The 139,306-nt window shown below is 33.8% G+C and overlaps 5 protein-coding genes across 8 annotated transcripts; 3 read left to right on the top strand and 2 right to left on the bottom strand.

Annotated features, from left to right (window-relative positions):
• Positions 1-17,730: 17,730 nt before the first annotated feature.
• Positions 17,731-32,263, top strand: LOC134856132 (uncharacterized). Of its 4 annotated transcripts, none has more exons than XM_063872503.1 (2): positions 17,731-17,939; positions 29,836-32,263. In XM_063872503.1, exon 2 carries the CDS (start codon positions 29,957-29,959, stop codon positions 32,063-32,065), a length of 2,109 nt encoding a protein of 702 aa, XP_063728573.1. In that variant the 5' UTR covers positions 17,731-17,939; positions 29,836-29,956; the 3' UTR covers positions 32,066-32,263. The 4 variants fall into 4 exon arrangements, 3 of the variants coding, with proteins under 3 accessions (XP_063728573.1, XP_063728567.1, XP_063728581.1); XR_010164716.1 differs by lacking the exons at positions 17,731-17,939; positions 29,836-32,263 and adding exons at positions 18,145-18,502; positions 20,025-20,222; XM_063872497.1 differs by lacking the exon at positions 17,731-17,939 and adding an exon at positions 18,145-18,502.
• Positions 32,264-35,342: 3,079 nt separating this feature from the next.
• On the bottom strand, positions 35,343-40,317 carry LOC134856120 (uncharacterized). The gene is made up of 3 exons (XM_063872490.1): positions 40,063-40,317; positions 37,741-37,835; positions 35,343-37,253 (listed from the first exon to the last, which is right to left on the bottom strand). Exons 1-3 carry the CDS (start codon positions 40,259-40,261, stop codon positions 35,421-35,423), a joined length of 2,127 nt encoding a protein of 708 aa, XP_063728560.1. The 5' UTR covers positions 40,262-40,317; the 3' UTR covers positions 35,343-35,420.
• A 3,538-nt stretch (positions 40,318-43,855) lies between these two features.
• LOC134856111 (uncharacterized) lies at positions 43,856-46,679 on the top strand. Its single transcript, XM_063872480.1, has 3 exons — positions 43,856-45,298; positions 45,491-45,665; positions 46,076-46,679. The coding sequence occupies exons 1-3, from the start codon at positions 44,796-44,798 to the stop codon at positions 46,673-46,675; spliced, it is 1,278 nt and encodes a 425-aa protein (XP_063728550.1). The 5' UTR covers positions 43,856-44,795; the 3' UTR covers positions 46,676-46,679.
• Positions 46,680-53,626: 6,947 nt separating this feature from the next.
• On the top strand, positions 53,627-77,203 carry LOC134842164 (myosin-9-like). The gene is made up of 17 exons (XM_063858382.1): positions 53,627-54,262; positions 54,530-54,604; positions 58,663-58,804; positions 59,096-59,285; positions 60,316-60,502; positions 60,996-61,211; positions 62,288-62,446; positions 64,220-64,430; positions 64,845-64,999; positions 65,288-65,392; positions 65,777-65,977; positions 69,032-69,141; positions 69,214-69,303; positions 69,539-69,653; positions 70,705-71,310; positions 71,674-71,764; positions 76,824-77,203. The coding sequence occupies exons 1-17, from the start codon at positions 54,050-54,052 to the stop codon at positions 77,039-77,041; spliced, it is 3,084 nt and encodes a 1,027-aa protein (XP_063714452.1). The 5' UTR covers positions 53,627-54,049; the 3' UTR covers positions 77,042-77,203.
• Positions 77,204-81,772: 4,569 nt separating this feature from the next.
• On the bottom strand, positions 81,773-123,286 carry LOC134856101 (acetylcholine receptor non-alpha chain-like). Its single transcript, XM_063872469.1, has 3 exons — positions 122,279-123,286; positions 83,957-84,141; positions 81,773-83,622 (listed from the first exon to the last, which is right to left on the bottom strand). Exons 1-3 carry the CDS (start codon positions 122,433-122,435, stop codon positions 82,039-82,041), a joined length of 1,926 nt encoding a protein of 641 aa, XP_063728539.1. The 5' UTR covers positions 122,436-123,286; the 3' UTR covers positions 81,773-82,038.
• Between the last annotated feature and the right edge of the window lie 16,020 nt (positions 123,287-139,306).

Raw genomic sequence — 139,306 nt, 5'->3', positions numbered from 1 at the left:
AAGTGGTGGTGAAGAAGGGTTTAAAAAACCAAAAAATTGGATATTTACCATCCCCTCCTTACCAGATAGAAAAAAAATTTAAAATTTTTACAGCCTAATAGTTTAGTTTTTGATTTTGCTGTAATTCAATACAAAACCTTTTTGTAGTAAACTAGGTATTCCACATATCAATCTTCTTGATAAACTCACAATATGAACAAGAATTAAGAAACAAGAATTGAAAAATAGACTCTCAAATAACAAAAAAAAAACGTCAACAGATATTGCTCTTTTCCAGTTTTCCAACCCTCGTAAAATTACAAATTAAAGTTTCTGAAAGTTTCTCATTTAGTTATTCAAAAAAATTAAATAAATTGTTCATTCTTTTATGCTGCTATGGTTCATTACATTTTAGAGCATCAAAAAAGGGGATGTAGAAAAAAGCAGTGGTTTACCCAATAACAACGATTTGCTTGCAATATAATTGGGCTAAAATCTATTTAAATCAATTTTCAAAATCAGCGTCCAAAAAAACCATAAAATATTGATAAAAATTGATTGAAAATGGATAATAATTGCATCAGTTGTTTTGCAAAAAAAATACTTTTTCATAGATAACATTCAATTCAATCGTTTTTCGCAAGAAGTGAATCAATTCCTTATGATATCAGTTTTCCCCCAAGTATATTTTCCCAATTGCCATTATAAATTTATTTCTCGCAAAGGCACTGAAAAATTAAGAGCCTTGAAGAAACTATATAATAAAAAACTGTGAGACTAACCAAGAATATCAAAAACCAGTCGTTATGCTTTTATATTCAATTTAAACCCATTTTCTGTGAAGTTAAAATTCATAGTTTTACTTTCAAATTAAACGAAATTTTTTTGATTGACTTTGTTCTTTGTTCAAGCCAATTTTGACGATCAACTTGATGTTTTTTATTTTTCAAAATGAATTGTGAAGATACCAAAATGAAGAAATTGAGTTTAAATATAGTAAAATTCAGCTGCCATAAGTGTTTCTACAAATCTGGAGAACTGAAAGTTGCCAGTTTAGCCATGTTTTTGACTATTCAATGCGCTTTGAAGATTTCATTAATCATGATGAATCTGAATTGAAATATTTATATTCCGCACTCAAATGATCGCAAATCGAATGAAATCAAGCTAGCTGTTCTTTTGAGTTACCTGTATAGTATAGTACCACTTAAGTCTTAATATTTGCAGTCCAAAGATTGTAGCTGACTTAATTTTTCTTTACTAAAAACTATTTGAGACCAAGTTAAGGGAAGTCGGAAAAACCACGGCTTAGCCCTGATTTACAAGCAGTCTGGTTGTTCCGACTTTTGAAAGTTTTTAGTCGGGTTGGTTGTTTTGCCACATCTTGCTTTTTTAACTAACCTTCCTGGCAAAATTTTCTTTATCACCTGATGACAATTAATGACCAAAGCTCAAACCTATACAAATCGTCGACTGCAACATTGTAATCTTAAGTAACGGGGAAATAAATTTCGGATGACCACGTTGACTACTTTGCACACTTGAACCCTTTTGAGCATTTGAAAATTATTCGAGACCAGTTAAACTGAAATCAGTAAAATCAGGGCTTTACTTAATCAATCACATCGTCATAAGAAACAAATTTTACTAGTAATGCTCAAAGTTTTTCCGGAACGGTATTTTTTAACGAGAAAAAAAACATAATATAGCGGTTCGTAGAGTGTTAAAGCAACGCTAAAAAAGTTGCATAATGGCAATTTGATCAAGAAGTTTCTTAATGTGAAAATGAGAAACCAGTTATGAAACTAGTTAAGAAACCAGTTATGAAACTAGTTAAGAAACCAGTTATGAAACTAGTTAAGAAACCAGTTATGAACATGCCGGTAGAAGACTAAGGTTACTTGTGAACACGCAGATTGAGGACAATTTTTTTCCTCGCAAAATCGAGTTTAATGAACAAACGACAGACTAGGTTGCGATAGAATATTCAGCAGCTTCAATCAAGTATCTAAATTTTCAAGATAACTTGTTAAATACTTACCTCAGCATGCTGCGTCCAAAAAATTAGCCGAAAACAATCCAGTCAAAACTATAAAGAAAGATTCGGCCATCGCCACTATGAAATCAAGAGCAGAATTAGGGGCGGATGTAGGATTTTCTTGAGGGGGGTCGATTTTCAAAAAAATGTCAAAAATTTTGCCGACTTTTTTTTTTCGGTCCCCCAAATATTTTTCCGAGATCCCCCAAAGCACTAAAAATAGCCTGTTTTGGCCCAATATTTCAGCGTTCTGAAAAAAAACAGGCCAAAAACAGCATTTTAGGGTCAGGTAGCCAAAAATGGATATTTAAAAATCGTACAAAGGGGGACCCTTTGGGTCGGCAGGAGGAAGAATAATGATTAACTTTATAACAAATATTAGATCTTCTTCATGAAATATTTTCATAGTGGCCGCTGCAGTCGCACCAACGTGTTGCGCTTGCCAACAAAGGATAGGATTTTCTACGAAAGTTAGAGTCGTTGATCGCCGCGAAGCTTCAAAAAATGTAAACTGTGTCGTAAAAAAACAGTAAAATGAAGTGTTAAACTGCGATTAATTAGAAAAAGTAGAGACAAAAAATATATATTTTTTTATATGTAACATTTTATGAAACATAACACGTGCAACTACACTAAACAGGAAATGAGATATTTTTGAACAAAATTGTAATTTTCATGAATAACCCCCCGAAAAAATCCATTATAATCGATTATAATCGATTATAATGGATTTTATTGGGATAAAAAAAATTAAAAATTGTAATCCATTTTTAATTGATTATAATCGATTATTATGTCGTTTTATAGATGCTGCTTATATAATGACAGTATAATTGATTATGATCCATGGGTGCTCGGTGCGGGTACTGTAATGTTCATTGTTTGTTCATTATGGGAAGAAAATCAAGTCTTGGTGGCAGCATAGAAAAAAGTTCAATGTGTGTAGATTTGTGGGATCTTTTCCTGTTTTTCACTAGATTTGAAAATCAATATTGAATATTCATTTCAACGTTGTCATAATGCAACACAATTTTGCATGATGAAAAAAGTAAATACTGTGAACAAATTTGTTCTTCATAATCTGAATCGTAACATCACGCATTTAGCTGAAAGAACACGTTAGTAAAATAATTTAAAAAATGAAAAATTTGAAATTTTTTTGAAGGGGGGGGAGAGCGGTAAAAAACCGGTATGGGTAATTGATCATCTTTGTAAAAAAAAATCACAATCAGAAGACGAAAAAACTTTCCTATTAAATTTTCCACACAATAGGAGCTGAATGACAGGAGTTTTTGTCAATCACCCTCACCCTTTTTGTTTCCATTGTTGTGCTATTTTCTTTTTTCTTTTTCTTGATTTCATGAAGTTTGTTTTCCTAGGGCTATTTAATAGGACAAATTTTTCCCATTGTAGCCGAATAAGGCTGGTAACTAGAAACCAATTGTGTCTTTTTGACCAATTAGGTCTGTTAAATCATTGGTTATATCCTCATAACTCAAAAACCGGCTACTTTCCTCCTTTTTCCTGCCTGCATTCTTTTGTAAGCAATTTTCTGTTCACATTAACCGATTATAACAAAAATTGGCATACATACTGATTTGGCAAAAGTTTTTAGACGGCTTTTTTACTGTAAAATTTGATGCACATTTGAAGTGGTGGTGAAGAAGGGTTTAAAAAACCTAAAAACGAAAAAGTTGGATCTTTACCATCCCCTCTTTACCAGATAACAAAAAAAACTTAAGATGTTTACAGGCTAATAGTTTAATTATTGAGTTTGCTGTAATTCAAAACAAAACCTATTTGCAAGCCCCCACATATCAATCTTCTTGATAAACCCACAATATGAACAAGAATTAAGAAACAAGAATTGAAAAATAGACTCTCACATAACAAAAAAATTAAAAACGCCAGCAGATGTTGCTCTTTTTCAGTTTTCCAACCCTCGTAAAATTACAAAATAAAGTTTTCTGAAAGCTTTTCATTTGGTTATTCAAGGAAAAATGAAATAAATTGTTCATTCTGTCATGCTGCTATGATTCTTTCCATTTTAGAGCATCAAAAAAGGGAATGTAGAAAAAAGCAGTGGTTTACCCAATAACAACGATTTGTTTGCAATAAGTTTGGGTTAAAATCTTTCTAAATCAATTTTCAAAGTCAGTGTCCATAAAAACCATAAAATATTGATAAAAATTGACTGAAATTGGATTATAATTGTATCAGTTGTTTTGCAAAAAAAAAATCTTTTTTCATTGATAACATTCAATTCAATCGTTTTTCGCAAGAAAGTGAATCCATTCTTTATGATATCAGTTTTCCGCCAAGTATGTTTTCCAAATTGTCTTTAAAAATTATTTCTCGCAAATGCACTGAAAAATTAAGAGCTTTGAAGAAATTATATAGTAAACAAGACTGCTCGTATCATGGAGCAGCAGTAATGACATAAAAAATTGAAATGAAAAAAAATTTGAAAATTTTTAAATGAAAATCATCCGCCCACAAAAAGATAGAATTCGTTCCTTGTAACAAATGAATTATGGCAAACAAGCTTCGTTCAACCAATTTGGAACGATTTATAAGACGGATTAAATCTCCGCTTGCCCGTAAATAGCGTGAATTATATATCGCGCGTTAATTGTCCCAAATTGGTCAAAATGGCCAAAATGGCCATCTTTAAACCATCATAACTTTACGAAAAATAATCACAGCTGAAATATTTTTTCAAATTTAAGCTCAGGACAACAATACCTTTCGAATGATATAAAAAAATCCGTCGAAAATGGCTAGTTAAAAAGTCAAAACATGTCTGAAGAAAAAAAACCCACTCCGAGCAAAAATAATCCATTACTTTTGTATCGAAAGTCAGAACAAAAACTCTGAGACTAACCAAGAATATAAAAAATCAGTCGTTATGTTTTTATATTCAATTTAAATCCATTTTCTGCGAAGTTAAAATGCATAATTTTACTTTCAAAATGAACGAAAGTTTTTTTGCTTGATTTTGTTCTTTGTTCACGCCAATTGTGACGATCAATTTGATGTTTTTGTTCCGACTTTCAATACGAAAGTAACGGAATATTTGTGCTCGGGGTGGGTTTTTTTCTTCAGACAAATTTCGACTTTTTAACTATCCATTTTTGACGGAATCTTTTAATATCATTCAAAAAATATTGTTGTCATGAGCTCAAATTTGAAAAGATATTTCACCTGTGATCATTTTTCGCAGAGTTACGGTGGTTTAAAGATTGCCTTTTTGGCCAATTCGGGACAATTAACGCGCAATATTTTTCGCGCTTTTAACGGTCAGCAGAGAGTTAATCGGTCTTAAAAATTGTTCCAAATTGGTTACAAGAAGCTTATTTGCCAGAATTGGTTTGTTACAAGGAGCGAAAATTATCCTTTTGTACTTTATATGGCGTGTGGGGGATGATTGTCATAAAAAGTTTCAAATTTTAGAAAATTTTTTTTTTCATTTTGTTTTATTTCATTGAATTTTTTAAATGTTATTACTGCTCCATAAACCTTAAAAGACAGTCGGAACATTCAGGGCTTTGCCCTGACACGAGCGGTCTTGTTAATTTTTCAAAATAAGTTGTGAAAACACCAAAATGAAGATATTGAGTTCAAACAAAGTAAATTTCAGCTGCCATAAGTGTTTCTACAAATCTGGAGAACTGAAAGTTGCCAGTTTAGCCATGTTTTTGACTATTCAATGCGCTTTGAAGATTTGATTAATCATGATGAATCTGAATTGAAATATTTATATTCCGCACTCAAATGATCGCAAACCGAATGAAATCAAGCTAGCTGTTCTTTTGAGTTACTTGTATAGTAACACTTAAGTCTTAATATTTGCAGTCTAAAGATTGTAGCTTACTTAATTTTTCTTTACTAAAAACTAATTGAAACCAAGTTAAGGGAAGTCGGAAAAACAACGGCCTAGCCCTGATTTACAAGCAGTCTGGTTGTTCCGACTTTTAAATATTTTTAGTCGGGTTGGTTGTTTTGCCACATCTTGCTTTTTTAACTAACTTTCCTGGCAAAATTTCTATATGACCTGAAGACAATTAATGACCAAAGCTCAAACCTATACAAATTGTCGACTGCAACATTTTAATTTTAAGTTACGGGGGAATATATTTTGGACGACCGCTTTGACTACTTTGACCACTTGAACCCTTTTGAGCATTTGAAAATTATTCGAGACCAGTTAAAGTGAACTCGGTAAAATCAGGGCTTTACTTAATCAATCAGAACGACATAAGAAACAATCACATCGACATAAGAAACAATCACATCGACATAAGAAAAAAAGAAAACAATTCCAGGATATGCTTTTGAATAAATTTTACTATTAATGCTGAAAGTTTTTCCGGAACGGTATTTTTTAACGAGAATAAAAACATAATATAGCGGTTCGTAGAGTGTTAAAGCAACGCTAAAAAAGTTGCATAATGAATATTTGATCAAGAAGTCTCTTAATGTGAAAGTGAGAAACCAGTTATGAAACTAGTTAAGAAACCAGTTATGAAAAACTAGTTAAGAAACCAGTTATGAACATGCCGGTAGAAGACTAAGGTTACTTCTGAACACGCAGTTTGAGGACAATTTTTTCCTCGCAAAATCGAGTTTCATGAACAAACGACAGACTAGGTTGCGATAGAATTTTCAGCAGCTTCAATCAAGTATGTAAGTTCTCAAGGTAACTTGTTAAATACTTACCTCTGCATGCTGCGTCCAGAAAACTGGCCGAAAACAATCCAGTCAAAGGTATAAAAAACGATTCGGCCGTCGCCAATTAGAAATTAAGAGCAGAATTAGGGGCGGATGTAGGATAATCTTGTGGGTGGGGTGGATTTTCAAAAAAATGTCAAAAATTTTGCCGACCTTTTTTTTCGGTCCCCCAAATAATTTTCCGAGATCCCCCAAAGCACTAAAAAGAGCCTGTTTTGGCCCAATATTTCAGCGTTCTGAAAAAAAAGAGGCCAAAAAGAGCATTTTAGGGTCATGTAGCCAAAAATGGATATTTCAAAATAATACAAAGGGGGACCCTTTGGGTCGGCAGGAAGAAGAATAATGATTAACTTTATAACAAATATTAGATCTTCTTCTTGAAATATTTTAATGGTGGCCGCTGCAGTCGCACCAACGTGTTTCGCTCGCCATCAAAAGATAGTACTTTTTACGAAAGTTAGAGTCGTTGATCGCCGCGAAGCTTCAAAGAATGCAAAATTGGTCGTAAAAAACAGTAAAATGAAGTGTTAAACTGCGATGAATTAGAAAAAGTAGGGACAAAAAATATATAATTTTTTTAATGTATAATTTTATGAAACATAACACGTGCAACTACACTAAACAGGAAATGAGATAATTTTGAACAAAATTGTAATTTTCAAGAATAACCCCTCGAAAAAATCCATCATAATCTATTATAATCGATTATAATGGATTTTATTGGGATAAAAATTATAAGAATTGTAATCCTTTTTTAATGGATTATAATCGATTCTTATGTCGTTCTATAGATGCTGCTCTTATCATGACAATATAATCGATTATGATCCATGGGTGCTCGGTGCGGGTACTGTAATGTTCATTGTTTGTTCACTATGGGAAGAAAATCAAGTCTTGGTGGCAGCATAGAAAAAAGTTCAATGTGTGTAGATTTGTGGGATCTTTTCCTGTTTTTCCCTAGATTTGAAAATCAATATTGAATATTCATTTCAACGTTGTCATAATGCAACACAATTTTGCTTGATGAAATAAATTAATACTGTGAACAGATTTGTTCTTCATAATCTGAATCGTAAAATCACGCATTTAGCTGAAAGAATACGTTAGTAGTTTGATTTTTTTTGGGGGGAGGGGGGAGTGGGAAAAAACCGGTTTGGGTAATTGATAATCTTTGTGAAGAAAATCACAATGAGAAGACGAAAAAATTTTCCTATTAAATTTTCCACACAATAGGAGCTGAATGACTTTATCACCCTCACCCTTTTTGTTTCAATTGTTGTGCTATTTTCTTTTTTCTTTTTCTTGGTTTCATGAAGCTTGTTTTCCTAGGGCTATTTAATAGGACAAGTTTTTGCCATTGTAGCCAAACAGGCTGGTAACTAAAAACCAATTGTGTCTTTTCGACCAATTGCGACTTTTAAATCATTGGTTATATCCTCATGATAATCATAATAATAATTTTTACAGCCTAATAGTTTAGTTTTTGAGTTTGCTTTAATTCAATGCAAAACCTATTTGCAAACCCCCACATATCAATTTTCTTGATAAACCCACAATATGAACAAGAATTAAGAAATAAGAATTGAAAAGTAGACTCTCAGATAACAAAAAAAAAATAAAAAAACGCCAAAAGACGTTGCTCTTTTCCCGTTTTCCAACCCTTGTAAAATTACAAAATAAAGTTTTCTGAAAGTTTCTCATTTGGTTATTCAATGAAAAATGAAATAAATTGTTCATTCTTTCATGCTGCTATGATTCATTACATTTTAAAGCATCAAAAAAGGGGATGTAGAAAAAAGCAAAGGTTTACCCAATAACAACGATTTGCTTGCAATATGCTTGCGTTAAAAGTTCTTTAAACCAATTTCCAAAATCAATGTCCATAAAAACCATAAAATATTGATAAAAATTGACTGAAATTGGATTATAATTGTATCAGTTGTTTTGCAAAAAAAAAATCTTTTTTCATTGATAACATTCAATTCAATCGTTTTTTGCAAGAAAGTGAATCCATTCTTTATGATATCAGTTTTCCGCCAAGTATGTTTTCCAAATTGTCTTTAAAAAATTATTTCTCGCAAATGCACTGAAAAATTAAGAGCTTTGAAGAAATTATATAGTAAACAAGACTGCTCGTATCATGGAGCAGCAGTAATGACATAAAAAATTGAAATGAAAAAAAATTTGAAAATTTTTAAATGAAAATCATCCGCCCACAAAAAGATAGAATTCGTTCCTTGTAACAAATCAATTATGGCAAACAAGCTTCGTTCAACCAATTTGGAACGATTTATAAGACGGATTAAATCTCCGCTTGCCCGTAAGAAGCGTGAATTATATATCGCGCGTTAATTGTCCCAAATTGGTCAAAATGGCCAAAATGGCCATCTTTAAACCATCATAACTTTACGAAAAATGATCACAGCTGAAATGTCTTTTCAAATTTAAGCTCAGGACAACAATACCTTTCGAATGATATAAAAAAATCCGTCGAAAATGGCTAGTTAAAAAGTCAAAACATGTCTGAAGAAAAAAAACTCACCCCGAGCAAAAATAATCCGTTACTTTTGTATCGAAAGTCGGAACAAAAACTCTGAGACTAACCAAGAATATAAAAAATCAGTCGTTATGTTTTTATATTCAATTTAAATCCATTTTCTGCGAAGTTAAAATGCATAATTTTACTTTCAAAATGAACGAAAGTTTTTTGCTTGAATTTGTTCTTTTTTCACGCCAATTGTGACGATCAATTTGATGTTTTTGTTCCGACTTTCAATACGAAAGTAACGGAATATTTGTGCTCGGGGTGGGTTTTTTTCTTCAGACAAATTTCGACTTTTTAACTATCCGTTTTTGACGGAATCTTTTAATATCATTCAAAAAATATTGTTGTCATGAGCTCAAATTTGAAAAGATATTTCACCTGTGATCATTTTTCGCAGAGTTACGGTGGTTTAAAGATTGCCTTTTTGGCCAATTCGGGACAATTAACGCGCAATATTTTTCGCGCTTTTAACGGTCAGCGGAGAGTTAATCGGTCTTAAAAATTGTTCCAAATTGGTTACAAGAAGCTTATTTGCCAGAATTGGTTTGGTACAAGGAGCGAAAGTTATCCTTTTGTACTTTATATGGCGTGTGGGGGATGATTGTCATAAAAAGTTTCAAATTTTAGAAAAATTTTTTTTTCATTTTGTTTTATTTCATTGAATTTTTTTAAATGTTATTACTGCTCCATAAACCTTAAAAGACAGTCGGAACATCCAGGGCTTTGCCCTGACACGAGCAGTCTTGTTAATTTTTCAAAATAAGTTGTGAAAACACCAAAATGAAGATATTGAGTTCAAACAAAGTAAATTTCAGCTGCCATAAGTGTTTCTACAAATCTGGAGAATTGAAAGTTGCCAGTTTAGCCATGTTTTTGACTATTCAATGCGCTTTGAAGATTTGATTAATCATGATGAATCTGAATTGAAATATTTATATTCCGCACTCAAATGATCGCAAACCGAATGAAATCAAGCTAGCTGTTCTTTTGAGTTACTTGTATAGTAACACTTAAGTCTTGATATTTGCAGTCTAAAGATTGTAGCTTACTTAATTTTTCTTTACTAAAAACTAATTGAAACCAAGTTAAGGGAAGTCGGAAAAACAACGGCTCAGCCCTGATTTACAAGCAGTCTGGTTGTTCCGACTTTTAAATATTTTTAGTCGGGTTGGTTGTTTTGCCACATCTTGCTTTTTTAACTAACTTTCCTGGCAAAATTTCTATATGACCTGAAGACAATTAATGACCAAAGCTCAAACCTATACAAATTGTTGACTGCAACATTTTAATTTTAAGTTACGGGGGAATATATTTTGGACGACCACTTTGACTACTTTGACCACTTGAACCCTTTTGAGCATTTGAAAATTATTCGAGACCAGTTAAAGTGAACTCGGTAAAATCAGGGCTTTACTTAATCAATCAGAACGACATAAGAAACAATCACATCGACATAAGAAACAATCACATCGACAGGGTTAACAATCACATCGACATAAAAAAAAAAGAAAACAATTCCAGGATATGCTTTTGAATAAATTTTACTATTAATGCTGAAAGTTTTTCCGGAACGGTATTTTTTAACGAGAATAAAAACATAATATAGCGGTTCGTAGAGTGTTAAAGCAACGCTAAAAAAGTTGCATAATGAATATTTGATCAAGAAGTCTCTTAATGTGAAAGTGAGAAACCAGTTATGAAACTAGTTAAGAAACCAGTTATGAAAAACTAGTTAAGAAACCAGTTATGAACATGCCGGTAGAAGACTAAGGTTACTTCTGAACACGCAGTTTGAGGACAATTTTTTCCTCGCAAAATCAAGTTTCATGAACAAACGACAGACTCGGTTGCGATAGAATTTTCAGCAGCTTCAATCAAGTATGTAAGTTCTCAAGGTAACTTGTTAAATACTTACCTCTGCATGCTGCGTCCAGAAAACTGGCCGAAAACAATCCAGTCAAAAGTATAAAAAACGATTCGGCCGTCGCCAATTAGAAATTAAGAGCAGAATTAGGGGCGGATGTAGGATATTCTTGTGGGTGGGGTGGATTTTCAAAAAAATGTCAAAAATTTTGCCGACCTTTTTTTTCGGTCCCCCAAATAATTTTCCGAGATCCCCCAAAGCACTGAAAAGAGCCTGTTTTGGCCCAATATTTCAGCGTTCTGAAAAAAAAGAGGCCAAAAAGAGCATTTTAGGGTCATGTAGCCAAAAATGGATATTTCAAAATAATACAAAGGGGGACCCTTTGGGTCGGCAGGAAGAAGAATAATGATTAACTTTATAACAAATATTAGATCTTCTTCTTGAAATTTTTTAATGGTGGCCGCTGCAGTCGCACCAACGTGTTTCGCTCGCCAACAAAAGATAGGACTTTTTACGTAAATTAGAGTCGTTGATCGCCGCGAAGCTTCAAAGAATGCAAAATTGGTCGTAAAAAAACAGTAAAATGAAGTGTTAAACTGCGATGAATTAGAAAAAGTAGGGACAAAAAATATATAATTTTTTTAATGTATAATTTTATGAAACATAACACGTGCAACTACACTAAACAGGAAATGAGATAATTTTGAACAAAATTGTAATTTTCAAGAATAACCCCTCGAAAAAATCCATCATAATCTATTATAATCGATTATAATGGATTTTATTGGGATAAAAATTATAAGAATTGTAATCCATTTTTAATGGATTATAATCGATTCTTATGTCGTTCTATAGATGCTGCTCTTATCATGACAATATAATCGATTATGATCCATGGGTGCTCGGTGTGGGTACTGTAATGTTCCTTGTTTGTTCATTATGGGAAGAAAATCAAGTATTGGTGGCAGCATAGAAAAAAGTTCAATGTGTGTAGATTTGTGGGATCTTTTCCTGTTTTTCCCTAGATTTGAAAATCAATATTGAGTATTCATTTCAACGTTGTCATAATGCAACACAATTTTGCATGATGAAATAAATCAATACTGTGAACAAATTTGTTCTTCATAATCTGAATTGTAACATCACGCATTTAGCTGAAAGAATACGTTACAAAGAAAAGAATTAAGAAATAAGAATTGAAATCCGGACTCTAAGATAACAAAAAAATTAAAAAAACGCCAACAGATGTTGCTCTTTTTTCGTTTTCCAACCCTCGTAAAATTACAAAATAAAGTTTTCTGAAAGTTTCTCATTTGGTTATTCAATGAAAAATGAAATAAATTGTTCATTCTTTCATGCTGCTATGATTCATTACATTTTAAAGCATCAAAAAAGGGGATGTTGAAAAACGCAATGGTTTACCCAATAACAACGATTTGCTTGCAATATGCTTGCGTTAAAATTTCTTTAAACCAATTTCCAAAATCAGTGTCCATAAAAAACCATAAAATATTGATAAAAATTGACTGAAAATAAATAATAATTGTATCAGTTGTTTTGCAAAAAAAAACCTTTTTTATAGATAACATTCAATTCAATCGTTTTTCGCAAGACAGTGAATCCATTTCTTATGATATCAGTTTTCCGCCAAGTATATTTTCTCAATTGCCTTTAAAAAATTATTTCTCGCAAATGCACTGAAAATTTAGGAGCCTTGAAGAAACTATATAGTAAAAAACTCTGAGACTAACCAAGAATATCAAAAACCAGTCGTTATGCTTTCATATTCAACTATTAAATGTAAGATTTTATGAAACATAACTCGTGCAACTACACTAAACAGGAAATGAGATAATTGTGAACAAAATTGTAATTTTCATGAATAAACCCTCGAAAAAATCCATCATAATCGATTATAATCGATTATAATGGATTTTATTGGGATAAAAAATATAAGAATTGTAATCCATTTTTAATGGATTATAATCGATTCTTATGTCGTTCTATAGATGCTGCTCTTATCATGACAATATAATCGATTATGATCCATGGGTGCTCGGTGCGGGTACTGTAATGTTCATTGTTTGTTCACTATGGGAAGAAAATCAAGTCTTGGTGGCAGCATAGAAAAAAGTTCAATGTGTGTAGATTTGTGGGATCTTTTCCTGTTTTTCCCTAGATTTGAAAATCAATATTGAATATTCATTTCAACGTTGTCATAATGCAACACAATTTTGCTTGATGAAATAAATTAATACTGTGAACAGATTTGTTCTTCATAATCTGAATCGTAACATCACGCATTTAGCTGAAAGAATACGTTAGTAAAATAATTTTAAGAATGAAAAATTTGATTTTTTTTGGGGGGAGGGGGGAGTGGGAAAAAACCGGTTTGGGTAATTGATAATCTTTGTGAAGAAAATCACAATGAGAAGACGAAAAAATTTTCCTATTAAATTTTCCACACAATAGGAGCTGAATGACTCAATCACCCTCACCCTTTTTGTTTCAATTGTTGTGCTATTTTCTTTTTTCTTTTTCTTGGTTTCATGAAGCTTGTTTTCCTAGGGCTATTTAATAGGACAAGTTTTTGCCATTGTAGCCGAACAGGCTGGTAACTAAAAACCAATTGTGTCTTTTCGACCAATTGCGACTTTTAAATCATTGGTTATATCCTCATAATAATAATAATAATAATTTTTACAGCCTAATAGTTTAGTTTTTGAGTTTGCTTTAATTCAATGCAAAACCTATTTGCAAACCCCCACATATCAATTTTCTTGATAAACCCACAATATGAACAAGAATTAAGAAATAAGAATTGAAAAGTAGACTCTCAGATAACAAAAAAAAATAAAAAAACGCCAACAGACGTTGCTCTTTTCCCGTTTTCCAACCCTCGTAAAATTACAAAATAAAGTTTTCTGAAAGTTTCTCATTTGGTTATTCAATGAAAAATGAAATAAATTGTTCATTCTTTCATGCTGCTATGATTCATTACATTTTAAAGCATCAAAAAAGGGGATGTAGAAAAAAGCAAAGGTTTACCCAATAACAACGATTTGCTTGCAATATGCTTGCGTTAAAAGTTCTTTAAACCAATTTCCAAAATCAATGTCCATAAAAACCATAAAATATTGATAAAAATTGACTGAAAATAAATAATAATTGTATCAGTTGTTTTGCAAAAAAAAATCCTTTTTCATAGATAACATTCAATTCAATCGTTTTTTGCAAGACAGTGAATCCATTTCGTATGATATCAGTTTTCCGCCAAGTATATTTTCCCAATTGCCTTTAAAAAATTATTTCTCGCAAATGCACTGAATATTTAAGAGCCTTGAAGAAACTATATAGTAAAAAACTCTGAGACTAACCAAGAATATCAAAAACCAGTCGTTATGCTTTTATATTCAATTTAAATCCATTTTCTGTGAAGTTAAAATTCATAGTTTTACTTTCAAAATAAATGAAAGTTTTTTTGATTGAATTTGTTCTTTGTTCAAGCCAATTTTGACGATCAACTTGATGTTTTTTATTTTTCAAAATGAATTGTGAAGATACCAAAATGAAGATATCGAGTTCAAATAAAGTAAATTTCAGCTGCTATAAGTGTTTCTACAAATCTGGAGATCTGAAAAATGCCAGTTTAGCCATGTTTTTGACTAGTTAATGCGCTTTGAAGATTTCATTAATCATGATGAATCTGAATTGAAATACTTATATTCCGCCGCACTCAAATGATCGCAAATCGAATGAAATCAAGCTAGCTGTTCTTTTGAGTTACCTGTATAGTACCACTTAAGTCTTAATATTTTCAGTCCAAAGATTGTAGCTTACTTATTTTTTCTTTACTAAAAACGATTTGAGACCAAGTTAAGGGAAGTCGGAAAAACCACGGCTTAGCCCTGATTTACTAGCAGCCTGGTTGTTCCGACTTTTGAATGTTTTTAGTCGGGTTTGTTATTTTGCCACATCTTGCTTTTTAACTAACCTTCCTGGCAAAATTTTCTATATCACCTGAAGACAATTAATGACCAAAGCTCAAACCTATACAAATTGTCGACTGCAACATTTTAATCTTAAGTTACGGGGGAATAAATTTCGGACGACCACTTTGACTACTTTGACCACTTGAACCCTTTTGAGCATTTGAAAATTATTCGAGACCAGTTAAAGTGAAATCCGTAAAATCAAGGCTTTACTTAATCAATCACATCGACATAAGAAACAATCACATCGACAGGGTTAACAATCACATCGACATAAGAAAAAATAAAAAAAATTCCAGGATATGCTTTTGAATAATTTTACTAGTAATGCTCAAAGTTTTTCCGAAACGGTATTTTTTAACGAGAAAGAAACATAATATAGCGGTTCGTAGAGTGTTAAAGCAACGCTAAAAAAGTTGTATCATGGCAATTTGATCAAGAAGTCTCTTAATGTGAAAGTGAGAAACCAGTTATGAAACTAGTTAAGAAACCAGTTATGAACATGCCGGTAGAAGACTAAGGTTACTTCTGAACACGCAGATTGAGGACAATTTTTTCCTCGCAAAATCGAGTTTCATGAACAAACGACAGACTAGATTGCAATAGAATATTCAGCAGCTTCAATCAAGTATCTAAGTTTTCAAGGTAACTTGTTGACTACCTACCTCTGCATGCTGCGTCCAGAAAATTGGCCGAAAACAATCCAGTCAAAAGTATAAAGAACGATTCGGCCATCGCCAATATGAAATCAAGAGCAGAATCAGGGGCGGATCTAGGATTTTCTTGAGGGTGGGGTGGATTTTCAAAAAAATGTCAAAAATTTTGCCGACCTTTTTTTTCGGTCCCCAAATATTTTTCCGAGATCCCCCAAAGCACTAAAAAGAGCCTGTTTTGGCCCAAAATTTCAGCGTTTTGAAAAAAAAGAGGCCAAAAAGAGCATCTTAGGGTCAGTTAGCCAAAAATGGATATTTAAAAATAGTACAAAGGGGGACCCTTTGGGTCGGCAGGAGGAAGAATAATGATTAACTTTATAACAAATATTAGATATTCTTCTTAAAATATTTTAATAGTGGCCGCTGCAGTCGCACCAACGTGTTGCGCTCGCCAACAAAGGATAGGACTTTTTACGAAAGTTAGAGTCGTTGATCGCCGCGAAGCTTCAAAAAATGTAAAATGTGTCGTATTAACTTAGAACGTATTATCATAAACGAATACGTTCTGGATGAATTTCCGAATTTCATCATTGTTCATCAATTGTCATGAAAGGCCGTTTCAGAAATGATATAGACGAATTTCCGATTGTTCTTTCATTCTCGCGAAAAAACGTATATCATGTAAAAAAAGTTTCTGATTTTTCAGCTACAATTGGATAACTTTTTCTAATGTACCCCTCTCTCCAGGAATTCAACCCCTGTTTTTTGGGCCCGTTTTTTCAAAGTTTTGTCTGCAGCGCAGAAAAATTGGCCAAAACAGGGTCTATTTGGTGCTCTGGGAGAACTCGGAAAATCAATTTGGTCTATCTAAAAAAAACGTCGACAAAACTTCTGCTCATTTTTTGAAAATCCCCCCCCCCCCTTGAGAAAATCCTAGATCCGCCCCTGCTTCCTCCTAATCTGATTTGCAATAGTTTGAGTTGTTCCGAAATTTCAATTAAGACTTATTTTCATAGACTGTTCCGGGAAAATTTCTCGGTCTGTACGTTTTTCATAATCAGTTTGGTTTTTATTGATTCAGGAATGTTTAATTTCTGAGGGAAGACTCCTTCTTTGGACAAAACAATCTTTGCATATTTTTGGCAAATTTTCACGCATACATTCAGTTTTAAATACCAACGGTACAATTAATCTTTGCGGCGCATTATACTTACGCTGACTTTAAAAAAAACTGTTTTGTAATGTGATATCTCAAATCAAGTCATAAATTTGTGATTAATTTCCATTCAATTAATGGCCGCTGGTTAAATATTCGAAATATTTTTTACTCGTGTTCTAATGTGCAAAAATCTCGGACCAAGTGGCTACAGACAAATGCACAAATCAACGTAATAGCAGACGATTCATAAAACAGAACTTTTCAAACGTCTCTAACCTCAAAGTTTTGTTCCTGATAAGCTGGCTTGTTTCTAGGTTTTTGCCAAAAATTCAGCCAAAAAAACTAAATCAGATCAACAAACTGATTCTCCTGAAACAATACATGCAAACGCTAGTTTGGAGGGGCAGATCTAGGATTTTCTCGAGGGGGGGGGGCGGATTTTTCTCGAGGGGGGGGGGGGGGGGGGCGGACCCTTTTTTTTAGGTCGACCAAATTGATAAGCTCTCCTAAAGCAGTAAAAAGACGCAATTTTGAAAAACAGTTTTTTGGGCACTTTTTGGAAAATTTTCGTTTTTTTTCTGCGTTTTTTTTGCGCGCGACGGAAAAAAAATGCGGAAAATTGCGTTTTTTTTCTGTCGCGCGCTCCCCCTCAAAGTTAGTATATATTGGCGCCCAAGGCACCCTAAGAAAAGTTTTAGGGTCGGTCGGCCAAAAATGGATATCTTAAAAAGTACCAAAGGGGGACCCTTTGGGTCGAAAGGGAATCGAATCCCTGAGGGGGAGACGCGTTAAGATAAATCTTATCGAAGCTTCATTTATCAGATGTTAATATGACAAATACTGCAGTTCTGCTCTCAGACCGGTCTACTAATCGACCGTAAGCACCAAAATGACCAAACACCTGAGGGTTCTTCAGTCAGAGACCAAATCAGTGATTGAAGTCCAAAAGCTTCATGCGCTAGAGAGCATCGTTTAGAAGTGAGTATACTAAACTTCTCATATATTTCTTTGTGATTTCTAAAGCAGAAAATAAAAGCAACGGCTTGTTATGTGTTTTCATGTTTGTTTTGAATTGTGTAACGTAAGCTAAATTAAACTTTTATAACAAAATTTTTTGCTCTGATATGCAATTTAATGAAGTGTGCGCACCACAATATGCTACTGATTAGATTAAGCTTAAGTTTACAATAATATCGACGAAGTTTTGTTTGAAAAAATAACTTACGACGTAGGTATATGGCAATGGTTAACCTCTCTTTATTTGCAGATGATTGTACAAAACCGAAAGGTCAAACGGAGTAAATTAAGAATCGATTGAAAACTGTTTTTATACAACTGATACGCAAAAATCTATAAAACTTTTATGTATACATGATACATCTGACTATAGTTTTTCTGATTACTAATTGCGTTGCTTACGAATCTTTTTTTGTTCTTATTTAATTGATATCATTTACCCAGAAGTATACTGGTATGTGGATAGCGACATTGAACATTTTACCGCACAAAATGATTTTCAACAGCTGAACATCCAGGAAGCAGTAAGCTAATTTTCATATTATTTTGACTTCCTGCCCGCATCCAGTTTCAAGCGTGAATAATCGATTATATTACGATTTTAGTACCAGTCTTTTTAAAATTGAGAAACAATCGATTTTAGTCAATAAATAATCGATTATAATCTCTCTTTTTAAAATCAAATTACAATCCTTTATAATCGTTTATAATCGATTGTTTATTCGTCTATTTATTGATACAATTATAATCAATTATAATTGATTATAATCCATTATTTTTATTCAAATTTCTTACTCATTAGTTTTGCACAAAAATCCTTTATAATCGATTATAATTGATTATAATCCCTTTTCTTTGTCCATTTTGTCTTCGAAGTTGCATCTAAATTGCTTATAGTTTATGCTTTTTGTAGACGTTGGTTCCTATGAAAAATGAGAAAAATGTTTTTAAAGTTTTCCAATCAATTCAAATTTTTAAGGTTTTTTTTTTCATTTCTTCTCCATTGAAGTTGTTTTGTGATGCATACTTTAGGCTTTTTTAACCACCAAAACATCGGTTGATTTAGTTTCATGATTGATTCGGTAGATTTATTTTCCATCTACCGCGGGACCTTTCCACGAATATGAAAGGATCTCTAGGAAAATTTTGTTTCGTGGTAAATCTTTGTGTTCAGATGAACCAAAGTGTCCAAGAGATCTCTCTTTTAGAGATTTTTTTATTGACATAAAAATAATAACCCATAAGATATAATTCAAATATACTTTTGAATTGACAAAATTTTGGCAAAATAAGAGATTGTAATTGATTATAATCGATTTTAATTGATTTTAAGGGTTTTTTGTAAGAACTATAATCAATTATAATCGATTATAAGAGAATATAATCTCTTGGAAAATATGACGATTATAATCAATTAAAAATCCTTTAAACACCTAATTTTGGTAATTTTAATCAATTATAATTGTCAAAAAATCATCATAATAATCAGTTATAATCGATTATATACGCCTAAACTTGGATGCGGGTGATTTTTTAGGCCCATGTATTTCCCTTGAGAAATGTGGAAAGAGAATTCCCGATGGTCGAAAACGAATTGCAGAGACAAAAAACCATTATCAAAAAATAATCAATAACTGAGATTTTCGATAGAAAAAAAAACAATCAATTATTGCAGTTAAGGCAATTTAACTGAAAACTCAGACACAAACAACTAGTTTGTAATTCGTTGATCTTTTACAAAAAAAGTTGCGTTTTCAAAAATAAATGAAGGGCTCATTGCAGATGCTCCTCGCATACTATCGAACATATTTTGAAAAACCGTTCAAGTTGATTTGACGTGGGCAGCATGGTCTTTCCATTTCATACGTCGATTTTTTTCTGTTCCACGAATTTTTTTTCTTCTAAATTGCATATTTTCGAAATTTTGAAAAAAATTGCCCTCAACATCACTTGCGTTCCTAGCGTAGATGTTTTTGAGCTCGTGATAGCCTTTTTCTCTTCAATCATTTCTTTGTTGAAACAAATTTTGAAATTTGACTCGCGCAGAATCAAACGGACTAAGAAACTGCAGCCTCGAAACTTGAACACTTCTCAAGAACTACCTTTCTGTTCACACGCTGGCTCCTCCTGTGTCGCTGAAATTGATGCTTTCAAGTTGTGGAGATTTTGTCACTGGTTTGAAGATTGCTAACGAGTCGGTAAATTCATGAATTTAGAGGTCAGCAGGGGTGAGCAAGTAATCGATGAGAGAAACTTACTATATCTAGGCATTTTCAAGCCAGAAATAAGACTTCCTGGTTTACAGGATTTCGAACCTACAATTGTATGTCCTGATCCCATCGTTGTAACCACAAAGCCTCAAGACCTGAAAACTGAAAGCAGCATGAAGTAAAAAGCAAATTACCTTTTCTAGCTTCAAAAATTGCTAATTAATCTAGAAAAAAAACTGTTTCTTCAGTTAGAAAAAAGAGAGTTTCATCATCTTCATCGAGGTTGTTTATACACCCTTTCCTGGTACTCAAGGGTGTGATCTTAACAATAACACTGCTTCGGATATGGGTGGGATAATTTTTTTTGACAGTTCACAAACACCAAGTCTCTAAAATGAGCTCATTTTTTGTACTTCTTTTTTCGCTGTTCTGTCTGTCTGTAATTTCTGATTGCTCCAAAGTGAGCTAGTAATATAATTCTCTGGCTCTAAAACGAGCTCAATTTATCTCATTGTTTTGTTGTTAATTGGTCTGTCGGATTGTAGATTGTAGGATATATCACTGCTCCAAGATGAGCTAGATTTACAACTCCTTTGCTCTAAAATGAGCTAAAGTTTTTTTTTTCAAGTGCAAAGTGAGCTCGAGGAGGTACTTTGTGCGCGGATATGAGTTTTGTCTTTTTTAAGATGAGCAAGATCTGTTAACTGAAATTTGAGGTTGTCAAAACAGTTGAAGTTTTACTATATATATGATCAGAACTTCTGAAAACAATCCCAGAAGTCTCTTGTTAGCTCTTTCTCACACGATCACCATTAGCCCCACCGCAATTACCCATATACAACTTTTCCCCTAGGTTTCACATTCACCCGACCCCCACTTCCCCACATCCACATTGCCCCCCCCCCCCTCACACTCATTATCACCCCCCTACGATTTTTCCTACCCAACCCTTATGTCCAATCTTACAAGTGAGGGGAGTAAACGCACGGGGGGTGTATTTGAGGCGTATTGGGGGTGTAAGTTTGAGGCATGATACGGAGGGTGTAAACTTGGTGAACCGAATGGTTTAAAAGCGTAAATCAAAAAAGTTAAAATAGAAAAACTATTTTCTAAGCCAAAGTAAACCCAGTTTCATGTGATGTTACGTATATCAAGGCCAAAGCCACTGTAAAGTTTTGAATAAAGTGCACTGTGTTTATACCTCAAACTTATGGAAAATTTACGAAAAAGAATATAATCCCTTAAAATTAATATTAATCGATTCAGAATGATTTTATTGATTTAACATGAATTGAAGTTACAATACAGTTTCAATCCATTATCATTGAATAATAGACTTCTGTTTGTTGTTTCTGCCAAAAAAATTGGGTGTTGATTCTGTAGATTTTTTGAATAAAATCCATCAAGTATTTTTATCTGATCAATTAAAATTTCTTTTTATTTTTGCTTCTGTTATAAATCGGCATTGTCATTGCTTTTGTGTTGTTGGCAGCAAAGTTTTTTTTATTTTGTTAGACTTCTATGTTATATTAAGTAAACTAAACACTAAAACTCTAGGTTGTGGACAAGTTTTGAACAACGAGCTTTTAGAGCTCCCAAAATAGAACAGCTTTCCTTAAAGTCGCAAAATAAATCAAATCGACTTAGGGTTGACCAGTTTTTTTCAGCGAGTAGTTGAGGAAAAGTTGAATAAAAAACAAAATGAAACAATAACGTTGATTTGAATGGAATCATAACCCTAACAGTTTTTATAGCCCTGCCTCAGAACAAACGGCCTTGCCTCAATAGTAGTGAGAGTAGATTTAAAAAATTTATTTGCCAGAACTATTTTGAAACTGTTATAAAATGTCTTGTCTTTTTTTGAACTGTGTTACAATTTTCTTGTTATATTACATAGGAGCTATTTTTTGATTTTTGGAGCTACGCTACATCAGCGAATCGAAATGATCAAAAAGCTTTTAGTTCGCAACTGATATTAGAATCTATAGTGTAATGCTAACACACTTCAAACAGAAACAGAATAATTGTTAAAATAAGTGAATTAGCTTAAATTAAAACACCAGCTAAAAGGTTACAACTAACCAGTCCAATGAAGTGGTTGGCACTGAAAATCAGACAGGAATTCTGAAACCAATTAAACCTAAGAGTTTATAAAACTAGATCATAACATCAGCACATGGGATGGAAAGGTGTACCTCAAAAAACTCCTCTGTTTTTTGCTGCTTTTAATTGATTTATCGGTTCCCAAGTTTATCACCCTGTGTTTTTAAAACCCCTTTTTCTTAACCCCTCTCATATAACCCCGAAAATAGATAACCCCACTACAATTTAACCAATTTTTAATATCAATTGTTAGAATCAAAGTGAAACTTATTTGAAAGGGATTCGGAACCATATCGTCGGTAAACATAAAAGCTTTAATTGCGACAATTTTTGCGAACCAAAACGAATTAACATGCACGCTGCTGAAAGCGTTTTCGATTTGAACAGAACTGACCTTGCCGATAGTCTAGACTTTGATATGAACTTGAAAACGAATCTGAGCGACATGATTCAAATTAGTTATCAAAACTGATTAGATGTTTCCTAAACTGCACTTGACCTTGAAACAATTCTTGTCAATGAAAGGTTAATTGGCTGAGTTTAAATGAAATATGGAATGAGAATTGGTTGTGACCCTAAAATTGATCTAAGCGGACCATTTTAAGTAAAATTTATCTATTTTTTAGAACCATCTAAACTTTGTCAACTTTTTTTTTGAATTGCCGGCATACAACCCAATGTCTAAAAGGTTTGCCAGCCCCTAGTCCCAACATAGCGTCCCTTCCGAAGGAGCGATTGTTTCGGGATTAAATTGCTAGAGACAGCAATTTTCAAATGATAGTCAAGTCGATGCGTTTTTTGGAAGGGTCATTTCTCAAAAAAGTTGACAAACAAAGTTTCAAATTGAAAATATATACAAAGATCAAAAGAGCAAATATTTAACTCAAGTTCGCCATAGCGCGAAAAAAATGCATATCTTTTTTTGTTTCGTAAACATGCATAATATTCTGCACTTTTTCGTTGAGCACCCGGTTTTTTTTTTTTTGTAAATTGGTGCCCACTCGTCAAGGCGTTATAGAAATTAAGTTTTGGGAAATTAAGTCTTTTTGCTCTCCATATTCTGGAATGCGATCCACTGAGGCATGACTGTATGCCATAATGCCAGCCATCTACAGCATTTGTTGTTCTGGCCCAACCCGATGATGCCGCATCCTTTTGATTCCATAACGAAGGGGGGAAAAAGATTTCTCGATTCGGGACGAGACTTTTTATGTAGTCAGATCCAAAACTCTTTTATGGAAAATTATTTTTGAAATGTTCGGTTATTTCGAAACTCCTGGATGCTGTGGAGTCTGGTAAGACTTCTTTTCGTTGCTTGCGCGCTCGTTGTGTGGTGCGAACTAAATTTTCTTTGGTTGGTAGGGCTAATTGGGTCGCAATGTCGTCTGTTATGGGCTGAATTGCGTTTGTGACTGCGACGGTTGGGGTATTACTATCAATCAGGTCCTTGATGTTTTTTAAAACTAGTCGAGCATCTGGTTTGCCCGTGGAAATATTGTGATTATGTTCATCCCTCGTTTTAATAACAATTTCTCCATCCGTAATTACTGTTGCGCGGCATTTATGACTTTTTTACTTCGAGCAGTTCCAATTTGTAGTTGTCTTGTTTTTGCGTTTAAGCTAATACTCGTGGCGTGATACCACTAGCATTTGTTTGTCTTTCGAAGATGAAGTAAAAAGGAAGACGCTTCAAACTTTATATCTGATCTGATAGAGTGCTATAACAATGGTTAAAGAAATAGGTAGTATAATTTTCTTATAAAACTCACAAACGCCTTTTGTTGCCTTCAATTAGCACCAGGTATGTTATCTCTGTTTTAAACGCGTGAATGAGGAATTATTTCTTGAGCTAATCGAAATGCAATCATTTTTGAGCGACAAATAACTTTTTGAAACAAATTATCGTCATTAAAAGGGGGTTAAATTGTTGTGGGGTTATCTTGTTACGGGCTTATAATATAGTGGGTTTAAACATAGGGTGAAATATCGTGGGGTTAAAGAGTGAGACACCGATTTATCAAGTCGAAAAATTTTTTAAAGAATTTTTTAGGGGCTTCCGATATTTTTTACAGCCTAAATGAAGCAGTGAGAAGCGCCGGCCATATGAGAATGCGCAAATTTTTAGAAACGAATCTGTCCAATTCTAGGAGAAATTGTTTGTTCCACTGAGATGGTGGAACGAAAGCTGCCATATATAGTATTTTTTATCCATGGACAACGAAGTATCCGTTGTTATCCGAATAACTGGATCTTCTAAAGTATCCCGTTGAGAGTAGGAATGGGAAGGTGTGGTTTCTAGAAAACTTTTCCTTCTGCTAGTTCAACGGTTGATTTTAATAAGCTAATAATCAGGGCTTTCAAATCACAAAACTGTGGTTTTCCATTTATCCGATCGATCAGGAAATTTTTTTTTGAATAGGTCAATTGGGATTGGTTAACCGAGTCGTTTCTTTTTTTCCGTCGGATCTCTATTTTTCTGAGGGAGAGGTTCAACTGCGTAATCTTGTCATTGATTCCCCAATTTCTGGCTCTAACTTTCAAAATAGTTGGTTTTCATTGGTTGAGTCTTTTGCGCTACTTAAGGTCAACTTTCGGAGGCTTTTGGAGCGTTTCCAGAAATGTTTCTTTCTTGTTCTTCAGTCAGAACGATAGGCAAAACTGCAGTGAATATTGCAGCCTTTACCGACTCACAGCTATCAGTTGGAAGTTTTATCTAGAAATTTGGAGAATTGTTTGATATCAAATCAAGCTCAGTTTAAAATCACGTTGATTTTTGTTATCAACAAAAACAATGAAAGAAATCACTTAAAAAGAAACACTTTTGAGAAGTGATTCGACGAGCTTGCTTGCCAATACTAGTATTTTACTTGCCTCTTATTTGTTTCTTTAAAAAGTTTTGGGTGTTGAAGTTCTGATCTGTTCATTCATTTAGAGCTTCTCTTTATGTTCATTTTGCTTTAAGTTGGCACTATCATTGGGTTTGAATTATCAACTTTGACGTTTTTTTAAAAAAACTGCAGCGCAAAAGAAAATTCAGGTTGTGCACTCTTTTGAACGTCAATTTTTTGAAATCCCGCTAATAAAAAAATCTTTTCCTAAACTTTCGAGCAAAACTATTCAACTAGAACTCTGACTGAAACATATTTCAGCCAACAAGTAAATCATTTTTTTATATTAGAGAAGTATGTATAACTAGCAGAATGAGTTCTCAACCTTAATATTTTTTGAGTCATGCCTCACTATCTAAATTAACTTACCTTAGTAGCAGTGAGACTCGATTGAAACTATATTTCATTTTTTGTCACAACTACCTCAAGACATTTCTAAAATTTCAAGTGTGTTGGATTATTGTTCCTGGTGTTCCTAGTAATTTATTATGAAGATTAACAAAATTTAGCCATCGATTTCTGAATGGGAAGGTGTGGTTTCTAGAAAACTATTCCTTCTGCTAGTTCAATGGTTAATTTTAATAAGCTAATAATCAGGGCTTTCAAATCACAAAACTGTGGTTTTCCATTTATCCGATTGATCAGCAAAGTTTATTTTTTTGAATGGGTTAATTGGGATTGGTTAACCGAGTCGTTTCTTTTTTTTCCATCGGATCTCTATTTTTCTGAGGGAGTGGCTCATCTGCGTAATCTTTTCATTGATTACCCAATTTCCGGCTCTAATTTTTAAATTAGTTGATTTTCATTGTTTGGGTCTTTTGCGCTACTTAATGTCAACTTTCGGAGACTTTTGGAGCGTTTCTTGAAATATTTCTTTCTTGTTCTTCAGTCAGAACGATAGGCAATACTGCAGTGAATACTGCAGCATTTACCGACTCACAGCTATCAGTTGGAAGTTTTATCTAGAAATTTGGAGAGTTTTTTGACATCAAATCAAGCTCAGTTTGAACTCACGCTGATTTTTGTTATCATATCAACAAAAACAATGGAAGTAATCAAGAAACACTTATGAGAAATGATTCGACGAGCTTGCTTGCAAATACTAGTATTTTCCTTGCCTCTTATTTGTTTCTTTCAAAAATGTTGTAGTTGATGTCTTCACCTGTTCATTCAATTAGAGCTTCTTTTTATTTGCTTTAAAATGGCACTGTCATCGGGTTTGAAATATCAAGCTTGACGTTTTTTTAAAAAAAACTGCAGCGCAAAAGAAAAAATTCAGGTTGTGCACCCTTTTGAACGTCATTTTTTTGAAAAACCCCAAATAAAAAATATTTTCCTCAAGTTTCGAGCAAAACTATTCAACTCGAACTTTGACTGGATCATATTTCAGCCAACGAGTAAGTCATTTTTCCTATATTAGAGGAGTAAGTATAACTAGGAGAATGAGTTTTTAACCTTAACATTTTTCTGAGTCATGCCTCACTAACCAAATTGACTTACCTTAGTAGCAGTGAGACTCGATTGAAATTTTCTTTCATTTTTTGTCACAACTACCTCAAGACAGTTGTAAAATTTCAAGTGTGTTGGATTATTGTTCCGACTTTTGATAGGAAAGTAACGGAATATATGTGCTCGGAGTCGTTTCTTTTTTATTTAGACAAATTTCGACTTTTTAACTAGCCATTTTGACGGAATTTTTTCATATCATTCGAAAACTTTTGTTGTCCTGAGCTTAAATTTGAAAAAATATTTTACTTGTGATCTTTTTTCGTAAAGTTAATGGGAATTAAAGATTGCCATTTTGACCAATTTAAGACAATTAACGCGCGGTCTAATTCGCGCTATTAACACGTAAGCGGAGATTTAATCCTTCTTAGAAATCGTTCCAAATTGGCTGAAAGAAGCTTGTTTGCCATAATTGATTTGTTACAAGGAGCTAAATCTATTGTTTTGTACTTTATATGGCGTGTGGGCGGATGATTTTCATAGAAAAATTTTCAAATTTTAGAAATTTTTTTTTTTATTTTATTTTATTTAATTTAATTTTTTTATGTTGTTTATATTATTACTGCTCCATAAACGTTAAAAAGCAGTCGGACATTTTAGGGCTTCGGCCCAACACGAGAAGTTTTGTTGTATTTATCATTCTTTCATAGTAATTTGGCGCACATTTTTTTTTAATAAGGGAGCTAAGCACAAGAAATGTTTCGAAAATTACGCTTCAGCTGTGTGTGATAAAATGAACAAATTTCATTCCGCAACTAATTACTTTATCTCAAGCTCAATTGTCGATCGAATTTGGGTGTTGGTTCTGGAGAACTTTGGATAATTCGCGCCAACTGTTTTTTATCGTATGAAGTAAAAATCTTCTTTTATACAATTCTATGTTATATCGGCACCGTCGTTTGTTTCAAAATTATAGGAGCAAAATTGTTTGATTCTTTTGCAATTCGACGTTATATCAAATTAACTGCACAGAGTGTTAGATTTTCAGGTTGCTAACATGTTTTGTGCGGCGAGTTTTCAGGACTCTCAAAATCAAAAATCATTTTCTTAATTGTCAAAAAAGAACTCGAACTATGATTGCAGCATATTTCAGTCACCGAGTACTTCAAAATTTAAAAATAAGGTAGACAAAATCTGGAGAAAAAACCAAACCCAATCTAGAGTTCTTTTCAATTATTCAAGTGGTCGTGGGAAGAAGTAAAAGGATTGATTAAGTTTTTTCCCTCTCACTATTTCCCTCTCAAAAGTTTGACCATAGAGCTTCGTTTTAGCTCTTTGATAGCATACAACAAAAAACTGTAGGAAATTGATTAAAATCAATTCATTGTAGTTTGTGAACTGATATTCTATTTAATTTCAAAAATTGCAAATAATCAAATCGGTAAATGTATTTTTGTTTCCATTTTTTTTCTCGTCAAGCTCAAAAATCCTCATTATCCTGATGAAAACCAATCTAGGTAAAATTCTTCCAGCTAAATGTTTCCATCTATTTTCATTTTTTTCTCCAGACACACGTCAACTTTTTATCTAGCTTGTTTTAACAAAATTTTCAAAATGTCATCCAAACAGTTATCTTGTCTGGAGCTCAAATTTAAAATGTAATTTTACCAGTGATTCTTTTTTGTGATGTTATGGTGGTTAAAAGATTGCCAATGTAGGACAACTAACGCGCTATATATTTCGTGCTAAACATGCGTGTGCGGTATCCTAATCCTTTTTAGAAATCGTTCCAAAAAGAAGTGAGGCGAGCTATTTGGTCTTTTTATTATTCGCCATAAGCAGAATATATCACTTTGCACTTTAAATAGCTTGTGGCTGGATGATTTTCAGAACAAAAACTAAAAAAGTTACCTTGTTTTCCTTTTTTTTGTACAAAATTCAACGTCACGCATTTTATAAAAATAAACCCTAAACTATATACCTTTAAATGCAGTCGGAACATTCAAAGCTTTGCGCTGATACGAAGAGTTTTGTTTAAAATACGAAAAAAAATCAGTTGAGAGCTCTCACAGTTGAGGAATCATCTCGTCGATAATCTAGTACAGTTTTGACAATGCTATAAAATAGAGGTTGTATGATTTGCCGATTGATACGAATATGCATGCATTTGTAGCTCATTTAGATTTTTGATTTCAAAATTTTTGAAATTTGAAGAAAAATAGTAATACAAATATCATATTTGAACAAAGATAGCCGGTTACTGTGCAAGTAGGACAGAATGTTCCGACCATAATCTTAAAAAATATGTTCAGAATATAATCTCAAAAAAAGTTTTTCTGAAACTTAGTTATATTCGACGGCTACAAAAAAATAGACCAAGCGAAAAAAGTTTTTCAAGAAAAGTTAATCGAAAAATTTCAAAAAGATATTTCTCAACACGTTTGAGTCTTGACTGAAACGGTTTCAAAATGACATATTACTCGACACTTTCCGATGATTATTTGCAGTACTTGATTTTGCGAGAAAAAAAAATAAAAGCGAAAAAGAAAAAAATGAAACTCACCCGAGTACATAGTTCTTCCCCATTTTCAATGGTCGGAACAAAAATGCTAGTCACACAGTTCTCATTTGTGGTCATAGAGTTTCACTTTGGAAAATGCTAATCATACAGTTCGATAGTATGGAACAAACGCTAGAATAGATTACTTTTTGTAATCTTATGAACTGTTGTATAAGAAATTGTATGGGAATTGTATGACTAGCTTTTTTGTCAACTCGGGGAGTTACGAATACAGTTTCGTTCGTTGGCAGTTCTTCTTGATCCAATTATCAGCAGTTTTATATGGTACCTATGATGTTACTCATTAAGGAAACTATTGATTCAATCACAGTTTTTTGGAAGTATATGCAGTGAAGACGACTACGAACTTCTTAAAAAAATTATAATATAAGTGAAGTCTTCATAAAGGCAAATTTCGTTCTCGACCGTTAATCCGTTTTAAATTGTTTCTTTTGAATCTGACGTCAATTAAAACCGAGTAGTAAGAAGACATAGTGGCCCCCGTGGTGCAAAAAAGATTTAAAAACTACTCCAAAAACAAGTCCGTCTAGCATGAGCTTAACAAAAACTTAGCTGATTGACGTTTGAGGACTTTGTGCAAACCTCTCTAACGATAGAAGTATTATTTGGTTAATTGTTCTGCTTTTTAGCTCACTAATACATTGTGCAGAAAATGACTTGAAAGGCAAATTTTTACCTGAAGAAAGAAAAGAAACTGCGTTTTAAATCTGTACACTCAAATAGACGGCCATTGTATATACTCACTCGACAATGGGGGACGCCTCAATAGAGCAAAGAAACTCGCCTGTTTCATACGCATCCCAGAAATCTCTAACGTTAACCAACACTGGTAATAACAACAACACGACTAAATACGACTCTTTATTACCAAATCACCCCAGGATTTCCCAGTTCACACCGCCTACTAATGCGACTTCAACCGGCCGTTCATTCGGCGGACACTTCAAGTCGGGTCTCTTACGACTCTTCCCGAACAGTTCCGATAGACATCGAAATACGAGTGTTTTCCAGCAAACACAACAGGCTCAGAAACTGAGGGAACAAGAGCGGCAAATGAGGGGTTTCGGAAAAGCGAAGTCAACTGTTGAAATTAATACACCATCACCAGGAGTTTCAGAGATACAGGCACCCAATGGTCCACACTCTCCGCCTGTTATAGGTACTAATCATCATTCGAGTGCTTCGGAGCCAGTACCTTTCACCGCTTCAAGTCCTGCGCAAAGTAATTTTTCACCGGAACTGGGATCTAGAAGTGACATTTTGAGACCAATTCCTCAACGAAGTTACGTCAGTGGTCAATCCTCGACTCCCTCTCCAAACTCAAAGATTGGCGGCATGTTAAATCGAGATGACCCGAACACGTCGCCAAGTAGCACTATAAGCTCTACTGTCAAAACATCGAAAGAACTTATTTCGCAAGCGTCGGCAAAGACAGATGTCTTAGATACCAACAGTCAAAGCGGATCGACCGAAGCATCCGCGCCACCGGTACGAATGCGTAATAAACCACTTACCCGGCCGCATTTTAGGGCGCGGCCTCAGAGTTTGATCGAGAACCCGACTTTTAAACATACATTTATTGAAAACGCTGAAAATAACTTTGGCGGTCTTGGCCGAACAAGTTCACTCGTTCCGCAATCGTACAAAAAAGCAACTGGCGTTCAGAGACCTCTGAAAGGATCGCCTGAAGTTGATGTCTCGAAACCTTATGCTCCGTTGCCTAATAGAGCAACCAATAGCAGACTTATAAATGCCATTAACCGAAGGAATCGTCATTCGGCTCAACCAGATTTTAACAGAACGGCGAGTCTAGACGAACTGAATCCGAACGGGAACCAAAAACAAAACACGACCAAAAGTACTCCAGAAACCTCGAGCCCTCAAAATTTATCACAAAAAGTTATTTATGACCATATTACGAAACAGTATTACTCGCCAGCCGACGCATATAAGCATGGTATTATTGACATGAACACGTTTAACCGATGCAGAACAAAAAGACGCTTTCTATTTCCAAGGTCAAGTTCGATCACTTCTGTAGCCTCAAATGGAAGTTGCGATGAGTCGAACACCGGATCACAGACAAATTTCGTTCGCAAAATTGGAATCCACGACCAGCGATCGAACGAAATTCTAAATTTAGACCAAGCTTATTCCCGCGGTATTTTAGATGAGACTCGTTATAACACACTCAAAAACCAAGAAATGGACCAATCCTTCTCAACAGGACGTCGAACTCGTTCCGCAACTGCGCTTAATTTTATAGCGAGCCAAGCCCCCCAAGCTCCAAAAACAAGCCCGAATCTCCGATCTTTCCTCAGTGGGTCTCCACTATCGCCACCAAAAACACCAATCGGTCAAAGTGTTGTTCCGAAGTATCCTCAGCGAAAAATTTCAGCTGGAAGTAATGTTTCACGAGAGATTAATAATACTCGGAATCAAAATCAGTGGAACATTTCGAATCGTTCTTATTCGTTTAACAGTATAAAATCTAACGAATCGGATAATTCTAATGATTTGCCGGAGAAATGTCTCACTAAAAACCCTAAAACAAACAACATGGGCTTCTCAGAAACTGCCAAAAATCAGGAAAAAGTTGACCAAAATGAGAAAACGTCTGAACAGGTTGATAATGAAAGAGGCGCGAATGAGTGCCAAAGTGTGAACGAAAATAAGACAGTTGTAAATGTTTCACGCGTTAAAATTCAACTAAAAACGGAAGAAGGAGAAGTCGAAATGGATCTCAAGGACGCATTGGAAAGAAGTCTGATTTCGCAGACCGAGTATGACAAAGTCATTCAAACTTTGCAATCCACGCAGAATAAATATAAATTATTACCGAGGGAAATCCCAAATTAAATTATCCTGAAGAACGTGATTGAGTTGTATAGTTTTTTTTCTGGTTAAAGACGTGCAGTATATTACCAGAGAAAAAATAATCTAACACTCTCTAAGTTCATTTTAGTCCCGTTAAAACCGAAAGTTAGATTTCAAAACTTAACGGAATTTTGATTTCCAGAAGCTACTATTAAAGTTATGCGAAGCTTTTTCTATTTTCGAAGAAAAATGTTATTTTCGAATAAACATTTATAAAATGCTGAAATGTTGTAGTTTTATTTGTGATCTACTCATTTTTGTTCCGCCTTTCTAAAAATTTATGCCATGTGTGGTTTCTTCTGTTCAGTCAAATTTCGCCGAACAAAAAACGTTTTTACTTCTTTGAGGATATCGACTCCGTGAGTTCGGATCTAAAAAAATAATTTACTCTAATTACTTTTTATAATTTTCTGCGTTTTTGAAAATTGCCAATTTGGCCATGCTCTGAACTAATTTATGAGCGCTGAAATTTTTTAATGATGCTGAAAAAAAACTTGAACCTGCAAAATCTGATTTTTCCCCTGATGTTTGATATAGTCCAAAAGTTTTAAAATCTTTTTTCACCCATTTTTTATGCCACTTAGGAGTTAGTCAGCAAATTCAGTAATTCGCAGTTTTTATCCGATGTTCAGTAATTTCAGAAACGCCAAAATTTTTTTTTTACAGAACAGTTCAAATCAAAAGTTTTTAATAAAAAAAGCCGCTTGGAAAAATTTTGGAAAAGTTTACTGATAATATTACAAGGGTATGGGTTAAAAAGTTATTGTGCAAAACGGTTTTATTGATTTACAAAAAGCATTTGATTTATCAACCATTGTGTTTCATGAAAAAAACTCAAATTCTTGTATTTTAAGGTTGAGTTCACAGTCTTTGGTAAAGTGCTTTCAAAATCGTTATCAATTTATTCAGACAATAAAGAAAATGGGTGTTGTTGAAATAACATGATGAAAACCAGGGGCGGATCAAGGATTTTCTCAAGGAGGGTGGATTTTCAAAAAAATTTCAAAAATTTTGACGACCTTTTTTTTAGGTCGACCAAAATTGATTGATTTTCCAATCGAGCTCTCCTAAAACAGTAAAAAGACCGTTTTTTTGGCCAAATGTTCTGCGCCGCAGGCAAATTTTTGAAAAAACAGGTAAAAAAAACAAACGTTTTTGGGCACTTCGCGTTTTTTTTGGCGCTTTTTGGCGCGCGCTCCCCCTCTAAGTTAGTATATATTGGCGCCAAAGACGCATTCAGAAAAATTTTAGTCGGTCGGCCAAAAATGGACTGCTTGAAAAAGACCAACGCGGGCACTCTTTGAGTTCGCAGGGGTTGAATCCCTGAGGAGGGGAGGCGTCCGCCCATCCCCCCCCCCCCCCCCGCCCCACTCCTATATCCGCCCCTGATGAAAACTATGAACAAATATATTCTGCGGTTTGAAAACAACTTGTGCAAATCAATTGACATACGTTTACAATCAAAGTTTTGTGAAAATCGAAAAGTGTAATTTTGCGTTCCTATTTGAGTATTTAAGCAAAATTGATTTTGAATTGAACATGTCTACTTATGTATAAGTATGAACAAGTAATATTATGAGAACTATAAACAGAAGTTTTGGAAAAATTACAATCATCAATGATGCGAAGCGTAAGTCATGTGCGGTCTTGCAAATTCATCTGCGGTTTGAAAACAGTTTTTAGAACCTATTGGCAAGTATTTAGAATCAAAGTTTAGTGAAATTTAAAAAAAACGTTGCGTAACTGATTAGTTTTTCCGCAAAAATGATGTTAAGTTATTCAAGGTTCTGTTAAGTTATTTAAAGATAAGTTATTTTCAAATTTTTATTTGAAACAATTTGAGCTATTCAATTCTAGAAAGCATTTCAAGTTCAATATTAGTTCTTTTAACTTGATGATATCAAAGAAAGCTGTTTGATTGTCAAAAGCATTGAAAGCATTATGAAATATAACCATATCGGGGCATGCTGAAACTCAAATGAACCCACCTGAACCCACATACCCCCACCTGAACCCACATACCCCCCCCCCCCCCCCCCTCTGAACCCACAAACCCCCTTCCCCCACATGAACCCACATACCCCCTCCCCCCACCTGAACCCACATACCCCCTCCCCCCACCTGAACCGACATACCCCCCACCTGAACACACATACCCCCTCCCCCCACCTGAAATGGGCAAACGCTAGGGGAGTAATGTTGAGTAATATAAAAAAGTAACAAAAATATCAAAATTAGGTAGAAAAAAATTCAATTGAACAACAAGTAACCAACGTAACCAACTTTAATTTAAAACAGAGAAAAAACTTTATGTGCGTTGAATTTCGCATCCCAGTAAAGTGGAAAAAAATCAATTTTAATTTAGTTTCATTGTCAGTGTCCACAAAAGTGAAAATAAATTGATTATAATGGGTGAAAAAAGGAGTTTGTTACCTCAAAAAACAGTAATATTATAATCCATTTTTAATTGATTATAATCGATTTGTTCTCACTTTTGTGGACACTGACAATGAAACTCAATTATAATTGATTTTTATTCATGGAACTCCAATGCGGGAAGGTTTAGCTTTTTGCTAAAAAAACTGTAGAAAAACTTACCTTAAACGCGAAAAAATTACAAAAAACGTAAAATGTGTTTGAAATAAAAAAAAATTGAAAAAAAGACCAAGACTGAACAATAAGAGAATGAATAAATAGAACGTTGCAAGTTTAACTAGTACATTGCAATTTCAATTATATTGATGACAAATCAATGAAATCAATGAAACAATGATGAGTTATGCAAATTGCTATTCAAAACACTTCTATGATATAGCTATGAAACATTGATTGAATGTATATGTACATTGTTGTTTTAATTAAATTGATCGAGGGCGGGTTTATGGGGGTGGGGCGAGGACGGACGCCTTCCCTTTCTCAGGGATTCGACCTCCTGCCGACCCAAAGGGTCCCCCCTTTGGTACTTTTTAAGAAATCCATTTTTGGCCGACCGACCCTAAAATGTTTCTAAAGGCGCCTTCGGAGCCAGTATATACTAACTTTGAGGGGGAGCGCGCGCCCAAAAAAACGCGATAATGTCTTCCGGTGTGCCTTCTTACATTTGGTTCGCAAAAGTTTTTTACGCGTTTAGTATATGAAACCGTTCGTTGGAAGATTCCACCTTTATTTTGAAATTTGGGTCTGCTATAAGGCCCAAAATTAGCAAATTGCCATTTAAGTTTTGTTTTTGAACAATAAACTCATCTTATAATCCCATTTTTTCTCACTGGATTCAGTCTTATAAATTTGTAACAAAAAACTTTGCTTTTTAAATCATAAAAGTCTAAATAGCGACAATTCAGGTAGATAATCTTTTGATGTCTGGATTTACTGCTTCTACAGTTTTAAGAGCAACCTTAGCACATTGCAGTCCAAATTTCACACTTTCGGACAGATTTTTCTTTCTCTGAAAGAAACTTGAAACAAAGCCAGCTACAAAAGAATCGCCAGCGCCTGAACACGAAACTGCATCGTCAATTTTTTTCACTTTGAAATGATAAAAACCAATCGTGTTTTCTTCTAGCCTGTTTTGTGAACTTTCTGCTAGTTGCGTCATTTCAAGTTCTGAGAAGTTTTCAGAAGCTACGATGATTCCTAAATGTCCAAGGGATACCAGAATGGAATCCGAAACTCTAAGAGCCTTTTCAGAATTTTTGGCCACGAGATGCAAACAGTTATCGTCTGTCACTCTTTCGTCAGTTTGCATCGCTTTTTGAAGTGTTGATTTTCCAAACCTTTCATCATTCCTTTTATTTGACATGATTTGGCCGATTGAATCATTCAGCACTATCAACTCTTTCAAATTAGGAGTAATAAATTTGCAAACTTTTGGGTTTTCTGCTAAAACTTGGGCAAAATTTGAGCAACCAGCGTAATCTGTTGGTTCGAAAATAAGAGAAATTTTGTTTTGTTTGCAAATCGAAAATATCTGTCTCGAAGCACTAGGAGAAATATTGCCATCGTGAACTACAACGGAAGATGATTTGATTAAATCTTCGTTTTTTGCCACAAAATCGACCGAAATCTGATGATGAATCTGACTTTGGGCATATCCATGGAGTAATTCTGATGTTGCCGGATGAAGAACTAAGGAGTAGATAGACGTTGGGTGGGTATCACTTATCAGAATGTTTTCTTGACCTACTGGGATAGTTTCAAGGGCTAATTTCCCCAATGGGTCGTTTCCAACGCATGATATAAAATTTGGGTTGCATTTCAGATAATGAAGTGCTTCTGCTATGTTTTTGCCCACGCCGCCGAGTGTTAAGTTAATCTCACTCGGAACCGAAGCCGGTGAAGGTTGAGCTGTCGGCTTAATGGTCATGTCTATATTTATACCACCGATGACTAAAGGACTTTTCTTCAAAACATCTTCTGAGCTTTGCAAACAAGAATTCAATTTTTGTCTCAATTTTATCATTTTTTGTCTGTAACTTTTTGCCAATTCGCAAGCTAACTTGACATTATTTTCAACAAGAGACAAATTAATTTGAAGACTTTTACCATCAGTTAGTTTGCGAACCTTATCCAAAACAAAAGGAGTGAAATCTTTTCCGCTGATTCCCAATTTGTCCGCAGTTTCTATCGATTCTTGTATCGCTTCTTCAATCATTCCAGAATCAACCAATAAATTTTCAGGCAGCGGGTTTGCAATAATTAAACCGCTGTTCAAACTACTCTTTCTGACAAATAACAACAATCTAGTCAATTCATCTAAGTCTTGGCACTTGAAAGGCGATTTTATTTCGGTAGAGTTAGAAAAAAAAGTAGGGAAATATTCTGATTTAAATGATACCACGTTTACTCCTTTCGTTTCGAGAAATTGTAAGGTTTTCGGAATATCCAGGATACTTTTGACACCTGAACAAACCACAGCTACGGGAGTATGAGAAATTTCTTCCAAGTCAGCGCTGATGTCCCACGATTTCTCGACATGTCTATGTACGCCACCTAGCCCTCCAGTGGCAAAAATTGGAATCGATGCCGCATGACAACCAATGAGAGTTGAGGAAACGGTGGTGCCTCCTGATTGGCTATTGGCGAAGACGTTCGGAAGGTCCCGCCTCGAAATCTTTTTGAGATGTGGATCACCACTGCATAAGAAAGTCAGCTCTTCTTCAGTTAGTCCAACCTATAGCATCCATGTCTGATTTTATAATTTAGTCACCTGGAAAATTTGGAGGAGATATTTGCGAAAAATTTTACTAAACTGCAGTATTTTTGGGGCAATGCGTTTTAATTTGAGACAGTTACAAAGAAATGCTCTTCTTATGAGAAAAAGTAATTTCCAAAGTTATTTTGGAACCCAGAATCGTCTTTAAAAGTCGCTATAGGAGTGAACGACTCAGACCAGGGGCGGATCTTGAATTTGAATTTGAATTTAGATACAGTTTAGAGAACACCTACGCCTTTCTCCAAAATTCGCATTTTTTGTTAATAATTATAGGTGCCAAAAGCGCCCTTAGATATTCCTTAAATTTGGTCAGCCAAAAGTGTTATTCAATCGTAAAATTGCATCAAAGGATGAGCATTTCCAAACCACATACACGCCCTAATAGAAAGTTATAGGTTCAACAGTGGCGCAGTTGACTTGCTAGTGACTTAAATTGGTGCCTGACCTTTAGTTGTCCATCAATCACTCCTACGGTGGATCCCAAAACTCCACAATTGTCACAAAGAGACTCGAGATGTTTGGCAGCCTTCAAATTGGTACCTAAAATATGTGCCACTTGCTTGTTAAGACTTTCGCTTTTTCGGCGTTTCTTATTCATAGCCCCAAACCGACCAAGCTTGCTAACAAAAAAAACACAGCTCCATCACAATTTGATTTTTGCTGTATGGGGAGGGGACTTCAAACGGCAAAAGAAAATTTTTGGAATAATGACTGGGGCGGTGAAAATTCTGGTTTTATAATTAGACTATCCGGGCCGCATTTTGCCAAATCCTGACAGGCGCGACCAAAACTGGGTATCAACAGAGAGTCATGACCAAAAACTGGCATCTCCTGACTTTGTAGACCGAGGAGATGCGTCTGCGGCCGGCAAGACTAGAGAAAAAAGTTTCCACCACCGGCGCGACAAAAGATAAGTTAACCGCGGCCGGTGCACCCGAAGAAAACGTACTGAAATTTGGCGAAACTAGTGAAAATTTGATTGCGACCGATACGACTTCCTCGAATCATCTTTTATTCTTGATTCGCATTTTATTAGCCACTTAACGGTTTTTGTTTTACAATTAAGCAAAAACTGTTTCATTATACCAAATTGTAATATTGTTTTTTTTTGTTCCTTTGAGCTTTTCTCAAACTGTGATATCAAGTCAAACTAGTTCCATGGAGGTTAGCTCTTATCTTTTGCTCTTGATCTATTTAAAATTTCTAAAGAATCTGAATGTAAATTTTGCTATGTTAATTTTGAAATTAGTCGTTTAGAAAAAGCCTAAATTTGTGCTCAATTTTGCCCTCTAGTGTAAATTATCTCAAATTTTGATTACCAGCAGCTTCCAAACATCGCGTCTCGGTTTTATAATAATAATAATCATAATAATAATAATAATAATAATTGTAGCTCCTGCGAATCGCAGAGGAGCTATCAGTAGGCCTTAACAGTCCTGTCAAGGATAGTCCATTTGTATTATCTCCCCACATTCCAGACAGTGTTATTTTGCTGAGCGAAGCTGTTTTTTGCGACTCAAGGCTGTTTTGTTTTGCGTCTAGAGCTTTTACGTGGTACCACTATTGCAGCCAAATTGAGTCAGGTTGTGGTAGACCTGAAACTGGAAGTCAAGTGAGAGCTTGTCCTCACACACCATCACTACCATGACCAAATTTGAAACTACCGCGACAAAGTATATTGAAAACTACCGTGACTAAGTATATTGAAACTACCGGGACCGAGATATTGAAACTATCGCAAATAATTTTTAGACTATCGCGACCGGTACTTTTAGATTTTGTTTGAGACCAATTTTGAAACTATCGCGACTTAGGTGTTAGATTATCGAGACCGAGAATTTGAAATAATCGCAATTTAATTTTTAGACTATCGCGACCTTGAATTTGCGTGCGACTCAATTTTTAGACTTTGTGTGCGACTATAAAAAATCTGTCCAGACTATAATTTTTTGGTCGAGCGCAGAGTTGAAATCGGTGCAGTTTCTAAATATGTCATGGACCTCAACCTGGGTAGCGTTTAGGCGCAAACTCTTTTAGCCTCTAAAATGCATGTTTCCAAAGAGTACTTTGAACAAATTTTTCCCCCGTTTTTTAAGATTTTTTTCAATGTAGATAAAGAGCAAATGATCAGAGCTACCCTCCGTGAAATTTTCAAATATTGGCTTCAACAGCTCTTTCGAGTTTATTCCGGGTTTTCAAAAGCCAGTTTTCACTAAGCTTTGTATCGGGTTCAACGCTCTCACAGAAAAATGGCACAAACTCAAAAAATTGTTTCCCGACGTGAAAACTTAACAAAACGATGAATGGTTCAGTGTGATTACATTACTAAACCCAGCTGCTTCTCTTATGCGGTTTAAGTGCAGTTGGGGAAAACTTTTTTAAGAACAAAAGAAAAACAGATAAAATCCTAAATCGTAATTTTATAGTTCCATGGAGGGTAGCTCTGATCTTTTGCTCTTGATCCATTTAAAGTTTTTGTAGAATGTGAATGTAAGTTTTGCTACGTTAATTTTGAAATTAATCGTTTGAGAAAAAAACCTAAATTTGTGCTCAATTTTACCCTCTAGTGAAAATTATCTCAAATTTTGATTGCCAGCAGCTTGTTTGATATAATTTTTTTGCTTATGACAGCAAAAAAGATAAGGATAATCATTTCTTAGCTTTATCTTTATGCTTCCTTAAAAATATTATAGGACCTAATTGTTTTATTAACATCCCAAAAACAGCAACTTTGGATTTCTGGCGCTTTAAGAAAACGGTGTCATACCTATGGGCAAACCATGTGTTAAAATGGTGCTTTCTAGAGCTACCACTGCTCTTCCTCTGGCAACAGCATCCTGAACATCTGGAGATACTTTGACAAAATCAGAAGACATCTTGGAACTAAATCTCATCTGGGCATAATTTGCAGTGCGTTTTGAAAACAGATATCTGGTTAATAGTTTGCTGGAGTTAAGGTATTGCATGACTGTATGCGAAAGTCACAATAATTTATAATTGTAGTCTGACTCTAATAATGCAATATAATTTTGATCTCATACAGTGAATATAGAAATCAGTTCATTCATAACCATGTTTAAATCAGTTCTTGGGCTAAATTTATTGATTTAATGACGTGGTACCTCTACAACCATGAATTCGCTAATGTCACATCACATTGACATATGTATTCACCCAATAAAGATGAACCCCCAGATTGACCAAAACTTCTTATCATATAGTTTCCATATATGAGAATATTCTGGTCATTCAATTTCATTTAATTCCATACGTACAGAAAATTGTATGAAATCTCTATTTTAAAAAATTTTCCCATGTATGAAAATTGGAAGATGTTATTCCATAAACCAAAAAGTTGACTTTTTGTTTCTAAATTTAATTTCACAAAAATTTTGGGTTGTGTCTGTAAATTTTGGTTTGTTTTTGACAAAGACCTTGGTTAACTCAAAGCGCCAAAAGTTGGACGAGCTTGCATTTACAATGCATAGAAGACGACCTGAATTGTCATAGAGCTGTCTTTCACAAATGATATAACGAAAGTAACAAAATTTTGAATTTTGGCAGAACTTTTTAACAATGATTCATGTAAAATCTTGAACTTTTAATTTAACAGACATTAATCAAGGCATAGACGAACACCCCATACAAAAGAAATAGAAGTTTTCACCGTTTTTGAAAAAAATTATTTAGAGAAAAGGAAAAAAATCCAAGTTTAGTGTATCCAAGACTACGTTATGCACGCAAAAAAACTAAATTTTGCAAGTGAAACCTTTTTTGGAAAATGTTTGCTTGCGTACAAAAGTCAGTTTGCGGTTGAAAAAAAAACAAAAAAGTTTTTGGTGCGATTTCGAGTTTACTTGGAAAATTTTTTGTGTCGCCGTCAAAAAATGCTAGTCATACAATTTCCATATATGGGAATTGTATGATAAGCATTTTTTCAAAAAAACCCTCGGTTTTTTATCACCAGTCTGTTTTATTTTTCGAAATTGTATGTACATTGCATGACAAGCATTTTTCCACCCACTTGATATATGGAATTGTATGACGTCAACCCGTTACAAGTTGGATGTCAACCCGAAACGTTTTTAAAGCTTAAATGTCAAAATAAAGAGTGGCCTCATGATCCCAATGTTGAACAAAAAATCTTTTTTTTTCAAATCACTGGATTTGGAACATTATGTGCTAGCTGCACAGCAATCGCTTACTCTTGTTACGAAATTTTGTCTACTTTCATATTTTCTTTCTTCCTTGTTTAAGTTTGAAAGTATCAAAAAATTGGGCCAAACAAGAATACCCGGGTTGATTTCTCACGAAAAATTATCGTTAACTCAGATATATTGCAGCGGTTACCATTCATGGTTCAGTCAATGATCAGGGTCAAATTATCCATGACCAGGGCTAAATGTAGACATTGAAACACTTTGAAATGCCGCTGATGTAAGGCCTACAGTGTCGCTTATCATTTTTCTTGTTGTTTGTTCACAGCTGATTGATTGCCAGCATCAGAAACTACCCTTTTCTTGAAAAATTTGCTTAAATAATTTATAATGATTATGATGATTTACAAATCAAGTTACATTAAATGATATTTAGTATATCAAAATGAAAAATGGAATTGATATTAGCTCATCAAACTAAAATATACACAAATTTCATCTTTCATAACAGATACATAAGTTTTATAATTTATAAGTTTTTATAATTTATAAATTTATCATTTATTTTTAGGAGCTCGCTTTTGTTGTAGATGTCCTCTTGAGATTGATACAAAATACAATCGATTACCAAGCGCAGATGCAGGGATTTCAATTGTTTTGTTGAACTTTTGAAAATAATTTCTGATTAAACAGCCCGGGTAGACAAAAAAAGTTGTCCATAAGTTTTTCAATTTTACGCTTGCGATTAGCAAGCATTATCAAATCGGACAAAGACTTTTTTCGGGTTTAACAACTTTTTTAACGCAATCACTTGAATCACTTGCTATCTTTTTTCATAATGAGTCAAATTTCTAATTGTCTCCGGCACACGTAGTCTGGATCTAACGAATATGCCTGAGGCGGCCAAAGCACTGGGATCGAAGACCTGTTTTTTTTCAGAACAATTGTCGGTTTATTGTTTGTCTTATGTTGTGTCGGCTTAGTGAACACATCTTAGATATTTTGCTGTACGCAGTTTTCGTTCTAGTTGCTTTCTATTTCTATCTCTATTTCTTCATTTACTCATGCAATTTGTACTTCTCCTAGGCTTGAATTCGCATATTTTACGTTTTTTCGCTTAATTAATTTTCGGCCTAAATGGTTTTGACTGATTTTTTATTGCCTTACCAACCTAAATTTGGGTCATTCGAGGTAACCAGAATTTGTATGCTTTCCTACGGATCGCACAAAACGTTAAAATTCTCAAAATAGAATTTATTGCTCAAAGTTTTTTTCTTGGCAACAATTTGATTTTTGCCTATTAATTAATTTTAAAATTTCATTAAATGTCGTCGAATGCGTTTATGGACGCGTTTGTTGCAAATAGAATATCATTCCAGTCAACGTTTCAATTTTTTTTATTGTGGTTTCTTTGAAATTTTTTCTGTTTTCTTTGGACTTAGCGGTTCTCCCTCCTGTACAGTTTGCTAGCTTGCAAAGCTATTTTTGTGGTATCGCAAATGATGCGAAGCTCTGCGTCGCCTCTGTGTTGGGAAATGCTTCTCATAAAAATTCATATCATTCCATCGAAAAAATGTTATGAAATTAGCATAATTCGTTTTTTCGAATGATTAGCATTTTTTTCATTATTTGAATTGTATGATACACATTTTTTCTGTATTTCAAACATTTATGTTTGGAATTAGGTGTGAGGTTTATCTCACAATTCCGAGCGGATCACCTCTCCAATGTTAAGTTTGAATCAGAAAGAAAGAAAGAAAAATAGATTTCCTGAACTCTGAAATTTTAATGAGGCGAAAGCTTGAGCAAGAATTCACACATTTTTGCATTTTCGAAAGCTCACGCAGAGCTGAGGACCAGTCGGAAGAGCTCTTAAGCACCTCAAATATCGATACTTCAATTATCGTTCGATTGTTTTGAATTTTACATTGTTTATGTTGGTCCAAATTATGCAAAGGTTTGCGAGTTTTGAAACTAACTGATTGTATTTCATATTTTTTTTATTACCTTATAGACGGCTTACTAATAAATTATAAAGAAAAAAGTTTCAAATTTCGTTCGTATACGTCAAATCAATAATTTTTTTTCTTTGTAACAATTTCTAGAATCTAATTTTCTAGATTTGATTATTTCAGTTTTCTTGCAACCTTGGTAGAATTTCATCAATGGATTTTAATAAAAGTCAAATTAACCATCAGAATTACAAATCTATTCACCATCTGTTTATTAAACCTATTTCACCAATTGATTTGAAACTGCTTAATCTTATTTTTACATAAAACGATGGACAATTTTGACAAAAAAATATGCACCACCTAATCCCGTTCTTAACATCGCGACCTAAGTAAGCCTTTTCAAGGCCAGTTTTGTACAATTTGATGGCACATTGGAGAAAATGTGATATTGGCAAAAATTGGCAATAAATTTTGAGTCTGCTTGGAATAACCTTGCCTGGACAGGGCAGGTGTGCCTTATATCATTGCTAAGTGTAACACCAAGTTCATTGTTGCGTTGGTAGTATCAAAAAAAGCAGGAGAATGAAGAATAAGCGGCCAATTAATCTCACTTCAGAGCCCATAAACTTCATCTCTACTCTTGGGATATATTCCTTCTTTTTGTCGCCTCTCTTTCACTTGATGTTTGTAATCAACTGATATATACACCACCGTGCTTAGTCTCAAACAGGGGTGCATCCCTCTCGTCCGAAGGACTGAATGCCCAAAAATTCTCCTGTTCTATGAGAACTCAGTTTTCAAAAGTTTAAAAGAAACTACTCTGAAAATTGCAGTCGGATTTGGAAAGTTATAAAGATGTTGATTGGTTGAATTTTTTGGGTATTCGATCTTTCGGCTGTAAGAATAATCCCAGCTTCAATTAACCAAGATTTACATTATACGAAAAAAATGAAGATGAAATTTAATAACAAAGAAGAAAACGAGTTTGCTGGCATTTCCCCAGAACTGATAAAAAAATGATACATTTGAGTTGAAATTTAAAGAGTATGTTTTCCTTCCTCAATTAGATACATGATGATTGTTTCTGAATTTTGCACTTTTTTTTCTTACCATGTAATTTCTTACTCATTGAACAGTCTCACCTGATTAATTATTGATTATTTCAGTCAGCCGTAATCAAAATTTCCTGATAGAAACCGTTAAGATTACGTAAGAGAAAGCAAATTTTATATTGCCTCATTTTTTTCCAATTCCGATGCAAACACAGTGCGTCCTTTTTCGTTTAAGTCTTTGAGAAAACAAAAATAGATAGTTATTTCAGCTGGCCAATAATACTTGCTTTTAATTCATTCGTTTTTTTTGGCAAAGTAATATTTATTTTTAAAGAAATGACTTCAGAATCATCCGTCTCGAAAATTAACTTAGATAACAATGATTTTCACAACTGTCGTTTATGGAGGAAGTTACGATACGAATCATCTGATCAGTTATTTTCACTTAGCCCCAGTTTTACAGAAGATGACAAAATTGATAATTTAGCAATAATTCCCAAACAGTTTCGAGACATTAAAATCACATATGAAAATTTATCTGGACAACAATCTTCTCTGATAAGAACTAATAGCTTTCGACCGGGGTCAAACTCATCTACAAATGGGCTAAAAGACAAATCTTCAGATGTTGTCAGAGGGAAACTGCACGGAGTTGCAAATGGGGTCATCGGGAGGTCAAAGGAGGCCAAACTCCGGGCAGCAGAAGAAAACAAGGAAGGGGAGGGGCAATGGGAGAACTCTTGGGCGGGGCTGATGAGGTACAAGCAGCAGAAGTGTCTTTTTATGTATCCCAAGAGTGTGGAACGGGAGTTGTTGTTGATTCATGAAGTGTACAGAAAGTACGTCTGCATTTTATGTATCTCAAACTTTACTTAAATTTTACGCTGTTTTATTTTAGAGAAGTCTATAAAACATAGAAGCCGAGAGAATTCGAAGTAGGTCGAAACTTAGTCTAACAAATTTGAATGCGGAGTTATAACCAACCGTTAGACAAGCATCATATATTTGGAAAGCATCTAACGTTTTTCTAGACTCCTGATGCAGAAACTGCAAGTGACGATGTCGGAAATGGATGAACTGAGACGACCTACCAGAGTGCACTCGGGTGAGTCATCAGCCTATCCTAGTGACATGGGGTTGGTGAGGAGCATCAGACTGCAACAGAGGGTGCCCAGACCAGGAAACAACGAACTCAATCATGATCAGGCTAGTAAAAAACCGAAAGATCAGAATTTTCTGTTTCTGTTTTCATAAGGATAATGTAGTTCGGCGGTGTTTTTCATTTCATGCCTTGCCTTCTTTGAAACTTGGCCTATTAATCATCATCTAAAATAATTTCAGCCATAAGCTGTACTGATTTTTTTCTTGTTTATAGGTTTTGGTTAAACACCATTTTTACAAGAAACCCATATTGATTGATTGAAACTTTTTTAGACGTCTCTTTGGCGGTAGAATGTGTCTGTAAAGGTTGAAAAATCATGAATTGCAAAATGCAAACAACCAAAAATATGAGTTTCCAATTTGCGAGAAACAGAAATCATTCAATGAGTCCATTAGCTATTCAGTCAGCATTTAAATGTACTACTATGAACTACAATCAACGTATAATTTTATAGATCAGGTTCGCCCGTGTTGAGGATAGAAGGGGACGACCCAGTAGTGCATCAATCCCGGGAAAAAGAAGCGGGCTTTTCAGAGATGGTAAAAAGTCAACGTCTTCAATTGACGCTCTAAACATAGATGTTCACCAGAAACAAACCCAGTGCAACGAAATATGCTTGCTTCTCAGAAAATCTGAAATCGAACAAACTGATTTAGAAAAGGCTACCCAAAGGTCAAACACCACTTCTTTGTATAAATCGTTTGCCCAAAACAGAGAAAAACTTGCTCCATACAAAGTTTCTTTGAAAGATGGCGTTAGAAAAACTCAAAATGCTCACAAAAGGCAGGCAAATAACAGTGCAATAAAACATCAAATAAATTCGAATCTCGGTTCACTTTCGATGAAACAGAAATTCGATGATGAAAAGTTTAAAGAAAACAACGCTTTCACGTCGAAAACAGCGAAAACGAAACTTGTTCAGAGGTATACCCATTCAAATATGCCAGCTGGTGTTGCAAATTCGAACTTGGGGCTAATAAAGACGGCCGAGATGACCGATTTTAGAGACTTCAGGCAGTTTGTGACAATGACTTACAATAATAATTGTGAATGAGAGTTTGTTGTAGCATTTCTTTGTTTTCTTAAATCACATATTTTAATAATTCTTGCTCACAAATTGATTTTTCCACAATTTTGAAAGGCAGTACAGAGCGATGATTTAAATTATTCAGACGAAACAAATAAAAACTTGAATTTTAAAATGTTTTTTTTTTGACAAATTGGTTGAATGTGGCCAAAAAATGATGAAGACAAAAGTTTCCTCAAATTGTAGCAGAATAAATAAAGTGCTATTTATTTCTCAAAATTTTGGGCCTAAAACTTTACACCAAAAACAGGAAGTTTTTTCCCTTTAACAGTGAATCAAAAATACTTCAAGCGACGAGTTTGAACTGTGACAAAACTATATCAAAAAGAGCTTCTCATAGCCCAAAAGTTAAGGGAGGGTTTAATCTCCAAAAATTTGCTCAAATTAAAAAAATTTTAATAAAAAAATAGAAAAACCATATAGTAAACAGGATTGTTCGTATCAAGGCTTAGCCCTGTATTTTCTCACTGCCTTTTAGGCTCCGTGAAGTAGTGTTCGCTTTTAAAAAGTTTCAAATTTTAGCTTGAGATTTTTTTTCGTTTTGTTTGATAAATATCATTCCCCTGAATTATAGTAAGCAAAAAAGTGATACAATTCAGAAATAGCAAAGCACTGATTAGACAAAATAGGATGTTTCAATTCAATTTGGAACTATTTCTACAACAGATGAAATCGCTGCTTACACTTTAATAGCATCAAGTGCATTGCGCGTTAATTTTCCCAAAATGACGAAATTGACAATCTTTGAACCGCCCCATAATTTTGCGCAAAATGATCACGAGTAAAATATTTTCAAATTTGAGCTCAGGATAACAAAACCTTTTGATTGATATAAGAAAACTCTATCAAAAAATGCTAGTTGAAAAGCCAACATTTTTCTGGAAAAAAAAAGAAAACTGCCCGATTTGATCAAATTTAATTGTTCTCAGCTATTTTTGGTGAATTAAGTATTGGCAAAACTAGGAATTTCGGGCTGAGTTTGTTAAAATTAAAAATTTAAATTTTGAGACGTATATGGAAATAATGAAACCTTGTGGCAGGATACTATACTGGTGTGCACACTCGGATGGGCGCATGCACTCAAGCTATCGATTTCTGTTGGATCAAATTTAGGTGAAAAATCATTACAAGGCCAAACTATATATTTTGTGACTGGTTCAATTTACAAAAATTGATCACAGTTAATTTATCTTTTCAATTTTGAGCTCAAAACAACAATTATTTTCGGCTGGTATAAAAAATTTCATCAAAAGTTCCTAGTCCTGAAATATGTCTGGAGAAAAATCAACCCGAGCACAATTGTTTTGTCACTTTGTGCGCAAGTTTGAACATAAAAAGATTTTTGGCTATCCTGCCAAAAAAAATTTTCATTTTAAAAAATCGAGAACATAGTACCCTTCTGAAAACTTTGAAAAAGTTAAACTCTTGAATACCGATAAGGCCGTACTTAAATACAGTTGGCTTGTGCAAGAGGTTATCTTTGATACGCTGACTTGCCGGCAAATGAATTTTTATGTTGACGATTAATCAATATCAGAAGGAGCTTTTTTACTTCCAAGTTGTGATAGATTTGTCCGCATAATCGAAATCAGCTTTTGTTGTCGAATTTTGAGAGAGAAACATCAGTCGCCAAAAAACATCGAGGAACCTGCAACACTCATCGAATACACTTTTTATCTTTTTTTTTGTCTACGATCAATTAGTTAAGTCGATTTGACTACGATTAGTCATGCCAAGTCAGAGTCTAATTGGAAAAAAATTGAGGTTCATATAATATAATTGAGAAGAGAAGATATGAAATTAATTATTTGATCACTTTTGAAGTTTTTCAATTTGTAATGAGTTTGTAAAATGAAAATTTCGGAGCTCTTTTAATTGGAAAAGTTTCATTTGTTATTGTGAATCTATTTCGCTATTTTGCGCGTATTTGGTAGTTGCAGATAAAATTTCGATCATAAGAAAAAATGGTTTTTTTTTCCAAATTGCCTCCTCTTTTGCACGTAGAAGGATGATTGGATCTTAACATATATCTACAATTTTCATAATAATGATAAAATATTAACCAGGGGCGGATTTAGTGAGGGGGCGGGGGGGGGGGGGGCGGACGCCCCTTCTTCAGGGATTCGACCCCCTGCCGACCCAAAGGGTCCCCCCTTTGATACTTTTTCAGAAATCCATTTTTGGCCGACCGACCCTAAAATTTTTCTAGAGGCGCCAAAAAAACGCAATTTTGTTGTAAAAATTTTTCAAAAAGTGCCCAAAAACGGCTTTTTTTTTACTGTTTTTTCAAAAATTTGCCTGCGGCGCACAAAATTTACCCCCAAAAAAGGGGCAGCAAAACAGTGCTTTGGGAGAGCTCGAAAAATCAATTTGGTCGACCTAAAAAAAAAAAAAGGTCGTCAAAATTTTAGAAAAATTTTTGAAAATCCGCTCCCCTTCGAGAAAATCCTAGATCCGCCCCTGATATTAACTATTAACTACATATTTGTTCACAAAAAAAATTATTGCAAAAAAACTTGAGAAAATATTAGATTTTTTTTTCACATTCATTGCAAAACATTGTATAGAAAAAATTTTGTTCCCAAAAAGTGCTTTAGAATATAGCAAACATTTTAACTGGATGCGAAAAAGGGATGCGAATTAATTTTCATGGCTTAACTTAATTTGTCAGGACTAAATTTATAAGCATATCATTAGCTTTTTTCAAACTCATTATATCGGCTTTTTTCGCACGAAATTAGACAAAATATAACTATCAAAAATTGCAAATTATCTTTTTTGACACAGAAAATTTTGTCGAAAATAGTTTTATATTAATTCAAATCACATTTGAAATGGCTTGAAAATGATATAGCAGTTGATGCAATCCAAGGACTTTTTGTGGTACCTGATTTTGCGCAGAGAGCAAAAACATCGATGTCGGAACAAAATATCGAGTTAAAACTTCAAACAGGAGAACAGTCACGTTTTCCTAAAAAATTGAACTGAAAAGATAAAAATGATTGCAGCAGTTTAATTGATGTTTCCGTATCGTTCCAAATTGTCAGTTTCAAACTTCTCTAAGGTGTCAACAAAAAGCTTTGCCCCATTATAGTCACTGAGCAAAAAGTATCCCTGGATCGCTTAAGGTTACAGTGTAGGTAAGTATGATTTATCTTTTTTTATTACAAGACAAAGATGTTTGCTGCTAAAAAAACTCGGACAAATAATTCCAAGTGATATATGAATTCCATTTTGATCTAAAAAAGTCTCAATTTTTTCCTCAGTATTTCGGTATGATTTGTCTAAATGGTTATTTTCAACGACAATACACAAGTTGTTCACATTTTAAAGTTTATGAGAAAAAAGTTTCTGCTGAAAGTCAGAAAAAAATTGCAACATATTTTTAAAGTTACAGGAACAAAGTTTTATCTGTGTAAAAATAAGTTGAAAAGTCGTCTTGAAGCGTACAAAATTGATATTTGGAAAAAATTGTTGATAAATTGTTATATTTTTTGTACTATTCCAAAAACTGGAGTCAGTTATAATTGATCAACTTTTTCAAATATTAGATTCTATTCCTTCATAAGAAAAGTTTATCATTTTTCAATAGATCATAATGTTTTCTTCATAACTTCATGAAACGGAGTCTAATACAATGATAACATTAAATATCAGCTATTTTACTGAGCGTGTGCACTTAAATCGTTTTCAGTATTAACTACTGGCACTTTTTCCTATAACGCAGTCGAATCTCAATATTTAACCCAAACTAACCAAAAATGACTATGAGTGTTTTTCGTGAAGCCAGATTAATCAATTCGATATTTGAAAAAAGGGACAATTTTGGTTTTTCGTGTTTTAGTTTTTCCTGAGCAAATTCAATTACATCGGCAAACATAGGCGATAGAAAAATTAAATGTGGTTTTTATTTGTATGAATTGCAGGATAGAAACTCTAGATTATTGTGTTTAATTTTGCCAGCCACGACAATGGAAATATTTGACGACAAGGAAAGTTTTATTTAAAAACCCTTAAGTTTGCTGTTTTGGCCAAACTCTTAAGAAAAATTTTGATTCAACAGGAGATAGTAGCTCACTGTCTATGAATTGTCATCGTAACATTAAGTAAAGCTCAAGAAAATCCAATTTCTCAAGTTTTTCGATTACCCATCAGTCAAGTTTTGATGTTTTCAGCCGTGTCTGAGACGGCTGATATAATTTGAATAGTTTTATAAAAATATAATTTGAATAGTTTTATAAAGCCAATAATATTTTTGGTTACGATACGCATTTTGTGAAACTATAGAAATGAAAATCAAAATTTTATTCAGAAACTGGAAAATTTTGTGGAGACTCCAAACATTGAAGAAAACTGATGCTATGAGAAAAAACTGGAATATATGTTTAATCAACTCATTATTTTGGATTTTTGTAGTCTCTACAAACTTATGAAGAAAGTTTTTAATCTGAATCCGAGTCATTTTGCGAATCGCTTTAAAAAAATTTGGAAAACTATTTATGAGACAGTAGAAGAACTTCAAGTTCTGGTAACAAGTAAAAATTTCTGGTGTTTTTTAGTTTTAGTCACTAATTATTTTCTTTAGTCTTTTAAGATTATGTGTCAAATTGGAGAATTCGTCTGATTTAAACATTTTGGATTGAGTCACAAAATCACTTTCACCGCGAAAAACTTTACTTAAAAGGTTGAAGAAATGGTATAATTAAAGCTCTTTTTACTGTTTTTTTTCTTTTCTTCTCGCAATAAACACACTGATTCAAACATTTTCGTGAAGCTTAAGACTTCAGTGAAGTTGTTGATGCTAAGATCTACTTTGTCTAGGTTTTTGTTTTTGAGGTCGACCCCTATACTTTTACACCATTTTCGAAAACGTTTCAACTTATGCTTGCTAAAACTTGTTCAGCTGCTAATTATTTAGAATTTTGCGCACAAACTATTTAGCTTTGTTTTAACAATTTCATTTTTCATCGAGATACAAACCCAAAAATCTGAATACAAATATTGGCTCTATGTCTTTTTTGTTCATATTAAATGAGTAGTTGTTCTTTACGTTTCGTCTAGTGAACCTAACTATTTTGGTTTTGTTTAAACTTTAAATCCGTTTGCTATCGTCCAAACGTTTTTTTTGCGTTTCTTAATGCATTCACGAGGTTTTATTCAGTTTTGACTTTTTTGACTGGCTTTTGATAACTGCATCATTGGCATAAAGATAAGCAATTGTGTTTTATTCAATTTCGGTATATCATCAAAATACAGAATGAAAAGCAGTGATCAATGATTTGAGCCCTGTTAGGGTGCGTTTTTTCTTATTCTGTTGATGCTTACAAATTGCTTACTGTCTGAGAATTACGATGCTAGAATGTCATTTGCTGGTCCTTATATGCCGTGGCCATAACAATCGTTTAAAAGAAGCTTATGACCAACGGTATCAAACGCTTTTCTTAGTCCAAGAAAAGTACACTGAGTCTCAATGACTAGATGGAGTCTCTATGAGTGTTCGATTGTTTTCTTTGACGCAACATCAGGTCGCGAAATTATGAAGTCGAGTGATATATATCATAATGAAGATCGTACAGTCCTGACTCAACCACCGTTGTGGGTTTTCATTAAAAATTTTGAAACGCATCAAGAGCGGATTGAAAATCTGAATCAGAATAAACGATTTGATCTCAAACCCAGTTGATTTTTTTTTTGGGGGGGGGGGGGGGGGGGGTGGACGTTCTTTTCTTCAGGAATTCGACCCCTGCCGACCCAAATGATCCCCCCTTTGTACTATTTTGAGATATCTTTTTTTGGCTGACTGACTTTAAAGTTTTTCTAAAGTCGCCTTTGGCGCCAATCTATAGCAACTTTGAGGGGGAAGCGCGCGCCGAAAAAAACGCAATTTTTTGTTCGAAATTTTCCAAAAGTACCTAAAAACACCTCTTTTTTGGCCTCTTTTCAAAAATTTTACTGCGGCGCAGAACAGCTCAGAAGATCAATTTGGTCGACCTAAAAAAATAACAAAAAAGGTCGACAAAATTTTCAATTTTTGTTTTGAAAATCCGCCCCCTCGAGAAATTTCTAGATCTTTTGTGAAATTTGCTGCGAAGTGGTTTTAGTGCTTGTACCTTCCAAAATTGAATAACTGCGTTAATATGTTTTTATTCAGACAAAAACAATTTTAATTTAATTTGAAAAGTGTATCTTATTTTTTGCCAAAAATTACCCTAGAAAAATAAAGGATAGTCGGAGCAAGCAAAGTTTTGCCCTGATACCAGCAGCAGTCTTCTTTTGATTTTTTATTTGCTTCCTTGATATTTGATTCTGTCTCTTTTCTAACTGTCAATGAAGCTACCAAGATGTAAAAATTATAAATCATTCAGGTTATGAAATTTTTCCATTTCATCAATACCCTTTCATAGATCCTCTGCGAATCGCAGCAACCAAATTTATATTGATTATTAAAAGCCTTAAAGTATAAACTGTAAAATAATAGAAGTTTTTTCGGCAATTTTGTTTTCTCGCAAAGCTAGTGTAAAGGATCAGAAAAAGAGCTATCGCAGCATTTATGGACTTGGAATGAGCATATGCTCTCTGCGCTGTCTGTTTGGCCTTTCATTGCTTGTTTAATACGATTTTTTCGCTCCGAGTTTTCCTGATTTTCAGACAGGTGTGTTATTTTTAACTATAAAACACGCAATCCGTGGGATGATGAAATGCTCTATTCATTTGCACGCAAGTTTAAAAAATTATTCCTTCTTGATAGCAGGCCAAACAATACAAAATTACTCCCATAGCTATAACTATATCAGGATCAGCAATTGCTACAACAAACACCTGAAAACACAAAACATAATCGCTCATCTTGATTAAACGCAACTGAGACTTACCATACTTAAACGTTCTTTCATAGTTTTAATGGTATTGTTGCATTTTTTCACGTGTTTTAAGATATATACCATTCTTAAATTCAACGAACGTAGCTTCAAATATTTTCATCATGTTGAGTTATTTATGACAATATAGACGCTTCATTTCTCTCAAATATACCACCTGATTGCTCAATTTTGTTTGTATTTTGACAACTGAAGATTGAAAATACCAGAAAAATAACCAAAATATATGATTTAATCAATTTAACCAGCATGGAAAAACAACGAAGTTTCAAATATTCTCGTTACAAATAATTTAATTCGGTCAATTAAAAAAGCTCAGTTTAATCTAGAACTAGTTTGCTACTTTTTCAAAAAATATTTTAAATATTTCCTGAGTTTTATAAAGTTTCTGGACACTTCATTTAATTCAGTTTATACTGAAAAAAATCAGTTTTATCATTTAAGTTACTGGCTAGTCTTCAAAATGTCTTCCAGTTTGACGTCTCAACTGGACTTCGACTTAGAGTTCTGCACAGAAACCGTAGAATGCAGAGTGTTCGACTTACACACAAAAGTGTCTGAGGATGACCACAGGGTGGGGTTGATAGTGGTTGGGTGTCTGTTGTCCATATTAGTTGGGGGCCTAATCGCGTTTGTGGTGTGCAGAACGTGTCTGAGAAAACGACTTCTTACAAAGGTGAAAAAAGATTTAATTTAATTAGATAGTTTGAAAAAAGGCAAACAGCAAAAATATCCAACCTTTTTTAAAATGAAGAATCTAAGTTTTTACCATTCATTGACTTCGAACATGTTGGTCATTTTTGGTGAAATCTTATCGAACCAGACGCGAAATTCAGCAAGATGAAATTGCTTGGGAAAACTTATAGCGAGTGGTATCAAACAATTTACAACAAACTTCATTGAAGCTTTTTTGATGGGGTAGTGATCTGATTCTCAATTTCAGGCAAAAGCAGTGTCAGACCAAAAAAATGCAGACAAATACGAAGAGCGCCTCAATATGATAGAACGAAAGAAACAGGTCAGCCAAATAATATATCAAAGAATTGCCAACTTAGCAATATAACTAGCTTAATTTTTTTAATTTGAATATTCATGGAAAAAACAAGCCATGGTGAGACTGGAAAGAACTATGGCGTAGGGTAGCTTGTGTGACACCCGGGCGCGGATCTAGGATTTTCTCGAGAGGGGGGTGGCGGATTTTCAATAAATTTCGAAATTTTTGTCGACTTTTTTTTTTAGGTCGACCAAATTTATTTCTGAGCACTCTTAAATCATTATATAGACCCCACTTTGACCAAACTTTCTGCGCTGCAGGCAGAACTCTGAAAAAACAGGCCAAAAAAAGCGTTTTTAGTTAACTTTTGGAAAATGTTGACCAAAAAATCGCGTTTTTTCGGCGCGCTCTCCCCCCTAAAAACTAGTATTTATTGGTACCGCTGCTAGAAATTTATAGGGCCCATTGCTGACCGTCCGATACACCCCCCCTTAATTCGCTACTGGTGGCGACACCCCATTCTAGAATTCTTCTGGAAGGCTCGTTAGAATCAATTCTGGTATCATATTAAAGCCCTCTTGGTCGTGATTTTGATGCCAAAATTGGTATAATTGCTCAAGCTAAATTCAGCCATGAGTAGATATTTTACTGAATGAATATTATAAACTCATTCTGATTGAGAGGAATAGATAAAATCATTTGCAGCACCAGCGGATTTTTTATAGGGGGGGGGGGCGATTAGGGTTCGGGTTGTCTATGAAAAGTATAGCCTGAGAATTGCTGTTTCTTCTGTAAAAAAAGTAGGCTTCGGAACAAGCATTCTCAAAAACTTATGAAACTGTAATTTTACAAAAAACTAGAAAAAAATTGATGTCTTAGAATTGAAAATCCTTTCTGCCCATCAGAGTTGTCCTGAATTTTGATTTAATATAACTACAAAGCACCTGATTCAGTTGCTCTGTAATTATTATAGCACAGATTTCACAGTTTTTCCTACAGATTCTGAAAATTGGCTTAACCGTCCAAAGTTTCACTGATTTACATTTCCAATAAACTTTTGATTTAAATGTCCACTGATTTTTACATGTCCAAAGGTTGCAAACTGAGAAAAAAATTTCTCCCAACAACTCTTCAAATAATCACAGATTTGTTGAATCAAAGATAATTGCTATTTTAAAAATATAAACTTTTTCATAACTGAAGTCGCAATAAGTCAAGTTCTTTCTAAGTTCTTTCTAACTCTCGACCAGCAAACATGTTAAGCTCAAGAAAAAAATACTGCAACCTTGAAAATGTATTTAATTTTCTGAACCCCCCCGCAGAACGAATGTGTGGCCTATTGGACCAATTTTCTCTGAATGGATTATTTGCATAAAAATGTGCCAATTATGAACTTATTTTGATATCAAAACAGTTTAGGTTGTTAACATTTTTGTTTTGAAATTGGAAAGTTGTAAAAAGTTCAAAAAAAAATTAATCATAGATTTTTTGTGGTTCTACTGATAATTTTTAGACTACCAAATTTTCTAACAATCTTTTTTACCAAAGTTACATAGTTTCAAACAATCATAACAATCTGTGGTTCAAAATTTTACAAAAAAAATCAATAACATGAAAAACAACATTGATTGCTGTAGTCGGAAAAATCAGTACGGCTTCCTTTACAACGATTTATGCCGGGTTTCACAGTGTTGTAAAAAGTTCACTCTGTTGTTCTCAAGGTTTTTCTGATTTAGTTTTAAAAACTGTTTCAATTTTTTGAAAATAGCAATTTGCATGATAAGCTGCAATTAGAGAAAAAAGCAACATTTCAAAGGTTGCGCAGCAACATCAAAAGGTTTATTTGTAGATTTTGTTAGATGTTGGTTTTTATCCATCAGCATTTCTTGCAGATCGACGTATTTCTTCTTAAGGAGACATAAATCAAATGTTTTCAGAATTTTGTTATCAAAAATGACAAGTTGAACAGTTTTTCGAAAAATTGGAAAGTAGAAAACATAAAAAAAATTAAAACTTCATCAATACATTTTTTCTTTATCAATGAGCTATTTGCAGCTTAGGGTTTTTTCATAATAACATTTATTTTTTTTGAATAGTGTTCTTTTAATAGGGACTTAAAATTGCCCAAATTTTGGAGTTTTGAATCAAAAAATGTTTTCAAAAATTGGATGATACTTTTTCTCTTCTCATGTCACCTTTGGTCACTGACTGGAAAAAACAATCAAGTTTTCTTCTATTTTGCAAATACATATCTGCGCGACAAAGCAGCAAAAAATTTCACTACTACATTTTTTGATCTGATTTTTCTCTCACCGCATTGTCAAAACTAATCGATTATCGCCAGTAAAATCTACAGTTCAGCAGTCTTATATTTTATTACACTAAATCATGGATTTTTTTCTCTCAAATGGATTACAATCGATTGCAATTCATTCTTATTTTTATCGATTCGATAGTCACCAAAATCCATTCTTAAGCGCATATGTTGGTACAGATTATACACAAATTTTATACAGATTATATACACAATTCATACAGATTATATACACCACAAAATACATTAAATCCTTTTTATTTTCGATTGAATTTTTATAAGAAAAAGGCGATTTGAAAAAAAAATGTTTTTTTTTGTTTTACTTGTCTTGTTTTTTAAATGAAAATAACCAGAGTCGATTAAAACAACATAAAATTGTCAAAAAATACAAAAATTGATAACTTTTTTCTGCTCAAAGTAGTTTTTTTCTAGATACTGTTTGTGGGTGTGTTTACGTACGTTGTAGGTGGGTGGTGATATCAAGAAAAAACTGGACAAAAGGATTTTTTTCCGAAAATCAAAAATCCCAGAATCTACCATTCTGTAGGAGCATTTTAGTAAAAAAAGACGCGGTCCCAGAAATGAATATTGGGGGTAAAGGTCTAGCCATCTTGAAAATTTTGCCAAGATCTTGAAGAATTTAGATGAAGTATCAAAGATAGCAAAAAACCTTCAAATATTTTTATTTCTTTTATAAGATTTTTAACACTACAAAATCCATAAAAATATTCCTAGATAAGACATTCCCACTGTTATACACGATAAAACGTCAAACACGAATTTGACTAAGATTGAAACATTTTTTTTCCATTGCGTGCTTATGATGTGCAGTTTTGCTGAAATTTTTTTTGATACTTTTTTCAATAAGTTTCCCTATTTTTCAAAACAATTTTTGAAGTTTTTTGTGTTTGCATTTTTCTTTCATTTATCAATATCAACTGTCAATGAAAAGTAAAGATGCGATTTTTAAGTAACGGTTGTTGTATTTATATACTAGCAACTATATTTTCAAGTTTTCAACGAATTCATCAAAATGCTGCGCAAGCCGTCGTTGCTAAATTGGGCTTGAAGTATCTTATCAAAGTCTCGGAATGCCCTTGGAGATCAATTATGTTAATTTTTTCTCAACATCTGAATTGGAGGCTTATCAGGAGATTCTACTGTCACTCCTGCTAGCGGCGCTTCAGACGAGACATAAATTGGGTTAACACGTGAATTATGAGTTGAAAACTATAAAGTTCAGGCAATGTGAATTTTGGGGACAGCGAAATGATTTCTTTTTTTTAGAATCATTTTTTCAATTGTGTCTTCTATTTGTTCCGACCAGTTTCCGAGAGTGGCAAGCCGCTATGGCCTAAAATGGATTTTGGCATTGATTTAATGTACTTCAAAACACACAGGGAATCGATGGTGTTATATCAACAAAGTACTTTCAGTCACAAGCATTGCAATACCGTTACAAAAATTTATACCTTTCGTCGGGAAAAGCGGGTCTGCGTATTTCCGTTTCTCGGGCTGATTTTCAGCTGACGATGGTGTAGATAACCACCAATTATCAAACTTGTTTAAATCTGATTTTAGTTCTAAGTAATTTTTCCGGGCCTCAAAAAGGTTTTTTGAAGACTTAGCCTTTCTCTGCCAACAAACCTTTTTTTTCTAATGGAAACGTTTAAATAATTTTTCTTGCAGTAAATGATTTCTTAGCTCGAAAAACTCGTTGCCACTTGTACATAACTCTTTCTAAATTCATGCTTTTGATTATTTTTAGGCCCGCTTAGTACAACTGCATCAAGACAGCAGCGAGGTCTCATCGACAAGTTGCAGTGACAACGAACCATCATCAGAAGACGAAGAAAAAATAGACACTGACTACTTGGAAAAACTGAGCCAGCCTTTACCTGATGAAACAGGTAGCTGATAAAATTCCAAGACAAAAATGTCAGAGAGCTCATAATAAGCCTAAAAAACACAAAAAATGAGTTTTTATGGGAGTTAAAAAACTTTGAGTCTACGATGATTGCGTTGCGCGTAACTGTGATAAGACCCAGAACGAAACTTTTTTCTAAAGTTTTTATGTGTCCCAGTGGCTAGGGTGGTACACAAAAATAGAAAAATCGAAAAAGAATGTTTGGCGTTCAATATCTGATTTCTTTGAAAACCAACAAATTTATCATAATAAATATAAATGTTCCAATCTTCAGCGTCAAAAGAAGAACTAGAAATGAGGGCAGCTGAAGTGAGGTGTGAACAAGAGGTTCAGAAGGAGGTTGAAGAAGAGGTCAGAGAATGGGAAGTGGCAGAGATTTCAACTGATTTGAAGGCATTTCACCCCCGAGCGGTTGAACAAACAAAGTCAAAGTGTCTTGCTCACATATTAGTGCTGCATCAGAGGTACTTTTACGCAAAACAAGACCAGTTCGTGAGAGTTATTGTCGTACCTACATTTGAAAGAGTGCCGGAACTTTCTCATCGGATATGTTTGATTTTTACTTTTTACACGCAAAATCAAGTAACATCAATTATGACCGGAATGGATCGTGATAATTTTTCAGACGTGATTCAGACGACTTTAAAATTACTCAAAAACCGGTACAATTTTTTTGGTTTTAAGTCTAATTTCGAGTGAACAAAGCGAGAGAACAGGCTTTTAATAGGGCGACAAACTTTGATTTAGGACGTAAAAGTTTACTTATAGTCCATTAAAATTATCTTTAGAAGTCTTTTAGCGCCTTTATTAGGAAAAGTTATCTTTTTAAAAAAATTTAAAAATCGGAAAAATTTTAAAACTTTTTTTTGATTTTTTGTTTTTTGTTTAGTTTTCCTATTCATTGTTTGAGGAAAACTTATCGAATATGCCTAAGTTCTAGGTTGATCTTTACACCTTCTCATTTCTCGACGAACAAAAAAAAACTACACAGTTTGAAAAAAAATTGTTCTAGTTTTTTGTATTTTTGTGGTCGAAATTTACTGTGCTACTTCCACGACAACCGACTTTTACTTGTTATTTGCTTGTTTTTTTTCTGTAGTCCCCTTTGAAGTTGCGATTTTTCTGCAGGTTGCGTTGAAATAAAAATTTCTGAAAAGTTCAATTTTATAGCCTCGGATATTCCAGCAGCAAGTTTTAGCCTTTTAAGGGATTCATTAGTACTCTGAACAAAAAAAAATTGTGTCCAAAAACCGTTGGGTTGTTCCGATTGGGCTTTTTTCTCGCATTTGTTTGTTTTCCATAGTATTTTTATTAGTATTTCAGTATTACAATCGCATTAACTTCATTTTTTGTTTTTGCTCATTTTAGCTCATCTTAGGACTATTCCAGTCAGTTTAATATTCACACAAAGTTAATATATTTCACGTTTCAGCTACTCAAAAGCTCCACGTTTCTACTATTTTTTCACTAGTCAATTGCTCCACGTTTTTACAGAGAACAAGTGGAACGAGAACTTCTTTCGCTCGAAGTATCTTCTCTCGTGGACCAATTGTGTGAATGGAGGTCAATCAAGTTCAAGTGTGCAGTGCATTTGGTGAAGATACTGCTGAATCCTCTGGTGAAAAAACAGCAGAAGGTGGATGCAGACATGGCTGAATTGTTGATCAGGCAGTTGGAGAAGGTAAACAACTTCATTTCACTGTTCACAAAAACTACAATGAGCGATACGGATGCTGGGCAAAAGCAAATACAGTTTAATTGAGTATCAAGCCATCAAGGCATTAGCCCCAGAAATTGATTTAGTTTCAAGATTTTGGTGACGGCTCATGCAGTCGTTGAAAAAAGAACTTGCACGTTGCTTGACATTTCATATGATTCTTCTAACTAGTTTGACTCTAGCAATAAGATAATTCAAGTCTGAAGCGAATATAACAAGATTCAGCTGATATATCTTGGGAGTTTCCTCCCCAGGTCGAGGTTTGGGAATTATGTTTCGGCAGAGGCAGGTCAAGCACATGTCATAGTTCGACAGAAAATTCCTATTCGAGAAGGCCCTACAGTCGAACTCAAAGTCGAAACACAAAATCATAACACAGCATCGAGTAGTAAGTCGATTCATAAAGTCTGACAGTCAAAGTCGAAGTTGTTACTTTTGATTGCAAATGTTTTTGTAGAGTTTAGAAGATGAGTGGTCGGCTGGGGCACGTGATCTGTTCCTCCGATTGAAAAGAATTGAAAAAGAGGACGAAGGAAGAGACAGACTGCACAAAGTAAGCAACAAAATAAATGGCAGCAAATCAGAAAAAGAGATCGAGGAGGAGTTATTGTTGCTGAGGAGACGGAAGGAAAGTGCAATCAGGACTGCACAGTCGGAGTTCCTAGGAGAGACGGTCAGCTCTCAAACTTTTCATGAAAAAAAATCGCGTTCCTTGTTTTCAGTTTAAGACATTTTTTTTCATTTTATCGGCTCTGATCGAATTTTGTGGAAAGAACAAGAAATTTTTTCGATAACTAACGCAACAGTAAGAATGAACTGAGTCGTAGGCTGAGATTGTTTGGTAATTTTCAAGTACATCCAAGAAAGGGAGAAAAGGATCGAACGTGGCATCTTAAAAAAAATCCTTTTCAACTTTGATTTGGAACTTTAAAAATTTAATTTTTGAGTGTTTTTTTGCAGTCTTGAGTCCTGAGAATTACTCATATATTTTTCATGCTTTTTGCATGAGATAAGAGTATTGTTAAAAACAAATGGAACTGAGATTAAGTACTACTTTTTGCGCATATAGGCAGGGGCGGATCTAGGATTTTTTCGAGGGAGGGGGGGGGGGGGGGGCGGATTTTGACGACCTTTTTTTTGGCACTTTTTGAAAAATTTTGACAAAAAAAAATCGCGTTCTTTTGGCGCGCGCTACCCCTCAAAAATAGTTAAAATTGGCGCCAAAGGCGCCCTTAGAAAAATTTTAGGGTCGGTAGGCCAAAAATGGATTTCTTAAAAAGTATCAAAAGGGGGACCCTTTGGGTCGGCAGGGGGTCGAATCCCTGAGGGAAAGGGGGGCGTCCGCCCCTGCATATAGGTAATACTCATTTTTTGTCTGCCAAATGTGAATAATTTTTCGTTAACTTGGCGGACAATTTTAAAAAACGTCAAAAAATCAAAGATGTTTTTCAATTATTGCTTAACAAAACTTCAAATTGACCTTGTTTTTGTTTGACTTTATAGTGACGCAGTTTCAATTTCAGATCTGTTTGTCCAAAAGTTGTTCTAGCCCCTACTTTTACCAAAAATCGAAGGTTTAAACAAAACTATTTAGTAAATATCCGATTTTATTAAATTATGTTTCAACTTTTGTTACGGTCTTAATGTTTTTTTACTCGCTTCAAAATCCTCAATACGCGATCAAACTGGACGCTGAATTTTATCAAACTTGGATCTCTTATTAATTTTTTTGCTTATTGATCTTTTCAGAGCCGAGTACTAGAGACTTTAGTTGACCTTCTTCAGTCTAAATTGAGACAGGAGACAGACTTGAGCCTTGAAGAGGTCAGCAACCTCATACGTGAGCTGAAGAGCTCAATTGGTCTTATGGAGCGAATGAGCAGTGAACAACTATTCGATCAGCACATGGTGAGTTTTAAGGTTTTTGGCTTGTAATTTTTTAAATGATGAAATTTTTCTTTTTACCAGTCTTCAATACTACTGATCCATAAACTATTGAATCAACTTTGCGACATCGCAAACTACTAAACCTTACATCAAATTAAGTTTGAACTTTTTTTAATAATTCGAAACAATTCCCGCACTGACAAATTTGAGGTTGAAATTGGTTTAAATAGATTTTGTACAGATAATATATTGTATGAAAATCGATATAAAAATTGATTTAAAATAAAAAATCATATTAGAGTTTAAAAAATTGATTTAGATCGATTCTTTCAGATTTTTGCAATGCAATGAAATCCATCAAAATCTCACCAAAAATGATTTAATTCAACTATTTTTTTGTTTCGAAATTTGAACATTTTTTGTGCTCAAGAAAAATCTCCATCGGAGCTACAGAGACCAAGAGGGTTTTTTTCGCAATTTATTTTGATGAAGAGAGTCTCTTTTGAATTTTGCAAATTTAAGGGCTTCCGGAGTATCAAAAATAAAATTTATCCAAATATCATTTTCTTTATCGACGTAAGGCGCAATTATATACTCAGAGTTTCTGTTCAGGCCAGGCATCAACACGAAAGTCAAATGAAAAGCATACCTCATAATTTTATTTCCAAATTTCTCTATTCTTTGATTGCCTAGAAAATCTGGATGTAATCCGTAAAGAATCTGTATAAAATGAGTTTTCGAATAAGTTGAATAGCGGCCACAATTTGTTTTTTTTCAGTTTTGCAGAAAAAATACTTGCAGATTCGTAAAATTGAAATACTGGATTATTACGACATGGAAAACAATTTTGATTCATAAAATCAATGATTAGAAAAATAATGGAACAAACCAACAACTTGATTGCACGATCTAGGTTTAAAACCACAATAGATGATAACGACAATATTTTACCCCAGGAAAAAAAATTTTAAATCAATTTTCATCCAAGGAACGTCAGTGCGGGCGTATATCGGCAGTATAAGCACATTGCAGGGCATCGAAAAAAAAGCTTTCGAAAAACTCATTTAAGAAGAGAAACTAAAGAATTATTTGTACCAAAAATGCTCTAGTTTTTTTCTCGTTTTTGCAAGCACTGTTCACCGTTATTGTATTCGATCACTTTTTTGTCTTTGAGTGTGTTTGTCTTTTTTAAACAGTTTTTTTTTTCACAAAAAAGTAAGTACCACAAACAAATGCAAAATGAAATCGAGTAAAATATAGCTCTAAAGCCCTATCAATTAAGATTTTGACAGCGTTTTAGGAAACTTCGGAAAAACTTTCAAAAATTGGTTTGAATGTTATGATTTTTAACCGGTTATAGAGGGTAAATTGATTAGGGTGAGAAAAAAGGAGCAAATTTCATGTTGAATACTTTATTTTACATGCCTCAACTAGTGTATACTGGCACTATAAAATGTGCATGAAAAAAAATTAACACTATTTATAAAAATTCGAATTTGTTTAAGGTTACTTTTTTATGTCTTCTTTTTTATCAATTTGTCGTTCTGTAATTTCCAAAGATAGCTCTAGATAAAATTCCGTCTCCTTTCTTCTTCCTTTCTTCCAGGCACGCAAAAAACGACAAAAATTGGAATTTCTTTTTTTCCGAAACAAAGTGTGGTTGCAATTTTTATTATTGAATTGTGATTTATCCTTGCTGGCATTTTTATAATTGACATGCGACTTATCCTTGTACCAAATTATGAGTTACTAATGTATTTTGGAGATTTATGTATGATTTCTGGCCGAATTTAGATATCGCGGAAGCTGTTTGAAAAAAGACGGAAACTAGCCTTACCTCTCGCCCTGCGCAGAACCCTCCGAGACCAGCTGATCCACAACAGCCTAGACAGCATGACACTTATTCTGAAGGGGAAGGGAGGGGAAATTAGTGAGAAGCAGTTGAATGAAGCTGTGGCTCAGTATGAATCGATGTTTAAAGAGTCTGCCAATCAAAAACTTGCAGGTACGTGTTGGGTTTGTCTTCGTTACAAGAGTTACTATTATGATTCATTTTGATGCTACTGTTCAAAAATTTTCATTACGGTAAATTATTGAATCTAAACCGACGTAATTAATTGAAAAAGCATAATTAAAATATTAGTTGAATTTCGTGATCTCGAAGTAATTTTTTGAACCAACATTTGCTATGCATTTTTTGCGAGAAACAGAGGCTTCTGAAGGCACAAAGTAGTGGCTCACTAAGCTGAAGACAAAGCTCAAAAAATTATAATGACTGACAGTTATAATTATAAGTCGGTTAATACCACGCCATTAATGAAATCCTTCAATGTCGGTAAAAAGCTACTGTGCATAACGCTTCTAGGAAGCTTCTAGAAGTACTTCGTCTCCCATCACTTATCGTACCAATGGTGTATAGGCGAGAAAGCGTCGTTGCAGTCTCTGAGCAGCAGACTCGCAGACGAAAGGGACAAGAGAGTGGGTGAGGTGAAGGGGAAACTGGAGGCGGATGAGAAGGAAGAGTTCTTCGGAAGGGTGGCAAAGACTATCAAGAAACCAGACCAATTCGTACAGGTCAATAAGCACTCATAAATTACCATTTGACTGTTTGCTAATTCTCAGTGCTTACGATTAGTGAAAGTAGACAGTCGTTAAAAAAAATTCAATGTGAAGTTAGACTACATTTACAACACGTCAACCTTTTTTTGTACAAGAAAACCTGTTTTTTATTTACAGCAAGTTTTTTTGCACGAGAATAGCTATGCAGAAGGGAAGAAGGAGTGATTATGAAGGGAAAAAGGAGATAAGGGATGAGAAGTGATTATGATTGGTGTCATTATGATTGGTATGTTATACTTATAGGAGTTTCTGCAGTTCCTGTCTAAACAGAGGGAAGATATTTGGACTCTGATTGGCCAGTTGGACGAAGAAGAAGCAAAAACTGTAGAAAAGGAATCAATCAACCCGGTACGTTTTCAAAAAACTTAATTAAAACGCTAATGAGAGCTTGATGACATCAATGAATCAATCAAACTTTGGTAGTCTTATCTATCAGAAACTACAAAATTTATGAAATTTTTTGAGCCGTCATTCAAAGAATTAGCAAATGCAATTATATTTATTCGGCAGAGCTAAAAAAATTAATCAAAAAAAGTCGCCAAATTTTTTGAAAAAAGTCGCCGTTAAAAAATTCCACGAAAAATTTCTTCTCAGTTTTTCGTTAGCCAACTTTAAAAGAATCGATACCATGAAACATTGCCGGATCGGATTTTTTTCGGAGCTTGAGAGGAAAAAAGTTATCGGCTTTTGAGTACTTTGTAAGACCTTCCTTACTAATTTTTTCATTTTCAGAAAACAATTTCATGTGAGGCGGGGGATTCTGAGAAAACATTCACAGATTGGCTTGTGAGACAAAACATGGTGGCGAACTCAGAAGTGAATTATGTTTTGAAGTCATTTGAGAACCAGCAGAAAAAGTTTCTCGAGAGAAAGTCAGGGCAGCTGAAAGAAAAGGTTGACGAGATATCAAAACAGTACACGGCCAGCAAAGATGTAAGATCAATCAAAACTAAATGAAATTTGTATTTTTTTTGGTTTCTGAACACTGAAAATGGGGACAAACTTAGTCTTCCGATATGTTTGACTTTTTTCTACGCAATACTAGGTCCCACAAAAAATTATTGGCATTAAGAATTCCTATAATTTTGCCCAGTGTCGAGAAAAATTGTTGGTTTTGTTTTTGAGTCTAATTTGGACGAGTAAAGGAAACAGTTAATAAAAAAAATACTTATTGAATCTCATCTTATTTTTCAAAAATTAGATATTCAAATTATAGATATTCAAATTATAGCTGCGGAAAACTATTTTGGGAGCTTAATTCAGCGCCTTTCTGGAACTATGCCCACACCGAGCGCCCATGTATCATAAAGGATTATTTTGTCATAATATGGTCAGTATCTATAAAATTACAAAATATTCGATTATAATCTATTAAAAATGGATTATATATCAAAAAATTTTCATGTCAATTTAATCCATTATAATCGATTTTAATCCATTAAAAATGAAATAAAATCCTAATAGCTTTTACCCGTTTACTTGAGGGGTGACAGTGAGACATAGCATTTAGTAAAAGACATGGCATACATTAAGCAAATTTCTTGCACAATTTGCAAAATTGCTGTAAAAATATTCAAATTTGTTCTAAAAAAATGGTTTAAAATCAATTATACTGGATTATAATGGACTTTTATTCTTAAAAAATTGATTTTAAAGGATTATCTCGGCAAAAATAATTAATTTCCTTGCCAAAAATATTAGATTATAATCGATTATAATGGACTATAGTGGATTATTTTTTTTTCCAATAAAATCGATTTCGTTGTTTGAATTTTACCTTTTTAATGGATTATGATGGATTATTTTTGTCTCGGGAATTTTTGTCATTTTTTAAAAGTAGTCCTCAGTATATTTAATATTGTAACGAATATAACTGACGTCTGTTAGTTTTTGTGAAATAAATGTAGGAAAGTTTGAATTTGTGTATCGAAACCACGCAGAAAAAGCAACTCTGTTGAGAAAAATGGTTTAAAAAATTTTGTTTCAAAAACCTTTTTTGTAATATTTTGTGAAGGTGACAATTCGTAACAGGCCGCAATTTGTAATCAGCAAAATTCGTTAAATTGGCTGTTCGTAACAAAGCACACGCTTGCTCCATTTCGCTCCACTATGCGAACATAGGGAATGAGTGGAATACAGCGCGCAAATCAGTGTTTGCCAATAAAGCTTTGCAATGAAGTGTCACTTGTTACAAATTATCACCAGTTACTTTTGATTAAAATTTTTGTCTTCGGTCGGATTTAAAAATTAATTTAGATTTTTTTCAGTTTCTGGCCAGTTTACCCGCGGTGTCAAAAATTGATTAAAAACAATTATTTTCAGAAAATTATGCAGATTTCTGATCTGTTCACATATTGTATAGCAAAACTTCAATTGTAAGTTTTAATAATTCACTTTGTATTGCTTCGTTTTTTCTTGTAGATCTTCATTATACAATCATTACTAAAACACTCTAAACGCATTAAATGCTGACTATTTATAGATTACCTACACGTTTTATTCTGTTATTTTTTCAACATGATTGCCTTTCCGATTAAATGACTATATTGAAATTAAATCTTTTTTTTTCAATCAGTGATATTGAATTATTATGCTACTAAAACGCAATTTTCCCAGTTAATTTTTGAAATCTTTTGTTGACTTTTTCCTCTCAAAATTGTGCTAAAAAGCTGCTCTAGTAAATGACATTTGAAGAAGTTTTGCACAAAAGTATACTTCTCAACGTGTGAAAACTTAGGTTTGAACATTAGGGATCTGATCGATCCTGTAATTTATGGTAAGTTTAACTCACCATGACAATGAGCAAAAATTTGTCAAAACAAAACAAGTAATATTTTAAAATTTGCACGGTCAAAACTGCAAAACTGAAGTTGTAAAGACCACTATAGTTAATAAAGAATATATATAATTTCATACAAAATTCGTCATATTATACACAGATTGTCTACAAATTTAAAACCAATTTTCCACAGATTATATGCAGCTGTTAAAGAAATGAAAAATTGACAGTTTTTGGTGGAAAAATTGGTTCTATCTGCATAGAAATGAATATCGTATTCAAAAAGTTTGAAGACAAACAAATTTTATACCTTCGCTTACGTTAACTTTTAGATGCTTCGACAGATATTTGTTTTTTATTCAATTTTCTCTCTGCGGGTAAGTTGTCATCAAAATGACTTGAGTAATATATCTTTCTCAAACCCTTTCAGTCGTGATTCGAACATTTTCAAAAAATGCAGAAATTTCTTCAATGTCGAGAAAAAACGATTTACATTTTTTCCTGTTTGCCCAAATTCGAGCAGGTGTAGCGAGCAAGTTACAGTTTTTGTCTGAAATTTTATTGTATTAGCTAAAAAAAATTGACATTGAAAAGAGCCATTGAAGACTCAAGTGAGGCTACCTGAAGAATTTAACAGTTGAAAAGGTAAAAACAACCGTGTAAAAAACGAGAAAGTTATTAGCTTTGAGAAAACTTGGCTTTTCGAAGACTTTGATCTTTTTTGTTTTTGTGTTTTTGTTTCGTTAGTATTGACCAAAATAAAGAAACAAAACAAAAAAATCAATTTTATTAACTCTTTTTTACACAGTTTGTTGTCTTTTGAAAAAAAATCTTTGAAAAATGAATCCTTGAAAATTTTTTTAAAGGGCAAAAAATTGTGTTTAGAAAACCATTTCGGAACTATAGGCCGCTTTTGTGCGTTATGGCGAGAGGACCTGAATGAGCGATGCGAATATTTTTAAGGATTCATTGAAAAAAGTTTTTGAAAAATGAATCCTAGAAAATGTTCGTATTGCTCATTCAAGTCCTCTCGCCACAACACGCACACAAAAACGGCCTATAGTTCCGAAATTGTTTTCTAAACACAGTACCTCATTTAACGGCCAGCTGCAAAAAAAAACGAAATTAGAGGTTAAAGTTGAATATTTGGAAAAGTTTCATAAACAGTTTTAAAGTAGCATAACTCAAAATTTTCACTGTGCTTACAGATAATATTGAGAGAGGTCTCGTCTGTGAAATCGGACATCAAGCAAGTTTCGACAAAGCTTGAAAACTCACTGAACAAACTACTTGATCGTCAAATTGGCATGGAAGAAAGGCAAGACACGGGAACTTTCTTAGCTTCTTTTCTTAAATGATACTTTTGGATCTTCAATTGAACTTGTTTCAGGGCTAAAGAAGTGATACAAGCAGAATTCGATTATGAAGTCTCAAAAATTAGCTTTATTTTGACATCACAGAAACTTATGAATTTGAAAATGTGAGTCTTTTTACATTTATTATATAAAAAAATAAGAAAAAGTTTTTTAATGGCAGTATGCATTAAGTAGAATTCAATTAAAATTGATTGAAAAAATAGAACTTTATACGCCGCTTATTCACGAGGGAAAGTACCAACATACAATCTGTTCAGCTCAAAGCAGAACAACATTGTTCTATCGATTGTCTTTTTGGATCAGTTATTGTGTGATGGTTGATGAACGACTTGCTTTCAGTTATGAGTTTGAACGTGGCGATAGACTGTGTAAAATGCAAGTGTACAAAGACAGACAGAGAGATGATCTTCTTATGATTGCCTTCAACCAGAGAGAATCAGCTCAGAAAGATCAGGCCAGTAGAATAAATTTTTAACCAGTTATTTTGAGATCTGAGAGGGTTTTAGCATGGTCGTAACTAGTCTAGTATTAACTTTGAATTAGTCAGATTGTGTATTCCACCCCATGCCATGGCATTGATAGTTTGTGAGGACGAGCTCTGTGAGGATTACCTTAGTCTGACCGATTACGACTGCAATAGTGGTACAACGTGAAAGTTCTGGACGCAAAAAAAAACGGTCTTGAGTCGCAAAAAAAAGAGCTTTGCTCAACAAAATAACACAGTCTGGAATGTGGGGAGATAATACCAATGGTTTATTCTTCGACAGGCCTGTTAAGGCGTACTGATAGCTCCTCTTTGATTCGCAGGAACCACATAACAACATTTCAATGAATCCTTAAAAGTTCAAATTTGACCTGGACTCTAAAAGAATAATTCTTTCACACTTGCTATTCTTTTATTTCAGTTTTTCTTCCATCATTTTTCTAATCCCTAAATTCATTTGGCTGAATGCCTGAGAGACTAATCTACCAGAGTTTTCATTTCTTTGAACATACACATTTGCTCAAAACAGCCCAAAATTAAAAAAGACTGCTCGTGTCAGGGCGAAGCCCTGAATGGTCCGACTGCTTTTCAACTTAAAAAAAAACGTAATGATATAAAACGTTTTTATTTTAAATTCGAGATTTTTTTGTGAAAATGATCCCCCCACACGCCATATAAAGACATAGACTTTGCTCCTAGTAACAAATCAGTTACTAGGAGCGCTGAAATATTTTTTTAAATTAAAAAATATCATAACTCGACAATAACATGTTTCAGATAAAACATTTTGTCAAAAATGCTTAGTTACTAAGTCGAAAAATGACTGAATAAAGAAAACCACACCAAGCATAAATATTCCTTACTTTCTTAGAAAATATCGTCACGAAAATCGGAACAATATGTTTTCACGGCACAGCAGGCTATAAATTTACAAACAATTAAATGATATCTCTGCATCAATTAGAAAGTATCGAAATTTGAATGCAACTTAAGGTTATAATAATCTGAATTCTTTTTTCAGGCCATCAAACTGAGTTTCGAGAAGAAACGAGTCGAATTTGAAAACTCAAGAGCTGAGCTCAGCATGCGAAACCAAATATCCTCAGACACTAACTCGGCAGTCAAAAAACTGGAGGTCAAACTAAGTGAACTGATGGGAAAGGTCAACTGCCAACTAGCAAGACGAACTTTGCTGACCCGAAGACAAAATAATGCCCTGGAGTCAATCGATGCAAAACTCAGAGAAATATTGTTGGAAAAAGCTGAAAATGACCCAAGTTTCAGTACAACATTGACAAAATTAATTCAGGAGTTTGAAATGGACGACAAACAACATGCAAAAATGACCTCGGATTCTAAAAAAGAGGAGCAAAGGGTGAAATTCAAGAATAAAACAGCGGCAAGATTGGAAGTTGCAGAAGAAAAAGTTGGAAAAGAGAGTTTATCAGAGACTAAAAAACAAGTAAAAGAACATGAAATTAAGGATGAAGATATGAGGAAACTTCTTCTAAGCGAGAATAAAGAGAGAAAGTTGAATGAAGTGAAGAGGGATTTGAAAGAAGAAGAAGCTTTGGATTTAAAATTACTGGAGCGAAAACTGAAAAAGGACTACGACCAAAATATAGAGGTAATTTCCTAACTTATAAAAAAGAGGTTAAATTGAAATTTACTAGTTGGTCTCAAAATTTTTTCGTGATAGACAAAAAGATCCTACACAAACAACAAAATGCAACAATGTTTTCGTCTCATAAATTGATATTTCTTTTAGGGTTTTCGGTTTGTTTTTTTACTATAGTCCGCTTAATGCACAGTCCACTTAGTACATATTTCTCTCTAAAACTCCAAAAAAAGTAAGTTTAAAATGCTTTGGAATCACGGGAAGATTATTACGATGGCTTTAAGCTCTCGTTACTCTGTTCCTCGTTTTCGAGAAAAACTTCAGCTTTTAAAAAGTGCCAAAATCTTATTCTTTCATTTTTTGCTTTAACAGGAAAGCAGGAAAGAACTGATAGGCAAACTTGCTGCGTTTGGAGAAGTGACTGAAAGCGAGGTCAAAGAGCTACTCCTCAATGCAATCATCGGTAATTAAAAGCTGATTTTGTAACCTTTACGAACTGTAGTTAATAACTGTTACGAATGGTCGCATGGTACGTGTTGTTGCTTCTTGATTTCTGCTATTCTTTTTTTACTGCAGACATCGAGATATTTCTTTCTTAATTGAATTATCGCAGCCCACAGACACCCTAGCTATTCTCCTTTTTTTACCTTACTCTAGCGAGTAACAACACTACGGAACTGTATGATCCACAATTTCGATATGGTTAAATTGATGGCCAGACCTAAAAAGCTCTGATCAAAGGGTTTTGCAGCTACTCCCGTGATTTTCTCTTTTCGGCCTCTCTCTTTCTTTAATGAGTCCAGCAAAAGCAATATGTCGATTAATTTTCAACCCCGATAGCTAAATGTAGTTTACAGTGACCACAATGACCTACTTTATTACTATACTGCTTCTACAAGAAAGAAATTGGTTCGTTCTGTTCAACCACTACGTCGTTACAATAGCTCGTCGATTCTCGCGCGACTCAAATCCAATGAACTCCAACAGCAGAGCTCGCTCATCAACTAACCCCATTAGGTATTAAATTCGTTTTCAATTAACAACAACTGATCAGCTCTCTCAGGAACAACTCCAATTGCAACTACCCGGAATCTAACCCAGGTTCAACACAATTCAACTTTTTCGCCGACTCACGTACCGAGATTCACTAACAAATTCGCTCCAGTCTTCTCGATTTCGGTTCTATCTCCAACTATGTGAAGCAAAAGTTTGCTCTTTTAGCGTTATTGTTCTCTAACTGATGAGAAACAACTATACTAAAGCTTAGCACCAAATATTCTATCTAACAGTAGGAAATCCGTAACCTTTCAACCTGGTTGCCGTTCGGAGTTTTAGTTTTAGTTAGAGTTATCATCATCCCTATAAGTCCTGTCATTGGTTTTGGTACCTCCTAGACAAGGCCCTAACTGAATTATTCCTCTGACAATTCTAGTTCTAAATGCCATAACTGAGTAATTTTCACTAAGTGATCTTTGCTGGTTGATTGCTTAGCAATCTATCCTAAGAGTTACACGTCTCACATAAGATCGTCAATTTTTTTGACAGAAGAGTAGAAAGAATAGTTAGAAAAGAGTATGAATTAATGAGCTTGATAAAAAAAAAGCACAGGGTTATTGGGTTATATAAATGAATCGAACCGCTTAGAGAAAAATACCTATGATGGACGGGGTTTTAGATACCATTTTCACTTTTATATTTTTATCTTACTAAGATTGATGATGGGGTAGATGCCTCGAGTCAGTCTCCGGTGGGTCCGTTCTTCTGAGTCTTTTTGTGAGGAGTTGTCCGATGATCTTCAGGCTCTGATTTGTGTCGTTATTAGTTATCTTGATTTGTTTTTTATCGAAGTTTAGAGAAAAAAATGAATTGTTTATTTTTGCAAAAAGTCTAATTTTATAAATTTGTAAAAACAGAAAAGGAAAAATTAAATTTTAGAAAATTTAAGCTATAAGATTTGAGAACTTGCTGCTGACTGAATATTTCAGGCCAGTAATTTTGCTCGTAAGCCTAAGCCGGCGGCTGATTCATCTAACAAAGAATTCAGATTTCACCTGCTCCTTTAACCTTCCATCATCATAAGGGTTCATGCACCTGCAATAAGATGCATCATATTCCAGGTGCATCTCTGCTTAATCAAAGCCAGGAGGATTCTGCGGAGCCGGCAAGGCTGCTAAATATTTATCCATCTTATTTCAAGTTATAGCAAACAGGGACGTGTTAGTAGTCGCCTCCCTTTTAAAACACTGAGCATGAAAATATGAGAAAAATTGGACAAGTATTTAAAAAGTAATGAATTTTCAAAACAAGATTTTTTTAGTCCTAATAAGAATAAGTCAATCAGTATCTGATTTAATGAAAAAAGTCTTTAATTTATATTGGCACGCTCCAATTTAGAGTTGGGTCATAGAATAAACAATTTGGACAATGGTCTTTTGTCGGTGTACTATTTATAATACTACACAATGGTCAAATTTTTATCCCAAATGGTTACTCATGGACTATGAAATCATAAAAATTGAGCAACGATCTCATTAGTGTAGTGTGTCTGCTCAGTTTAACATAAAGTTATAAATATAACAAGTTCTCCAAAAAGCAGGCTGTACTTTTTTCCACCACGAATTGATACAATGAAAATCAGCGCTATAGATCCTTTGAGTGGGATAACTTGAGAGCTCTTCGGCTCCATGCCGTGAGACACAGTTAACTTCTCGTGTCAAATACAGCTAATGAAACCTTCTTGAAAGTCAATGTTTAGTTTTTCTCTTCACTTTTTCATCGAAGTACGACTATGAACAAGACCCAATTGTTTTCATGTAACGGCTGTCTTTTAATCGGTATCGAAATGCCATGATAAAAAAGATAATAATAAAAACCCATAACTTTGGATAAAATCAAAGGTCAAATGTAAAAATACTACAAGCCTAGACTTTAATTAGCTAAACCGTAAAGGACCCGGCCTTCCAGTGCAAGGAAAAGTTGGTTTACAAAAAGAGCTACTTTTTTCAAAGCTCGTAATTTTCTAGTCAATACGTTAATCCTTTTCCGAAGTTCTAGCTATCAGGGGAACTTTTCTTCATCATTCAAATTAAATTAAAAAAAAACTGATTCCGTGTTGTACTATCAAAAGCCTAACTATCATAGAAACGTTCAATCGAATGTTCGGTCTCTTTATCTTTTGATTCCTTTCCCAAAGTATAAGTTTCCCATAAGTACAAGTAAAAAGACTGAATACTGTTACCAGGGGCTAGGGCTGGGGAACCGGCCCCTTTCAGCTGCTATTTTCGGGTTTTTGTATGGGTTTTTGGGCCTAAAATTAGAAATTTTGTTTGAAGGTCACTACGAGTCACAAGGGTATCAATTTTCCTTGCTTGGAATAAGAGTCGTATGGTGTTTTATATATCAAGTTCTATGAAAATCCCATTTGAAAAGTCCATTATCTTTTTTCTTGAGTAGGGGTTATTAACGCTAGAATGAGTCGCTTGAGATGTATCAATTAAGGTGGTTCTTTTTTCGAGTTGGTTTTTAGTGTCGCTTATCGTTATAATTTGTTATAGACTCTCTTCTTTGCGTAAAATTGTTATTCTTTTCTGTGAAAGGGGTGTTTTTCTCAAGTGCTAACTATTTCCGGTCCAATTGATGGTTATGGCTCAAATTTTTGGTCTCATTTTTATTGCAAATTACTAAGTTCTAATAGGGCAATTTGGACGTCTGGGAACTGCTATCACTTGGGCTATGAAAGTCAGAGGGGTTTGGATTTTTGTTTTCCCAAGTCAAATCATTCCTAGTATCCCTTGTATGAGTTTCAAATAATTAGCTTTGTTAGTTCTCATTTGGGAAATGGGGTGTTCAAAATTACCTCATGAGGGTGTTCAGCTATGAGATGAACCAATTCTTCGAACACTCGAACGTCTTTGAGTTCGAATGTTTGTTGTTTTCCTGCTTCTCTTGTTGATTAGTCAATTTTTTAGCACGTTCTACTCATTAACTCAACTATCGCGCCTCTTCATTTTCATTTGCTAATTTGGACTATGAAGCCTGCAACAAATTTCTCGAAATTCTTGCATACCACCATGGCAACCCATGAGGCCGAGAGGTAATTCCATAATTCAAATGAGGTGCAGCCTGAGAGCTTCTAAGTTCTCATTTAGGTAGCAAAATTTATACCAAGATCAGAAGCGTGTCTTACTTGATCGGAATATTCAATTAACATTGGAGAGGTTCATAAGGTTATGTTAAACCATCGGATCAAAAACCCGTACCAGGTATCACAAAGAGTACCAGCATCAACAATGTCGGGTCCTCAGCATTGAATGTGTAGACTGTGTCAACCATCGCAGGCGATAGTAAAGGATGAGGCGATGAGTCATTTATCGGCGAAAACAAGAGATGAGATTTGTCAAAGGATGGAGTTGATGATAGGAAATAATCCTGTTGTCACTAAGAAATCTGCCGAAATTTACCCAATCCGATGATTTCAGAAAGCGTTTGTCCCGGTCACAATTACTGGCTGGACTGCATCTACCTACTTCTCACCATTACTAATGATAGGTCCAATGATAGGTCCACGAATTTCTCACGGAAAAACAACAGAAGCAATTTGCCCAGTACCAGTAGCTTTTTTACCCAGTGATCGATGCCTATCAGAATATCGTCGAACGCGAAATCCTCGAATCCGATCTCCATGTTTTGGTCAAAACGCTGTTTGTCCGTATCTACAAATATGCCTAGAGAAGGGCCAAGAGGCAAAGTGGGTTTTTATCGCTCGGCATACGAGTGATCTGACCTGGTCGGAAGCGTTTTTTTTGTTTTCAGTTAAACTTCAGTCGAAGGAAGAGGAATATTTTTTATTACGTGCCTACGTGTGCTGCTTACTTGGGGTCAGTCTAGAAATATCCATTGTACTTTTGCATTCAAGCCAATCATGGATCTGGGGTTTTCTTGAGGGGTCAAAAGTGTCGAGAAATTTGGCGAATTTCATTTAACTATTAGTGGGATATTCAAAAGTTATTTTTGTCACTGTGAAAAGTTTTTGTAGTGATATAACTTTCTGTTCAAGTAAACTATTGAAAAAGCTTCTCAATGGATTTCTAGAGCACTATTTGGAAAATTTTGACAGAAGAATCGCGTTTTTTTTCGAGGCACGCTTCAAGAGCATTTCAGCAATTTTTAGAATTTTTTCTAGTGCGTTAAAAATCAAAAGAAGAATTTAAAGTTCAATAATTAACAGGTTTATAACTGTTTCTTGTTTGATGGTAATTGATTCAATTTTTTATCATTAAGTGTAATACAAGATAAAAAGTATCATATCAAATTGCATCAAGAAAGGAACAGTTTCAAAGCTGTTTATTTTTTTAACCTAGTTTTTTTTGGTATTTTTGCAGAAAGAAATTGGAAAGTTATATTTTAGGAGAAATTCAAAAATTTGATACGCTGAAAGTAATAAGCGATACGTATTAATTTCAAGTAGCGCCCATATTAAGTTATACGTATTTAATAAGCTCATTCAAAATTATTATTTTTAGAAAACGGAGTTGAGGGCGAGAAAGCAAAACAGTTAGGGAAGGACATTAGAAAACGGTTCAAAGCGACAAAAGACGAAATAGCCGAAAACAAAAAGAAAATGAGCAGAAAAAACAAAAGGAGGCTCAAGAATGAGTCATCGCCTGCCGCTTCTGTTCACAATGAGTCATCAGCCAATAACTCAGAAGAAGAAAGGTCATCAAACACACATACGGAATAGTGAAGGGCGTTCTGCTCATCATAGTGGATTAAGTGTCTTTGTAGTTTTATATTGTAAATTGTAAAAGTTATATATTCATAAAAACCAAAGTTTTGTAAATAATAGTATTGGGGTCCCTGAAAAGCCTGATGTTTTTGAATAAAAATTCAAAAGTTCAACAGGAAATAAAAATTGCTGAGCAGTTGCGACCCGTCATTTCTTCTGAAAAAAAAGCTTCCTGAAAGCCAAACATTTTCGAATCATTTCAAGTGTTTTTAAGAGTTAAGGGGTTGTTACAAGTTAAAATTTACTGAGGTATATACGAAAAGCTCTGCTAAGTGTTTTATAGCTTCTTGAATCTGTCTCTCATTGTGAATCAAGCTCCCCCTTCTCGCATATCTAACGGAAAAGGTTTCAAGCGGCTTTTCAGATTTTTTTGAAACTTTCCGATTGCATTTTGAAATACGATTAAAAAACTTTAATGCAAAAATCCACGGCGTACTTACTGACCTGTTTTGCTTACTGACCTGGATTTGCTTGCCGAAAAAACACACACCGGAAACGAAAGCACTTTTTTATATTCAAAGTTTGGTACCAAAAGTTGCTGAGTTTTGCTTTAAAATTGTTGAACAAGGACCAGGTTTGGAAAAAAAACTTTTTTCATCAAAAAAAATCAATTAAACAGAGTTTTTAATAAAAATCATGTTTTATTGTTTTTTTTTCACAGTTTGTTCAGCTCAAAATTTCTGCATTCATATCGATCATCTAATAGATATGCGGCAAGAAAAACGGGAGTCGGAATATCATCTCTTTTTTGCTACAAACCGTTATGATGATCCGGTGCAGCATTGTAGGGATCGAGACGGCTCAATAAGGGAAGACGGCTCATACCCCTATCGCAGCGGTTTGACTCCCGAACAATGCTAGTTTTTTACGCTGAAAGTTTAAAAAAAACTACTGTTTTTTATTTTCTGTTTTAAAACATTCCCAACCCTGACAAGGACAATAAATTCTTTCACATCACAAATCTTGGCCATTTAATTTATGTAGTAGAATTACAAAAAACTTCGAACACTGGTTTTCATAAACAAATAAAACATCGAGTTTTATTGATACAAAAAGGGCGCTATCAAAGCGTACAATAATACTTCAATCGCATACTACCTGCAGAACAATTAGCTATGGAAGGAATTTTAGTATACATAAACAATAACATGTAGTTTTTTTTGTCGATTTGATAGTTTTTGAGAACATTTGGAGTGTGAGCGGCGGCATTTGTTTGAATTTACTTATTGAGCAATTTTTGGGATATTTTTTACAGATTAAGCGGCTAAACAGTGATTTGTTTTCCTGGTTCTATTTTTGACCGTAAGCATGCAGTGCTAAAAATATGTTTTCAACAGTATTAGAACAAAATTTTTAAAAATGTTTTAATTTGAAGTTCTATTATAAGCCTCATGATGAATAGGCTTATTAGAAGTTTATATAAGCTGATTTGCCGCTCTTGAAGTATATTAAAAGTTCTGGTTTTGTCATCATAATAACAAAGGGTCTAGTTCCGACAACTTCTTCTTGTGGAAAAAACTAAAAACTATTGGTGGAACTCTATTTACAGCAATAGAAAAATGTGTATATGAAACGTTGCTTTCCCATGGAACTTCTGGAAATTTTCATTTACTTCGTTCGCATTTCAACAAATAGCGCCATAAAATTTTTCATAGCAATTTTTAGTACCTTATCGAGAATCTATTTGATTTGCTATTTGAGTTTTTTTATTTATCCCTTTTTTGTCATATTAATATCAAAATTAAATAGCTGATTTCAAAAATCGCGACCTTATTGTTCCGACTTTCGATACAAAAGTAACGGAACATTGTTGCTCGGGTGGGTTTTTTTTCTTCAGACAAGTTTCGACTTTTTAAGGATTTTTTTTATCATACGAAAGGTATTGTTGTTTTGAGCTTAAAATTGATAAGATATTTAATCTGTGATTATTTGTCGAAAAAATATAGGGGTTTAAAGATTGTCGATTTGGCCAATTTGAGACAATTAACGCGCAACATATTTCGCGCTATTAACGCATAAGCGGAGTTTTATACCGTCTTAGAAATCGCTCCAAATTAGTTGAAGGAAGCTTATTTACCATAATTGATTTTTTTAAGGAGCGAAATCTATCATTTTGTAATTTATATGGTCTGTGGGTTGATGATTTTCATAAACATTTCAAATTTTACAAAAGAAATTTTCATTTTTTTTTATTACATTTAATTTTTTTTATTGTTATTACTGCTCCATAAAACTTAAAAGGCAGCCGAAACATTCGGGGCTTCGCACTGATACGAGCAGTCTTCTTGTTTTTCAAACCTACTGTTTTTTTGGATCTACTTATCAATTGCCCATTTTTTATTATCTACTAAATAACTGCTACCCTAAGTAAGTGCTAAGAAAAGTAGTAAATTAGCACTATAGTCTAAGCCTTAAAGTTCGAGTTATTCTGTATTCTGATTGGTCGAGAATTCGCCAGGTGCGTCTAGCTTACAATTTCCCCCTTTACTGAAAGCGGCATTTTTAAATAGATCCTTCATTTTTGTGTTCCTTTTTTTAAACTTAATCTCCATTTTTTATATTGCTTTTTTAGTTAAATAAATAAAAAAAAAATTGGTTCATTTTTTCATCCGCACTGCTCAAGAAGATGAAGTTGGTTGTACTGATACGTGTTTTATCTTTCAATTCAAAATAAACCAGCAAAAACTCGTTGAGAATTCATTGGTTTGTGCTATCAATAGTTTTTCGTGAGTGAAATAAGTTTTTTTGTTGAGACGCGTTGCTCTGATTGTTTAAACATTGAAAAATAAACATTGGAAAATAATTTAATTTTATAGTAGAAGTTAATGGAAAATGATTGACTACTGGAAAATTATTGTATTCATTTGCTCTTTAACTCTCCCATGTTTTGACAAGCTAACATTTTCCAAACATTACTATGGAAAAGTTTTTTGAAAGCGTAATATTTTGTAAGATATGAGTAAATCAACAATCGAAAAAATTCCGTCAAACTCAGCTCTGATTTAAATTGTTTTAGAACTGTTTAGAATTGAAAAAAAAAAGAATTTTTTTTGGAAATTGCGAAGTTATTCATACATGAAAAGCGCATCATCGGTTTTGTCTAATAAAGCTCAATTTTTTCAGTAGCAAACGTTAATGTTTCCAATGGGATTGCGGTTCTTTGCACATTGAAATTCTGTTTTAGTATAGCTGATCGTTGGTCGACCCTTTCATTGGATTATAAACGATTTGGTGTAGGTCAAACTATTTCTTCCGACTGTTCATCAAAAAAATCAGAATTTAAAACCAAAAAAGCCTGCAAAATATTATCTAGCTGCAACAGTAAGGTTTCTTCATTCAACAAAAATTGATCTCTTTCACTCTAACAATCTTTTTTCTTCTTAATCAATCATTTTTAGTTTTTAGGTCGTACAAAGCTTGTCAGACGCTATCAAGCTGTCCCTGATTTTATCTCAAATACCAGTATTTTTGCCAATAAACTTAAATCTCTTTTTGTTGCTTCCAAAAAGGAAGATAAAGTTCTATAGCGCTGACTTTTTGTTCATAGTGGTTAATGATCTAGAAACATATCTGAGGAATTTTTTCTGAATTTTTCTTTTTTTTGTAAGCGTTTTGTTTTAATATTTTTTGATTGCTGCAAAAATTTCCAAGCCAGCTGTCAAATTGAGATGGAAAAGCAAGAAAAAACAAAAGAATAAAATAGGAAAATTATGCATCTAATTTTCTGAAACTTTCCTGAAACCCTTTGCGTTTGAGACGTTTCAAGTTAACATTTTAAACATTTTGGCGCAAGGAAAGTTTTGCGTCAAACTAATCAGTCCTTAATTCTAATTTCTTATGGCAAAAAACTAAATTGGCAAAATCGTGCATTTAATTTTCTTATACTTTCATTTGCCTGCTAGCTTCAGTAACTGAAAATGTCAGACCAGTTCTTGCATTTGAAGATTTTGTTGCGTATTTTGTAAAAGCAAATTTAGCATGCACCGTAGCAAGACATATTGTTAGACATTATTGCTATATCTCAAGCTTACTTCGATATAGCAATAACGAAATTCCAAATTAAGAGTGCGGAGGGTTTGCATGTTGAAGGTTCCAACAGTTTTGGTCAACTTATTGAAATTCCATCTCCAACAAATTTGTTTAAATCTAAATGATGGGAGTATTTTCATAAAAATTACTAATTGTTCATAAAACTAATCAAAACAAAAATCTTTACAAACCAAGCGAGCAAAAATATTTTCAAAATATTAAATTTCAATCGAGATTTGATATTTTATTACACTCTGAGAAAAAAACTAGTTTTCCTAAATAGGGAAGGTCTGCACTAGTCGTATGCTTCAAAATTGTTGAAGTGGAGTTCAAAACCGTTTTGCGTCTTCAAGTAGATTAAGAGGACTGGAAACCAGTTGCATTTGCGGCGTTTCAACTTATACTTTTAAAAAATAGCTCAATGAACCCCTTACGTCAAACTAATCAGTTCTTTAATCTAAGTACTTCGGAGTTGTTTGATGTTTCTTTTTTTGTCAGATTGGTCGTCCCTTTTGGTAGGGTTCCTATCACAGATCTCTTAATTTCACGTTATAGAAATTGGCACAGGTTTAATTTGCAGTAGGTTCTCAATTTAGCTAAGTTAAGAAGGTAAAAAATGTCAATATTATGTATTAGATAAAAACTACGTATTAGAAGATCAAAACGGGAATACAATGTATTTTTTACACCCTCTTGGTTTTTAGTCACATTCATGGAGAAAATAACTGCTACGTGTCAGACAAAAAACTGATAAGAACATTCGCATTAATTAAATGATAGACGACTATTTAAATGAATATCTATAAAAGCATCCAGATGGCTTTAAATCCGAGGACATCTAGCTTGCGATTTTGAAAGAATTTAAAACTTAATGACCTGGAATTTGGTTACCACTGGCAATGTTTTGATCACATGCGCATTTCTCATCTGAGTTCACTAGCGTTCAAAGCTGCTTGGATTTCGCTTTCGTCTACAAGCAGTTCTGTGTTCCAAATGAGCACCCCGAAATACAAAGAAACGGCGCTCAGCTGCAGAACGTAAATTAAAAATAAAATTCGGTCAAAACCCGCGGCTATAAGTCGCCATCTTTTCAGAGCTATTTCCGCCGAGTCGTCTTTTGCGATAATTTCCAATTTGCTCACTATTTTTTGCAAACTGTCATCGACAACTGGTGAACAACTCGTGATGACTTTCTGTTCTACAGCATTTTTTCTCGGCACCTTTTTGGCTGGGAGTTCATGGGAGCTTTCAGTAATTTTTTCAGTGTTTCTTGTCATTTGAGGGCTCAGACTTTGGTTAACTTCAAAATCCGATTGCACTTTAGACGGCAAACTACTGTTGCCGTGAACTTGAACATATTTCACGTCATTGTTGTTTTCGGCGTGATTACCGAGTAGTTTTGGAGTGAGCAAAACTTGACCTCGTTGGTTATCGACTTTGCTTGTCGTCATTGTTCGTTTTGTATACATTTTATGTTCACTTTTTGAGTCTCGATACGGGTCGTTATATACTATGTAGTCGTTTATTGTTAAGTTTCCATTTACAGTCCTATTTTCGTGTTTATTTGACAAAATCGGACCTTTCGACGAAAAGTCAAAAGTTCGATTTTCACCTCCAAAACATGGGTTACATTTCAAGCTCACAAAAAATGAGAACTTTCCCAGTTTTTCAAGCTGATGTAAAAACTTATACACCAAGGTCGACTCTTGTGGCATCGTAGGCAAAAGCCGAAAGTGTAACATGAGGGTAGACGCTGTAAAAAAGATCGAAGTGCCCAGCATTACGCTTATCAGTGTGTAGAACTTGGCGATTAAGGGATAAGAATCGGCCGACGGCGGGAGAAATTCGGAGACGACGACTTGATTGACGTACAAAGCGAGGAACAGAGTCGTCGCAAAACTTAACTTCTCGCCACATTCGTTCGGAAGCAGAAAAATAACCGAGCCAAGCCAAGCGAGCAATAAAGATGGTACTATCAGACTATGCACGTAGAAGTAGGGTTTCCTTTTCAGAACTAAACTGTAAATAATGTCTTTGTAATAAAGAGTCTCGTTTGGGTAGAGCGGATGATTCGTTAAGGGTGGCTTTGTGACTGCTTTTGAATCTACATAAACAATTTCCCATTCAATATTTCCTACATAACCTTCCAGGCCAGTTTCAAACTGTGAAAGATCAACGTTTAGCATCTTGTTGTGGTAGGTCCAGGATCCCATTTGAATACGACATACTTGAAAGTCAAAAGGGAAATAAACGACATCCGCTTTGCATTTAGTTTTGATGATCGAAGGTATACTCCAGTAACGGAACCCGTCAAATCCAATGATGATCGGCAAGTTAGTGTCTTCTTCGTAGATTTCGAAGGTAGTGATGGAGTTTCCTAGCATCATGTCGGGAACCCAGAGGTCTCTTGGAGGCAGTCGGATCTCCCGGATCCCGTAAACTTCGGGATCCCAGGTGGTGTGGACATCCCACCAAATGAGTCGGATCCAGGCCATAACGTGCAGCACCTTTATACAACCAAACTATTTTAGTTCTAGAAACAAAATATTGCTGCAACTTGATCTACATTTTAAATATCTATAAATGTAAAGTTTATGTCGTAATTGTTTTTGACCGTTATCCTGACTTTTGAAAATTGGCAGAAAAATTAAGTTTAGCAGAAAATGCAGGATTGGATACTTTCAAGAGGGCTTACAGAAGGCTTACATAATTGAAATTTTCCAGACCAAATAAACGGTATTTTTTTGGTAAACAATTATGCTAAAGCCATTAAATGTACATGCTGACTAACAAAATAAAATGGAGAACAAACTTATATTTCAGTTCTGCTTTTTCTCATACCTCTTCTTTGACACTCATGTCCATGAGTTCCTTGATGACGATGGAACAGCTCAACTTCAAGACCGACCCTCCAGGACCCCGAGGGGGGTGCAATTTGGATTTGTTCTCGAACAAGTTTTGCTCCAAGTAGCACTCGGGACAGCGGGACACCAGCTCGAGATCGGACGGGCTATTGATGTTTTCAGCTAAAAAATGCTTTTTTTATTATTGAGAAATTTTTAATAGCGTAGATGTGCCGTTTGCTTGAAACAAGCAGTCTTTCGTTTTATTTTTGGACGATGGAAAAATTTGGAACTGGTACGCCACTCTTTAGAGAGAGTACCATAGAACCTGCTGATAACCTAATTTGTAAGTTTTTTAGCCTTCAAATAAGTTTTTCGTTCATCTAATTTTTGAGTCAGGATAGCGTGGCAAGATAATCGGGGCGACTAACTCACCCCTCAATTCTGGTTGTCAAAATTTTCCAAAGAGGAGTTTTCCTCTTTGGCCTTATTTTACGACAAAATTCTGCATGAGAAACTTTAAATAACTCTGTAGGCGCCAAAGTACTAAATTTGAATGCGAGTGTAGAAAGAAAATGGTTCTCTGGTTTTTTCTTTGCGGACTTGCTTACATTAAAAGGAATGTATGCTTGCATTGCCAAATATGGGATTCATCAATATATATTAGCAAATTATAACCAAAGTTCCACTTGGTACATTTTGAGGGGTGTTGACCTGTTAAGAGGCCGATACATTGAAAGGATAAAAAAGTTTACTCAAGCCGACGTTTTAAAATCTTTTGAAGTGCGAATGCTTCGATTCTATGTTCTTACTTTTTCGCAGCGCAAACTTTTTTCAATGGATTTTTTTTTATCTTACCCATAAATTGGCGGGGTTTGCAATCCAGCACGAAGTTTAATAGCTTCATGAACAGCTATTAATACTTTCTCAATAACGATTAGACGATTCGTTCGCTTTTCATAAAGACAATTCCTGTTTTTTAAAAGAAACTTTGAAATATTATTTAATTAGTCCATGTGATTGAAAAAAGTTTTCAAATCTAAGTTCACGAAAAACTCTGTAATTAAACTTTTTTCTACAACGCATCAATTTTTATGTCAAACGACAGGTAGATTCGTTTTATTTTATATCGGCTCAGTAAACTTCTTTTTTCTGTCTTTTTAAAGAAATTTCCAAGACGAAACTTTTTTGTATAGAAAAAAAAGAATTGTTTGAATACCTTTTCAGGTCAATGGAGGTCAACTCGGGATATTACCATGCATAAAATCTAACAACCTATTCTACCCGGGTTGACAAAAACGCTGGTCATTACAGTTCCCGCTTCTGAATCAGCAGGTCCAAAAAATTGTCTGATAACTCCATCCACGCAGTTCGAGTTCGTTTTTTAAATAGTATTTAGAGATTCACCATGTTTTTTAAAATTTAATTTCATACATACCTACATTAATAATTTGTAACATTTGTTGTCTAATTAAAAATCTTCTTCAAAAATTTCAGTTTTTTCAAAATGCTTCATGTTTTTTCAGCAAATCTTAAAACTTATTTCACTATATAAAAACAAAACTCAAAAAATTCTGGCTGCTATTTGGGCAAAAAACTTGTGCCTTGACTACATTATCGACAAAAATCCAAACTTGCAATGCAAACTTCATTTGTTTGTGCCTAGAAAATTTTTTGCGACTAAAAAAACTAATAGTTCTTTTTACCATTTTTGGGTTTTTTGAAAAAAAAACTGCTAGTCACACAAGCTTCATAGTATGAAATTGTTTGGCTTGTTTTTTCATTCTTGTTCCGACTTTCGTAACGAAAGTAACGGAATATTTGTGCTCGGAGTGAGTTTTTTTTCTTCAGACAAATTTCGACTTTTTAACTAGCCATTTTGACAAAAATTTTTCATATCATTCAAAAGGTCTTGTTGTCCTGAGCTTAAATTTGAGAAATATTCCACCTGTGATGATTTTTTTTGTAAAGTTATGAGGATTAAATTATTACCATTTTGGCCAATTTGGGACAATTAACGCGCGAGTTTGAATCCGTCTTAGAAAGCTTATTTGCTATAATTAAATTGTTACTAGGAGCGAAATCTATCTCTTTTTACTTTAAATGGCGTGTGCGGGATGAATTTTACAAAAAACCTCAAATTAAAAAATATTCATTTTCATTTATTGAATTTATTTTTTTCATGTTTTTACTGCTCCATAGACCTTCAGAGGCAGTCGGAACATTCAGGACCTCGCCCTGATTCGAGCAGTCTTGTATTTGTTTGTGAAATCTTGTGACTAGCTTTTTCCTCGTAAAAGTCATTCCAGCTACTTCTGCAAAAGTAATAAACTTATAACTTTCGAATTTCTTTTTGTAACAATTTCATTGAACTTGAGCTAGATTTTTTCGGAAAAGGTTTTTGCAAAATAGGAAAAATTTTCTTAAATTAAAGTCTCAACAGCACTATCACTTAATCTGATTAATATCTTTGTCTGAAGACTTTTCAATTTGCAATGAAGAATGATCTTTGCATTCAGTTGCATGACAAACCTTTATGGTCTATCCAGGTGAAGTTGGGTTATACGCAAATTTAACTATTCTAAAATGTAAAAAATTGTGATGTAACTTAGAATGAAACTATTGAAGACAAGTATTCTAAAACTACACCCCAATGTTACTTAGTATCTTGCAATATACTTTTATTATTTTTTTGAAATTCTTAGTTTACTTATGGTGTTAATTTTAATCTTTTTTAAAAAATTCATGTGAAAAACACTGAATATAACAACGAACGCGCGCTCCCTCCTCAAAATTAGTATATATTGGCACCAAAAGCGCCTTTAAATAATTTTAGGATCCATCAGCCAAAAATGGATATCTCGAAATAGTACAAAGGGGGACCTGTTGGGTCGGCAGGCGGTCAAATCCCTCAAGAGAGAGCGTCCGCCCCCATCGCCCCCCCCTAAATCTAATGGTGACCAACCTGTCAGGGGCGGATTTAGGGGGGGGGGGGAGGTGGACGCTTTTCTCGACCCCCTGCCGATCCAAAGGGTCCCCCTATGGTACTTTCTAAAAAATCCATTTTTGGCCGACCGACACTAAAATTTTTCTAAAGAAGCCTATATATACTAATTTTAAGGGGGAGCGCACCAAAAAAACGCAATTTTTTTTGGTCAAATTTTTTTCAAAAAAGGCTCAAAAACAATTTTTTTGACCTGCTTTTTAAATTTGGCTGCCGCGCAAAAAATTCGGCCAAAACAGCGTCTTGTAAGTGCTTTAGGAGAGCTCAGAAATTAATTTGGTCGACCTAAAAATAAAAAAAGGTCGTCAAAATTTTCGAAATCTTTTTGAAAATCCGCCCCCCCCGAGAAAATCCAAGATCTGCCCCTGCATCCTGTTCCCAATATTTTTGGAATTGCTGCTATTAGAATTTGTTACTTTTTTAGACCTTGTTTGGGAATAGGTCGCATTTTTGTTGCTATGTTCAGTTTTCATCTATTTCTTTAATCTTGCCCGATATGGTCATGTTTTTATCCCAAATGGTTACTTATGGACTATAAAATCATGAAAAATTAGCAATGTTCTCTACTAGTGCAGTGTGTCTTCTCGGTTTATCATTAAGTTATTATTGTAACAAGTTCTGCAAAAAGCAGGCTGTACTTTTTTCCACCACGTGCTGATACAATGAAAATCAGCGCTATAGATACTCGTTGAAATCAAAGTTATCGCATTTTTTCAGCGAAACTTGAATGGGATAACTTGAGAGCTCTTCAGCTCCATGCGGTGAACCACAGTTAACTTCTCGTGTAAAATACAGCTACTGGAACCCCCTTGAAAGTCAATGTTTAATTTTGCTCTTCACTTTTTTCAACGACGTAAGACTATGAACAAGACCCGATTGTTTTCATGTTACGGCTGCCTCGTAGTCGGTATCGAAATGCTATGATAAAGAAGATAATAATAAAAACCCATAAAATTTGAAAAATATCATAGATCAAATGCAAAAATTCGAATCGTACGCAATCAACATAACCAATTAGCTTGCATCAATTGAACTTGGAACAAGTACGTAATTGTTCCGATTTTCGAAAAAAAAAATGGAATATTTATGCTCGGTGTGGTTTTTTATTCAATCAATTTTCGCCGATCGAATTAATAGTTTTAAACAAATTTTGTTTATACTCTTATGAAGAAATAGACTTCCTGAGTTCAAATTCAAAAATTTTTTACATCAATTTTTTTTTCGTAAAGTTCTGGGGGTTTGAAAATTGCCACATGGCCATGATCTGGGCTAATTTATGCGCGCTTTGAAGAATTTATTCATAACGCTGGAAGCGTAACGCGAATTATTAATGCGTGGCGAACTATCCCGCTCAACCCTCAACAAAATCGTTCCGAATTGAATTGCGGCTAGATACTTGGTCGTATTTATTTCTTACGACTCAAAACTTTACACTTTGATTTTGTCCAAAATTCATCGGTTTTCAATATTTTCTTTTCCCGAAAACTATTAGATATGAATTAGGGGACATTCGGAATATTGAGGGCTCTCAGCAATGGGTGTCTCGCATTCTAATATTCAGACCAAATAATTTGCCTCAATTCATTTTGGAACGATTTATTCCGCCGTTTACGCGTTTTATAGTTGTTAAAAGAACCTAAAATATCGCACTTTTATTGTCCCAAATTGGCTAAATTAGCAATTGTCGAATCAACGTAACATTTTTAAAAAACTAAGAACGTTTTTTTTTAGTTCCGACTTGTGTAAAAAAATTAACGGAATATTTCTGCTCGGATTGGTTTTTATTCCTTCTGATAAACTTAGACTTTTTAACTAGCCTTTTTTGACGAAACATTCTAAATCATTCCAAAGGTTTCATTGTCCTGAGCTAAAGTTTAAAAATTTTTTTCACCTGTGATCGTTTTTTGTGAAGCTATGGGGGTTTAAAGATTGCGATTTTGGCCAATTTGAGACAATTAACACACGATATAATACGCGCTATTAACGCGTAAGTGGAGACTTAATCCGTCTTAGAAATCGCTTCAACTTGGTCGAAGGAAGCTTATTTGCCATAAGTGGTTTGTTACTAAGAGCGAAATTTATCACTTCCTTTTTTTAAATGGCGTGTTCGGGACAGATTTAGGGTGAGGGGGGGGGGGGGGGGGGTGGACGCCTTCTTTTCAGGGGATCGACCCCCTGCCGACCCAAAAGGTCCCCCTTTGTACCATTTTGAGATATTCATTTTTGTTGACGGACCCTAAAATTTTTCTAAAGGCACCTTTGGCGCAATTTTTTAATTAATATTTTTGAGGGGGGAGCGCGCGCCGAAAAACGCAAATTTGTGTACAAAAATTTTTCCATATAATGTTTAAAACGCCTTTTTTGGCTTGTTTTTTTTTTTTTCAAAAGTTTTGCCTGCAGCGCAGAAAATTTGGCCAAAACAGGGGCTTTGTATTGCTTTAGGTCAATTTGGTCGACATAAGAAAAACGTCCACAAATTTTTTGAAAACTCGCAAATTCCCCACCAGAAAATCCTAGATCCGCTTCTGGGCGTGTGTAGGGATGTTTTCACAAAAAATCTCAATCTCAAATTTTATATAAAAAATTTCAATTCATTTTAACTACATTCAATTTTTTCAGGATATCACTGCTCCATAGATTTTAGTTAGCAGTCGGAACATTCAGGGTTTCGCCTTGATAGAAGCAGTCTTGTTGTATTTCAGCTCCGGACAACAATGTTTTTTCGATGGTTTAACAAATTCAACAAACGAATTGTTGAATAGCCGACAATTGACTGAATTTAAAAATCACCCAAATAATTATAAATTCGCACTTTTTTTAAAGATGCAGCATCAAGACTGCTCGACTCGTATATCAGCGTAAATCACTCGTTTTTCCGACTGCATTTTGAAGCTATTGAAAGTATTTGAAAAATTGGTAAAATACTAATAAAAAAAGAAGTGTTTCTCTTCATTTACCCCTCAATACGCAAAACGCAAATAAAAATTAGAAAGGGTTGTTTTTAGCCTCTCCTATCCTGATAAAATGATTAATTGACTAGCTTCAGCTCAATTTGGGGCAAATCAACCTTCACCTTATCCGTGCTTCAGATCGCACTATATCGCATGTCAGTTATTCGATATTGGAAAAATTAGCTATTTGCAAATCCCTGCAATTTCACGAATGATATCACAAGTATTTGCATTTTTTCTTACATTTGCGCTCCAGACCACAATTTTTTTTCGATGCTACAAAAAACCAAAAAACCGTCTCACTCATAAATGTTCATGCTTTCTTCGATAGTCGAACAATTAGTTGTTACCCTCTCAATTAAATAGTTTCAGAAGTGATTCGACCAAATATATATATTTTTTGAAATTGTTTCAATTTCGAGAATAATTGGTCTGAATTATTGACCTGAGTTTTTTAAACTGAATTACCGATTTTTCAAGACCCATTTTCTCAATTAAGCCGGTATATTATTGCTTAAAATATATACAGGCTTAGTTTTCAAAATTAAAAAAAAATTGTCAATGAGTAGTTCCTAGTCTCAAATTAGCGTCTCAGACTCTCACACAAAAGGCGCCAGAATTTTTTTCCTTCCAAAAATTAATGTTTTCAATATTTTCAACGACATTTTTATGAAAATTGAGATTTAAAATCATCATATGGTTTAAAATCATCGTATCATTTTCAATTCTTATGTTTGAAAGACATTTGTTAAAAATGCTGTTTTTCAAATTGACAAATGAATTTTATTAAAACTTTCTATGTGAAAGTAAGCCTATAGATTATACAGCGCTATCCTTGAAAAAAAAATCGTTTTGCAGACATTTCACCGCCACGTGTTCATTTTTATGCCATATTCTTTTTTCCGTTTCAGTGAATTTTGTCTTCCATCCTCAGAAGTTTTAGTGCAATTGATTAAGTATTGATAACAAAAAAAGACCAGACAGTTTTTTTTGTCATAGTAATTGGAAAACTAGCAGCAATATACAGCTATATCGAAAAATCAACTGGCAGTAAACTTAGAAATAACACTGCCATATGTCGTAGATATCAAATGTGCTCGTGTCAATCAGACTCGATATAGAAAGTTCAAGGACTTGCCATCAATGAGAAATCAAATGAAAAAAGTGTTCCGATGGATTCAAATTTTGAGAGCACGCATATCGATCATATGATTCTTTCACTTCTTATTAACTTATTTAAAAACTTTTGGCAAAACAATTTCTGCGTTCAGGAAATTCGGCCGCAGGCAATTCGTCTCAATAATTCTATTAAAGGATCGTAGAACATTTGATATCGGTGGTAATGCATCATCCGTTTTAAATAATCTTTTTCTTACACCAGAGACGTCTTAAGACACATAAACTGTCTAATGACAATATTCCAGATTGGGGGTTCTTAAAAAAGGATTAATTATAAATTAAAATTGTTGAATCTGGACTTTTACTGGATTCAAATTTTAATGACGACTAAGATATATTTAATGAGCAACTCAGAGGATGCAGGAAAACTGAGTTACTTCCGACCAGTCTCCTGTTTCAGCTTCCTGTTGAGGTTTTCAAAAAAAAACATTGAATCGCGACTCAATGACTTTTTCAAAAACATCAGTGACTTTTTGTGCACTCCTTTTTTACCGGATTTTCGGCACCTTAGGCTAAATTAAAAATAAATTAGCCAACATTAAGAGGCCAAACTGTGCACTGAATATGTGCGCAATTTGGTTTCTACAAGTTCCTGGATTCCAGGGAAAATTCTTGAAACATGTTCCAATATGTATGTGAATTCCACTTGCGAAATTTCTCGTGGATTCCGTGTACAAATACTTGTAACGTAAAATTTGTCAGCACACTTGTTTTGTTGTGGTTTGCACAAGAAAATGTAGTTCCGGAATCTGCAAATGCAAGCGGATTCCGCAATTGTAAGTAAATTTTTAATATTTATGCGGATTCCGCTTTTATTTTTGTGGATTCCCTTTACAATTTGCGGATTCCACTTACAGTTGCGAATTTCACGACAACTTAAGTTCACTAAACACATATTTGTTCAAAATGTTGTCACAGAATGAGATTGATTTGTAGGAAAGTCTTGCTGGTTGCCCACACAAATAGATTTAGTTAGAATAAAAAACAATTTCCAGCCGTAACTGTATATGTTACTGGAGTCTACAAACAAAATGCGGGTTCCACTTTTGTACCGAATACAAATTGTGGATTCAAAGTAAAGTTGCGGAATCCGCAACGGCTCAATTTTTCTAATCATATATTTTGTTAATTGTCTGTCGATTCAACGAAACTGTTCCGGGTTCCGCAAATACTGCACTTTAGCTATTACAGCAGTGCACTATTTTAGCTATTTTATTTGTTTGTGGAATCCAAAGCAGCAAAAAAGATCAAAGACAGGTAGCAAGGTTGCGGATTTCGCGACAATTATGATTTTGGCCTGTTGCGCAATCCACTTACAATTCACAAAATTTTCAGTTTGGCCTCGTATTGCAAAAGCATGTTTATGCACTTTTTGGAAAATTTTGATAAAAAATCTTTTTCGTCTCGCACTCTACGCTCAAAAATAGTATTTATTGGCGCAAAAGGCCCTTTTAAAAATTAGTCTTTCAGCTAATTTCTGCAAAAAAGTACCAAAATTTGTCTTTTGAAAACAATTGTGTGACTCAATTATCATAATGGAATAGCTAATAAAAATTTTCTAATAATTTTATTCCGACTTCCGAAGAAAATGATGGAACATTTGTGCGCGGGATGGTTTCTTTCTTCAGAAAAATTTAAATTTTTTAATAGAAAATTTCGACAATGTTTCATAAGATCATTCGAAAAATTTTGCATTGTTATGGGGCTACAGATTGATAAACGTTTGTAGCAAATAACATCGAACTTTTATCTAGAGTATTTTCCATAACAATTCGCAATAAAACCCCAAGGATTATTTTCATAATTGCATTGGATAAATTTCATTAGTGATGAGACGCATTTTGCATTTGCGTCATCATTTAATCAAGTCCCGTCAGAATAGGTTATTTGATTAAATTAAATTATGCTAAAGTTAATTCATTCGAGCGAAAAATGTTGTAAACTTTGCGGTCTGGAGTTTGGAATTTAGTTTTGGAATTTAGTTAGCGCTAGGAGGCTTAGGGGAACGATTGGACTTTTAATCTTATGAGTCCCAGAAGAAGAGTCTTTCAAAGACAGCCTTCTTAAAGACCTCAAAATGATCAAATAGCGGGAACCAATTCCCATAAGGCTCAAATCAGCCCACCCTCTCCCAATTTTAGCGAAAAAGCGGAAATGACTTCTTTTTTTCCGATTGCATTTCAGAATGTGTTCAATTTAATTTTCAATCTAAAAGGCTATTGATTTGGAAAAAAGTTAAGATTACAAAACTGCGTGATATTGACCAAGCTTGAATTATTATGATTTCATCAGACATATAAGTTATTCACGGGTATTTAATTCAATGAATCTTTGTGGCTTGACTCCAATTAAAAATCTAATAAAAACAATAACAACCGGATGCGGTACTAAATTCAAATGTTTCCCGATTTTTTCACTTCAAAATGAATCACGGCTGAAAAGATTTTTAAATCTACCTTGACTTTGGGACCTTTTGTTGTTTTTTGGGACTATTTTGTACTATTTTGAGATATCCATTTTTGGCTGACTGACCCTAAAATTTTTCTAAGGACCTTTCGGCGCCAATATAAACTAATTTTGAGGGAGGAGCGCGCGCCAAAAAACCGCGTTTTTTTGATCGAAACTTTCCAAAAAGTGCATAAAAACGCTTTTTTTTGGCCTGCTTTTTCAAAAATTAGTTTTTCAAAAAATTGGTTTTTATAGAGGTGTGGTAGAGCTCAGAAAATCAATTTGGTCGACCTAAAAAAAAGATCGACCAAATTTTCAAAGTTTTTTCTGAAAATCCGCCCCTGGGCTGGGCTGTTCGACTCATGATTCGACCGACACGGTCTAACGGAGTCCGATTTTCGTCGCAAATTAACGGAGTCCGATTTTCGTCGTGCCCATTTGAGTCGCAATGGTCGCAATATAAGTCCCCGATCTGACACGGGACCAAAAAATGCTTGAACAAGTCGGTCAAAACGTAGCCAAATTGGGTCGAGTCTGTCAAAACACAGCCTTTTTTGAATGTGGCGGTCGAAACATATCCATTTTGGTCTGGTTGATTGAAAAGTAAGTCCAACAACTCAACCCGGGCTATAGGAATCTACGATGCTCCAGTTTGTGGTATTTTCTATTATATTTTGCGGCTGCCGAGGCTGATGTTTTTGACACATTATTTGACAGAAACGGTCAAATGTTGTCCGAGTTTCGTTGTAGTTCAGGACGCTTCGGGTAATTCCCGGTAAAAAGGAAAAATTTCCGATAAAGTCGAACAAAGTCGAACAATAACCGGTATAGTCGAACAAAGTCGAGCAATGTCGAACAAAGTCGAGCAATTTCCGGTAAAGTCGAACAAATTCGAACAAAGTCGAGCAATGTCGAACAAAGTCGAGCAATTTCCGGTAAAGTCGAACAAATTCGAAAATGGACATCGTTCGACTCAAAAAGTCGAAATCGGACATCGTTCGACTCATAAAGTCGAAATCGGACATCGTTCGACTGAAAAAGTCGAAAACGGACATTGCTCGACCTTTTTGGTCGAATCATGAGTCGAGCACCTCAGCCCGCGCCCTGGTAATGCTTATACATTGGTTTACCATTAACAGTTATTTTGATTTAAAACTTTCAAAAAAACTGGCAGAATTGGCTAAGACATTAGAACTTCAGGATCGTAAGCAATTTTTCTCCTTTTTTGAGACTGTGCTTAGAAAAGTCTTTTTGAGCTACTTGAGTTATTGTTTCTGAGCTATATATGAGAAGCAAATCGAATTTAGGGGCTTCCCAAAAAACCGTTTCAATTCCATAATATAAAATGCTACCGTTTGCGATGATGTTCCAACAAAAAACTTCACACTTATGAGTTGCAATTGACAAGTCAATTAACACTTCCAATTTTTGATAATTTTTGCTTCACAAATTTTGATCCCACCAGATATAGTTTCATCAATCACTTGTAAAAGTGTCAATTTTTCAACTTAAGCAGTTGCAGAGAAAACAACAAGAATCGCAATTGTTCTTTCATTTGGTCGCTTGAAAGCAAAAAGTAACCCTGAGTTGAAATTATTTAGTATGTCATGGTTTATACAATGGTGTTCGCAGCTACTGCGGGCACGTATTTTTCTTAGTTTTGTTGCCATCTATATCAGTCTTTTAAAGGTTAAAATGTTAAAACGCTTGCTGATCGTCCTAAAATGGGATAATGATCATTATTCGAACTTGATTCTAGTATGAGGAACTAAATTCTGAAATCGAGTAAATTCAAGCAAGGCTCGCTTTCTCCAGTCGCAGTTTTTCCAGCCCATTTAATACCTACATTGGGCTTTGCGCTCGTCAGCTCCTTCCATAATCCAGCAATAAATTATAGTCATAAAACAGGGAAATACATTGGCTAATGAGCTCACATCAGGTGCTTCACACAGCCCAGCAACTCCATAAATACCCACTATTGACAAGGCAGTTTGCCAGATGAATTATGTGCACAAATTAAATGATACTGCCCTCTAGTGCTTTGATAGAGGGGTGATACTGGCCTCTAGTGCTTTGATAGAAGGGTGATACCAGCCATAGTGCGTAATAGAATGATGCAAAACGTCATCAACTTATCTTTATGGTTGGATGTCTGGGCACAAAAATGTGACTTGAATTTACTCTACTTAAAAAAAACATATACAACTTTGAAAATTGAAAAAACTTTGAGCCCCTATTTAATCATTATGCGAAAAAAAATTAGGAAACTGGAATACTACAGAGTAAAAAAGGTTTTCACATCAAATTTGTTTTCAACGACTATGTTTGAGTGTTTTGGTTTCAACACATATAGATGAACTTTTTGAATCACTAGAAAGCATGAGCGGCTCTAATAACGACTGGAAACTCAAAGGTTTGATTTTTTGTTAATTCAATTATAAACCTGCGCTCAATTATCTTTGATTTTTTGACGCAGCTGAGTCAGCACATTGCTTTGATCAAGATGACTAAACGCTTTGAACTTTCTTCACTTCTTCGAGATGAGTAGAAAAGCTCAGATAAGGTCAGAGTCGCCTGAAAACAGGCTAGTTTAATCTTAAGGCGCTCTCTCAAGCGATGTTTTTAGAAAAAGAATTCTTCATTTGTATTTTTGTTTGTCTAATGACTTCACTTAGAAACAATTTATTTTTGTCATATATTCGGAAAAAATCTGAATGCCAATTTTGGAATAAGAAACTGAAGTGTTTTTGATTGACAGCTGAGAACAACTATTTACATGCATTTTTGTTTCTATTCTGCAAGAAGGAACAAGTTAAGCACAATGGAGCAAGTTAACCATTTCAATCATAAATTCCTGGAAAGTTATTTATAGCCAGGAAAAATCAAGTAATGAGGAGCTCATTAACCGTAAACCGAAATGTGTTGCATCTTTCTCCATTTCTATATCTCGACTTTAATTATCCTAAGGAAGCAAAAAAAAAGAAATTGCAAATGCAAAAAATTCAGTTTTTTTTTCGACTTGAGGCGCCCCAAAACAAGCTCTTGCAGCCTAATGGCGTCCTGCCAATATATTAATTTGTGAGCAATTAAATAATAACCCTAGTATTAATATTATTATTGTTATTATGATTATGATTATTATTATTATTATGATTATTATAACTTTAGATTGGAAACAATTTATCATGCGTATTTTTTTATAATGGCAATTATATTGTCACATGTTTCTGGACTGTTGGCGACGCGTGGAAAAGGACGACTAGTTGCCGAAAAGATTTTAAAAACAAAAACAGTCTGCTTCTATCAAAGTGAAGCCCAGAAACTGTTTCGAATTTGCTAAAAAGTATCTAAATTAGTTCTTTGCTGGCATTTGGTGCAAAGATTTGCCCCATTTTAATCCAATGCAAAAATTATTTTGCGTCGACATATTCAATCTTTAAAGTTGCATCAATAAATATCAGAATAACGATGGTTGTTGATTAAATTATCGCTATCGCACTGAAAAAAAAGAAGAAAAATTGCATCAAAAAGTTCGACCTTTTCGGACATCATATATTTTTCCAATAATCATGCGTGAGACGTTTTTTAATTGTGGGCTCAAAGCAAACTTTAATTTTTTATGTTTTGCGGTCAGTTTTTGTCGAGAGAAAAAATACGCACAAGACAAAACCTTCATCATTTTTTCAACAGATGGAAAAAATAACTCAATCAGCCTACGCTTAGACAAACTTGAAAAAATGTACCGCATTAGATGAATTGAAAAATTTAATACTCGTGTTTCGGCCGATCAAAATGAACCCATTATTAGCTTTGTGTTTTTTTTTTGGTTGTGATAATTTAAAATTTGAGCGAAGGATCAGAATATAACTGCTTCAAATTTGTTTAGATTACCAAAACTGAAAAAGCTTTCTCTGTATCCGACATTTTTTGTTGCATTCAAAGCAGCGCAAATTGTAGTATATAGGTAATATGCAATTTTGATTATATTCAGCTTGAAAATTTCCCAACAATCGAGTTCATGCATATTTTAAAAGGAGAATTTATTAAATGGAAGCAAAAAGAATTGTTTGTTTTTGATCAGGTTGACTTTTTCCTCAGAAGTATGGGACTGAAACGCTTATACTCTTTGCAAAACAACTGAAAATTTTTTTCCTTGCAAATTTTATACGAGTCACATACTTCTAAAAAAATTTTTTTAAATTAAAACAAAACAAAAAAGGCTGCTTGTCTTAAGGCAAATCCGGCTGTATATAAAATGCTTTTTGATTCAAAATAAAATTTCAAGATAACACATTCGATTCAATAGTATTTTGGATTAGCCTTTTGCTTTTCTTGGTTTCGTCATCTGCTTTTCAGCTTTTCAAAAATTTTACATTCCAAAAAAATGAACAATCTTTGAAGTCATCAGACATTAAGATCAGTTTCGTAAGGACAACTCGTGTGGCTGACCAGAGCCAGTTATTTTCGTTTGACTTCTGTAAACTTCACAAAAAGTTCAAGGAAAAATTTCTAAAAGAAAGTTTCTTGTATTCTGTTTTTGAGCATCCTTGAAACAAAAAAACATCTATGGATTTTATAAGGGCCAACTTGTTATTTTTTGTTTGTTGATGTAATAAACATTCAATTATTCAAGTGCGTTACACCATTTGTTGATTGTAGTTTTAATCGGGAGGATCCTTTTTAGAAGCCTGTGAAGCACAACAACGGTCGTTTATAGGGCTACTACCTTGATCCAAGTTTAGGCTTAGCAATCGATTATAACGAAGTAATAAGTTGATTTTTTGACAATTAAAATTGAGAAAAGTTATCAAAACTAGGCGTCTTAATGGATTTATCATCGATTATAAACCTGATCTAACAGATTTCAATTTTTCATAATCCATTATTTCAGTCCGTACAAGAACGCTCAAAAATATATTATAGTTGTGTATAAATAAACATAACCGATTAAAAAATCTTTATGGCAAACAAAGTCCCACAAAAAATACAAATTTTTGTATTTTATAACTTATTATTTTTCTGTCATTAATAAACCTCTGAAAAAGATTCTCTGAACTCAAGTTCTTACACAGAAAAAAATATCGTAGTGATCTCTTCATATTATTTGAAGGGTTTCCGCGTTGGGTGAAAATTAACTCTTCTAAATATATCATGAAACTGATAAAATGTGCTTTTAAAAAAAACTATAATTGCGCATCATGAAACGAGTCTTTTTGAAAAGAAAGGAAAAAATAGAAATCTGAACCTGTTTGAAAACTGTTGAAATTTTTTCCCATTTTTCATATAAACCCACATCTATGAAAATCATAACATATAAACAGTTTAAATGCAAGCTTGAAGACAAAAGAGGGCATACAAAATGGATTTAAATTGATTTTCAAAGCTCAAAAAAGATTTTTTATGCATGACAATTAAACTAGTAATTGTTTTAAACTAATCAATCAACATCGATTAAACACTCGTATATGGCCAAAAAATTGGCACACAAAAAATCTATCCATTTTTGTATCATATCGGTTGTTGTTCTTCTGACGAAAACAAGCCTCTAAACAAGAGATTTTGTCACACTTTGATTCATCCAAAACAAATTTTAGCAACGAAACAAAAGTTTTACAGAGATCCCCTCATATTATATGAAAGGTTACCGCAGTAGGGGAAAACCAACTTTTCTAACTAAGTCATGAAACTAAAACAATTCGCTGATGTTTTGGTGTTTGAATAAAAATTATTAACGCGCATCATGAAACAACTCTAAAGTGAAAAAACAATTAAAAATTGTGTTGATTTGAAAGCTGCAAAATTGGTTTTTCAATTTTTCCCACAAACCAGGGTCAAAGAAATCTAAAATATCAGTTTGTTAAATGCAAGTTTGAAGACAAAAAGGGCAAACAAAAAGTGTCAAACTGGATTTTAATCACTTCTAAAAATTTCATGCAAAGTAACTATTTTAGAAATTGGGATAAAAATAATTGATAATAATCTATTATAATATCTTATTGTGTTAAAAAATTATCACGCAAAAGTGTTTATATTTTATATCCTATGGATTTTTTTCTGTCAAAAACAAACTTCTAAAAATTAGAGGTCTTGTCGTATTTTGGTTCATCTGAACACAAATTTTGACCACGAAATAAAAGGGTTATAGAGATTCCTTCATATTAGTTTAAAGTTTCCCACGGTTGGTGAAACTTAAAAATTCCAAAAACTAAGTTTTCCAAATTTCCCGCGGTTGGTGAAAATAAAGATTTTCAGATCAAGAATTTCATATAAAAATTTCCAAAATAGTATGGATGATAATTGAATAAAAAATTAGATGAATCAACAATTCAAAACATTTTCTGCAAAATTTAATTATAATCAGTATACTTTAAGTCAGGAAATTTTTATGATTATTATTTCAACTAAATTAACATGTTCAAACAGTTTCAAAGCTTTTTTTTTTTAAAAAACCCTCTTCTGACTTCGGGCCATCTTTTGAAAAATTACTATGTGGTTTTTTCTTCGCCAATTGGGTCGTTTTTGACCCTCTAAAATTGGATGCAAAACGCTAGCTGCAAACCTCACATCCGCTTGTCAGAATAAACAAATTATGGCGGATCGCTTGTAAAAAGATTGTACCACCCTGATGCTCATTTTCCAAAAAATGAACTAGAGGGTAGGAAATAAACGAACTCGAGCATATGCACTCCATCACTTTCCTCCAAAATCGGAGAAAAAACTCATCTCAGCTAAACAAAAACTTGCACGCCAGAAAAGTGTCAGTTGCATGTAATGAGGGTCGCATAGTCTATGATAATATTTGAAAATAGAGTTCAAAGAGCTTACCACGATCATATAAAAAAATTATGGTTGTTTGACCAATAAACAACATATGATACAAGGGTGAGAACAATTTGGTTGGCCAGGGTGTCAAATTCCAAAGGGACTGTTTTTCGATTTTACTATTTTCTCTCATTTTTTTCCTTTCGTCAGTTTTGAGGACCAAATATCAAATATTTTTCCGACTATTTTTGTCTTGAGATTCTACAACTATATTGAACTGATACTCGCAAGTGGAAATTATGCTCTCAATTTTATTTCCCTGAAGATTTACTGACCAAGTGATCGAAGGCCCATCACTTCTTTCATAAATCCGTCTCGTCCTTAAGGCCCCAAAGTTGTCAGCGCAAAGCAATTTTCTCTGCGTATTTTTGATTTTTTTGTCAACTGGGGGTTAAAAGCCACATAAGTTACAAAAGGTGGATTATCTAAACTACTCTTTAAACTTTAAGGAAAAAAAAACAAGGTATTTAGATTCTCCTTTCATCTGCGGAACCGTTGAAATTTGATTAGTCTTCTGAAAATCCCGCGGGAGTTTTTTTATTTTGATGCTGTGAAGCCATTTTGGCGAAGTAAAATATCAAACCAAATGTATATTGAGTGTTGGTTGAAGATGAGAGGCAATAATAAAACCGCTGCTTTGAGTCGAAAGATGACAGGTCAATTTGTTTGTAAGTTGCTAGGTTGACCTCGGGCCTAAGCTGCACAGGCGCTTGAAATGGTTGAATGTATGCTTTAGCTTTTACATGACAACTTTTTGTTTTTGCCCTTTGCCCCAAGGGTAATTCTCGTTAGTTCTTTATCAGATATAATATCATTTAATATTCAACAGATATCCAAGAGTATGATCAAATTATGCAAAAGATTGACTCTCTAACCGGATGTTGACATGAATTTTTGATTATTATTTCCTTATCGCAGTTCAAAAGAGTGCTTTGAATTGCGATGAATGTGAATTGTTTTTCTCGGATTGACAAAATTGAGAAATTTTAACAGTTTTTGTTCTTCTATATAAACTTCTATGGTCGGTTTTTATCCGGGAATGACCTCAAATCTACTCATTTGGTATAGGTCAGATTTGAGAATTCCAATCAAGGTATGTTTGATCATATCGATTTCCTCGCGGATTTCATTGTACCCATTTCCTTCCTTATCCGACAAAAGAACACCTCTCTCTCTCTCTCTCTCTCTCATGAATGCTCTGAAAGTGGTCATCTATTCTCTTCTCCTTAACGGAATGCTTAATAGTTTAACAGAAGCTGCCTGCAGCACAAATTGTCGTGAATTGTGCTATAAGTAGTATTTATTACAAGAATTGAAAAAAATACAAAATTTTTAGGAAAAAAACGTGATTAATATGTCTATTTTTGGCATATCGCCACCCAAAGGCAATGTCAAACGTTCAAATGTTAACGTTTGCGTCTAAAAATCCAAATTTCAGATCAGCTAGCTTGGTCAATTAAAAGAGTAATGATTTGAATCCGGATTAATTCACCGTCTATGCAAGGCATAATTCAAGACTGGAACTTCCGTGCGCATATTTTTTCTCAAAGTTACCAGTCTTGCCATTTTCAAACCCGAATAATCTAGTTAAAAAAACCTTCACAGATAAATATTTCACAATTTGGATAAATCATAATTTAAAAGAAGGAATTTGGTTCTGCTTGCGATTTCGAGCGAGAAGCGCTACTCTGCTTTAGTAATACGAGAGATCCTTAACATGAGAGTATTGCAGTTTTTTTTCAGATAAAATCCGACAAAAAGCCAGCCTTAGAGGATTGAAACATAGCAAGACTGAATGTTGCGATTAACTGTAAGGTCTATGGAGTAGTGTAAGTTTTAGAAAAAAATATGGAATATTTTTTCGAAGAGAATAAAGTACAAAGTGATATATTTCGTAAGTTGCAAAATATTGTATAGACCAACAAAGTTGCTGCTATATAAAAATTTATAAATGATTTTGTGAAGACAATAAATTAGAAAAAGATGAATTTTGCATATTGCGAATTTTACAAGCACAAACAAAACTGCTCCAATATCAGGGCAAATCGTCTTAGAAAAAAATCTCGGGGTTTCAAAAAAATGACTCGTAGTTTCAGAAAAAAATGATAGAACGATTTTTGAAGACCATAAATTACAAAGCGCTAAATTTCGTATATTGCAAAATACTGTATAGAGCAACAAGACTGCTCGTATGTCCTTGATTTAGGCGACTGCCTCTAGCTGATCTCGAATAGTTTTTTTACAATAAATTTTTGATGAAGTACAAACTTTGGAAACCGACAATTGAACAAAAAAAGACAGAGTTTGAGTCGTATTAAAATGACGAACTGGTGTGCCTCGATTCAGTTTGTAACTATTATGAGCGCCGAGTACCTCGCCGTATAAATTTGCACGCTGAGTCAACTATGTATCTTTTGAGCACTTTTAGCGACACTAGGCTAGAGGCAAACATGCTCGCTTGTCAAACATAAGATTTTCGGATAAATACCCGTGCGCTGACAATACCCGTTGAGTAAAAAACATCACCCAAAGCATATATGTTTCACACATTGTCCTCACCATGCCTCAACTTAAAATGAAACAATTTCTAAGACGGATTAAATCTCCGCTTACGCAGTAATTTCGCGAAAAAACATTGCGCGTGTGTAATCCCAAATGGCTAAAATTGACAATTTTTAAACCCGTTTAAGTTTCTATGAAACAAAAACAGGTGAAAAATTTTTGATTTGGAGTTGTTTAGGACAAAAAAATGATATTAACTTTTTACGTCCTAGTTTAAGAGACAAAGTTAAAAAATTGGCTAATCCCGAGCGCAAAAATTCCATCATTTTATTCAAAAATTGAAAAACAAGACTGTTTGTAATTTAAAACGAATTCACAAATGTTCCGACTGCACTTGAACGCCAATTAAAAAAAATTTGAACGAAAAAGTAACAAAATAATCGAAAACTTTTTTTTGTTATCACCCGACACACGAAAATTAACAAAAAGATGCATTTAGTTTCTTGTAAATAACTATTAACACTAAAAGACTGGCCTCGATTAAACTTGGAACGCTTGAGTCCGCTGCTATAAAAACGCAACTAATTCTCCCAAAATTGCCCAATTGCCAAGCTTCATTCACCCTTTTAACTTTATCAAAAAATTTCAAGACAACCACATTTTTTAAATTAAATACACAAAAAATTTCAAAGGTTGCTAAATAAAAAAAATAAAACGAGGAAAGAAAGATCACACCGAGCACAAACCTTCCGATCAGAAAATTCGAAATAATTAAAACAGTAAATCCCTGGGTAAGAACACAATCGCATTCTTTGCACTATGGAATTTGTTGCCATTCAATTTTTTGACTAAAATTTCTATGATGGTTGATAATAGTTTTGATTGAATTGGGCTTTTTAGTAAGCTCAATAATTTATAGAAGAACAATCTCATTAACTCCCTTGCGAGTATTCGCTCATAATATGCAGCAACAAAGAATATTGAAAAACTGAATGCTTGAAAGAATCTGTTATAACAACTCGGGTCGTAACAATCGAAAAATGTCAAAGGCAGATTTGTACAGGTCTTTCTGCCTGCGTCTTTCAGAAAAACTGCCATGAAAAGAGCAAAGAAGATTGAACTTTTCTTTCTAAACATATTCACCTCACGCGCATTGCAGTTAAGCTTTTTTGTATCTACTAACACAATTTTATGGTCAATTAGCAAGCCTCGCTGTTGCGATTTTTGATCAAAGAATCAAAAAAAATTTTTGGTGTCGTTTTTTACCTCTAGACAAGTGTAGAATTTTTAACTAACAAATTTTGTATACAAATTTTGCGGTTTCCCCTTACATTTGCGATTTACACTTACATTTTGCGAGTTCCACTTAGATTTTGCGGATCCCACTTAAACTTTGCGGAATCCACTTACAGTTCCGGAATCCAGAACAACTAGCTATAATTGCTTGTTGCGGAATCCGCAACAAAACAAATGTGCCGACAAAATTTACGTTACAGGTATTTGTACGCGGAATCCACTGAAGTTTTGTAAGTGGAATCCACTTACATTTTGGAACATATTTGAAGATTTGTCTCTGGAATCCAGGAACATACAGACACAAAATTGTGCGCCTATCCAGTGCACAGTTTGGCCTCGTAATGAATTTTGACTGACTTTTTATGGTTTTAAAGATAGCAATGCCCAGGACTCAAAGTTAACAATATAATTCACTTGTGATCATAATGCCAGCTTCAGATTATTTTGACGGCTATAATTCAAATTGGGGTAATTAACGGCAAAATACTTGTCCTATTCAATCGCAAGCGACAATTTACGCAGTTCCTAATCGAACGGGGGCAAACAGTGATTGTATTTTACATTGCGTGTAAGGAGATGCAATTAAAAATTGAAAATAAAAATCTAAGTTTTTGCCTTTTTTGAAAATTGAATTTAATATCCGAGCCAGACAATTTACCTCATACGCTTTGTGGGTTAAATATAAAACTGTAATTAACAAACATTCTAGCTAGCCATATAAGCAAATTTCAAACCCCATTGAAATCAGATGGGAATACAATTTTAGAACTAAACTCAAATTTTCGACATTGTTCATCACATGAAAAGCTCCTTCCTTTTTCTTCATTAAAACATTAAAATTCCGAAATTGGCATCAAGATGTGCCAATGAAACTGAGCATTCAAAATCTGTGTTTTTTGGAAACAAATTGGTCATGGTATCGCATTAAGACTAAATATTTTTTTTCATAACTCAAAGATTTGACCTAGTTAATATTTAAAAATTTTTGTGTACAATTTTCATCTTTTTCTTGAACACATTCCACAAAAACTAATTTGAGCAAATATTAGTAATTTCGGATCTATAATTTTTTACGCTAAATTGATGCGATCAGTTTTGATTTTGAATATGTTTTTGGCCAAATTCTTTAGCCGGATTCTCCGAGCAATAATTGAGAGCTGAAAAACTCTAGCGCAGTTTTTTTTCCAAATTGGTTTTTTCAACAAAAATACAAGCCATCATATTTTTACAAAAATTGACAGCAGGTGAATCATTTTTTTTTCGTTTCGACTCATTGTTTTGGGTTTTATTATTTTTTTATTTGGATTTTTTAAGACTGTTTGAAAAGTTTCCGAAAAAAAAATAATAGTTAAGATTCAAATTTGGCGGAAAGAAAAGCATTGTCGGGTTCATATTTCGATAAACTAGAGAAAATACAAAAATTTGTGTGATGATATGGAAATTCGAAAACTGCTGCATTTTTTTGCTCGCAAAAAGTTTAGTGTTTTAGCAAAGATTTTTTCCAGCTTTCGAAGAAAAAATGAAGAATTTTTGCTGGTATTTTTTTTTCTCAAAAGCACTATCAATTTTTCAAATAACAAATTTAGTCGATTTTTATGATACGATGCAAAAAGATTAACGAGGGGAAAATATTTTGCGCTCAAAATATGAAAAAAAAATTTGCCATCTCAGCCAGTTGTGGTAAAGTTATAACGATTTGAATATCGCAAATTTGGCTAAATTGAGTTATTGTTGTTCCGACTTTCGATATGAAAGTAACGGAATATTTGTGCTCGGGGTGGGTTTCTTTTTTCTTCAGACAAATTTCGACTTCTTAACTAGTCATTTTTGACGGAATTTTTTTATATCATTCGAAAGCTATTGTTGTCTTGAGCTCAAATTTGAAAAGATATTTCACCTGTGATTATTTTTCGTAAAGTTATGGGGGTTTAAAGATTGCCATTTTGGCCAATTTGGGACAATTAACTCGCGGTATATTTCGCGCTATTAACGCGTAATCGGAGAGTTAATCCGTCTTAAAATCGTTCCAAATTTATTGAAAGAAGCTTATTTGCCATAATTGATTTGTTACAAGGAGCGAAATCTATCCTTTTGTACTTTATATAGCGTGTGGGGGATGATTTTCATAAAAAATTTCAAATTTTAGAAAAAAAATTTCATTTTTTTTTATTACATTTAATTTTTTTATGTTATTACTGCTCCATAAAAATTAAAAAGCAGTCGGAACATTCAGGGCTTCGCCCTGATACGAGCAGTCTTATTTATTTTACGCGAAATTTCCCGTATTGACAAATAGCGCCAATAATCCGGCCGCAAAAAAAAATCGGCTCAGAAATGATTCCAAACTTAGTTAAAAAATGTTTGAACCAGATTTTGCGTTGGTAAAGGCAAATTCTTCACTACGTTTTTAAATTTGCGCTAGGGTGTTACCTGAAAGCTATTTCAGACACGACAAAGAGATTTAGTCATAATGCGAGCCGTCTTGTATTATGCCCTACCAGCTGATTTTCTAAACCAAAGAGACAAAATAAAAGATGCGAGACAAAATAAAAGGCAGACGGAAGATTTTCAGGGTGATATAAACAGCCTTATTCTCTTTATTCGAGCAAGGCCGAGTCAGACAAAGAGTAAGCTAAGGCTAAGCAAATCCTAAGTTTGACAAGATACGTCAAAAACAGATCAAAAGAAGTCAATTGCTTGAAGTATTATGATCATTAAAAATTGACTGCCGGTAAAGGGGGCATTAAGTTCCCGCACTGAAGTTTCATGGATAACAATAATTTTTTGTTTGTATTTTCATATTCGGTCTTTCAAAAATTACAACAATAATCGATTATAATCAATTAAAAATGGATTATTTTATAATGATACTTTTTTAAGTAAAATTTTTTAGTATAATCGACATAATTGCTTATAATTGATAATGGTCGCTTTTTTGAGAGAAAATGAATCTTGCTTTTGCAACAGAATAATCCATTTTTAATCAATTTTAATCGATTATAATTGCAAATTTTTTCAATCAATTATTCATAGTAACTGCTATCAATGTCAGTTGTTTAAATTGGAATACATACATTTTCTCTTTTATTTATTGTTCCGACTTTCGGTACGAAAGTAACGGAATATTTGTGCTCGGGGTGGGTTTTTTTTCTTCAGACAAATTTCGACTTTCTAACTAGCCATTTTTGACGGAATTTTTAAAATCATTCAAAAGGTATTGTTGTCCTGAGCTTAAATTTGAAAAGATATTTCACCTGTGATCATTTTTCGTAAAGTTATGAGGGTTTAAAGATTGCCATTTTGGCCAATATGACCAATTTGGGACAATTAACGCGCGATATAATTCGCGCTATTAACGCGTAAGCGGAGATTTAATCCGTCTTATAAATCGTTCCAAATTGGTTGAACAAAGCTTATATGCCATAATTGATTTGTTACAAGGAACGAAATCTCTCTTTTTGTACTTTGGCGTGTGGGGGGATGATTTTCATAAAAAATTTCAAATTTAAAAAAAAAATTTTCGTTTTATTTTATTTCATTTAATTTTTTAAATGTTATTACTGCTGCTCCATAAACCTTAAAGGCAGTCGGAACATTCAGGGCTTCGCCCTGATACGAGCAGTCTTGTTTTGTTTACTTTTACAAGCCCAAACATGACAAATTATGACTAATTGTATTTGTAACTTTAAATATATAATACCCAGAGAAGGACTTGAAGCCTTCAATGGGAGAAAATGAAGATGAACTTTTAAGCATGTAAATTGTGCTTTTAACTTTATTTATATTGTTTTATATATGCATGTTTTTATAAAATTTTTGTAATTTTACATTTTTGAACTTGCTTTTTTTTCCAGGACTATTTAGAACTAAAAACAGAAAAGCGTAATGAGCGAAATAAATTGCATTATAATCAGGGGCGGATATAGCATTTTCTCGAGGGGGGTGGGGGCGGATATAGCATTTTCTCGAGGGGGGTGGGGGCGGATTTTCAAAAAAAAGTTTCGAATTTTTTTTGGGTCGATCAAATTGATTTTTCGAGCTCTCCCAAAGCGCTGTTTTATTCCTATTTTGGCAAAACTTTCTGCGCCGCAGGCAAAATTTTGAAAAAAAAACAGGCCAAAAAAGGCGTTTTTAGGCACTCTTTGGGAAATTTTGACAAAAAAATCGCGTTTTTTTTGGCGCGCGCTCCCCTCAAAACTAGTATATATTGGCGCAGTATGTATAAAAATTAGTATATATAAAACTAGTATATATAACTAGTATATATAAAAAACTAGTACCCTCAAAACTAGTATATATAGAAAACAGAAAATTTTTAGGATCCATCACCAAAAATGGATACTCAAGATAGTACAAAGGGGGGAACTTGGGGTGGAGACTGTTAAATAGGTCCCAATATTGGCTTATAATGACAGCCTTTTCCATTATAATCGATTATTATCCATGGAACTCCGGTGTGGGTTGTTTACTGTTTACTCGACGATACACCATTGCATTCTTTATAATGGGTAGTTTTCTAAATAGTAGTAGTATTCTAAGGTGTAAGTCAGATCAAAGTTTTGTTAGTCACTCATTTTTTTCCTCTGTGAATTTTAATGTGCATAATCAGTCTACCTTGTTCTGTATAATAGATCCTCTCTCTACTCGCTAATTGACTCCGAATGTTCTCTATGAAGACCCTTTTCCAGCAAAAGTTAGGGGGCACTTAAACTGTTCAATATGAGTCTGATTTTGACAACAGACCTCATTACTCCGTCTCACTGCTCCCATAATATCTTTGTAGATTCCCAATCCTACCTTTAGTATCCCATTAAGTAGACATTACAAATCATATAAACTTTGATGGCTCCCAACTCTATTTGACTTTTTTATACATAACGCTTTTTAAGCCCGCTTCCTTAGTATTCATGCACTTTTGCGCATCTTTTAAAATTCGACCGAAATTATTTTAGAAAATGTAGTGTTTTTTTTTGTGTAACAATTTTAAATATACAAAATTTAGTGTTTTTTGTGTAACAATTTCAACTATAAAAATTTTTAGATGTATTTTTATAGTGACATCTTCTGAATGGTATTTACCAAAACTGTGTCCTAGTGCCCTCTAGTTAGAAATATTCAAGATGTAAAAAGGCGAAACAAATCCCTCTGCCTTGAGCGGACAAAATGAAAACAGGAAAATGGACATGGGCATACAATTTAGTTGTTCAGCGAATTTCTCACAGAAGCCTATCACCCAAAGGCCGAAACAAAATTAGACTATTATAGCTATACTTAAAAAAGTACCTCACGTGGTTAATCAATTTAAAGAGAAAAATTAAGTTTTATTTGTCATGCAATCAGCTATTTTTGTTCAAAATTTTTTTTTCAAAATTGTCGTCTCGATTTGTGCTTTCGAAAATTTGCAGCATTTGAACATCGCAGTTTTTCATAATCAGTGGTGTATAGACACCACATGCCGTAAAATCTTTGATAGGCAGTCCTCTGTTGTTTCCGTGCCGAGGGGTATTAACTTCACAAATGAGGAAATGAAGAATTGAATAAAATTTCGCGTAACCACGAATTAATATGCAGCAAAATTAAATTTGCTTTTCCAAGATTTTCCTTGATCAAAAATGCATCGTGATCTTTTGTTTTAGAACGCAAAACTGATACCACAATATGGATATAAAGCGGAAACTCTTAGCAAGGTTTCTTGTATAGCGCGCAGCCTTGAACATTCCGACAATCCTTTAGGGTGTTCGAAGTTAATTTTGGATGGAAATTCAACAATAGTTTCGAAAAAGATTTAGCAAGCCTCAATTTATTTTGGAACAAGTTCCGAACCAAGTTTAATGGATTTTTTCGCTCATTAAGTATCCCAAATAGGCCAAATTGGCAAATTTTGAACTCACATAACTTTCCGAAACATCTTTTTAAGCTTGAGTTCAGGGCACTATTTTTTTCTAAGATGTTATAAACAAAATCTAGCAAAAACGCCGAATAAAAAAGTCAAAATTGGTCTGAACAAAAAAGTATCCCAAGAAAAGAATAAAAGTTCCGTCGTTTTGACAATTTTTACCTGGCTACACACAAGCATTTTTGTATCGACTTTCGACCAGAGGTATTTTATATATTCGGAACTGTTTTACAAAAAATTTTTGACAGCTAATCTTTGCGAGACATTACTGCCACAATTACCAAAAACAATTCGGCCAAAGAAATTTCGGCAAATTTACCATTGTAGCAAAATTTCTAATAAATATGGAAAAACAAGCTGCAGCGGCCAGTAGCGAATGCTTGATCCACTTCGCTCCGCTTAGTTTACACTCGGTACCAGAGAAGAAATAGTACGCGATAATCAGTGTTCGTCGCTATTCTCGATTGTTTCAGATGTCTCAAATGAAATTGGCTGAAATGTTTCAACTTTCAAGTGGCTAAATTTCTGGCGTATTTTGGCTCAAAAGTCTGAGATAAAATATGTCGCTGTTTAAAAGGTCAAGTACTCATCAATTCTCTGAGTAAGTACAATTAAAACGGAATTTAAAAATTTAATAACAACAAATTTGATTTTTTTTCTATTGTTTTCAAGAAGCTTATTTCCTTAAAAATGTTGAAAAAACAAGGAATATCGAAAAAATGAATGCAATTATCAATCCATAGATACCATCGATACACAATCAATTTTATTGGAAAAAATGGAAGCGTTTTGAAAATGCGCATAATTAACAAAACACACTGTATACTCATAATTGACGTATAAAAACAAGCTTTTTGTCAGGTAATTGCATTCTATCAAGGGAAAGAAATTGACAAAAAACCGTCCTAATATTTACCTAAGCCTCAATTTAATCACGTCTCCCAGAAAAAAAACGAAACATTGATTTGAAAGACGCTTTTTATTTAAAAATCGAATAGAAACAACCTTATTGAATAAAACCATTCACTAAACTTGATCAACTACAAAATTCATTCTGTTTAAAATTTTATCTGAAACTAAACAAAGCCAAACTTTAATTGGCTCATAGACGGTTATTGATTGTATCAAATTATAGGTTTATAGGTATACTTTTGAGATGCTAGAGGCATCAAGTTAATCAAGACTAGCTTTTCAGGCCTCAATTAGTAAGCTTAATTGGACTACTCTTGTACTTATAAAAAGGACTTAGTTTGAAACAAATTATCGTCATTAAAAGGGGGTTAAATTGTTGTGGGGTTATCATGTTACGGGGTTATGATATAGGGGGTGAAAACAGAGGGGGTTAAATATCGTAGGGTTAAAGAGTGGTACACTCAAATTATAACAGCCACTTGGGGAGGGGATTAAGACGAAGACAAACTAAAACTGAAAAGTCGAACGTTCTAGATTTTGCCCTAACACGGGCAATTTTTTATTTCATTTTTGTCTGATGTGATTTGTTTTTCAGAAATGTGTCACTCATTATTTTGTGATAAACATTTTTCAAGTAATTTAACAAAACCTGTTCAGGTGACTTCATTTAAGTTTATCCTGGTCTTGTTGGACACTTACCGACATCAACTTATCAATGAAACTGGTTATTGATGAATTTCTTTCCGAACCGCATAAATTTTAATCTTAAATCGCAAAAAAATCAGAATGGCGGCTCATTAGTCGATAATTATTTGAGCTTGCGAATTTACGTAATTAGGCTCAATATCTTTTTTTATTCAAAAATTTACGCATTTTTGAAAAATCATTTTGAACGGTGTTTTCTAATTATACCTGAAGAGAACTGGCGTCCTGAGCTCAAACTAAAAAGTTTTTTTAAACCTGATCAAATTTTGTTAAAATTTTGAAAAAATGCCATATTGGCCAACTTGAGTCACTTATTAACGAGCGATATGTTTTGTCCTATTAACGCGTAAGTGGTTTATTAATCCGGCTCTGAAAATGTTCAATTTTGATTGAAAAAAAAAGCTACCGTTAAAAAATCAATTGCTGGATATTAAAAAAAATCAATTTGTAATATAGCATCATTTGATTATTCATTTTTTGTCACAATTTTGCAATTTGACATTGAATCACTGAAGTTTTTAACGGAGTTCAAAAAGAACAAGAAGATGAAAAAAATGTTGAAGGTTTTTAAAATTAACTATCAAAAATATCGAGCAATTCAATCTCTCTAGCTCAGGTCAAAGACCGTGACAAATTTTTAGTCGTTCCAAGTCAAATCAATGTTTTTTTCCGCAATCAAATTTTTAAAGTATGAACGCTTCTTCATAGCTGCGTTAAGAGTCTAGAAAAATTGAGTGTCGGTCACGATTATTTGCTACTGAGTCAGGGTAAAGTTTGCAAATTGCACCGGAATTTTGTATATAGAATTGGTTATAATGGAAAACTTTCGTCTGAAATATTGACAGTAACAATTTTTCGACCAAAAACTCAATTGAAATTGGTTATAATCTGACTTTTTTGAAATAACTCCATCATAATTCGATATAAGCAATTTGAATTCCATTACTGTTAATTATGATGAAATATAATCTCTGGCAAAATTATTCGAAAAAACGAGTAAAACTGGATCCGGATGAGGGGGGATGATGGATAACGTAGGCATATGGGTAAATAACTATTTATAAAACGTAAGACATTAAAAAAAATTTAGAAAAATATGATAATATTGTACTGTGAATGATTAGGAAAAAAACCTTTTTCAATGCCAGCCCTAAGTAAGTCTCAATTTTGCAAGTGCAACTTGTCAATGTTAAATAAATTAAAAGGTTGAGTGGCAACAAATAGGTTTGAGTATATAACTTTATATTTTTTTCTAATTAATCATATTTTTTTGGGATTTTATTGATTATTAAATTGCTGAACAATAATTGTATTTCAGTGCTTGATAATCGTTTCATTTATGTTTGTTAGCAGAGTTAATAAAATTCAGCACATTTGAGTTTTATTCATTAAAATCCAGTGCGGAAAAAATCTGAGCATTGTGTTGCGACTATTTGCATTTTATTTGCGCTAGTATGTCTTGAACATGGAAGTTAAACTTGATCTCAAACAAAGTTCTGAGCAGCCACCCGGATTTGTCTGCCAGAAAGAACAGTACTTTTTCAGCAAGGCAACAGTATGTAAGCAATACTGAAACAGTACTGTGTAAGTGTCATGATAGCACTGATCAGTGATAAAATCAGGACGAAAAACTTGCAGTACTGTTCCAGTAGTGTTTTTGAAACTACTAAAGCTGGTCATTACCAAATCAGTGAAAGTTACAGGAATTTCATACTGATGCATTACTGGAACAGTACTGATTATTGTTTAAGATACTCGGTTATGATGTTCGGGTTGAGTTGTTATCCGGGTTTCCAGGATAGGCTATATAAACCTTTTAAATATAAGTTTGGAAAAATTTTACGTCTATACTGTATCAGAGCATTTTTCATCTAGAGTCAAAAATCAATGGCAACCATGCCAGGATACCAAATATATATCAAAACCCAAAGATCATGATGATCCAAATCAGTTTCGATATGAGAAAAATTGGTCAACTAAAAATTTGGCTATTTTTCATCTAATTTTTAGCTGTCGCGGTCCATGGATTCAAAAAATTCCATATTTTTACAAAAAATTGCCGTGTTCCCGAGCATCTTTGATTATTCAAGCCTTCTAAGTACCAATGCTCACACACTTCTTTTTTTTGTGGGGATCTAATACAAATTTTGAAAAAAAAAATTGCTTTTTTTCTAACAAAAACAAACATCTAAATTCCGTTGCTCAAGCCCTGTAACTCCCAAACGCTGATTCAATTCTAATTTTTCATCAAAAAATTGCGTTGTTACGTGGTTTGTTGCATATATTTTTTTTAACTTTAAGGTCTTTTAAATGTTTTTTTTTTTACTGTAACGACACCTAACAAAACTTCGAAATACATTCGAATTTAAAAAAAAGAACTCCATACTGTTTCAGGACAAAATCAGTGAAAAATATACAACAGTACTCTAAGAGACAGTTCTGATCCTTTTTTTCAATCGCAACGGTTGTGGATAATTTTTCTGGATCGCGTTGGTCAGAAATCGGATACATCTCATTGGTCTGCAAAGTTCTTTGTCTGCAAATTCTGTCAATTTGGTCGCATCAGTTTAGAAATAGCAAACTTCGGTCGTGAAGGTCTGATCATTAAACAACAACTTCGGCGCTCGATAAAACCACAACTCGATGTTCAATGAAAAGTGATTGCTGTTCATCAAAATACAATATTTTATTTCGGATTTAGAGGCTGAAAAAGTAAATTAAACGTTGAGAGTTGGGTCAAAAATTGAGCACTATCTTTTATATTAAACATTTTTCGATGAACTTCATAGAGTCTTACGTTCAGGGCGAGTTTTGACATCAAGAGGTCAGCTTGTGAGGCATAACTTGATACACTTTGCCTCAGTAAAAAGTATGTCGCTGCCAGTGTCATCACTTTGCCTTTTTTCAATCAGGCATTTATAACCAGAAACGTTTTAATCATGTATGCAGAAGGTACGCAACTTTTCTTAGTTGCTCGCGTGAACAGATCTAGAATTGGTGTTTCGAAGATCAAAGGACGCTGAAATAAAAAGGTTGCGGTTTATTTCTTATTGTTTTCATTTTAAGTAGTTGTGCCACAAACACTGTGGCGATTAATTGGGACAGGTGCGCCACCGTTTCAGGAAGGAAGAAGCGAGAAATATTGAAAAATAAACAACCAGTTTAAACAGTTTTGTACGAAAATAACACGAATTAAATCCAACTTCAATCTTTTACATTCGAGTTTAGACGTAACTTTGCACTGTGAAAAATGAAAACTACATGAATCGGAACTGAGGTGTAGGTTTGAAAACTGAAATCCATGTAAATTATATTTCTTCACTTGGTGTCTTGGCATGTCACAAAATTGCCTTAATTATTTTCAGTCTCCTTTTTAGTACCATTACTCCAAATAAATGGTCTAAATAAATCATTAAACAATAACACAAGAAATGTTGTGACAAAGTGAATCAAAATATGTCAGGCTGAAATTATCTTCTTTTTTTGTACCCGGAAGTTGCCCATAACATGAATTTGATCAAAATGTGAAGTTGACAACAACAAACTCAATTCGCTGTTTGAACTACAAAGAGTAGTTTTTTTCATAATTTAAGTCTCTGATTTTTTGGTGATTGCGTTCTCTCCATTAGTCTATAATTTTTTGCGCCAGTTTTTGCGTCTATAATTGTTGAGCTTTTTTAAAGTTATTTTTCTGGTTATTCTTTAAAATAAACTATCAGCCCACATCAATTTAATTCTTCCAGATTCAATGTACCTAAAATCTGATGCCCTACCTTTTCACACCCCTCCCCCTTTCCCCAACATTTCACCCCACCAATTTCCCCCTTACTTTTTACACAAGAACTTCTAACCACACTAAAATTTTAACCTTTGAAGTATTTTACCAAGCTTAAATCCGATACTTAACTCTAAAAAGCCTATGAGAGTCTTATCAGTTTAATCCTCAAGCTAGGTGAGCGAAAAATGAAGAAGATTTCAGTTTTCAATACATCGGTCATTTCGCGACTGCTTCTGAGTAAAAACCGGACTAGGACTAAACTTTTCGAAAAAAAGGTGACTTTTACCCAAAGGCGGATTTAGGGGAAGGGTATGTATAGTGGACGCTTCTTCTCAGGGTTTCGACCCCTCGCCGACCAAACTTCTATTCGGCCTCATTCATCATTCAGCGCCAATATATACTATTTTTGAAGAAAAGTGAGATTTTTTGGTCAAAATATTCCAAAAAGTGCCCAAAAACGGAAATTTTGACTTTGCCTGCCGCGCAGCAATTTTTGTCGAAACAGTTTCTTTATCGTGTTATGGGAGCGCTCAAAAATCAACCCACTCGGCCTAAAAAAGGCCGATAAGTTTTTATATATATATATTTTTTGAATTCAACCCCACCACTTACTTCACTTACTAAAAGTGAGTGGCGTAGCGGGAGTTCGGGATAGGGTGGTAAAAATGCTTGCATGCTTAAATTTTTTGCTGTTGAGTTTTAGTTAACTCATGGTCACAATGCTCCAATTTGTTACTCCACTTTGATACTTTTGTTTCTAGTTTTAGTTGCTTCTTAGTGACTAAGTTTTTTGCCTTAATTTGATTTAGAATTAGAAGTAATCCGTTTCAAAAAAAAAGATTTCACAGATAAAATTTAATAATTCACGGTCACAATGCTCCAATTTGTTACTCCACTTTGATACTTTTGTTTCTAGTTTTAGTTGCTTCTTAGTGACTAAGTTTTTTGCCTTAATTTGATTTAGAATTAGAAGTAATCCGTTTCAAAAAAAAAGATTTCACAGATAAAATTTAATAATTCACGGTCACAATGCTCCAATTTGTTACTCCACTTTGATACTTTTGTTTCTAGTTTTAGTTGCTTCTTAGTGACTAAGTTTTTTGCCTTAATTTGATTTAGAATTAGAAGTAATCCGTTTCAAAAAAAAAGATTTCACAGATAAAATTTAATAATTCACGGTCACAATGCTCCAATTTGTTACTCCACTTTGATACTTTTGTTTCTAGTTTTAGTTGCTTCTTAGTGACTAAGTTTTTTGCCTTAATTTGATTTAGAATTAGAAGTAATCCGTTTCAAAAAAAAAGATTTCACAGATAAAATTTAATAATTCACGGTCACAATGCTCTATTTTTGCTGATGCTGTTTTTTATGTTCAATATTGTTATTACCCCCATTTACTGAACGCGATCAAGAAATTACTCAACTACTCAAAAAAAAATCAATGCCCCACTACATATTTGGCAAGTTACACAGTCACATAAGTATGGCCGGGTTCTTGACCAGAGCGAATTCAAAACAGCATGCGAGTCATTTGACGTTACACCCAAAGCTTTTTAAATAACCATAATCGTCTTTTCAACTCAAGACTTGAATATCGCGCGCCAAAAACCTTTTCTTATTTTGGCTTTTTTGTCAAAATATCGCGTGCAGCGTAAACAAAATTGGCAAAAACCGGGTCTTTTTAGTGATTTGGAAGAGCTCGGAAAATCAATTTTATCGACCGATAAAAAAAACGGTCGACAAACTCCTCGAATTTGTTTTTGGAACTCCGCTCCTCCCTTGCGAAAACTTTAGATCTGCCACTGTTTATCACTAAAAATTAATCAAAAATCAATTAACTTAATCAACCTGACCAAATCTTAACTCTGAAGCAATTCCTTTAATCATGATAACTGCTGCTTTCAACTTCAATGTTTTTAGCTTCAATGTTTTCAACTTCAACTTAGTAAAACGAGCTTAGAAGCAATAAAAGCAATTTCACTAATCCCACATCAAAACCCGGCATATTTTGAATGTCCAACAGGATCAATTCTCAAGTAAAATGCTCAACAAAAACATAGGAAAGACAATCAGACTGCTCGTATCAGGGCGAAGCCCTGAATGTTCCGACTGCCTTTTAAGGTTTATGGAGCAGCAGTAATAACATTAAAAAATTAAATGAAATAAAATAAAATGAAAATATTATTTTTCTAAAATTTGAAATTTTTTATGAAAATCATCCCCCCACACGCCATTTAAAGTACAAAAAGAGAGAATTCGTTCCTTGTAACAAATCAATTATGGCAAATAAGCTTCGTTCAACCAATTTGGAACGATTTATAAGACGGAACAAGACTGCTCGTATCAGGGCGAAGCCCTGAATGTTCCGACTGCCTTTTAAGATTTATGGAGCAGTAATAACATTTAAAAATTCAATGAAATAAATCAAAATGAAAAAAAAAATTCTGAAATTTGAATTTTTTATGAAAATCATCCCCCCACACGCCATATAAAGTACAAAGGGATAGATTTCGCTCCTTGTAACAAACCAATTATGGCAAATAAGCTTCTTTTGACCAATTCGGGACGATTTCTTTGATGGATTAACTCTCCGTTTACGCGTTAATAGCGCAAAATATATCGCGCGTTAATTGTCCCAAATTGGCCAAAATGGCAATATGTAAACCCCCATAACTTTACGAAAAACAATCACATGTGAAATACCTTTTCACATTTGAGCTCAGGAGAACAATACCTTTCGAATGATATAAAAAAATTCCGTCAAAAATGGCTAGTTAAAAAGTCGAAATTTGTCTGAAGAAAAAAAAAACCCACCCGAGCACAAATATTCCGTTACTTTCGTATCGAAAGTCGGAACAATAAATCTCCGCTTATGCGTAATAGCGCGAATTATATCGCGCGTTAATTGTCCCAAATTGGTCAAAATGCCCAAATTGGCAACCTTTAAACCCTCATAACTTTACGAAAAGGGATCACAAGTGAAATTTCTTTTCAAATTCAGGCTCAGGACAACAATACGTTTTGAACGATATAAAAAAATTCCGTCAAAAACGGCTAGTTAAAAAGTCGAAATTTGTCTGAAGAAAAAAAAACCCTCCCCGAGCACAAATATTCCGTTACTTTTGTATCGAAAGTCGGAACAAAAAGTCGCCTTACCCAATACAACTGCTCGCGTTTTTATCTCAGTGAACCATTATTTTGTTAAACTAGTCATTAGAACAGTTCGCATTGGCTTTGAAAAAGTTTCCCTCCTAGTTTTTCTGAGAAATGTGAAAAAATCACAAAACGCGTTATGTTTCGCCCCGAGTTATGGAATTACAATTGGTATCGAAGGACGGCTTTTTGGTTTTCGATTTTTCTTTTGTGGTTCGCATCTGATCATCTGAGTTTTAATCGAAAACTCCCACAAAGATATTCTGAACGCATATGATGGAACCAACCACGACCCAAAATTTTTGTATTTTGACGATGAAGTTCAAAACATCATGTGAATATGAGAGAAAATCCTGAGCCCAATTTTTTTCGGGATTCATTAGAATTTTTTAAATTTGATACCTGTATAAAACACATTAAAAATTTTTAACTCAAAAGTAGAGTTTTATTTGTGGGAATCAAATTTTATATCCGTCTTCTTTGCATCTTCCGAGAGACGCATATAATGCAATACAACTGCTCGCATTCAAATTTTTTGTCGATCAACTTAACCCAGATCAATATTCTTCATGAAAGGACGCTAGTTATGAGATAGAGAAACAAAAATTTATCAAAAAATATATCTAGTAGGTGAGTGGCTCTATATCATCGTTCCTTTTGCTTTTGACATTTTTGGCCAGTAGCTAACCTAATTAGCTGATGACTGTTTTCAAGTTCTCCGGTCTTGGTTATTTTTTTTTTTGAAATTTTCAGACATTAACTAATTTAATTAGGTAATCGGGCTTCCCAAGGTTATTGATTTAATTAATAATAGCTTTGAAGTCAACATAAATTTTTTTTGAGTGGTGTGATTATTGGTGCGATTAATTAAAACTGGCTGCCGTTTTCTACTTTTTCTGTTGCCTCTGTCCTGAAGATAGCAGCAAAGTCAATATGTCAGGTTTTAAGTTATTTCATATGAAACAAACTGATAAATCGATAAACTTTTGATCACAATTTCCTAGTTTAGCCATTTTCTCGACTTTTTGCTCCGACTTTTGAAGATAACGGAATATTTATGCTCGGTGTGGTTTTTGTTCCGACTTTCGTAACGAGAGTAACGGAATATTTGGGCTCGGGGTCGTTTTTTTTTTCAGACAAATTTAGTTTTTTTAACTACCCTTTTTTACCGAATTTTTCAATTTTATTCAAAATGTATTGTTGTCCTGAGCTTAAATTTGAAATTATATTTCACCTGTGATCATTTTTCGTAAAACTATGAGGGTTTAAAGATTGCCATTTTGGCCAATTTGGGACAATTAACGCGCAATATAATTCGCGCTATTAACGCGTAAGCGAGATTTAATCCGTCTTATAAATCGTTCCAAATTGGTTGAACGAAGCTTATTTGCCATAATTGATTTGTTGCGAGGAACGAAATCTATCGTTTTGTAATTTATATGGCGTGTGGGGAGATGATTTTCACTAAAAATGTCAAATTTTAAATGTACATAATTTCTGTACATAAAAGCCACACAGAAACTAAAAGAAATTTAAAATCTTCAAAACTAATTGATCAAATTAAAAAATTGCTAATATTTATTAGTGCAATGCCCTTAAAATTCTAATTATGTCCTATTTTTGCTTCGAATTTTAAATGAATTTTCAAAATAAAAGAAGTTTTCTTCTGAGTGAGTAAATCTTCACTAACGAACAATGTAAAGTACAATTGATATGATAGATTTCGAAGCTTCTAAAAAAGTTTGACCGTTTAGAGGGCCGTTCGGAGGGCTGGATTGATTTACAACTGAATTTGAAACACAGTACAAGGTTGATTTATACCACCCGAAACTAGAAGAATTTTAAAGTAAAGTTGCTTTTTCTCCAATCATGATGACATAAACATTTAAGAGTGAAAGAAATTGCTTTAAGTTATTACAGAATTCTTTAACGCATATTTTGCAAAACTCGGGCCCAAATGTACCGCAAAAACGCACCACTTATGGCTTTTTACTCAATCAAAAGTAATGACAAAACTACCGGATCAATTGCTGACATTCCTATCTCAAAAGGGGCTTCTTAAGTAAATCAACAATTTATTTTGAGTTTAAACTCCAAAAAAAGCTCGAAAAAATTTTTTAAATGTTTTTAAATTAAAAAAAAAAACAAGTATTCTGCTTTATGTAGTTTACATGAAATTTTTTGGCTATTGAAATTTTTTTCAAAACTTTTTGAAAAATGAGAAGATTACACATTTCCTAAACCTTGCCGGATGACATAGGAGGATCCGTTTTGAAAAAGTTTTGTCACCAAAAAACCAAAAGTTTTGTAATTTTTGATTAGCTAAAACAACCAAAACTAAAACAACTAATCTGCTAAATTTTTTAGCAAGTGTTTTTTCATCATTTTTTGTTACACTGAACTCATAATGACCAAAACACGTCCTAATAATTTGATTCATTGCATTTTTGTATTTGAGCTCAGGTAATCATTATCCTACAGAATTCTGCTTACAAATGCTTGTAAATTGAAAGTTTGTCGGCATATTAGTGTTGTTGCAGATTCCGCAACGATTGAAGAAAACTGATGTAAGCGCAAAGAGGATTCCGAATTTTTATGCAGATACCGTTCTTAGTTTGCGGAATCCGCTTTTAGTTTGAATCTTGTCCTCTTAAATTTCTCCAACCAGTAGATTTAGGGGGTTCGATAGATGGTCTCCTCTGGTTTTATTGTTCCACTGAGAGTAACGGAATTCTTGTGCTCGGGGCGCACGATATGATACGCGTTTTTAACGCGTATGCGGAGATTTAAGCCGTCTTAGAAATCGTTCCAAATTGTTTGAAAGAAGCTTATTTGCCATAATCGAAGTTTTACAAGGAGCAAAAACTATACTTTTGTACTTCATATGGCGTGTGGGGTTTTGGTTTTTATAAAAAATCTCAAACGTTAGAAAACAAATTTATCATTTTATTTTATTACATTTAATTTTTTTTCAGTGTTTTTACTGCTCCATAAATCTTAAAAGGCAATAGAAACATACAAGACTTCGCCGTGATACGAGCAGTCTTGTTTTACGTTTTTTTTGGTCGACCGTCCTTGAAATTCATCAAAAAAGGTTTTTGGGAGTATATAACACTGCATTAGATTTGAGCGCGTGGATTTGAGCGCACGGATCTGAGCCTAAACAGCACTTAAAACAGTTTTTCTGGGAAGGTAACAGACATTGTTTTATCCTTAAGCTACCCAAAACCAACAATGAAAGCAGAAAATTATCATTGAGAAGCCAAACTGTGCACTGGATAGGTACATAATTTGGTGTCTGTAGGTCACTGGACGCCAGAGACAAGTCCTTTAACTTTTTCCAAAATGTGAGTGAATTCGACTTCGAAAACTTCAGCGAATTCTGCTTACAAATGCTTGTAAATTGAAAGTTTGTCGGCATATTAGTGTTGTTGCAGATTCTGCAACGATTGAAGAAAACTAATGTAAGCGCAAGGAGGATTCCGCAATTTTATGCAGATACCGTTCTTAGTTTGCAGAATCCATTTTTAGTTTATGGATTCCGCTTACAATTTGCGGTTTCATTATGCAGATACCGTTCTTAGTTTGCGGAATCCGTTTTTAGTTTAAGGATTCCGCTTACAATTTGGCCTCGCAATGATTGGCTTGAAAAACAGATAAAATTTTTTACTTACCACCGACGATGCAACCAGTTTGCCAAACTAGCGGGAGAACACAGGTGATAATAACGCAGCTTGTATAAAAACCAAGCTCAGAAGAGTTGGATGAGTTCGAAATTTTGCTGGAGTATTTTCTTTCAGGTTTAAACTCCATGATTCTATGCAGGCTCATAAAAAGTTACCATGAAATCAAGAATGATATATAATGAAAACAAGAATAAAAGGAACGTTGAAGCAATTTAATAATCAATTATTACGTTGAACTTCAAAAATCGAATTCGACATTTTAATTATTTTTGTTTGCAAAAGTTTAGAAGTTTCTAGCCTTATTTTGGGTTTTTGTTTATCTTTTCCGTCTATTCGTTTCAATCTGAAGTCGAATTCATTCAGTGAATTAATGGGGTAAATTTTATTTATATCACAAAATTCGGTTAAAAGACCATATGGCATAAAATCAAGAGTTAGGTCTGGAATAGGTTGTTTAGACTTTGGCAACCGCCGTTAAAAGAACTTATTCCAATTTTCTGGAGCGGTATAGACTTCAACTTTGAGACGCACCTCGATTATAACTGATTTAACTGTTGTTTTTGAAATCCTGAAATCCTGGTCCGGAAACATTTGGCAGTCATGCTGAGAGCATATTGGAAGCATTATGCTTCAAAATACTCGCAAAGGTAATTCAAATCTAGATCAGAGAACTTTGGCTATAATAAAGAAACCTAGCTTGAAAGGATCGACACTTATGTGATTAAAGTGTCCTGTTCATTTACACGCAAATCAGATAAGAAGCAAAATGGATGAAAGCTATCTGCATATTGGGATCTTGAACGAAAAATATTAATATTTATAAACATAATGATGCGTCAGTGGTTTAAAAGGAAGTAATAAACGAATCAATTGATTTTTGGTTTCTCTTATTTTTCAGATGTGTGATTTTTCATTCTTTTTCCTCTGTTGATTTTTTTACAGTTTCCAAATTCCGTATTTATTATAACATAACTTATTTATTTTCATCCAACTGAGTTTATACGTGCTCGGAAATGTATTGTGTGCTACCATTGGCTCTTAATAGGCCCTCTAACTGAATAAAATATTTTAAAAACTGAGCATTATGAAAACAATAAATACGGAAATTAGGTGCATGTAAAACTGGATGCCCCGCAGATTTTCAACATGCTCCAATTGAATTCGACATGATTAATAATTGATATCAAAATGGATAGTTATGTTCTTAATTCTAATTTGGTTTTAACTGAATTATTTAATCATTCAAAATTCAAAATCCAAAGTTCTAGACGTCGAGTCAAGTTCCGTCGCGACATTTATTTTCTTATTTTCTGAAATAGGCATAAATATATTACAAAACTGCTCATTTTTCAGTGCAAAATCTTGAATTTTCCGATTACCCTTTTACGGTTTTGACGTTTTTCTGCTAAGAAATGAACACATTACAAATATTAACAGGATAGCCGGTTAGTGTGCAAGTAGCACAGAACATTCCGATCAAAAAAAATACAAAAAAAATTATTCAAAATGGTGGCGTTTTTTTCTGCATGTTGTCATAAAAAATTTTTCAGGAAAAAATAGACATTAGGCATATATCAGAGTCATCAAAATATATCAGAGGCATATTTTTGCAGAAATGTTTTAAGTTTTCAAGTTTTTGATTCCCAAAAATGTGCTAAAAACTCCAAAAACTACCTTTATTTGAGTAAAACTAAGTTTTCACGGCTTAAATTATGCTTAAGTTTGCTATTGCAAGCCTACACAATCACCTTATTAGCTCGAAATTAGACCAAAAATCAAAAATTCAAATCGATTTTTCTCCACTGTGAAAAATTTTCCTTACGACTGGAAGGGCTTCAATATGATATATCACTCTACCCCGTCCAATCATTATTTGTGGTACCTGGTATCCTTATTTATCCCATTTTGACAATTGGGAATTTTTACACAACTATAGTTTTGCAAAAAGTGACAACAAATTAAACGTCAATTTGGTTTTAAGCTCAAGACATCAATAGTTTTCAGACAAAAAAATCAACCGGAAATTGTAAGTTAAACAGTCGAAAATTAACTGAAAAAAAACCACCCGAAGCAAAAACATTCCGTCTTGTTTTCCGAAAATTGTAACAATCATCTTTAATTGGTTCAATTGGAGTATTTCTGTTCCATTTTTTAACAAAATGACAGATTTTAGGTTTTCAGGGTGGATTTTTCTCAGCAATGAACTTTTAACAAAATCATGTATACTATCTGAAGGATGTCGATGACTTGATCCATAACTAAAAAACTCATCCTTGATTTTTTGATAAATGTTTGGAGGTTTTAAACTGGCCATTTGAGATAATTAGTGCGCTTTAATCGTCAGTCATCTGTAAGGCCCTAACGCAAGTTGCAATATAAAACGGCTCAAAAAAAAATTGCTGTTTGTATCAAAACAAGCTTATTGATAAAAATGAAATGTTTGTAGATAGTAGAATCAGATCTTTTAATACATTTCGATCAGATCAGATCACTGACTACTCTGTCGGGAGAAAACGTCTCATTGTTTTTCAACCAAAAAAAAATCATATGCCTAATAAACAGGTCAGAAGATTCATAGCTCGCCCTAAAATCGTCTTTCGTTCCACGAAAGCAAAGGAAGTTCGTGCTAAGGGTTATGTTTTTCTAGAAGTATTTGAAATGAATGGGGTACGGAATTTCCGATTCAGCCGAAATGGTAGAATTAACGAGCGATTTGATTCTTCTTAAGCGCAAACTGTGAATGAAACAAATATTTTCCAATAAATTTGAGGCAAGCAGTTTGGTCTCAAGGTTATCAGGCAGAAATTACTTTATATTGTACATTCCATAGCAGGGGGATAAAATTGAGAAAAAAATCAGAGTTTTGAAAACCTGGCCTGTTTCGAGTCAGAAAACTTCGCTAGGTACCTGGAGTTGCATCTAATCAATTGTGATTTATATTTTCTCTCTATTGTAATATGTATCCATTCTTACGACCGACTTTGTAAGGTTTCTAATCCTGGTCAGATGTCAGTTTTGATGATTTTTGGCCGGAAAATTGAAAAACGAAACCAACATCAAAGCACTGCAGTTAGGTTTTGTAAGTGAACAAAAATAATAAAGAAAAAAGGTCTTTTAAAATAGAGACTTAGAGCAAATTGAAAAAAGTAGGCTTTTGAAAGTATTTTTTCGGCATAACAATTCTCAATTATAATACAAAAGAATTGCTGAGGAACAAAAAAATTAAATGGGAGGTGCACGCTAATACAAAAATCACTTCAAAGCAAACTTTTATTACAAAAGTTCTTTCGAGATCTGCTTTTAATTAATTACTAAATAAAAATCAGCGATGGTAAATAATTAAATTTTTTGAATGCGCTGAGCTTCTTTAAAATAGAAATTAAAAACTCAAAACTTCGCATCTTTTGTTTCAGAATTGCTCTTGCTTTTAAAAGTAAACGTAGGTTGATAATGAGGTGGGTCTAGGTTTTTTCATGGAATACTTTCTGTTCCTTTACACAGCCTTGATATCAGCAAAACTACCCTAGTGAATCAAGGGAGATTATGTTGCCAGAATATTTTAAAGAGGATGCATCTCTTTAAGATATCTTGCAAGATTCTTCCAAGATCTTGCAAGATAACTTCCTTTAAAGATAACCTTATTGCAAGCAAAATGTTTAAAGATATGATTTTTTGTGAACAAAAAATCAACTTTGCACAAGAAGACAAGTAGACACGAAGACTACAAGAAGACAAGAAGACAATTAGCAACAAGTAGAAACATTTAAATATTTGAACAAACAACACAAATAATCGCATAATCAGATGATCATAAAAATTTATCGGTTTTATGTGAGCACAAAATACAAAACATCTCAAGCTAAATGACTCTATTCATTTTGACAAATTTTTGACGAAAAGAACAAAAATTGAAATTTAACGGATTGAATTGCAAAAATAGATGAAAAATTCGAATAAAATTTTAATTTAAAAAGCAAAATCTTAATTTGAAATGCATAAGTTATAATGACAACCTGAAAGTTTTTTTTTTCATTACAAAAAATGACAAATGAGCAGATAACTGAACATTTTTATATTTGTCTAAGCAAAATAGTTTTTCGAAGTTAAATTCAGAAGAGCTATTTATGGCCATATTCAAATTGGATATCAATAGTTTTTTTTCTGGCGCTCGGAAGATTTTTTTGTGAAAAATTTTCATAATTGGCCATATTGCAAGATATTGCAAGAATCTTGCAAGATTCTTCCAAGATAACCTCACTTTTGCAAGATTTTGTAAGATAACCTCCATCTTGCAAAAACCTGCAAGTTAACCTCATTTGCAAGAATCTTGCGAGATCTTACAAAATAACCCTCCTTGATCGACTAGGTTAGTGATATACTAGATTGCAATGTCTAAACTTTGGTCGAAGTATTATTTCGAAGTATTCGGAAAGATATCTATAACTAAAAAAGAATTGTTCTCTAAAAAATCAAGATAGGTAAAAAAAGGTTTTATAATGATATGGCAGAATTTATGAAAGACAAAGACGCGGGCAATTTATCTGGTTGCTGTAAGTTTACGAGTTCCAGATTAGTTTGAACATTTTTTGAATGCCAAAAACTCCCGCATTGATAGCTAATTTTGCAATCAATTATATGAAGTAAAGCAGAGTTTTTCAACAGTTCAGATTGTTAATCTCTAAACAAAAAACTCTAACTCCTATCAAATAGAATAGTCTTAATCGATTGAAGAATAGAGCTTCTTAGAGCAGTTATCGGTTCAGCTATATACAGTCACGGGAATTGAAGTTTCAACTTTGAACGCTTCGTAAAAATGGTTTTTAAGGGCTACCTTGCCAATTGAGTTCAAAATTGAACAAAATTTTGTGTATAATCTATAATCTGTTCACTGTTTTTTGATAATTTGTATCATTTTTTCAAATGTTTTGTTCTTACTGTTTATTGAATTTATCTATTGTCACGGGACATAAAATTGCAGTTTTTTATTTCAAAAAAAAACAAACGAGCAAACTATTTTTTCACGTTTTTGCCACATTCTCTGCAACTATTCATGATTTAAGATTAAAGTTTTGACATATATCGATAAAATTTTTTTGGAAGTTCTTTATTGTGCCAGTTTTAGGAAATTTTGTTTTGAATGCGTATAATAAGTTTTGAAGGTGCTCTAGCTGTGCAAACGTCCTCAAAAACGACATAATAAATTGGAACTTATTGGCTCAAATTAGTTTTGGAGAAGCTTATGAACTTGACTTAGTTTTTATGCCGCCGAAATACGACAGATAACAGAATTGAAAAAAATAATTGGTCTGGTGTCCAGAAACGATCATAACTGCTTTGATGACACATACATTAAAAGTTCGCGGAGCTTATAACAGAAATAAAAAAAAAATTTAACACTAAATAAGAATCCTGTGTATTGAGACCAAGCAGTTTTTTCATTTCGGTCACTGTTTTTTTGGCGGCTTAAGAATAAGTCAATTGCATTATTTTTTTCTATGAACTTAATTGAGCCGATAAATTCAAATTCACTATTTGTTTTCAAGGATGATTCTTGAGCTAGAACAGATCCAAAGCTAGTTATAGTTTCTAAATAGTGTCATCTAGCATATGTCAAACTTGCAATCATAAATCATGTAATGTCGCAGATAAAACCGCAAAAACGTGAAAAAGCGTTATTTTATTTGTTTTTTTTTGCAGTTTCTATGTCCCGTGACTATACAACTTCTATCAACATTAGATACAGAAAATTAAGAAATTGATACGACTTATCAAAAACATATTATACACAAAAATTTTCTGAATTTTGATTTCAATTGGCAATCAAGCCCAGAAATCCAATTTTAAAAACTTTCCTAAAATTCTTTTGTAAAGCGTTGCTGCTTGTACAGTTAATTTATTTATTATTCAATGTTTTACATTGCTAATTGAGTTAAAAATTGAACAAAATTTTGTGTATAATTTATAATTTGTATGCAGTTTTTTGACAAATTGCATCATTTTTTTTTAATTTTCTGTTTTTTACTGTTTATATAGATTTTGCAGTTACGGGGCATAGACACTGCGAAAATAAATAACTCAAAATTTTTTTCAAGTTTTTGCCGTTTTCTTTGCAATTTTTTAAGATTTAAAGTTGAAACTTTGACTTATGCTAGATGAAATAATTTGGAAATTATAAACGCTGAAATTGAAATTTGCAAACCCCGGAACAACTAGCTATAATCGCTCGATACCGAATTCGAGACAAAACTAATAAGCCGACAAAAGCTTACGTTACATGTATTTGAGCGTGGAATCCTCTGAAATCCTCTGAAAAGACTTGCTTGTCTCTGGAATCCAATGACCTTGAGCCACCCAATTTTGCGCCTATCCAGTGCACAGTTTGGCCCTCGTAGTGAATTCTCTCCATTACTTTTCGTTTGAATGATATCTTGTTTATTGAAAAACTTTGTACTATTTTGTTTTAGTGATAGGTCAAAGGACAATGTTTCCTGGTACAATATTAAAGTCATGATAGTTGATCTGCCAGCGTGCACTGAGTGGTTTGCCTTTTATAACAAACAACACGAATATGCTCGCAACACTTAGTTCGTAGTAAAAAATAATATCAATTTTTTCTTTTATTCCGTCCAAAATTGCGAGTTAACAAGTCGACTTTTGCGCGGAGAATGAAACCACCCGAGATGAAACACTGCATCATTTTTATCGAAAGCCTGAGCAATCGCTCAGCTATTGGACAGCAGATGCATATCATGCCTTCGTTAACTTGTCGAATTTCTCGCCCCATTTTTCCTAGTTATGAACTAATTGAAGCCTGACACCTAAGAAGCCAGAAAAACAGAAAGATTTGAAAAAAAAATTGTTTTTTTTTGGTTTTAAACAAAATGATTCCAGCTTTTTTTTCCTAACACCTTATCCTAGCAAAATAATAATTACATTTCCTTCCTAAAAACAAAAATGGTTTTAAAATAATATGATTGTGTGTGAAGTTTTTAATTTTGCTGTTTTTGCCAGCTTGTTCATCATTGGACAGGAATTATCATCAGGTCAGTGTTTCGTCAACAAAGCGATATTCCTGACTGATTAGTAATATAAATAGTGTTTTTTTTCGGCGTACTAGTTAAGCACATTGGTGTTCAACTTCGCCTGCGCGCAAAACCTATATTTTTTATCGGGCTATCCCCGGCCCCAACGGCAATGACCAATGTCAAATCGTTCTTTTTAAGAAGGATAGTTTATAGATAATAGGAATTTTAGCAATAAGAACCAAAGATTCACAATATGCTTCTGAAATTGCCCTTTTAAATGATAGTGTTCTCTGAGTCTCAAACAGATGGTAAAACTTTGCAGTCGCTTAGTCATTGCAATCTTTTATGTTTACTATAACAAAATTTTATCAGAGAAGTGGAAGAACACATTTTTGTAATGATTTTAGAAGAAAATGCGTAATATTTATGCTTATGGGACACAGTTTTTTCTTCAGTCAAATATAGGAGATCGAAATAATATTTTATACACCCGTGAAGATATGGACTTCCTAAGTTCAAGTTTGAAAAAAAAAGTTACACTCGAATCCTTGTTTGCTCAGTTCTGGGGATTTAAAAATTGCAATTTGGTCATTCTCTGGGCTAACTTTTGCGCAGTTGGAAAATTTTTCTTATGATTCTGAAAGCGTAACTCGGTTTATTTTAGCATGACAAGTTTACCCTCATTTACTTCTCTCGGGAACCCTTTTTTGTTTGGATTTCAAACAAACAGTGAAATATGAAACGACAAACATCTCTCGAACTGTTAGATGTCGCTTCATTGATCCATTTCAGATGCTGCAAAAGCTTTGACGCAGTAATGATACCTTAAAACCAACGGGTTTAGGGGGGGGGCGTGGCGGAATCCTTCTTCCTCCCTCTTAGGCGGGGCGTGGCGGAAAACTTCTTCCTCCCTCAGGGATTCGACCCCCTGCCGACCGAAAGGGTCCTCTTTTTGTACTATTTGAGATATCCATTTTTGGCTGAGTGCCACTAAAATTTTTCTAATGGCGCTTTTGACGCCAATATTTACTAAGTTTGAGGGGGGAGCGCGCGCCAAAAAAACGCGATAATTGAAACTCCCATTGCTAGCCAATAGTCCGATTGCGTGCCTCAAAGTGCGCTAATCATAAAGCCATAGAAACAGAATTGAGAATTGAAGCAATGCTATTAAAATTAACTTTTGGTATAGCAAAATTTAATTTTGGAAAAAATTAAGATTTAAAAAAAGTTTCAAAACAGTGAACAAAAAAATAAAGGTAGATAATATAACTAAACTTAATTCCAGTTTAAAAGCTTTTATTGGCACGGGAGCATATGTTAGATCATCCAAGGACAAAAACTATCAAACGCTACGGTGGTTGTACAGACGGCCACGAAATCTGGACAAAAAACGCGGATTCTGTGCTCTCCAATTCACACTATAGTTTTATTGTTTTTTAATGCACAAAAGAAAAAAGCCAAGGCAGGTTTTTCACATGAAATTTTTATCTGTAAAAACGAAGAACACAAATCAACAGCTGTATGAGATTACAAAATGAAAAGTTTCTGCTTTGAAACAAATCTAAAACAAATAAGGGCTGATTTTGATTTTTTTTCTGGTGAAAAATGACACAGAGAAATTTTTTCATTTCTTAGAAAAGTTGAAACAAAGAAAGCTTTATTTTTACGCTCCATTGTTTTGTGACACCCAAATTGTCAAAACTGGATTATCAAACTTGAAACTAGTGAAACAACTTTTTACACATTTAGAAATTTGACTGATTGCTGCACAATGAGATTTTTATTGATACTGTGAAATTTTAAGTCAGTTTCTTTTTATATGAACAAAAAGAAAACATTTTGGTTTTCTTCCTATCGAAATTCGTTTTTGAGTTTCGCTAGGAAAAATAAAAAATGGAGTTTCACGCAAAATTTTATCTAAAACTTGTAGCAATATGCAGGGGGCGAGTCTCGGATTTTCTTGAGGGGGCGGGGGTTGTGGTTTTTGAGGTGGCTCATAAGGCTTGCCAAAATTTTTGTCGACCTTTTTTGTCGACCAAATTGATTTTCCGAGCGTTTCCAGAAAACTATAAAACCCTATTTTGATAACATTTTTGCGCCGGAGTCAAATTTATGAAAAACAAGTCAAAAAATGCCGTGTTTAGGTTTTTTTGGAAAATTTTGATCAAAGTTTTGCGTTTTTTTTCTAGCACGCACTCTCATTCAAATTTAGTGTTTTTTGTTTTAGTACATTTTAGAGTTGGTCGGCCGAAAAAGGATGTCAGAAAAAAACCAAAGGGTGACTTCGATTGGTGAGGGGGTCGAACACAAAAAACACAATGGATCTTTTGTTCATGAAACATTTTGCAACTGAAACTAAAGCTATAACAAAGACAGCACGTTACTGTGCATTTAGCGCAAACTGTTACAACCATAGCCTTAAAAAATACACATATTTTTTTCTAATTCGTTTTGTTTTTCTGTGTTGTGTGATAAAAAAATCTGAACAATTAAACAGATATTGCACAAATTCAATAATCAATATCATTCAAATAGATCGCTTAGGAAACAGTTTTGAAAATAAAAATGGCTAGAAAAACGGAAAAAAAATAGTAAAATCATTTTATTTAATTAATTTCCAAACATTTTTTCTATTTTTTTCTGCAGGAACTTTTTTTTTTGAAGATTTTGATGCCCAAAAAAGTGCTAAAAATTCCGAAACCTGAATAAACTAAGTTTTTATGGCTTAATTTGAGCTTAGTTCAGCTATTGTAAGCTTGCATGCTCGCCTTATTAGCATGAAGTTTGACTAAAAATAAAAAAACCGGCTTTTGATATTTAAATAAAAAGTTTTGTTGTTGTAGAAGAAAACGTTATTTTTTGAAAAAAGGCTAGTCAATCAATTTCATATAATGAAATTGTACGGCTAATTTTTTTCAAAAGCTCCAGATATGAAAATGTGTGACTAGCACCCGCAGATTTAGGGGGGAGCGGGGGCGGCAGGGGGTCGACCTTTGCTCTAATTTGAGATATCCATGTTTGGCTGGCGAGCCCTAAAATGTTTCTAAATTTTTCTGCCAATTTTCACTTATTTTGAGAGAGAAGCTCGCGACATAAAAACAATTTTTTGGCCCATTTTTTCAAAATTTTTTGGCGCAGAAAGTTTGACCAAAACAGAGTCTTTTTAAAGCTTTGGCAGAGCTCGGAAATTCAATTTTGTCTACCTAAAATTAAAAAAAAAATCCGAACTTTTTTTGAAAATTCGCTTCCCTCTCGTGAAAAACCTAGATCCGCCCCTGGTGACTAGCCTTTTTCTAGTATGGAGGTCAACCCAATTTTTTTACCAGTTCTTTTTTCAACAGTTTTTTGGTGACAAATTTTATTTTTTCCATTAAATGGTGCTCAACAACACCTCCCACTCCATCGCCCAATTTTGACAGTGAACAATTGATTATATTTATTACTAAAATTTTAAACCGTCAAATGTTTGGCTTAGAAAGCCAGTTTCCATGTCCGGACGAAATTGTGTGATCTTTTCGAAAAGAACGACCAAACTGTGGGATCTCAGCGCAAATTTGGACAAAGTTGTGCTGTAATGAGCTCATCAGATCTGAATTTATAACTATAAGAACATATGGGAAAATGGAGTCCGATCTGCGCAGAAAAATCATCAGATCTGCACAAAAATAATAAATTCGTGTATCAATGCTGCTCAGCTCTGATTTCTTTTGCTTTCCTTGGTTTTCAGATATTGATCTCATTATCTCAGGGCAAAAATTTTCCAAGCAATAGACCCCTACCTCCTCCTCGAGTATTTACTTAAACTTCCTTAAGCATTTATTCCAATCATTTCAGTAGAAAAAGTACTGATGCAGGAAGTTTAGTAATTAATATTTTTTTTACAATTTGCATTTTTTACGCTACAAGTTAGTTGAATTGACGTTTTAAAATGATGGCTTCATAATTAAGTCTGTTAAATAGGTGATAGAATAGTCTCCTCAATTTATGGGGGAGGATTGTACGGTTGATCCATTTTCTGTTATAACGAAATACTTTTTGTAGCTTACGAACATACTGAAAAATCTTTTGATCTGACTCATCAAAAATCAAGCTACTTCTGAGTTCTTCTCCCCTTCTTCTCATTAGAAAAACAAGTAAATGAGGTCAATTTTTGAAATGTTTTTGAAGATGGTACAAAGATTCCTAAAAATCCCAATTTCCCAGTCTCTAAATGTGTAAATTTTGGTCTGCATCATCATCGTTTTTTAATTGTGGAAAAAAAGCCACGACTGGACAAAATGATCCAGCATATCCATATACAAGGAAACATTACACGAAGAACTCAAAACAAACAACAAAAAGACTGATTGTATCAAGACATTGTCTAATGTTGTCACTGTACTTTCAGGTGGCTGAATTTTTTTCAGCTAGCCATTAAAATTTTCAAATGAAAAATGAAACAAGCCTGCTTGTTTCAGGGTGAAGCCCGGAATGTTTCGACTGCCGTTTAAAACCGATGAAAAAATTCAAGAGTAATAAAGCCTAGTAATAAAGACCCCTCCCCTCCATTTCATTAAATTTTCAATTGACTTAACAACAATCGTTCCCGACTTTCAACCAAAATTGAAATTAAACAAAATGCCATTCAAATTTTGTTAGGTCTGAATCAAGTGCAGCATAAAGTTCCGAGTTATGGATGACATAGTAAAAACACACACGCTAACGACATGTCACTGCGCATACCAATTTAGTCTATCTGATTTTTTAACAGGTGCTAACGTATATAGAGGGGAGGGAGCACAAAGAAAAATACACAAGAGTTTTGTTAAATTGTGACAAGAAAGTGAATCAAAACTTAAAAAGCACTAGCTGCGCTTGTAAATGGCGCTTTGATATTTTGACTTGACACAATTCAGGTTTAAAATGGGTGAAGTTGCGGCAGAACCTTTAATTAGGCAGATATATACTGCGCGTTAAAAATCACAAACTGGCCTTTTGGAATTTCCAAATCTTGTCAATTTTGATCATTGTTGCTACTTTGGATTCCAAGAAAAAACAAGACTGCTCGTATCAGGGCGAAGCCCTGAATGTTCCGACTGCCTTTTAAGGTCTATGGAGCATTAATAACATGAAAAATTTCAATGTAATAGAAAAAATAAAAAATTTTGAAAAAATTTGATATTTTATGTAAAAGCATCCCCCCAAACGTCATATGAAGTACAAAGTGATAGATTTTGCGCCTATTAACAAATCAATTATGACATAAAAGCATCCTTGAACCAATTTGGAACGATTTCTAAGACGGATTAAATCTCGCTGACGCGTTAATAGCGCGAAATTTATCGCGCGTTAATTGTTCCAAATTGGCCAAAATGGCAGTCTTTAAAACCCCATAACTTTATGAAAAATGATTGCAGGTAAAATATCTTTTCAATTTCAAGCTCAGGACAACAATAGCTTTCGAATGATAGAAAAAAATTCCGTCAAAAATGGCTAGTTAAAAAGTCGACATTTGTCTGAAGAAAAAAAAAACCCACCCCGAGCACAAATATTCCGTTACTTTCGTATCGAAAGTCGGAACAAGACTGCTCGTATCAGGGCGAAGCCCTGAATATTCCGACTGCCTTTTAAGGTTTATGGAGCAGTAATAACATTGAAAAATTCAATGAAACAAAACAAAATAAAAAAAAAATTCTAAAATTTAAAATTTTTTAAATGAAAATTATCCCCCCACACGCCATATAAAGTACAAAAAGATAGATTTCGCTCCTTGTAACAAACCAATCATGGCAAACAAGCTTCTTTTAATCAATTTGGAACGATTTCTAAGACGTATTAACTCTCCGCTTACGCGTTAATAGCGCGAAGTATATCGCGCGTTAATTGTCCCAAATTGACCGAAATGGCAATCTTTAAACCCCGTAACGTTACAAAAAATAATCACAGGTAGATTATCTTTTCAAATTTGAGCTCAGGACAACAAAACCTTTCGAATGATATAAAAAAATTCCGTCAAAAATAGCTAGTTAAAAAGTCGAAATTTGTCTGAAGAAAAAAAAACCCACCCCGAGCACAAATATTCCGTTACTTTCGTATCGAAAGTCGGAACAACAATAACTAAAAGACTCTATTCCAAAAGCAGCTTAATTTGAGGAATCAGCCTCAGAATTAGCAGAAAGCGGAAAAAATAGTGGAAATTATCAGCGGAATATCCAAATTTAGGAGCAAAGTCAAATTCAGCTCGAGATTAAATGCGAGATTCTAATTCGAAATTGAACTCGAATCACAATATAAGAACAGCTCAGAATAGTTTTTCGGTATTTGTGATAAAAGCTGCTGGAAATCTAATCTGAGTTTCAGGATAATGGAGGAAATGATGAAAAATTTTACTGAGTTTCAGAACATCAGATGAAATGATTAATATCTATTCAGAAATTCAAAATATTTGATGAAGTGCTTAATTATACTTTGATGCCGGAATTAACTAAGATTTTGTTACCTGCTCTACACAGTTGACGCATCTTAAAACTTTTATTGTTTATGATTTGCTTATTCTGTGCGTTTCCCAAATTATGATCCCGAAAACAGCTTGTAGGGAAGCTTTTAAGATGTAGGTCCACGAATTTAGTTAACCAAATATTTATTAACTGTTCGTGGATTTGACCGAAAATGATTTAGTCCTCGCTTTTAAATTTGGTATTTGGTAGATACTAATTCTACCTAATTCAAGCTATTGTTTGCTCACGCGAAAACCTAATTGAATCCACAAAGAAAACGGAATCCACTAAAAAAAGCAGGAAAAAAATCAAAGAGTTTTTCATACTGCTCTGCAATGCCGAGAGAAAACTAAGAAAAAATTTATTGCGGAGATTTTGATGTAACCAGATTTTATAACAAAGGTTTTTCATTGAACAAATATAGAAAAATGTGACTTAAAATATTCGTTTAGTCAACCAAAAGTAATAACGAAGCAGCTTATGCAAGACTCAAAATTGGTCTGATGTTTTGAAAAAATAAACAAAAGCCGTTTGAACAAAAAAACGCAAGCTTGCATGAAATCAAATTCAAATTTCATTTTATCATACCATTTTCTTGCCTTATTTGTCCACTGGCGGGAAATAAAAGAAAAAAGCCAGACATTTATTGTTTGATAAACAGTTTTGCATCAGCTTGTTAAGCCAAACCCTCTGACTTGTACCAAAAAATGATTTGCATGAGCCATGCAGCGCATTCCTTAAAATTTTGGTTTTGAAATTTTCCGACTTCACAAGAAATGATTATGGAAAAAATGTGAGGCTAATACACTCGAACAGATTCATTTTTCAGACAAAGGTTTTGTTTGTAGGATTGGTAATTTATTAGTGTTTCTAAGATTAGGACATATTACTACAAACTCAATTTTTTGCGGGCCCAGAAATGAATCAAAAAGGAGCAAAGCTAAGTAATCTGATTGGCTATTTCAAAAAAGTTTCAAATGTAGCTTCAACTTTTATTACAATTCCATAAATCGCTAGCTGTCATTGAAGATGTGCAGATATTGCGCAAAAAGAAAACAAAAAAATAGAATATAAAACTAAACTTCATTTTTTTTGAGCTGCTTTAGATTCATAATGGGCATATGTGTCAGTGGTTGCAGTTCTAAAACTGGACATCAGTTTTGTACCACAAATCTTGATTTAAATTGGGCCTGAGCTTTGAAGTTTACCAAGGCCCTTGAGTCCACCTTAAAGTTATCATTTTAGGAAGAACGTTAGTGTTCATAAGTTGGATAAAAAGCGGAATCCTCAACATTTTTTCCTAAAAGAGAGATATTCACCTAAATCGTGGTTGTGTCTTTATGTGCAGATTAGCGTAATCAAAATGTTGTAAGTTCAGAACGCAGCTACTGAGAATCCATATTACTGCGCGACACAAAAATTCAGGCGAGAAGCTTCAGTCAAATTTTTAAGCGCAACCAGCGCGACCAGAGGCGAAACTCCTCGAACCACTTGACGAAGATTAAAAAGTTAAATATATCGGATACAGGAAATAAAGGAAACAATAGGAATCAGAATGATATTAATTTGGCGTGTACAACACTGAAATGACAGGATATATGTGTGACCGATGGCAGAACATAGGGGGAAATCTTACTAAATTTTGATTCGGTTTTCAAAGAAGATACCGAACAATTATTCTAGCAATAGAATTTTTCTCAAGACACAGTTCGGCTTTTGCAGTTATAAAAATATTCGAATGTTGCCTTATTGTTGTGATAAACTTATTAAATCGATTAGAAATGACTCGTCGAACTAGATAATTGATCTTTGGGTATTTCAGAAATCCGGTGAATGTTAAAAACCCATATTCTACCAAATAACGTAGATGGACTTTTAATCTATATTGAATAATAAAAGAAGTTGAAGAAAAATGGAAATGAATTGGGCTAGTTGTCACGGTATTTGCAATTTAAGCTCAGACGAAGTCACTTAGAATGACAACTCACGCAGTGCTTTTTGTGTAAAAGGCCACCACATTTGCATTGTATTGTAGTTTCAATCACATCTGGCTGAAAAGGGAAACTTGGTTGGACCTGCCAAGATTGTCAACAAAATGGAGGACTTGAGAACATTCAGATCATTGAGATAAGCCACAGCCATTCAGAAAGCAGTGACAAAAATTACTCTGCAATGTAGCAGTGGACATTTTTCTTTACAAAAAATTAACTGAACAAAAACAACCTGAGTTACAAAATAAATCAGCAGCCACGGAGAAAACAAATTGATTCAACAAACAGCATGAAATGTTTTCAGTCTAACTGGACAGGCGAGAACCAAACTATGAACCCCCATCTGTCCGCATCTTAATGGCAGAAGATTTCAACGTTCAATTCAACAGATCATCATGCCCAAAGTTAGATTACCGCGAGATTGTGTAGAGGAGTTTGGATTGGTAGAGCATGTCCAGACAGCAACTCATGAGAAAAACAAAATTTTGAATGTATTGATTTCATCAAGAGGTGACGACTTTTTGAACTTGAAAGTTGAAGAAGTCAGTTTTTCTGACCACCACTTTGTTTTTTTTTACTATTGCATCAAACCATAAATGGAAGAGGAAAGATACCAAATTTTCAAACATTTGAAGTTTTTTTATGAAGAAAAAAATTAAATTCGAGCTGTTGGATACCTTAATGCTGAATCAAACCTTGTAGGTTCTTCAAGTTAAAACGAAAGCCGTGTATGATGTTTTTGAAAACTTTCTTAATATTGAAGCCTAAATACAATCAAAAGTGAAATTGAATAAACCGATTAGTTTCTTTGACATCGAGTATCAAGATGAAACAAGACTGCTCGTATCAGGGCGAAGCCTTGAATGTTCCGACTGGCTTTAAAGGTTTATAGAGCAGTAATAACATTAAAAAGTTAAATGTAATAAAACAAAATTTTTTTTAATTTGAAATTTTTTATGAAAAAATCATTTTTTTATGAAAATCTTTTCAAATTTGAGTTCAGGACAACAATACCTTTTGAATGATATAAAAAAAAATTCCGTCAAAAATGGTTAGTCGAAATTTGTCTGAAGAAAAAAAAACCCACCCGAGCACAAATATTCCGTTACTTTCGTATCGAAAGTCGGAACGAAAACCGGTTATGGAAACGAACAGTGAAGTTTGTTGGAACTAAATTATGGAACCAGTTGCCAAATATTTTAAAGTCCATCCCGCGCTGGAACTCCATGGATAAAAATAGATTATATTGTCATTTTATAGTTCATTATTTTTTATATCATTATAAGTCATTATAATTGATTCTAATCGATTATAATCCATTAAAAATCGATTATATTTCTTTTTTTTTGGCAATATAATCCCTTATATTCGGTTATAATGGATTTTTTCGATAGATTAGTCATGAAATTTCCAACTTTTTTGAAAATTATCGCATTTCTTGTTTAGTGCAGTTGCTACGTAATAGGTTTCATAAAATGTTACATTTCTCTTTTGAATTTTTGAAATTTTTGTCTTTTATACCCC

The sequence above is a fragment of the Symsagittifera roscoffensis genome, chromosome 1, assembly GCF_963678635.1.
Source record: "Symsagittifera roscoffensis chromosome 1, txSymRosc1.1, whole genome shotgun sequence".
Classification (NCBI taxonomy): Eukaryota; Metazoa; Xenacoelomorpha; order Acoela; family Convolutidae; genus Symsagittifera; species Symsagittifera roscoffensis.
The sequence above is the reverse complement of the archived record's forward strand: the minus strand, read 5'-3'. Positions and strand labels throughout refer to the sequence as shown.

Bases quoted from the DNA above. Each gene is read 5' to 3' on its own strand.
- LOC134856132 (XM_063872503.1), top strand. From the start codon at position 29,957: ATGGGGGACGCCTCAATAGAGCAAAGAAACTCGCCTGTTTCATACGCA.
- LOC134856120 (XM_063872490.1), bottom strand. From the start codon at position 40,261: ATGCAATACCTTAACTCCAGCAAACTATTAACCAGATATCTGTTTTCA. The intron at 37,836-40,062 runs GTATGACACCGT...CACATATTTTAG, and splicing joins AACACATGGTTTGCCCATAG to GTACCAATTTGAAGGCTGCC. The intron at 37,254-37,740 runs GTCAGGCACCAA...TGGATGCTATAG, and splicing joins TGATTGATGGACAACTAAAG to GTTGGACTAACTGAAGAAGA.
- LOC134856111 (XM_063872480.1), top strand. From the start codon at position 44,796: ATGACTTCAGAATCATCCGTCTCGAAAATTAACTTAGATAACAATGAT. The intron at 45,299-45,490 runs GTACGTCTGCAT...ACGTTTTTCTAG, and splicing joins ATTCATGAAGTGTACAGAAA to ACTCCTGATGCAGAAACTGC. The intron at 45,666-46,075 runs GCTAGTAAAAAA...ATAATTTTATAG, and splicing joins ACGAACTCAATCATGATCAG to ATCAGGTTCGCCCGTGTTGA.
- LOC134842164 (XM_063858382.1), top strand. From the start codon at position 54,050: ATGTCTTCCAGTTTGACGTCTCAACTGGACTTCGACTTAGAGTTCTGC. The intron at 65,978-69,031 runs GTAAGATCAATC...CTGTGCTTACAG, and splicing joins AGTACACGGCCAGCAAAGAT to ATAATATTGAGAGAGGTCTC. The intron at 71,311-71,673 runs GTAATTTCCTAA...TTGCTTTAACAG, and splicing joins ACTACGACCAAAATATAGAG to GAAAGCAGGAAAGAACTGAT.
- LOC134856101 (XM_063872469.1), bottom strand. From the start codon at position 122,435: ATGAGCCTGCATAGAATCATGGAGTTTAAACCTGAAAGAAAATACTCC. The intron at 84,142-122,278 runs GTAAGTAAAAAA...AGCATTTTTTAG, and splicing joins AACTGGTTGCATCGTCGGTG to CTGAAAACATCAATAGCCCG. The intron at 83,623-83,956 runs GTATGAGAAAAA...GGTTGTATAAAG, and splicing joins ACATGAGTGTCAAAGAAGAG to GTGCTGCACGTTATGGCCTG.